Source organism: Danio rerio, chromosome 7 (genome assembly GCF_049306965.1).
Source record: "Danio rerio strain Tuebingen ecotype United States chromosome 7, GRCz12tu, whole genome shotgun sequence".
In the NCBI taxonomy this organism is placed as follows: Eukaryota; Metazoa; Chordata; class Actinopteri; order Cypriniformes; family Danionidae; genus Danio; species Danio rerio.
The window spans coordinates 67,962,158-68,097,682 of NC_133182.1; the positions used below are offsets into that span (position 1 = coordinate 67,962,158).

Sequence of the window (135,525 nt, forward strand, 5' to 3'; positions counted from 1 at the left end):
ACCCAGGGGTCCACCTCTCTCCCTGGACTTGCAGTATAGGCCCCATGGTGCCGCCCGGCCCTACACCTAGGGGCCTCTGACCCCAGACACCTACTCAGGGGTCCACCTCTCTCCCTGGACCTGCAGTATAGGCTCCAGGGTTTCCCCTTGCCATCCACCTAGGGGTCTTTGACCCCAGCAAGCTACCCAGGGTTCCACCTCTCTCCTTGGACTTGCAGTATAGGTCCCAGGGTGCCCCCTGGCCCTCCACCTATAGGCCTTTGTCCCCAGCAAGCTACCCAGGGGTCCACCTCTCTCCCTGGACTTGCAGTATAGGCCCCAAGGGGCCCCTCAGCCCTCCATCTAGGGGCCTCAGACAACAGAAAGCTACCCATGGGTCCACCTCTATCCCTGGACTTGGAGTGTGGGCCCCAGGGTAACCCCTGTCTCTCCACTTAAGGGCCTCTGACCCCAGCAAGCTACCAACAGTGCCCAGGGTGCCCCCTTGCCCTCCACTTAGGGGCCTTAGACCCCAGCAAGCTATCCAGGGGTCCACCTCTCTCCCTGGGCTTGCAGTATAGGCCCCAGGGTGCCCCCTGGCCCTCCACCTATGGGCCTCTGACACGAGTAAGCTACCCTGGGGTCCTCCTCTCTCCCTGGACTTTCAGTATTGGCCCCAGGGTGCCCCTTTACCCTCCCCCTAGGGGTCTCTGACCCCCTCAAGCTACCCAGGGATCCACCTTTCTCACTAGACTGGCAGTATAGGCCCAAGGGTGCCCGCTTGCCCTCCACCTAATGGTCTCTGACCCCAGCAAGCTACCCAGGGGTCCACCTCTCTCCCTGGACTGGCAGTATAGGCCTCAGGGTGCCCCCTTGCCCTCCACCTAGGGGTCTCTGCCCCAGCAAGCTACCAATGGGTCCCCAGGGTGCCCCCTTGCCCTCCACCTAGAGAACTCTAACCCCAGTAAGCTACCCAGGGGTCCACCTCCCTCCCTGGACTTGCAGTATAGGCCCCAGGTTGCCCCTTTACACTCCACCTAGGGGTCTACTACCTCAACAAGCTACCCAGGGGTCCACCTCTCTCCCTAGACTGGCAGTATAGGCCCAAGGGTGCCCCCTTGCCCTCCACCTAGGGGCCTTTGACCCCAGCAAGCTACCCAGGGGTCCACCTCTCTCCTTGGACTTGCAGTATAGGCCCCAGGGTGCCGCCTGGCCCTACACCTAGGGGTCTCTGACCCCAGCAACCTTCCCAGGGGTTCACCTCTCTCCCTGGACCTGCAGTATAGGCCCCAAGGTGCCCCCTTGCCATCCACCTAGGGATCTCTGACCCCAGCAAGCTACCCAGGTTTCCACCTCTCTCCCTGGACTTGCAGTATAGGTCCCAGGGTGCCTCCAGGCCCTCTACCTAAGGGTCTCTGACCACCTCAAGCTACCCAGGGTTCCACCTTTCTCCCTGGACTGGCAGTATAGGCCCCTGGGTGCCCCCTTGCTTTCCACCTAGGGGTCTCTGACCCCAGCAAGCTACACAGAGTCCACCTCTCTCCCTGGGCTTGTAGTATATGCCCCAGGGTGCCCCCTTGCCCTCCACCTAGGGGTCTCTGACCCCAGCAAGCTACCCAGGGGCCCAGCTCTCTCCCTGGCCTTGCATTATAGGCCCCAGGGTGCCCCCTTGCCCTCCACCTAGGGGTCTCTGACCCCAGCAAGCTACCCAGGGGCCCAGCTCTCTCTCTGGACTTGCAGTATAGGGCCCAGGGTGCCCCTATACACTCCACCTAGGGGTCTACGACCTCAGCAAGCTACCCAGGGGTCCACCTTTCTCCATGGAACGGTAGTATAGGCCCCAGGGTGCCCGCTTGCCCTCCACCTAGGGGCCTCTGACCCCAGCAACCTACCCAGGGGTCCAACACTCTCCCTGGACTTGCAGTATAGGCCCCAGGGTGCCCCCTTGCCCTCCACCTATGGGTGTCTGACCCCAGCAAGCTACCCAGGGGTCCACCTCTCTCCCTGGACTTGCAGTATAGGCCCCAGGGTGCCGCCCGGCCCTACACCTAGGGGCCTCTGACCCCAGACACCTACCCAGGGGTCCACCTCTCTCCCTGGACATGCAGTATAGGCTCCAGGGTGCCCCCTTGCCATCCACCTAGGGGTCTTTGACCCCAGCAAGCTACCCAGGGTTCCACCTCTCTCCCTGGACTTGCAGTATAGGTCCCAGGGTGCCCCCAGGCCCTCCACCTAAAGGCCTTGGTCCCCAGCAAGCTACCCAGGGGTCCACCTCTCTCCCTGGACTTGCAGTATAGGCCCCAAGGTGACCCCTAGCCCTCCATCTAGGGGCCTCTGACAACAGAAAGCTACCCATGGGTCCACCTCTCTCCCTGGACTTGGAGTGTGGGCCCCAGGGTAACCCCTGGCTCTCCATTTAAGGGCCTCTGACCCCAGCAAGCTACCAACAGTGGCCAGGGTGCCCCCTTGCCCTCCACTTAGGGGCCTTAGACCCCAGCAAGCTATCCAGGGGTCCACCTCTCTCCCTGGGCTTGCAGTATAGGCCCCAGGGTGCCCCCTGGCTCTCCACCTATGGGCCTCTGACACGAGTAAGCTACCCAGGGGTCCACCTCTGGGCTTGCAGTATAGGCCCCAGGGTGCCGCCTGGCCCTCCACCTAGGGGCCTCGGACCTCAGCAACCTACCCTGGGGTCCTCCTCTCTCCCTGGACTTTCAGTATAGGCCCCAGGGTGCCCCCTTACCCTCCCCCTAGGGGTCTCTGACCCCCTCAAGCTACCCAGGGGTCCACCTCTCTCCCTGGACCTGCAGTATATGCCCCAGGGTGCCCCCTTGCCATCCACCTAGGGGTCTCTGACCCCAGCAAGCTACCCAGGGGCCCAGCTCTCTCCCTGGACTTGCAGTATAGGGCCCAGGGTGCCCCTATACACTCCACCTAGGGGTCTACGACCTCAGCAAGCTACCCAGGGGTCCACCTCTCTCCCTGGACTTGCAGTATAGGCCCCAGGGTGCCGCCCGGCCCTACACCTAGGGGCCTCTGACCCCAGACACCTACCCAGGGGTCCACCTCTCTTCCTGGACCTGCAGTATAGGCTCCAGGGTGCCCCCTTGCCATCAACCTAGGGGTATTTGACCCCAGCAAGCTACCCAGGGTTCCACCTCTCTCCCTGGACTTGCAGTATAGGTCCCAGGGTGCCCCCAGGCCCTCCACCTATAGGCCTTTGTCCCCAGCAAGCTACCCAGGGGTCCACCTCTCTCCCTGGACTTGCAGTATAGGCCCCAAGGTGACCCCTAGCCCTCCATCTTTGGGCCTCTGACAACAGAAAGCTACCCATGGGTCCACCTCTCTCCCTGGACTTGGAGTGTGGGCCCCAGGGTAACCCATGGCTCTCCACTTAAGGGCCTCTGACCCCAGCAAGCTACCAACAGTGGCCAGGGTGCCCCCTTGCCCTCCACTTAGGGGCCTTAGACCCCAGCAAGCTATCCAGGGGTCCACCTCTCTCCCTGGGCTTGCAGTATAGGCCCCAGGGTGCCCCCTGGCCCTCCAGCTATGGGCCTCTGACACGAGTAAGCTACCCAGGGGTCCACCTCTCTCCCTGGGCTTGCAGTATAGGCCCCAGGGTGCCGCCTGGCCCTCCACCTAGGGGCCTCGGACCTCAGCAACCTACCCTGGGGTCCTCCTCTCTCCCTTAACTTTCAGTATAGGCCCCAGGGTGCCCCCTTACCCTCCCCCTAGGGGTCTCTGACCCCCTCAAGCTACTCAGGGATCCACCTTTCTCACTAAACTGGCAGTATAGGCCCAAGGGTGCCCGCTTACCCTCCACCTAATGGTCTCTGACCCCAGCAAGCTATCCAGGGTTCCACCTCTCTCCCTGGACTTGCAGTATAGGTCCCAGGGTGCCCCCTGGCCCTCTACCTTAGGGTCTCTGACCACCGCGAGCTACCCAGGGTTCCACCTTTCTCCCTGGTCTGGCAGTATAGGCCCCAGGGTGCCCCCTTGCTTTCCACCTAGGGGTCTCTGACCCCAGCAAGCTACCCAGGGATCCAGCTCTCTCCCTGGATTTGCAGTATAGGCCCCAGGGAGCCCCCTTGCCCTCCACCTAGGGGCCTTTGACCCCAGCAAGCTACCCAGGGGTCCACCTCTATCCCTGGGCTTGTAGTATAGGCCACAGGGTGCCCCCTTGCCCTCCACCTAGGGGTCTCTGAAACCAGAAAGCTACCCAGGGGCCCAGCTCTCTCCCTGGCCTTGCATTATAGGCCCCAGGGTGTCCCCTTGCCCTCCACCTAGGGGTCTCTGACCCCAGCAAGCTACCCAGGGGCCCAGCTCTCTCCCTGGACTTGCAGTATAGGGCCCAGGGTGCCCCTTTACACTCCACCTAGGGGTCTACGACCTCAGCAAGCTACCTAGGGGTCCACCTCTCTCCCTGGACCGGTAGTATAGGCCCCAGGGTGCCCCCTTGCCCTCCACCTAGGGGCCTCTGAACCCAGCAACCTACCCAGGGGTCCAACACTCTCCCTGGACTTGCAGTATAGGCCCCAGGGTGCCCCCTTGCCCTCCACCTATGGGTGTCTGACATCAGCAAGCTACCCAGGGGTCCACCTCTCTCCCTGGACTTGCAGTATAGGCCCCATGGTGCCGCCCGGCCCTACACCTAGGGGCCTCTGACCCCAGACACCTACCCAGGGGTCCACCTCTCTCCCTGGACCTGCAGTATAGGTTCCAGGGTGCCCCCTTGCCATCCACCTAGGGGTCTCTGACCCCAGCAAGCTACCCAGGGGCCCAGCTCTCTCCCTGGACTTGCAGTATAGGGCCCAGGGTGCCCCTATACACTCCACCTAGGGGTCTACGACCTCAGCAAGCTACCCAGGGGTCCACCTCTCTCCCTGGACTTGCAGTATAGGCCCCAGGGTGCCGCCCGGCCCTACACCTAGGGGCCTCTGACCCCAGACACCTACCCAGGGGTCCACCTCTCTCCCTGGACCTGCAGTATAGGCTCCAGGGTGCCCCCTTGCCATCAACCTAGGGGTCTTTGACCCCAGCAAGCTACCCAGGGTTCCACCTCTCTCCCTGGACTTGCAGTATAGGTCCCAGGGTGCCCGCAGGCCCTCCACCTATAGGCCTTTGTCCCCAGCAAGCTACCCAGGGGTCCACCTCTCTCCCTGGACTTGCAGTATAGGCCCCAAGGTGAACCCTAGCCCTCCATCTTTGGGCCTCTGACAACAGAAAGCTACCCATGGGTCCACCTCTCTCCCTGGACTTGGAGTGTGGGCCCCAGGGTAACCCATGGCTCTCCACTTAAGGGCCTCTGACCCCAGCAAGCTACCAACAGTGGCCAGGGTGCCCCCTTGCCCTCCACTTAGGGGCCTTAGACCCCAGCAAGCTATCCAGGGGTCCACCTCTCTCCCTGGGCTTGCAGTATAGGCCCCAGGGTGCCCCCTGGCCCTCCAGCTATGGGCCTCTGACACGAGTAAGCTACCCAGGGGTCCACCTCTCTCCCTGGGCTTGCAGTATAGGCCCCAGGGTGCCGCCTGGCCCTCCACCTAGGGGCCTCGGACCTCAGCAACCTACCCTGGGGTCCTCCTCTCTCCCTGGACTTTCAGTATAGGCCCCAGGGTGCCCCCTTACCCTCCCCCTAGGGGTCTCTGACCCCCTCAAGCTACCCAGGGATACACCTTTCTCCCTGGACTTGCAGTATAGGCCCCAGGGTGCCCCTTGCCCTCCAACTAGGGGTCTCTGACCCCAGCAAGCTACCCAGGGGTCCACCTCTCTCCCTGGACTTGCAGTATAGGCCCCAGGGTGCCGCCTGGCCCTACAACTAGGGGCCTCTGACCCCAGCAACCTACAAAGGGGTCCACCTCTCTCCCTGGACCTGCAGTATAGGCCCCACGATGCCCCCTTGCCATCCACCTAGGGGTCTCTGACCCCAGCAAGCTATCCAGGGTTCCACCTCTCTCCCTGGACTTGCAGTATAGGTCCCAGGGTGCCCCCTGGCCCTCTACCTTAGGGTCTCTGACCACCGCGAGCTACCCAGGGTTTCACCTTTCTCCCTGGTCTGGCAGTATAGGCCCCAGGGTGCCCCCTTGCTTTCCACCTAGGGGTCTCTGACCCCAGCAAGCTACCCAGGGATCCAGCTCTCTCCCTGGATTTGCAGTATAGGCCCCAGGGAGCCCCCTTGCCCTCCACCTAGGGGCCTTTGACCCCAGCAAGCTACCCAGGGGTCCACCTCTCTCCCTGGGCTTGTAGTATAGGCCACAGGGTGCCCCCTTGCCCTCCACTTAGGGGTCTCTGAAACCAGAAAGCTACCCAGGGGCCCAGCTCTCTCCCTGGCCTTGCATTATAGGCCCCAGGGTGCCCCCTTGCCCTCCACCTAGGGGTCTCTGACCCCAGCAAGCTACCCAGGGGCCCAGCTCTCTCCCTGGACTTGCAGTATAGGGCCCAGGGTGACCCTTTACACTCCACCTAGGGGTCTACGACCTCAGCAAGCTACCCAGGGGTCCACCTCTCTCCCTGGACCGGTAGTATAGGCCCCAGGGTGCCCCCTTGCCCTCCACCTAGGGGCCTCTGAACCCAGCAACCTACCCAGGGGTCCAACACTCTCCCTGGACTTGCAGTATAGGCCCCAGGGTGCCCCCTTGCCCTCCACCTATGGGTGTCTGACCCCAGCAAGCTACCCAGGGGTCCACCTCTCTCCCTGGACTTGCAGTATAGGCCCCATGGTGCCGCCCGGCCCTACACCTAGGGGCCTCTGACCCCAGACACCTACCCAGGGGTCCACCTCTTTCCCTGGACCTGCAGTATAGGTTCCAGGGTGCCCCCTTGCCATCCACCTAGGGGTCTTTGACCCCAGCAAGCTACCCAGGGTTCCACCTCTTTCCCTGGACTTGCAGTATAGGTCCCAGGGTGCCCCCTGGCCCTCCACCTATAGGCCTTTGTCCCCAGCAAGCTACCCAGGGATCCCCAGGGTGCCCCCTTGCCCTCCACCTAGGGGCCTCTGACCCCAGCAAGCTACCCAGGGGTCCACCTCTCTCCCTGGACTTGCAGTTTAGGCCCCAGGGTGCCCCCTTGCCCTCCACATAGAGGCCTCTGACCCCAGTAAGCTACCCAGGGGTCCACCTCTCTCCCTGGACTTGCAGTATATGCCCCAAGGTGACCCCTAGCCCTCCATCTAGGGGCCTTTGACAACAGAAAGCTACCCATGGGTCCACCTCTCTCCTTGGACTTGGAGTGTGGGCCCAAGGGTAACCCCTGGCTCTCCACTTAAGGGCCTCTGACCCCAGCAAGCTACCAACAGTCCCATGGGTGCCCCCTTGCCCTCCACTTAGGGGCCTTAGATCCCAGCAAGCTATCCAGGGGTCCACCTCTCTCCCTGGGCTTGCAGTATAGGCCCCAGGGTGCCCCCTGGCCCTCCACCTATGGGCCTCTGACACGAGTAAGCTACCCAGGGGTCCACCTTTCTCCCTGGGCTTGCAGTATAGGCCCCAGGGTGCCGCCTGGCCCTCCACCTAGGGGCCTCGAACCTCAGCAACCTACCCTGGGGTCCTCATCTCTCCCTGCACTTTCAGTATAGGCCCCAGGGTGCCCCCTTACCCTCCCCCTAGGGGTCTCTGACCCCCTCAAGCTACCCAGGGATCCACCTTTATCCCTAGACTGGCAGTATAGGCCCAAGGGTGCACCCTTGCCCTCCACCTAATGGTCGCTGACCCCAGCAAGCTACCCAGGGGTCCACCTCTCTCCCTGGACTTGCAGTATAGGCCTCAGGGTACCCCTTGCCCTCCACCTAGGGGTCTCTGACCCCAGCAAGCTACCCAGGGGTCCACCTCTCTCCCTGGACTTGCAGTATAGGCCCCAGGGTGCCGCCTGGCCCTACAACTAGGGGCCTCTGAACCCAGCAACCTACGCAGGGGTCCACCTCTCTCCCTGGACCTGCAGTATAGGCCCCACGGTGCCCCCTTGCCCTCCACCTAGGGGTCTCTGACCCCAGCAAGCTACCCAGGGTTCCACCTCTCTCCTTGGACTTGCAGTATAGGTCCCAGGGTGCCCCCTGGCCCTCTACCTTAGGGTCTTTGACCACCGCAAGCTACCCAGGGTTCCACCTTTCTTATTGGTCTGGCAGTATAGGCCCCAGGGTGCCCCCTTGCAATCCACCTCGGGGTCTCTGACCCCAGCAAGCTACCCAGGGATCCAGCTCTCTCCCTGGATTTGCAGTATAGGCCCCAGGGTGCCCCCTTGCCCTCCACCTAGGGGCCTCTGACCCCAGCAAGCTACCCAGGGGTCCACCTCTCTCCCTTGGCTTGTAGTATAGGCCCCAGGGTGCCCCCTGGCCCTCCATCTAGGGGCCTCTGACCCCAGCAACCTATCCAGGGGTCCTCCTCTCTCCCTGGACTTTCAGTATAGTCCCCAAGGTGCCCCTTGCCCTTCACCTAGGGGCCTCTGACACTAGAAAGCTACCCAGGGGTCCAGCTCTCTCCCTGGACTTGCATTATAGGCCCCAGGGTGCCCCCTTGCCCTCCACCTAGGGGTCTCTGACCCTTAGCAATCTACCCAGGGGCCCAGCTCTCTCCCTGGACTTGCAGTATAGGCCCCAGGGTGCCCTTTTACACTCCACCTAGGGGTCTACGACCTCAGCAAGCTACCCAGGGGTCCACCTCTCTCCCTGGACCGGTAGTATAGGCCCCAAGGTGCCCCCTTGCCCTCCACCTAGGGGCCTCTGACCCCAGCAACCTACCCAGGGGTCCAACACTCTCCCTGGACTTGCAGTATAGACCCGAGGGTGCCCCCTTGCCCTCCACCTATGTGTCTCTGACCCCAGCAAGCTACCCAGGGGTCCACCTCTCTCCCTGGACTTGCAGTATAGGCCCCGGGGTGCGGCCCGGCCCTACACCTAGGGGCCTCTGACCCCAGATACCAACCCAGGGGTCCACCTCTCTCCGTGGACCTGCAGTAAAGGCCCCAGGGTGCCCCCTTGCCATCCACCTAGGGGTCTCTGACCCCAGCTAGCTACCCAGGGGTCCAACACTCTCCCTGGACTTGCAGTATAGGCCCCAGGGTGCCCCCTGGCCCTCTACCTTAGGGTCTTTGACCACCGCAAGCTACCCAGGGTTCCACCTTTCTTACTGGTCTGGCAGTATAGGCCCCAGGGTGCCCCCTTGCAATCCACCTCGGGGTCTCTGACCCCAGTAAGCTACCCAGGGATCCAGCTCTCTCCCTGGATTTGCAGTATAGGCCCCAGGGTGCCCCCTTGCCCTCCACCTAGGGGCCTCTGACCCCAGCAAGCTACCGAGGGGTCCACCTCGCTCCCTTGGCTTGTAGTATTGGCCCCAGGGTGCCCCCTGGCCCTCCATCTAGGGGCCTCTGACCCCAGCAACCTATCCAGGGGTCCGCCTCTCTCCCTGGACTTTCAGTATAGTCCCCAAGGTGCCCCTTGCCCTTCACCTAGGGGCCTCTGACACTAGAAAGCTACCCAGGGGTCCAGCTCTCTCCCTGGACTTGCATTAAAGGCCCCAGGGTGCCCCCTTGCCCTCCACCTAGGGGTCTCTGACCCTTAGCAAGCTACCCAGGGGCCCAGCTCTCTCCCTGGACTTGCAGTATAGGCCCCAGGGTGCCCTTCTACACTCCACCTAGGGATCTACGACCTCAGCAAGCTACCCAGGGGTCCACCTCTCTCCCTGGACCGGTAGTATAGGCCCCAAGGTGCCCCCTTGCCCTCCACCTAGGGGCCTCTGACCCCAGCAACCTACCCAGGGGTCCAACACTCTCCCTGGACTTGCAGTAGAGACCCGAGGGTGCCCCCTTGCCCTCCACCTATGTGTCTCTGACCCCAGCAAGCTACCCAGGGGTCCACCTCTCTCCCTGGACTTTTAAAATAGGCCCTAGGGTGCCCCCTGACCCTCCACCTAGGGGCCTCTGACCCTAGCAAGCTACCCAGGGGTCCACATCTCTTCCTGGACTTGCAGTATAGGCCCCAGTGTGCCGCCTTACCCTCCCCATAGGGGTCTCCGACCCCTTCAAGCTACCCAGGGATCCACCTCTCTCCCTGGACTGGCAGTATAGGCCCAAGGGTGCCCCCTTGCCCTCCACCTAGGGGTCTCTGACCCAGCAAGCTACCCAGGGGTCCACTTCTCTCTCTGGACTTTTAGTATAGGCCCTACACCTAGGGGCCTCTGACCCCTGACACCTACCCAGGGGTCCACCTCTCTCCCTGGACCTGCAGTATAGGCCCCAGGGTGCCCCCTTGCCATCCACCTAGGGGTCTCTGACCCCAGCTAGCTACCCAGGGGTCCAATACTCTCCCTGGACTTGCAGTATAGGCCCCAGGGTGCCCCTTGCCCTCCACCTAGGGGTTTCTGACCCCAGCAAGCTACCTAGGGTTCCCCAGGGTGCCCCCTTGCCCTCCACCTAGGGGCCTCTGACCCCAGCAAGCTACCCAGGGGTCCACTTCTCTCCCTGGACTTTTAGTATAGGCCCCTGGGTGCCCCCTGACCCACCACCTAGGGGCCTCTGACCCCAGCAAGCTACCCAGGGATCCACCTCTCTCCCTGGACTGGCAGTATAGGCCCAAGGGTGCCCCCTTGCCCTCCACCTAGGGGTCTCTGACCCCAGCAAGCTACCCAGGGGTCCACCTCTCTCCCTTGACTTGCAGTATAGGTCCCAGGGTAACTCCTGGCTCTCCACCTAAGGGCCTCTGACCCCAGCAAGCTACCAATGGGTCCCTAGAGTGCCCCCTTGCCCTCCAACTAGAGGCCTCTGACCCCAGTAAGCTACCCAGGGGTCCACCTCTCTCCCTGGACTTGCAGTATAGGCCCCAGGGTGCCCCTTTACACTCCATCTAGGGGTCTACGACCTCAGCAAGCTACCAGGGGTCCACCTCTCTCCCTGGACCGATAGTATAGGCCCCATGGTGCCCCCTTGCCATCCACCTAGGGGTCTCTGACCCCAGCTAGCTACCCAGGGGTCCAACACTCTCCTGGACTTGCAGTATAGGCTCCAGGGTGCCCCTTGCCCTCCACTTAGGGGTCTCTGACCCCAGCAAGCTACCAAGGGTTCCCCAGGGTGCCCCCTTGCCCTCCACTTAGGGGCCTCTGACCCTAGCAAGCTACCCAGGGGTCCACTTCTCTCCCTGGACTTTTAGTATAGGCCCTACACCTAGGGGCCTCTGACCCCGGACACCTACCCAGGGGTCCACCTCTCTCCCTGGACCTGCAGTATAGGCCCCAGGGTGCCCCCTTGCCATCCACCTAGGGGTCTCTGACCCCAGCTAGCTACCCAGGGGTCCAATACTCTCCCTGGACTTGCAGTATAGGCCCCAGGGTGCCCCTTGCCCTCCACCTAGGGGTTTCTGACCCCAGCAAGCTACCTAGGGTTCCCCAGGGTGCCCCCTTGCCCTCCACCTAGGGGCCTCTGACCCCAGCAAGCTACCCAGGGTTCCACCTCTTTCCCTGTACTGGCAGTTTAGGCCCCAGGGTGCCTCCTTGCCCTCCACCTAGGAGCCTCTGACCCTAGCAAGCTACCCAGGGGTCCACATCTCTTCCTGGGCTTGCAGTATAGGCCCCAGTGTGCCCCCTTACCCTCCCCATAGGGGTCTCTGACCCCCTCAAGCTACCCAGGGATCCACCTCTCTCCCTGGACTGGCAGTATAGGCCCAAGGGTGCCCCCTTGCCCTCCACCTAGGGGTCTCTGACCCCAGCAAGCTACCCAGGGGTCCACCTCTCTCCCTGGACCGGTAGTATAGGCCCCATGGTGCCCCCTGGCCCTCCTCCTAGGGGACTCTGACCCCAGCAAGCTACCCAGGGGTCCACTTCTCTCCCTGGACTTTTAATATTGGCCCTACGGTGCCTCCTGACCCTCCACCTAGGGGCCTCTGACCCCAGCAAGCTACCCAGGGTTCTACCTCTCTCCCTGGACTGGCAGTTTAGGCCCCAGGGTGCCTTCTTGCCCTCCACCTAGGGGTCTCTGACCCCCTCAAGCTACCCAGGGATCCACCTCTCTCCCAGGACTTGCAGTATAGGCCCAAGGGTGCCCCCTTATCCTCCACCTAGAGGCCTTTGACCCCAGTAAGCTACCCAGGAGTCCACCTCTCTCCCTGGACTTGCAGTTTAGGCCCCAGGGTGCCCCCTTGCTCTCCACCTAGGGGCCTCAGACCCTAGAAAGCTACCCAGGGGTCCACCTCTCTCCCTGGACTGGCAGTATAGGCCCAAGGGTGCCCCCTTGCCCTCCACCTAGGGGTCTCTGACCCCAGCAAGCTACCCAGGGGTCCACCTCTCTCCCTTGACTTGCAGTATAGGTCCCAGGGTAACTCCTGGCTCTCCACCTAAGGGCCTCTGACCCCAGCAAGCTACCAATGGGTCCCTAGAGTGCCCCCTTGCCCTCCAACTAGAGGCCTCTGACCCCAGTAAGCTACCCAGGGGTCCACCTCTCTCCCTGGACTTGCAGTATAGGCCCCAGGGTGCCCCTTTACACTCCATCTAGGGGTCTACGACCCCAGCAACCTACCCAGGGGTCCAACACTCTCCCTGGACTTGCAGTAGAGACCCGAGGGTGCCCCCTTGCCCTCCACCTATGTGTCTCTGACCCCAGCAAGCTACCCAGGGGTCCACCTCTCTCCCTGGACTTTTAGTATAGGCCCCAGGGTGCCCCCTGACCCTCCACCTAGGGGCCTCTGACCCTAGCAAGCTACCCAGGGGTCCACATCTCTTCCTGGACTTGCAGTATAGGCCCCAGTGTGCCGCCTTACCCTCCCCATAGGGGTCTCCGACCCCTTCAAGCTACCCAGGGATCCACATCTCTCCCTGGACTGGCAGTATAGGCCCAAGGGTGCCCTCTTGCCCTCCACCTAGGGGTCTCTGACCCCAGCAAGCTACCCAGGGGTCCACTTCTCTCTCTGGACTTTTAGTATAGGCCCCACACCTAGGGGCCTCTGACCCCTGACACCTACCCAGGGGTCCACCTCTCTCCCTGGACCTGCAGTATAGGCCCCAGGGTGCCCCCTTGCCATCCACCTAGGGGTCTCTGACCCCAGCTAGCTACCCAGGGGTCCAATACTCTCCCTGGACTTGCAGTATAGGCCCCAGGGTGCCCCTTGCCCTCCACCTAGGGGTTTCTGACCCCAGCAAGCTACCTAGGGTTACCCAGGGTGCCCCCTTGCCCTCCACCTAGGGGCCTCTGACCCCAGCAAGCTACCCAGGGGTCCACTTCTCTCCCTGGACTTTTAGTATAGGCCCCTGGGTGCCCCCTGACCCAACACCTAGGGGCCTCTGACCCCAGCAAGCTACCCAGGGATCCACCTCTCTCCCTGGACTGGCAGTATAGGCCCAAGGGTGCCCCCTTGCCCTCCACCTAGGGGTCTCTGACCCCAGCAAGCTACCCAGGGGTCCACCTCTCTCCCTTGACTTGCAGTATAGGTCCCAGGGTAACTCCTGGCTCTCCACCTAAGGGCCTCTGACCCCAGCAAGCTACCAATGGGTCCCTAGAGTGCCCCCTTGCCCTCCAACTAGAGGCCTCTGACCCCAGTAAGCTACCCAGGGGTCCACCTCTCTCCCTGGACTTGCAGTATAGGCCCCAGGGTGCCCCTTTACACTCCATCTAGGGGTCTACGACCTCAGCAAGCTACCCAGGGGTCCACCTCTCTCCCTGGACCGGTAGTATAGGCCCCATGGTGCCCCCTTGCCATCCACCTAGGGGTCTCTGACCCCAGCTAGCTACCCAGGGGTCCAACACTCTCCCTGGACTTGCAGTATAGGCTCCAGGGTGCCCCTTGCCCTCCACTTAGGGGTCTCTGACCCCAGCAAGCTACCCAGGGTTCCCCAGGGTGCCCCCTTGCCCTCCACTTAGGGGCCTCTGACCCTAGCAAGCTACCCAGGGGTCCACTTCTCTCCCTGGACTTTTAGTATAGGCCCTACACCTAGGGGCCTCTGACCCCGGACACCTACCCAGGGGTCCACCTCTCTCCCTGGACCTGCAGTATAGGCCCCAGGGTGCCCCCTTGCCATCCACCTAGGGGTCTCTGACCCCAGCTAGCTACCCAGGGGTCCAATACTCTCCCTGGACTTGCAGTATAGGCCCCAGGGTGCCCCTTGCCCTCCACCTAGGGGTTTCTGACCCCAGCAAGCTACCTAGGGTTCCCCAGGGTGCCCCCTTGCCCTCCACCTAGGGGCCTCTGACCCCAGCAAGCTACCCAGGGTTCCACCTCTTTCCCTGTACTGGCAGTTTAGGCCCCAGGGTGCCTCCTTGCCCTCCACCTAGGAGCCTCTGACCCTAGCAAGCTACCCAGGGGTCCACATCTCTTCCTGGGCTTGCAGTATAGGCCCCAGTGTGCCCCCTTACCCTCCCCATAGGGGTCTCTGACCCCCTCAAGCTACCCAGGGATCCACCTCTCTCCCTGGACTGGCAGTATAGGCCCAAGGGTGCCCCCTTGCCCTCCACCTAGGGGTCTCTGACCCCAGCAAGCTACCCAGGGGTCCACCTCTCTCCCTGGACCGGTAGTATAGGCCCCATGGTGCCCCCTGGCCCTCCTCCTAGGGGACTCTGACCCCAGCAAGCTACCCAGGGGTCCACTTCTCTCCCTGGACTTTTAATATTGGCCCTACGGTGCCTCCTGACCCTCCACCTAGGGGCCTCTGACCCCAGCAAGCTACCCAGGGTTCTACCTCTCTCCCTGGACTGGCAGTTTAGGCCCCAGGGTGCCTTCTTGCCCTCCACCTAGGGGTCTCTGACCCCCTCAAGCTACCCAGGGATCCACCTCTCTCCCAGGACTGGCAGTATAGGCCCAAGGGTGCCCCCTTATCCTCCACCTAGAGGCCTTTGACCCCAGTAAGCTACCCAGGAGTCCACCTCTCTCCCTGGACTTGCAGTTTAGGCCCCAGGGTGCCCCCTTGCTCTCCACCTAGGGGCCTCAGACCCTAGAAAGCTACCCAGGGGTCCACCTCTCTCCCTGGACTGGCAGTATAGGCCCAAGGGTGCCCCCTTGCCCTCCACCTAGGGGTCTCTGACCCCAGCAAGCTACCCAGGGGTCCACCTCTCTCCCTTGACTTGCAGTATAGGTCCCAGGGTAACTCCTGGCTCTCCACCTAAGGGCCTCTGACCCCAGCAAGCTACCAATGGGTCCCTAGAGTGCCCCCTTGCCCTCCAACTAGAGGCCTCTGACCTCAGTAAGCTACCCAGGGGTCCACCTCTCTCCCTGGACTTGCAGTATAGGCCCCAGGGTGCCCCTTTACACTCCATCTAGGGGTCTACGACCTCAGCAAGCTACCCAGGGGTCCACCTCTCTCCCTGGACCGGTAGTATAGGCCCCATGGTGCCCCCTTGCCATCTACCTAGGTGTCTCTGACCCCAGCTAGCTACCCAGGGGTCCAACACTCTCCCTGGACTTGCAGTATAGGCTCCAGGGTGCCCCTTGCCCTCCACTTAGGGGTCTCTGACCCCAGCAAGCTACCCAGGGTTCCCCAGGGTGCCCCCTTGCCCTCCACTTAGGGGCCTCTGACCCTAGCAAGCTACCCAGGAGTCCACTTCTCTCCCTGAACTTTTAGTATAGGCCCTACACCTAGGGGCCTCTGACCCCAGACACCTACCCAGGGTTCCACCTCTTTCCCTGTACTGGCAGTTTAGGCCCCAGGGTGCCTCCTTGCCCTCCACCTAGGAGCCTCTGACCCTAGCAAGCTACCCAGGGGTCCACATCTCTTCCTGGGCTTGCAGTATAGGCCCCAGTGTGCCCCCTTACCCTCCCCATAGGGGTCTCTGACCCCCTCAAGCTACCCAGGGATCCACCTTTCTCCCTGGACTGGCAGTATAGGCCCAAGGGTGCCCCCTTGCCCTCCACCTAGGGGTCTCTGACCCCAGCAAGCTACCCAGGGGTCCACCTCTCTCCCTTGACTTGCAGTTTAGGTCCCAGGGTAATCCCTGGCTCTCCACCTAAGGGCCTCTGACCCCAGCAAGCTACCAATGGGTCCCCAGAATGCCCCCTTGCCCTCCAACTAGAGGCCTCTGACCCCAGTAAGCTACCCAGGGGTCCACCTCTCTCCCTGGACTTGCAGTATAGGCCCCAGGGTGCCCCTTTACACTCCATCTAGGGGTCTACGACCTCAGCAAGCAACCCAGGGGTCCACCTCTCTCCCTGGACCGGTAGTATAGGCCCCATGGTGCCCCCTGGCCCTCCTCCTAGGGGACTCTGACCCTAGCAAGCTACCCAGGGGTCCACTTCTCTCCCTGGACTTTTAATATTGGCCCTACGGTGCCTCCTGACCCTCCACCTAGGGGCCTCTGACCCCAGCAAGCTACCCAGGGTTCTACCTCTCTCCCTGGACTGGCAGTTTAGGCCCCAGGGTGCCTTCTTGCCCTCCACCTAGGGGTCTCTGACCCCCTCAAGCTACCCAGGGATCCACCTCTCTCCCAGGACTGGCAGTATAGGCCCAAGGGTGCCCCCTTATCCTCCACCTAGAGGCCTTTGACCCCAGTAAGCTACCCAGGAGTCCACCTCTCTCCCTGGACTTGCAGTTTAGGCCCCAGGGTGCCCCCTTGCTCTCCACCTAGGGGCCTCAGACCCTAGAAAGCTACCCAGGGGTCCACCTCTCTCCCTGGACTTGCATTATAGGCCCCAGGGTGCCCCCTTGCCCTCCACCTAGGGGTCTCTTACCCCAGCAATCTACCCAGGGGCCGAGCTCTCTCTCTAGACTTGCAGTATAGGCCCCAGGGTGCCCCCTTGTCCTCAACCTAGGGGTATCTGACCCCAGCAAGCTACCCAAGGTTTCACCTTTCTCCCTGGCCTTGCAGTATAGGCCCCAAGGTGACCCCTAGCCCTCCATCTAGGGGCCTCTGACAACAGAAAGCTACCCATGGGGCCACCTCTCTCCCTGGACTTGGAGTATGGACCCCAGGGTAACCCCTGGCTCTCCACTTAAGGGCCTCTGACCCCAGTAAGCTACCAACGGTCCCCAGGGTGCCCCCTTGCCCTCCACTTAGGGGCCTTAGACCCCAGCAAGCTATCCAGGGGTCCGCTTCTCTCCCTGGGCTTGCAGTATAGGCCCCAGGGTGCCCCCTGGCCTTCCACGTAGGGGCCTCTGACACGAATAAGCTACCCAGGGGTCCACCTCTCTCCCTGGGCTTGCGGTATAAGCCCCAGGGTGCCCCCTTACCCTCCCCCTAGGGGTCTCTGACCCCTCAAGCTACCCAGGGATCCACCTTTCTCCCTAGACTGGCAGTATAGGCCCAAGGGTACCCACTTGCCCTCCACCTAATGGTCTCTGACCCCAGCAAGCTACCCAGGGGTCCACCTCTCTCCCTGGACTGGCAGTATAGGCCCCAGGGTGCCTCCTTGCCCTCCACCTAGGGGTCTCTGACCCCAGCAAGCTACCCAGGAGTCCACCTCTCTCCCTGGACTTGCAGTATAGGCCCCAGGGTGCCCCCTTACCCTCCAGTCAGGGGTCTCTGACCCCCGCAAGCTACCCAGGGTTCCACCTCTCTCCCTGGACTGGCAGATGGGCCCCAAAATGACCCCTAGCCCTCCATCTAGGGCCCTCTGACAACAGAAAGCTCCCCATGGGTCCACCTCTCTTCCTGGACTTGCAGTATGGGCCCCAGGGTAACCCCTGGCTCTCCACTTAAGGGCCTCTGACCCCAGCAAGCTACCAACCGGTCCCCAGGGTGCCTACTTGCCCTCCACCTAGGGGCCCTTGACCTCAGCAAGCTACCCAGGGGTCCACCTCTCTCCCTTTACTTGCATTTTAGGCCCCAGAGTGCCCCCTTGCCCTCAACCTAGGGCCCTCTGACCCCAGCAACCTATCCAGGGTTTCACCTTTCTCCATGGACTGGCATTATAGACCCCAGGGTGCCCCCTTGCCCTCCACCTAGGGGTCTCTGACCCCAGTAAGCTCCCCAGGGGTCCACTTCTCTCCCTGGACTTGCAGTATAGGCCCCAGGGTGCCGCTTTACACTCCACCTAGGGGTCTACGACCTCAGCAAGCTACACAGGGGTCCACCATTCTCCCTGGACTTGCAGTATAGGCCCCAGGGTGCCCCTTTGCCCTTCACCTAAGGGCCTCTGACCCCAGCTAGCTACCCAGGGGTCCAACACTCTCCCTGGACTTGCAGTATAGGCTCCAGGGTGCCCCTTGCCCTCCACTTAGGGGTCTCTGACCCCAGCAAGCTACCCAGGGTTCCCCAGGGTGCCCCCTTGCCCTCCACTTAGGGGCCTCTGACCCTAGCAAGCTACCCAGGGGTCCACTTCTCTCCCTGGACTTTTAGTATAGGCCCTACACCTAGGGGCCTCTGACCCCAGACACCTACCCAGGGGTCCACCTCTCTCCCTGGACCTGCAGTATAGGCCCCAGGGTGCCCCCTTGCCATCCACCTAGGGGTCTCTGACCCCAGCTAGCTACCCAGGGGTCCAATACTCTCCCTGGACTTGCAGTATAGGCCCCAGGGTGCCCCTTGCCCTCCACCTAGGGGTTTCTGACCCCAGCAAGCTACCTAGGGTTCCCCAGGGTGCCCCCTTGCCCTCCACCTAGGGGCCTCTGACCCCAGCAAGCTACCCAGGGTTCCACCTCTTTCCCTGGACTGGCAGTTTAGGCCCCAGGGTGCCTCCTTGCCCTCCACCTAGGAGCCTCTGACCCTAGCAAGCTACCCAGGGATCCACCTCTCTCCCTGGACTGGCAGTATAGGCCCAAGGGTGCCCCCTTGCCCTCCACCTAGGGGTCTCTGACCCCAGCAAGCTACCCAGGGGTCCACCTCTCTCCCTTGACTTGCAGTTTAGGTCCCAGGGTAATCCCTGGCTCTCCACCTAAAGGTCTCTGACCCCAGCAAGCTACCAATGGGTCCCCAGAGTGCCCCCTTGCCCTCCAACTAGAGGCCTCTGACCCCAGTAAGCTACCCAGGGGTCCACCTCTCTCCCTGGACTTGCAGTATAGGCCCCAGGGTGCCCCTTTACACTCCATCTAGGGGTCTACGACCTCAGCAAGCTACCCAGGGGTCCACCTCTCTCCCTGGACCGGTAGTATAGGCCCCATGGTGCCCCCTGGCCCTCCTCCTAGGGGACTCTGACCCTAGCAAGCTACCCAGGGGTCCACTTCTCTCCCTGGACTTTTAATATTGGCCCTACGGTGCCTCCTGACCCTCCACCTAGGGGCCTCTGACCCCAGCAAGCTACCCAGGGTTCTACCTCTCTCCCTGGACTGGCAGTTTAGGCCCCAGGGTGCCTTCTTGCCCTCCACCTAGGGGTCTCTGACCCCAGCAAGCTACCCAGGGATCCACCTCTCTCCCAGGACTGGCAGTATAGGCCCAAGGGTGCCCCCTTATCCTCCACCTAGAGGCCTTTGACCCCAGTAAGCTACCCAGGAGTCCACCTCTCTCCCTGGACTTGCAGTTTAGGCCCCAGGGTGCCCCCTTGCTCTCCACCTAGGGGCCTCAGACCCTAGAAAGCTACCCAGGGGTCCACCTCTCTCCCTGGACTTGCATTATAGGCCCCAGGGTGCCCCCTTGCCCTCCACCTAGGGGTCTCTTACCCCAGCAATCTACCCAGGGGCCGAGCTCTCTCTCTAGACTTGCAGTATAGGCCCCAGGGTGCCCCCTTGTCCTCCACCTAGGGGTATCTGACCCCAGCAAGCTACCCAAGGTTTCACCTTTCTCCCTGGCCTTGCAGTATAGGCCCCAAGGTGACCCCTAGTCCTCCATCTAGGGGCCTCTGACAACAGAAAGCTACCCATGGGGCCACCTCTCTCCCTGGACTTGGAGTATGGACCCCAGGGTAACCCCTGGCTCTCCACTTAAGGGCCTCTGACCCCAGCAAGCTACCAACGGTCCCCAGGGTGCCCCCTTGCCCTCCACTTAGGGGCCTTAGACCCCAGCAAGCTATCCAGGGGTCCGCTTCTCTCCCTGGGCTTGCAGTATAGGCCCCAGGGTGCCAACTGGCCTTCCACGTAGGGGCCTCTGACACGAATAAGCTACCCAGGGGTCCACCTCTCTCCCTGGGCTTGCGGTATAAGCCCCAGGGTGCCCCCTTACCCTCCCCCTAGGGGTCTCTGACCCCTCAAGCTACCCAGGGATCCACCTTTCTCCCTAGACTGGCAGTATAGGCCCAAGGGTACCCACTTGCCCTCCACCTAATGGTCTCTGACCCCAGCAAGCTACCCAGGGGTCCACCTCTCTCCCTGGACTGGCAGTATAGGCCCCAGGGTGCCTCCTTGCCCTCCACCTAGGGGTCTCTGACCCCAGCAAGCTACCCAGGAGTCCACCTCTCTCCCTGGACTTGCAGTATAGGCCCCAGGGTGCCCCCTTACCCTCCAGTCAGGGGTCTCTGACCCCCGCAAGCTACCCAGGGTTCCACCTCTCTCCCTGGACTGGCAGATGGGCCCCAAAATGACCCCTAGCCCTCCATCTAGGGCCCTCTGACAACAGAAAGCTCCCCATGGGTCCACCTCTCTTCCTGGACTTGCAGTATGGGCCCCAGGGTAACCCCTGGCTCTCCACTTAAGGGCCTCTGACCCCAGCAAGCTACCAACAGGTCCCCAGGGTGCCCCCTTGCCCTCCACCTAGGGGCCCTTGACCTCAGCAAGCTACCCAGGGGTCCACCTCTCTCCCTTTACTTGCATTTTAGGCCCCAGAGTGCCCCCTTGCCCTCAACCTAGGGCCCTCTGACCCCAGCAACCTATCCAGGGTTTCACCTTTCTCCCTGGACTGGCATTATAGACCCCAGGGTGCCCCCTTGCCCTCCACCTAGGGGTCTCTGACCCCAGTAAGCTCCCCAGGGGTCCACTTCTCTCCCTGGACTTGCAGTATAGGCCCCAGGGTGCCGCTTTACACTCCACCTAGGGGTCTACGACCTCAGCAAGCTACACAGGGGTCCACCATTCTCCCTGGACTTGCAGTATAGGCCCCAGGGTGCCCCTTTGCCCTTCACCTAAGGGCCTCTGACCCCAGCAAGCTACAAATGGGTCCCCAGGGTGCCCCCTGGCCCTCCACCTAGGGGCCTCTGACCCCAGCAACCTACCAAGGGGTCCAACACTCTCCCTGGACTTGCAGTATAGGCCCCAGGGTGCCCCCTTGCCCTCCACCTATGGGTGTCTGACCCCAGCAAGCTACCCAGGGGTCCACTTCTCTCCCTGGACTGGTAGTATAGGCCCCAGGGTTCCCCCTGACCCTCCACCTTGGGGCCTCTGACCCCAGCAAGCTACCCAGGGGTCCACCTCTCTCCCTGGACTTGCAGTATATGCCCCAAGGTGACCCCTAGCCCTCCATCTAGGGCCCTCTGACAACAGAAAGCTACCCATGGGTCCACCTTTCTCCCTGGACTTGGAGTGTGGGCCCAAGGGTAACCCCTGGCTCTGAACTTAAGGGCCTCTGACCCCAGCAAGCTACCAACAGTCCCATGGGTGCCCCCTTGCCCTCCACTTAGGGGCCCTAGATCCCAGCAAGCTATCCAGGGGTCCACCTCTCTCCCTGGGCTTGCAGTATAGGCCCCAGGGTGCCCCCTGGTCCTCCACCTATGGGCCTCTGACACGAGTAAGTTACCCAGGGGTCCAACTGTCTCCCTGGGCTTGCAGTATAGGCCCCAGGGTGCCGCCTGGCCCTCCACCTAGGGGCCTCGGACCTCAGCAACCTACCCTGGGGTCCTCCTCTCTCCCTGGACTTTCAGTATAGGCCCCAGGGTGCCCCCTTACCCTCCCCCTAGGGGTCTCTGACCCCCTCAAGCTACCCAGGGATCCACCTTTCTCCCTAGACTGGCAGTATAGGTCCAAGGGTGCCCCCTTGCCCTCCACCTAATGGTCGCTGACCCCAGCAAGCTACCCAGGGGTCCACCTCTCTCACTGGACTTGCAGTATAGGCCCCAGGGTACCCCTTGCCCTCCACCTAGGGGTCTCTGACCCCAGCAAGCTACCCAGGGGTCCACCTCCCTCCCTGGACTTGCAGTATAGGCCCCAGGGTGCCGCCTGGCCCTACAACTAGGGGCCTCTGACCCCAGCAACCTACGCAGGGATCCACCTCTCTCCCTGGACCTGCAGTATAGGCCCCACGGTGCCCCCTTGCCCTCCACCTCGGGGTCTCTGACCCCAGCAAGCTACCCAGGGATCCAGCTCTCTCCCTGGATTTGCAGTATAGGCCCCAGGGTGCCCCCTTGCCCTCCACCTAGGGGCCTCTGACCCCAGCAAGCTACCCAGGGGTCCACCTCTCTCCCTGGGCTTGTAGTATAGGCCCCAGGGTGCCCCCTGGCCCTCCCTCTAGGGGCCTCTGACCCCAGCAACCTATCCAGGGGTCCTCCTCTCTCCCTGGACATTCAGTATAGTCCCCAAGGTGCCCCTTGCCCTTCACCTAGGGGCCTCTGACACTAGAAAGCTACCCAGGGGTCCAGCTCTCTCCCTGGACTTGCATTATAGGCCCCAGGGTGCCCCCTTGCCCTCCACCTAGGGGTCTCTGACCCTTAGCAAGCTACCCAGGGGCCCAGCTCTCTCCCTGGACTTGCAGTATAGGCCCCAGGGTGCCCCTTTACACTCCACCTAGGGGTCTACGACCTCAGCAAGCTACCCAGGGGTCCACCTCTCTCCCTGGACTTGCAGTATAGACCCCAGGGTGCCCCCTTGCCCTCCACCTAGGGGCCTCTGACCCCAGCAACCTACCCAGGGGTCCAACACTCTCCCTGGACTTGCAGTATAGACCCCAGGGTGCCCCCTTAACCTCCACCTAGGGGCCTCTGACCCCGGCAACCTACCCAGGGGTCCAACACTCTCCCTGGACTTGCAGTATAGACCCCAGGGTGCCCCCTTGCCCTCCACCTATGTGTCTCTGACCCTAGCAAGCTACCCAGGGGTCCACCTCTCTCCCTGGACTTGCAGTATAGGCCCCTGGGTGCCGCCAGGCCCTACACCTAGGGGCCTCTGACCCCAGACACCAACCCAGGGGTCCACCTCTCTCCGTGGACCTGCAGTAAAGGCCCCAGGGTGCCCCCTTGCCATCCACCTAGGGGTCTCTGACCCCAGCTAGCTACCCAGGGGTCCAACACTCTCCCTGGACTTGCAGTATAGGCCCCAGGGTGCCCTTTGCCCTCCACCTAGGGGTCTCTGACCCCAGCAAGCTTTCCAGGGTTCGCCAGGGTGCCCCCTTGCCCTCCACTTAGGGGCCTTTGACCCTAGCAAGCTACCCAGGGGTCCACATCTGTCCCTGGACTTTTAGTATAGGCCCCAGGGTGACCCCTGACCCTCCACCTAGGGGCCTCTGACCCTAGCAAGCTACCCAGGGGTCCACATCTCTTCCTGGACTTGCAGTATAGGCCCCAGTGTGCCCCCTTACCCTCCCCATAGGGGTCTCCGACCCCTTCAAGCTACCCAGGGATCCACCTCTCTCCCTGGACTGGCAGTATAGGCCCAAGGGTGCCCCCTTGCCCTCCACCTAGGGGTCTCTGACCCCAGCAAGCTACCTAGGGTTCCCCAGGGTGCCCCCTTGCCCTCCACCTAGGGGCCTCTGACCCCAGCAAGCTACCCAGGGGTCCACTTCTCTCCCTGGACTTTTAGTATAGGCCCCTGGGTGCCCCCTGACCCTCCACCTAGGGGCCTCTGACCCCAGCAAGCTACCCAGGGATCCACCTCTCTCCCTGGACTGGCAATATAGGCCCAAGGGTGCCCCCTTGCCCTCCACCTAGGGGTCTCTGACCCCAGCAAGCTACCCAGGGGTCCACCTCTCTCCCTTGACTTGCAGAATAGGTCCTAGGGTAACTCCTGGCTCTCCACCTAAGGGCCTCTGACCCCAGCAAGCTACCAATGGGTCCCTAGAGTGCCCCCTTGCCATCCACCTAGGGGTCTCTGACCCCAGCTAGCTACCCAGGGGTCCAACACTCTCCCTGGACTTGGAGTATAGGCCCCAGGGTGCCCCTTGCCCTCCAGCTAGGGGTCTCTGACCCCAGCAAGCTACCCAGGGTTCCCCAGGGAGCCCCCTTGCCCTCCACTTAGGGGCCTCTGACCCTAGCAAGCTACCCAGGGGTCCACTTCTCTCCCTGGACTTTTAGTATAGGCCCTACACCTAGGGGCCTCTGACCCCAGACACCTACCCAGGGGTCCACCTCTCTCCCTGGACCTGCAGTATAGGCCCCAGGGTGCCCCCTTGCCATCCACCTAGGGGTCTCTGACCCCAGCTAGCTACCCAGGGGTCCAATACTCTCCCTGGACTTGCAGTATAGGCCCCAGGGTGCCCCTTGCCCTCCACCTAGGGATTTCTGACCCCAGCAAGCTACCTAGGGTTCCCCAGGGTGCCCCCTTGCCCTCCACCTAGGGGCCTCTGACCCCAGCAAGCTACCCAGGGTTCCACCTCTTTCCCTGGACTGGCAGTTTAGGCCCCAGGGTGCCTCCTTGCCCTCCACCTAGGAGCCTCTGACCCTAGCAAGCTACCCAGGGGTCCACATCTCTTCCTGGACTTGCAGTATAGGCCCCAGTGTGCCACCTTACCCTCCCCATAGGGGTCTCTGACCCCCTCAAGCTACCCAGGGATCCACCTATCTCCCTGGACTGGCAGTATAGGCCCAAGGGTGCCCCCTTGCCCTCCACCTAGGGGTCTCTGACCTCAGCAAGCTACCCAGGGGTTCACCTCTCTCCCTTGACTTGCAGTATAGGTCCCAGGGTAACCCCTGGCTCTCCACCTAAGGGCCTCTGACCCCAGCAAGCTACCAAAGGGTCCCCAGAGTGCCCCCTTGCCCTCCAACTAGAGGCCTCTGACCCCAGTAAGCTACCCAGGGGTCCACCTCTCTCCCTGGACTTGCAGTATAGGCCCCAGGGTGCCCCTTTACACTCCATCTAGGGGTCTACGACCTCAGCAAGCTACCCAGGGGTCCACCTTTCTCCCTGGACCGGTAGTATAGGCCCCATGGTGCCCCCTGGCCCTCCACCTAGGAGACTCTGACCCCAGCAAGCTACCCAGGGGTCCACTTCTCTCCCTGGACTTTTATTATTGGCCCTAGGGTGCCTCCTGACCCTCCACCTAGGGGCCTCTGACCCCAGCAAGCTACCCAGGGTTCTACCTCTCTCCCTGGACTGGCAGTTTAGGCCCCAGGGTGCCTCCTTGCCCTCCACCTAGGGGTCTCTGACCCCCTCAAGCTACCCAGGGATCCACCTCTCTCCCAGGACTGGCAGTATAGGCCCAAGGCTGCCCCCTTATCCTCCACCTAGAGGCCTTTGACCCCAGTAAGCTACCCAGGAGTCCACCTCTCTCCCTGGACTTGCAGTTTAGGCCCCAGGGTGCCCCCTTGCTCTCCACCTAGGGGCCTCAGACCCTAGAAAGCTACCCAGGGGTCCACCTCTCTCCCTGGACTTGCATTATAGGCCCCAGGGTGCCCCCTTGCCCTCCACCTAGGGGTCTCTTACCCCAGCAAGCTACCCAGGGGCCGAGCTCTCTCTCTAGACTTGCAGTATAGGCCCCAGGGTGCCCCCTTGTCCTCCACCTAGGGGTATCTGACCCCAGCAAGCTACCCAAGGTTTCACCTTTCTCCCTGGACTTGCAGTATAGGCCCCAAGGTGACCCCTAGCCCTCCATCTAGGGGCCTCTGACAACAGAAAGCTACCCATGGGTCCACCTCTCTCCCTGGACTTGGAGTATGGACCCCAGGGTAACCCCTGGCTCTCCACTTAAGGGCCTCTGACCCCAGCAAGCTACCAACGGTCCCAAGGGTGCCCCCTTGCCCTCCACTTAGGGGCCCTTGACCCTTAGCAAGCTACCCAGGGGTCCACCTCTCTCCCTTGACTTGCATTTTAGGCCCCAGAGTGCCCCCTTGCCCTCAACCTAGGGCCCTCTGACCCCTGCAACCTATCCGGGGTTTCACCTTTCTCCCTGGACTGGCATTATAGGCCCCAGGGTGCCCCCTTGCCCTCCACCTACGGGTCTCTGACCCCAGTAAGCTACCCAGGGGTCCACTTCTCTCCCTGGACTTGCAGTATAGGCCCCAGGGTGCCGCTTTACACTCCACCTAGGGGTCTACGACCTCAGCAAGCTACCCAGGGGTCCACCTCTCTCCCTGGACTTGCAGTATAGGCCCCAGGGTGCCCCTTTGCCCTCCACCTAAGGGCCTCTGACCCCAGCAAGCTACAAATGGGTCCCCAGGGTGCCCCCTGGCCCTCCACCTAGGGGCCTCTGACCCCAGCACCCTACCCAGGGGTCCAACACTCTCCCTGGACTTGCAGTATAGGCCCCAGGGTGCCCCCTTGCCATCCACCTATGGGTGTCTGACCCAGCAAGCTACCCAGGGGTCCACCTCTCTCCCTGGACTTGCAGTATAGGCCCCAGGGTGCCGCCCGGCCCTACACCTAGGGGCCTCTGACCCCAGACACCTACCCAGGGGTCCACCTCTCTACCTGGACCTGCAGTATAGGCCCTAGGGTGCCCCCTTGCCATCAACCTAGGGGTCTCTGACCCCAGCAAGCTACCCAGGGTTCCACCACTCTTTCTGGACGTGCAGTATAGGTCCCAGGGTACCCCCTGGCCCTCCACCTATAGGCCTTTGTCCCCAGCAAGCTACTCAGGGTTCCCCAGGGTGCCCCCTTGCCCTCCACCTAGGGGCCTCTGACCCCAGCAAGCTACCCAGGGGTCCACTTCTCTCCCTGGACTGGTAGTATAGGCCCCAGGATGCCCCCTGACCCTCCACCTAGGGGCCTCTGACCCCAGCAAGCTACCCAGGGTTCCACCTCTCTCCCTGGACTGGCAGTTTAGGCCCCAGGGTGCCTCCTTGCCCTCCACCTAGGGGCCTCTGACACGAGTAAGCTATCCAGGGGTCCACCTCTCTTACTGGACTTGCAATATATATATACCTTGCCATCCACCTTGGGGACTCTAAACGCCAGCAAGCTACCAAGGGTCCAACCTCTCTCCCTGGACTTGCAGTCTGGGCCCCAGATGGCCCTTTGCCCTCTACCCTAAAGAGTCTTTGCCCCCAGCAAGCTACCCATGGGCCACTCTTTATCCTTGGACTTGCAGTCTCTGCCAAAGCGGATCCCTTTCCCTCCACCTAAATGTTCCCTGCACCAAGCAAGCTACCCATGGGCCAGCCTTTTCCCAGGACTTGCAGTCTGGTCCCTAGCTGGTCCCTTGCCTTCCACCTAAAGGGTCCCTCTCCCCAGCAAGCTACCCATAGGCTAACCTTTATCCTAGGACTTGCAGTATGGGCCCTAGAAGGTCCCTTGCCCTCCACGTAAAGGGTAACTGCCCCCAGCAAGCTACCCATGGGCCACCCTTTATCCCAGGACTTGCAGTCTGGGCCCCATAGGTCCCCTAGCCCTCCACCTAAAGGGTCCCTGCCCCCAGCAAGCTAGCCTAGGGCCACCCTTTATCCCAGGACTTTCCCTTGCCCAGCAAGCTACCCAGGGGTCCACCTCTTCCCTGGACTTGCAGAATAGGCCACATAGCGTGACCCCTGGCCCTCCACCTTGGGGCATCTGACCCCAGAAAGCTACCCAGGGGTCCACCTCGCTCCCTGGACTTGCAGTATAGGCCCTAAGGTGCTCCCTGGCCCTCCACCTAGGGGGCTCTGACCCCAGCAAGCTACCCAAGGGTCCACCTCTCTCCCTGGACTTGCAGTATAGGCCCCAGGGTGCCCCCTTGCCCTCCACCTTGTGGCCTCTGACCCCAGAAAGCTACCAAGGGTCCAACTCTTTCCCTGGACTTGCAGTCTGGTCCCCAGAGGGCCCCCTCGTCCTCCACATAGGGGTCCCTGCCCCCAGCAAGATACGCAGGGGCCAATCTCTCTCCCAGGGCTTGCAGTCTCTGCCAAAGCCGATCCCTTACCCTCCACCTAAATGGTCCCTGCCCCAAGCAAGCTGCCCAGGGGCCACCTCTTTCCCTGGACTTGCAGTCTTGCCCCCAGAGTGCTCCCTTGCCCTCCACCTAAGGGTTCACTGACCCCAGCAAGCTACCTAGGGCCCAACCTTTTCCCTGGACTTTGTGTCTGGGCCCCAGAGGGCCACCTTGCCCTCCATCTAGGATTCTCTGACCCCAGTAAGCTACCCAGGGCCCCACCACTCTCCTTGGACTTGCAGTCTGGGCCCCAGAGGACCTCCTTGCCCTCCACCTAAGGGTCTTTGACCCCAGCAAGCTACCCAGGGGCCCACCTCTCTCCCTGGTCTTGCAGTCTGGGCCCCAGAAGTCCCCCTTGCCATCCACCTTGGGGACTTTAAACCCCAGCAAGCTACCAAGGGTCCAACCTCTCTCCCTGGACTTGCAGTGTGGGCCCCAGAGGGCCCCTTACCCTCCACCTAAGAGGTCCCTGCCCTCAGCAAGCTACCCAGGGGCCAACCTCTCTCCCAGGACTTGCAGTCTGGGCCCCAGAGGGCCCTTTGCCCTCCACCTAAAGAGTGTCTGCCCCCAGCAAGCTACCCATGGGCCACTCTTTATCCTTGGACTTGCAGTCTCTGCCAAAGCGGATCCCTTACCCTCCACCTAAATGTTCCCTGCCCCAAGCAAGCTACCCATGGGCCATCCTTTTTCCCAGGACTTGCAGTCTGGTCCCTAGCTGGTCCCTTGCCCTCCACCTAAAGGGTTCCTACCCCCAGCAAGCTACCCATAGGCTAACCTTTATCCTAGGAATTGCAGTATTGGCCCTAGAAGGTCCCTTGCCCTCCACCTAAAGGGTTCCTGCCCCCAGCAAGCTACCCATAGGCTAACCTTTATCTCCAGACTTGCAGTCTGGGCCACAGAAGGCCACTTGCCCTCCACCTAAAGGCTCCCTGGCCCCAGCAAGCTACCCATGGGTCACCCTTTATTCCTGGACTTGTAGTCTGGGCCCCAGAGGATCCCTTGAAACCCCAACTAAGGAATTCCATCCCCCGTCAAGCTATCCAGGGGCCACCCTTTATCCCAGGACTTGCAGTCAGGGGCACACCCTTAGGGCCCCTTGCCGTCCACTTAAAGGGTCCTTGCCCCCAGCAAGCTACCCATGGGCCACCCTTTAACCAAGGACTTGCAGTCTCTGCCAAAGAGGATCCCTTGCCCTCCACCAAAATGGTCCCTGCCCCCAGAAAACTACCCAGGGGCCAACCTTTATCCCAGGACTTGCAGACTGGGCCCCAGAAGGTCCCTTGCCCTCCACCTAAAGAATTCCTGCCCCCAGCAAGCTACCCAGGGGCCAACCTCTCGCCCAGGACTTGCAGTCTGGGCCCCATTAGGCCCCTTTTCCTCCACGTAAAGGGTAACTGCCTCCAGCAAGCTACCCATGGGCCACCCTTTATCCCAGGACTTGTAGCCTGGGCTCTAGAGGGTCCCTTGCCCTCCACCTTAGGGGTCCTTGCCCTCAGCAAGCTACCCAGGGGCCAACCTCTCTCCCAGGACTTGAAGTCTGGGCCCCTTAGGGCCCCTTGCCCTCCATCTAAAGGGTCCCTGCCCCCAGGAAGCTTCCCAGGGGCCACCCTTTATCCCAGGACTTGCAGTCGGGGCCCCAGAGGGCCCCTTGCCCTACACCTAAAGGCTCCCTGGCCCCAGCAAGCTACCCATGGGCCACCCTTTATCCCTGGACTTGCAGTCTGGGCCCCATAGGGTCCCTTGAAACCCAAACTAAGGGATCTCTGACCCCATCAAGCTACCCAGGGGCCACCCTTTATCCCAGAACTTGCATTCTAGGCCCATAGGGCCCCTTGCTCTCCACCTAAGGGGTCCCTGCCCCCAGCAAAATACCCCGGGGCCAACATCTCTTCCAGGACTTGCAGTCTGGGTTCCAAAGGGTCCCTTTCCCTCTAACTAAGGGGTTTGTGCACACAGCAAGCTACCCATGGGCCACTCTTTATCCCAGGACGTGCAGTCTGAGCCCTATAGGGCCCCTTGCCCTCCACTTATAGGGTAACTGCCCCCAGCAAGCTACCCATGGGACACCCTTTTCCCCAGGACTTTCAGTCTGGGCCCTAGAGGGTCCCTTGCCCTTCACCTAAAGGGACCCTGCCCCCAGCAAGCTACCCATGGGCCATCCTTTGTCCTAGGACTTGCAATCTGGGCCCCAGAGGGCCCCTTGCCTTCCACCTAAGGGGTCCCTGCCCCCAGGAAGCTACCCAGGGGGCAGCCTTTATCCCAGAACTTGCTGTTGTAAGAGTCCATCTATTAGCCCAATGACGAAACTAACAGCATAGTCAAAGGTTTAATGCATGTAAGCCTTTTCTAGTGCTTCTGAAAAGAATTTTATTATTTATTAGAATTTATTTATATTCATTTTTTTAGCTCAGAATTCAATCTGACTCCACTTTAAATTATCCTAAAATTTATATTGTATTTATAATTGTAAGAACGGATCACATTCATCATTTATGATTTAATTTAGAGTTTTGATATTTTCTAGGGTCCGATATTCTAAATTGTACATTCATTGGGGACCAACGTCACTCAGAGTTCCACGCCCCGGGTTTGCGCTTCTCACTGACAATATGTCGGCACTCTGAAAATAGTCAGAGGATGCAGGATTAACTAATATTTAGATAGGTTGGTTGCATAACGCTCACCTAATCCCTAAATAAACAGATTTTTAGCCAAGCCCATACAACTTGCTGCTTCCAGTGGTCAAATGACTAAAAGGTCTACATGTTATCGGCACGTTATGGCTACGAATAATCAAATGTGCCTATTAATCATTTCAATTTATGCCATACTATAAAGGTAATGAAGACTCCTCGTAATCTACTGGATATAATGAATTCGCAAAACTCTAGGATTAATCAAAACTTAACATTTTATTTGTCAGGTAAAATTCTATTCAGCCAATTACATAATAAATCATCAGGAAGCCAATTCAGAGATGAGACTAACAATATAACATCCATTAATCAAAGATAAATCCAAGAGTTAGAGATGCATACCTGACCAGAGAAGTACATTGCAGCATAAGTCTCAGAGATACTGCAATGGGGTGTCTTTTTACAAGATCTCCCCCAGTCCTATACCACATGTTACCTTATATACTCAAGTCAAAACAAAACAGCCATAAATTCAAGACAATAGAGGTGTCACAGAAACCCTGGCCTGGTGAATTTGAGGACTTAACCATCTCTTAGAAGGGAGAGCATCTTATCAAGATCTTAATAGTTAAAAACCAAATCAACATATACCAGTGAAATATTACTGTAAAATTAAGACCACTTTACCAATCACACAGACATTTAAAATGATACCAAACATGAATATAATGCTGCAAAATACACCATATTAAAACCTTGAACATTTTATGTGAAATGTGCTCTAATCAGAAGGTAATGTAAGGGTCAAGAAGGGGGGCTTGAGGTGGAAGGAGAAGGGTGACTTTCTCGCATTACCCCCTTCTGAAGTGTAGCTCTGTTTCTCCAGCCTGTGTTTGCATTGTAAACAATGATTTGAATAGAAAAGTTGAACAGCTGGTTTCTTCATCACTTCTCAGATTAGAAAGTGCATTGGAGCATTGCATCTTGTCTCATGAAATTCCATAACAGTTCTCAGGGTCTGATATTTTGGATTCTTACACAGTCTGGGCCCCATAGGGCCCCTTGCCCTCAACCTAAGGGGTCCCGGCCCCCATCAAGCTACCCCGGGGCCAACATCTCTTCCAGGACTTGCAGTCTGGGCTACAGAGGATCCCTTGCCCTCCAACTAAGGGATCCTTGCACCCAGCAAGCCACCCATGGGCCAACCTCTTTCCCAACATAAGGGTCCCATAGAGTCACTTGCACTTCACCTAAAGGGTCCCTGCCACCAGCAATCTACCCTTGGGCCACCCTTTATCCCTGGACTTGAAGTCTGGATCCCAGAGAGTCCCTTGCACTCCACCTAAGGGGTCCTTGTCCACAAAAAGCTTCCCATGAGCCACCCTTTATCCCAGGTCTTAAAGTCTGGGCCCCCGAAGGTCCCTTGCCCTCCACCTTGGGGGTCCCTGCCCCAAGCAAGCTACCCAGGGGCCAACCTCTCTCCCAGGACTTGCAGTCTGGGCCCTATAGGGTCCCTTGCCCTCCACCTAAAGGGTCCTTGCCCCCAGCAAGCTACCGGGGGGCCAACCTCTCTCCCAAGACTCTCAGTCTGGGCCCCATAGGGCCCCTTGCCCTGCAACTAAAGGGTCCCTGCCCCCAGCAAGCTACCCATGGGCCACCCTTTATCCCAAGACGTGCACTCTGGGCCACAGAGGGTCCCTTGCCCTCCACCCAAGGGGTCCCTGTCCCCAGCATGCCACCCATGGGCCACCCTTTATCCCAGAACTTGCAGTCTCGGCCCCATAGGGCCCCTTGCCCTCCACCTAAAGGGTCCCAGGCCTCAGCAAGCTACTGAAGAAGATTTTATTCTCTCTGTATGAAGTATTTTCTAAGTGTAAAGCAGTTAATTTTCTCTTCACAAAATGTATGTAGTGTTTGCAGCAAACATGTTAGCGTGTGTTAAAAATACTGTGTAAGATGAGTATGCCTGCACAGGAGCAACACTAGGAGAAGGCTGAGTGACTGATTGTGTAGAATAACTGAATATGTAAAGTACTGATCATATATGTTAAATACTTCTATGAAGCTATATGTGTCAGAAGTTAGAAGGAGTAACATATTATCAAGTTATTATCCTATCATAACAATGTATGTAAACACTTAGTTCCTTTGCATAAGTTGCATCTATACTTTGCTGACATAGACCTGTAACATCTCTGTTGACATGAGCTAGTGGGCTGAGAGACAAGAATAGCAGGATCCCTTAGACTAGAAAGCCTATTCAAAAATGGTCAAGAGTTAAAAAGAGACAAAAAGGGGTGTGTCATAATTACCTTTATAAAGATTATGGAGAACACAGATACTTCAGAAGGTGTCCAGAAGAGACTTCAGAATGCTCTGGGGTCTGCTCTGCTCTTTCTCGGCTTTATTATGGAGAATAAAGTCTATTTTCTGATATTTAAAACCTCCGGTCTGAAAATTTCTAAATGATAAGAAGTCTAAATTTACGACAAATGGCACCCAAAATCGTGGGGCTGGAAAGAGATGGACAGGTGACACTGGACATGCCGGGGCTTGGAGGAAAAACACAAATATGTGGCCACGATAAAAACGGTAAGCAATTTTAAGCTTATACGTTTGTGTTATTTCTGCCAAGGACCTGCTTGTAACGGTAAAAAGTCACTTAAACTGTTTCTCCAGCTATAACGAACTACAAGTAAAACTAAAAAAGTAAAAGTAAACATAAAAAAGGAAACAACGGGGTTTTGAATACCAGAAGAAAATAACAATTTGCATGCAAATGATCTGTGTTTTCCTAAGAGGGCCTTAACGGATAGGATAAACGTTAACTAGTAACTGTTACTCATGTTTGGGAAATTTTTAATGATGAAGAATATGCATAGAGCATTTTAAGTTTTAAGAGGACGTTCTTAAAGTGTGGTGACAATTAATACGTTAAAACAGATTAAGGTATAGAGAGAAGCGCGTTCTGTTTTAATAATAATAAATATTATTATTCAGGAGGCTGGGGGAAAAAAGGCAAAAATCCTGTGAAATGCTATTTTTACTGAAGAACAGTAAAGACGGGAGCAGAAGTAACAGGTCACTCAAGAGGAGTGTAGTGGAGAATTCTGTGGTTACCGCTCTAAGGTTAGAGGCTGCTCGGACAGGTCACTCAAGAGGAGTGTAGTGTATTTATGTAATTGTAAGTATTTGTGTATTTGTCTGTGTAGGACAGAAAAAAATGTGTATGCTGGGGTGCTTAGAAGCCTTCACCTTTGATCTAGAGAGACTAGAATAGAGGTGAGGTTCAGGTTACACAGTGTAAGAGATTAGTTAGAATGAGTGAGAAGTGTGATTGTGTTTAGAAGTATGTTTGCAATAAAAGTGAGTTAAAAGAATTATCATTGTTATATTATAATATAAAAGAAAGACTGCATATGTTGTGTGATTAAAGAACAATAAGAATAGAGAGTGATGCAGTTTAGGGAAGAAATTGTGATACAGTGGAGGTTTAAGCCTCATAAAATTAATAGTTATCATATTGCATTTGAAAGACACAGACTGAAAAGAAGAATATACTAGTTAAACATTTTTCTGAATAATCTCTGTGTGTTTAAAGTGTTTTAAGTATGAACTAGGCAGAGAGGGGACTGAAATTTCTGACATGTCGACAGTCTGGAAGAAGGTCTGCTTCAGGAGTGGTAAGAATCTGTCTATTTTAAGAACAAAAGTTTCACAGGACAGATAGAATCTAAAGAATAAAGATATATTATAAGGTATTAAATAAATAGAAATATGATAAAGTAATGTAATAAGATAAATGAAATAAGAAAATGTTAATGATAAAATAAGATTTAATAAATAAAAAGTGTTAATAAAAATGCAACTCGAAGCTATACTAATAAATATTAAAAAATAAAAAAATTGAAGCATAGAAATATCTACATATGGATATAAATTATTATATTAATAAGGAAATAAATTTTATTAAATTAGTATGAATAAAAATAGATAAGTTAATAATTTGAGTAAATAAAGAATTAGAAGAGAAAATTTTAATAAATATTGATTAATTGAAGAGTTAATGATCAAATGTGTAAGTAAAATCAGTCCAAAGGAAAATGAATTAGGAAAAGCTAAGAGAAAAAATGCTAATTTTTGAAAGGGAAAAGAAGCATAGGAAAATGGAGAAAAAAAAGTCCAAACATTCTTTAATAGAATAAAAAGAGAAGATGGTTAAAAATATATATTAAACAGATAAGATAAAAATAAGAAAAAAACGAAACATTTAAAAGAAACTAAGATTTGGCTTTAAAAGATAAAATTATGTTTAAGTGCAATGAAAAAATTGTTGTGGTGTAAGTTGACTGTTGTTATCTGTTTTAAAGTCAGCTATAGGCTGTCATCTGAGCCAACAGCTATTTGTAGTAAAAGAAATGATTCAGATGTAAAGCATGAGGAGACATGAAAGAACATCATAGTGAGTTCAAAAATTATATAGTTAATATTTTATGTACTTAAAAGGTAATTGAGAATTAAAAACTGCATTTCAGATAGGAAAAATGCTTAAAGTAAACAAACATGTGGAGTTAAAATAGTAATATGAACTCTAGTTATTGCAGTAAGGATTTTGAACAGTTATATTAGACATTAGGCCACCATATAGTACTGTTGAATTAAAACAGGTATGGAAATGTTAGAGAAATTAAAATAATGTAAGATGTAATGTAACTAGTGAGGAAGCTCTAGAATAAATTAGGAAAAATAAGTGAAGCACAATCTGAAGTCAAAGAAATTAATTATAAGAACATTTAACAAATAGAAAATTAAGCAAATTTACATATGATAAAAATTATTGAGAATTAGAAAAAAATAAGTTGTTAAACAGCAAAAAGAAAAAATAGATAAAAGGAGTCTTCATTTGATGAAGGAAAAATGTGAAAGAGTAAAAAGATTTATTAAGTCATGAGCTAAATTCTATATATATTAATTAAGAGGACATATGGATGAACTTTGGGGGACTGTGGTCTCTACCTACCAGACATCTCTGAGTATACTGGCAAATGGAAAGGTGTATGAAAAAACACAAAAAGCAAAATGGCTGTGGACACCTGTGACATGAACTTTTTGCCCAGGATTTACTGATGACTGAAAAAGCTACATGTGTTCAGAGACATTCAAAAGAGACACTAACAAGAGACTGATGAACTGATCAAAGAAAAAACACTCCACCAGAACTTTACATCAGCTGAGTCAAAGAAAGAAGCCAGCCCAAAGAGAGAGGGGGAAACACTGTGCCCTGATATGAAGGAATTTCAGGACAACATAGAAAAGACTGTAGCACCAATTTGGAGCTAGTTGTCTCAGGTTGCGAGGGGGGATAGTCTGACAGTCCACCTCAAAGTAACTCCTAAAGTCCAAATTAAGTTCAAGCATTACAGAAGGAAAATTAAGAACAAAAGTGTAGCTACCCATTCTTGTATCAAATCAGACTCCTGTCAATTGTAGAGAAATTATTATCATGCAAATTTTTAAGTAAGAAAAAGTGTTATAAGGTAATTTTAAGGTGAAACTTTAAACATGTAATGTTGAAATGGTATATTATGATGAATGTTAAATAATTTAGGTTTAAGTTTTAAGAGGTTTGATCATAAAAGTCCTTAAACATAGAAGGATAAATTAAAATGCAGGGTGGTAACTAAAGAAAAAGAAAAAGCTTTTGATAAGGCAATAAATAATTTGGAGAATAAATAAGAATATAACTAAGTATTTAAGTTCAAATTAAGTAAAGGAAAATCTTAACATAATTTTATTGCGAATGGTGTAAATCAAGATTGGATATTGAAAACTGGAAAGAGATTCAAATCTAGAAAAATTATTTATAGTTAAAGAAAAGACTGTAACACAACAATTGTATTGAATTCATTGGACATGATAAGGTCAAAAAGTAACAGTTCTAAATTACTATAAGAAAAGTGAAAAAGTGAGAAAAGTGTTTAAGAAAACAGATATATTGTTTCACATAAAACCATAAGAGAAGAAATTAATTCGAAGAAAATATTAAGGAATAATAGTTAAAACAGAGCAAAAAGGAACCTACAAAACATACCGTAAGTTTAAGTCAGCTAATAAAAAAGTGCATCAAAATTGTATGAGCAACTAGGTTGAGGGGAATGCCTTGGGAAATAATTCTGAGCCAAAAGAAAATAACTCAAAGACAAAAAAGGAATTAATATATAGATCAGAAAATAAATTAGTAAAGGAAAGAAGTGTCAAATTCCAACTAAATGATTGTCATTACAGGACTGAGATGCAGATAAAATCAGCCAGCACAGTGAGGTTAAAATGGATTAGATGCAGAATCTGCCCAGAAAGAAAACCACTAAATGCTGAAATAGGTATAAAACTCTATTGAAAAGTGTAAAAGTATAAGAGCACTAATAGAAACATCTAGATAATGTAATATGCAATCTGTCCTAGACATTTCTATTTAAATTTAAAGTAGTGATAAATTATAAGTAACTAATAATATTTAATTGTAGTTAATTTGATAATTAAAATAAATGGTTAATCAAGACAGATAAAAGAGGCTTAATGTTGATAATATGATTTAAGAGCAATCAATAGGAGAAGATTTTCCAGCTGAAGTTCATATTGTATGTGAAGATATGTTCTTTTGGATGGTAAATATTTTAAGTGGTTTGATTTCTATTGAGTTAATTTTAGGTAACTACCAGAGGAGGGTAGAAACTTGTTTGTACTTATGTAGGCTGATGACTATCATATATTGTATACACCAGAATGAATAAAGGGTTATAATAAGGGAGAAGATCTTAGGATGGACACTGTCACAATATGTGGATGATTGAATTGTCTACAGTTTCACAAAGATCTAGTTCAATTAAAAGACTTGACTGGAGACCATTGCTTCAAACAGTGAGATATGATGACTGTTTTTAGTGCTGAATGGATAGAGAATTATTCTGTAAACAAGCACAGTTGAGAAAACTATGATGAGAAGATGATTGGCGATGGTATCAGAAGCAGATTATGAAGCAAAGACAGTTATTACATCTGTGACAAGAGAAGTACTTCCTAAATTTTGAAATGCCTTCAGAAATAAGTTCATAATAGGTTTGCATTCATAAAGTATTTATGAAGTTAATGAATGATCAATAAATAAAAAACATCTAAAGGAGTATGAAAAATTGTGAATAAAGCAAAAGAGAGAATAATTGTATTATGCTCAATTACCAGAAATGGCTGAAAGAGATGAAGATGATCCATCAAGGCCAAAGCTTGATGAAATATGTGAAAATAATAAACTTAATGGGATTAATGGGTTAACAAGTGCATTGGTGAGTGATGGCATGGAAACTGACAGAAACAAGCATCTAACACCGCATCGCATGAACTGCTATTGGGTCGACCCTTGAAAGAAACCTTGCAAGAAACCGCATGACCCTTGCAAAAAACTACATGAAACTTTGCATAAAACTTTGCATATAATCTCACCAATAACCTTGCACATAACCTCTTGGAATGGTTTGCAAATATGTCGAATGCAGTAGGGACTTTAATGAAGAAACAATTAATTGCCATGTGCAAAGCGATATCTGTGCAGGAAACCAGAAAGGAGCCATGTGAGAGAGCAGTGATACAAGGTCCAATTGGTCTAGGTGATTGAGTCTATCTGAGGATGCTCTGGAGAGCTCAGGAGGAAAGAACCATATCTGGATGAGGGCAAATCCAACAGCTGCCAAAGTGGATGCCATTGATGAGGTACCAATGCCTCAAAGGAGCGAAAGGAAACAACTCCAGCAAGGAAAAGCTGACCAGAAACAGAGGAGCCTGAATATTCCAAAGCTCTAAACTACGAAGTTCAACTTGTGGAAGGAGAAGTTTATCAGAACAAAGTAAAGAGTGATTCTGATAATATGCCTGAATACCACATACAGAAGTGCCACAAATCAAGGGATGATGAATCCACAACTACAGATTTCAGAATTCAGACCCTCAACCACACATCTCCATCAACATCTTTTCAAAGTTTAATGAAGATGCTGATAGCTCAGAAGAAGAGAAACAAGGATGAGCAAAGATCAAGATCAACATTTGATGCTTTTTACGTTTGCATATTGATTTTGTTTGCATATTGCTTTCATGGTACCTATATATAATATCACTTCAGTATATTCTACATGAGTGTGAAAACTACCAGCTAGCACTAAACCAACTGAATACTTATGCTTAAAACTTTATTGTCTTTGATGTGTTAAGAGAAAAACAGAGTACAGTCTTTTACTTCCTTCAAATCAAGAGGGGAGATGTTTGGCTGGACTTCTGTCAAAGTACGGTGGCATAATCTGGTCAATTGATAACTGCTATGTGGCTAATATCAGTCACAAGATAGAGGTAATTAAGAGAACTGGATTATGAAATTGCACTTTGGGGTTAACAGACAATAATATTAAGACTAAAGTCTTAAGAGGAGGGATTGAAGAAGATTTTATTCTCTCTGTATGAAGTATTTTCTAAGTGTAAAGCAGTTAATTTTCTCTTCACAAAATGTATGTAGTGTTTGCAGCAAACATGTCAGCGTGTGTTAAAAATACTGTGTAAGATGAGTATGCCTGCACAGGAGCAACACTAGGAGAAGGCTGAGTGACTGATTGTGTAGAATAACTGAATATGTAAAGCACTGATCATATATGTTAAATACTTCTATGAAGCTATATGTGTCAGAAGTTAGAAGGAGTAACATATTATCAAGTTATTATCCTATCATAACAATGTATGTAAACACTTAGTTCCTTTGCATAAGTTGCATCTATACTTTGCTGACATAGACCTGTAACATCTCTGTTGACATGAGCTAGTGGGCTGAGAGCCAAGAATAGCAGGACCCCTTAGACTAGAAGACCTATTCAAAAATGGTCAAGAGTTAAAAAGAGACAAAAAGGGGTGTGTCATAATTACCTTTATAAAGATTATGGAGAACACAGATACTTCAGAAGGTGTCCAGGAGAGACTTCAGAATGCTCTGGGGTCTGCTCTGCTCTTTCTCGGCTTTATTATGGAGAATAAAGTCTATTTTCTGATATTCAAAACCTCCGGTCTGATAATTTCTAAATGATAAGAAGTCTAAATTTACGACACTACCCAGGGGCCAACCTCTTTCCCAGGACTTGCAGTCTGAGCCCCATAGGGCCCTTTGCCCTCCACTTAAAGGGTCCTTGCCCCAAGCAAGCTACCCAGGGGCCAACCTTTCTCCCAGGACTTGCAGTCTGGCCCCCATAGTGCCCCTTGCCCTCCACCTTAAAGGTCCCTTATCCCAGCAAGCTACCCATGGGCCACCCTTTATCCCTGGACTTGCAGACTTGGCGTCAGAGGGTCCCTTGCCCTCCGCCTAAAGGGTCTCTGCCCCCAGCAAGCTACCCAGGTGCCAACCTCTCTCCCAGGACTTGCCCTCCACCTAAAGAGTCCCTGCCTCTAGCAAGCTACCCATGGGCCACCCTTTATCCCAGGACTTGCAGTCTGGGCGCCAGATGTTCCCTTGCCCTCCACCTAAGGGGTCCCTGCCCCCAGCAAGCTACCCATGGGCCACCCTTTATTCCAGGACTTGCAGACATGGCCCCAGAGGATCCCTTACCCTCATCCTAAAGGGTCCCTGCCCCCAGCAAGCTACCTCGGGGCCAACATCTCTTCCAGGACTTGCAGTCTGGGCTCCAGAGGGTCCCTTGCCCTCCACCTAAGGGGTCCCAGCCCCAAGCAAGCTAGACACGGGCCAACCTCTCTCCCAGGACTTGCAGTCTGCCCTCCACCTAAGGGGTCCCTGCCCCCCATAAGGGCACCCCCTGAGGACTCAGTCCCACGGGGCGCTTAAAAGAGGCTTGGTGGACGGTTGTTCCCGGACGCTGCATGCCACCCCCTAGATGATTTTTAACGGCCCCAACGACCATGCAGGCCCCTTGGGGAGGGCCCCCCGACCCACTCAGAGGCAACGCCGTCCCCCTAGCTCCCCCAGAGGCCGTGGGGAATGCCGTCAATATAGTCGCTTTTTTTTACCAATTCTGTTGCAATCTGGGTTGACAGAGACCCCCCTAGCACCGAATAGATGAGGGCTGGGAGTCCAGGAACAGCCTAAAACTCCCCCTTACAGCCTATTGTCTGAAGACCACCCGCCCCCCATGCCGGGACCTTGCCCATCTCCCAAGAACATCCTATTTGTCCCCCTGAACACTTAAGTGGCCGGAAACAATCTATCTGTCCCCCTGAACACCTATATGGGCACGGACAGCCTATCTGTCCCCCTGAATACCTATAAGGCCACTTACAGCCTATCTGTTCCCCAGAACACCAAAATGACCGGGATCGACCTATCTGTCCCCCTGAACACCTATGTGGCCGAGAAAAGTCCTATATGTCCCCCTGAACACCTATATGGGCACAAACAGCCTATCTGTCCCCCTGAACACCTAAGTGGCCGGTAACGACCTATTTGTCCCCTTGAACACCTTTGTGGCCGGGAACGTGCTAAATGTCCCTCTGAACACCTATGTGGCCACAAACAGCCTATATGTCCCCCTGAACACCTATGTGGCCATGAACACCCTATCTATCCCCCTGAACTCTCAAATAGCCGAGAATGACCTATCTGTCCCCCTAAAAACCTATATGGGCACGGACAGCCTATCTGTCCCCTTGAACACCTATAAGGCCACGAACAGCATATCTGTCCCCCTGAACACCTAAGTGGCCGGGAACGACCTATCTGTCCCCCTGAACACCTATGTGGCCAGAAAGTACCCATTGTTGTTTGTTTTTTGTTTTTTGGTCAAATTTTCAAGGTTTTCCAATCTTCTACAAATTCACGCCCTGTCCAGACTAGCTCAGAAATGCAGGTTTGGCCTCTCTACTGTGTCGAGAAGCTGAGATCTGGACATCCCACGTACAATCTATCCCATTGTATGAAATAGGCTGTTTGGGGACAGTAGAATTTCAATGAGGAAGGTGAGGGGGTGTCAATAGGTACTCAGGGGGACATTTAGGCACTTTGTGGACAAAAAGGTTGTCAGAGTGAGCAGGCACTTGGGGTGACCGGGGTGGGGGGGGGGGGGGGTGTGAGTGGGGGGGTTCGAGAGTGACCCACGAAGAGCTTTGGCACCCCCGAAGGCGTTCGTTCGGAGAATAAGGGCCGATTTGGCCGCCTTACCTGCGTTTTAGTAAAAGTGACAAGTAGTCATTGAATTAAGTGGTTTGTGTCGTCCAAATATTGTGTCATCTGGCAACTTATTTCCATTCAAAAATTTCCATGAACAGCCTAGGTTCCCTTGCCAAGATGGGTGCACCACATGGTGAACTATGCTCACCACCCAATCAAAACCCTGAGAAATGGCAGCTGTAACCGGCAGCCAACAACCCTGCCTAACTCGAACACTGCTGCCACAAATAATCTCACCAGCCCGACAAATGTCGATAAATGACATTGCAAACATGCAGGTGTATGACTACTCAAATCAGACCAGTTTTATTTTTACTTTTATTTTTGTCTCTTGTTTGTTTTACCACCACCGCTCCTACCACCCGATCCTTCTGTCTGACCTCAGCTTCACTGCAGATGTGACTCAATACCTCCTATGGCTTACAGACAAGTGCGTGTGCATCGTAACACTTATGGTCTGTCCCTGAAGACCCCACGACACCACAGTTCGTGATCCCTCAGAGCCAGAGAGGGGGTAATTCTAATGTATGCCCACGACGCACCATACTCAGGTCACCATGGCACAAAAGCCATGTACAATGAAGTGAAAAAAGTGGCATACCGACCCAGCCCACATCAAAACACGCCCAGTGCGCGGCCAGTTTCAACCATCGAACCTGATTCACCGAGCACCACAGCCACACAGAGGAACCATCTTCCCATGGTCAGACACCCAGATGTATCAGGCAGAACACTTCCATTGGCTCACAATGAGCAACATTTTTTCCCCTCTCTTTCTTTTCCTCTCAAATTCATATGCCAGTCCACCAAGGGGGTATAGTGTCTCAGCACCTATGACACAGCCCAGCCCATGGCATATCTTTTGATGAGGCAAACAACTCAGACTGAGACACCCACTGCACAACCAACACCACGCAGGAAGTACAAAAACTCCTGGTTATATACGCTCAACTGCGTAGCAGCCAACCTTCAAATCTACTTATCACAACCAGATTAAAAAGACATTTGGTAACAAGCCAGAAAAGGGGGGAAGAGACTCCACAACCGGTGTCACAGTGAAAGGTCCAGCCAAGCACAGCCATTGCAGACACCTCCTACTTTCTCCCCTGTTCCCTCTCTCTCTCTCTTCCTCTGCTACACAGGACACAACCACGCCCCTGTATCTCAGCCTCACCAGTGGACCACTGCAACCTCACAACTATACTCATCTATCACTCGCCTCTGGACAACTGCTGGACAACTTCTATTTCTGACCTCCCCCTCAGCCTGAAACCAGGGATGGGGGGGGGCAGCATGAAGAAACCATGTCAACACTGCTTGAGTCTAAACCACGACTCGTCGACCCAGGAACGGAGGTCAAGGAAAACTCACCTCCAGCCCGACCATTACGTCAAGTTAGATCTCAACCAACGAAGTTTTCTCCAAACCTCCTTGTTTGCGAAGTGGGGAGTTGTAACGTACAGTCCATAGATAAAACTATGTAATGATTTTATAAAGGGGTCCAAGTCTCCTCTGCATGAGTTTATGACTACTGGCACCACGAAGTCTGTGTCTCTGGTGACACCTCACTTATCTAGAGGTAAGCCAGGTGGCTAGAGCTTCAAAGATATTCCTGTCTCCCTCCTTCCACAAACACAACCACACCCACACACACACACACACACACGAGGCTCTCAACGCTGAAAAGGAACTCAGAAATCTTGGATCAGCCCAAAAATAAATGTTATGTTTTGTAAACTTTGTATTTCATCTCTGACTTTTCTTACATGTATAATCCCTCATATAACCCGTACGCCTGGTACATTTAGGCCTTTTTAAAGCATAAATAATGTAAGGATGTGTGAATTATGTTGATGTACTTTTAACCCCCCCCCCCCCCCCCCCATGTTTGGTACCGAGTTTATGCTGACTTTTTATAACACATGATGCATAGCGCATAATATTAACTCTTACAGCATGCATTCTTTAATGCCTTGAATTAAAAACCATCCTTAGGCTGCGGGAGGATCCTCAATTTGCATATGCACAGCCTAGAGACAAAGGAAAGTTTCGTGCTCAAACTTTGCCCTGAAATTATTGGTCGAGCGTGCCGAAAGGGGTTGTAACATGGCCCACAGTTAAAACCCGTCTGCTCCCCAAGCTCGTGGCAGAACGTCCGAACAAAGAACTCTCCAAGAGGTCGCCCCTTTTAGGGGCAGAGACGAGCGCATATTCGCTGACCGCATGGCTCTTCGAGCCCACGTTTTCTTATTTTTCCGGCAAAGTAAACTCAGTTTAAAGTTGCGATTAGCCTCACTGAAAAAGTCATTGAAATGATAGATTCCCTTGCCTGGCTGTTATTAAGTTGATCAAAACTTATGAATTATTAATCTACTTCACAATGAGTAGTAATTCCCTTTCTAAATGAATAGATCATCATCGGATGAGCGGCGTGTTCTGGTTATATTTATTTGGTTAAATTAACAATAAGTTAATCCAGAATATTAATGAATAATAATAATTTATTATTGTTGATAATTAATATTCATAATCTGAGAGTCCGCTCGGTCGAACGGGCGGAATCATATATATTTATATATTTATTTAACCAAATTAACAGAAGGTTAAGCCGGAATATTAATAATTAATAATAACCCATTGTTATTGATTATTAATATTAATTGATAAACTGAGCTAACTTCGTTACACTACCACAAAATAGTCAATTAGGGTATAAACATTAGGAATTTATGAGTGGAAGGAGTAGTCTCTTCCCGTTGGGTTTGCTAACCTCCATACATCATTGATTTTATAATTTTTAATTTATGTTTTCAGAAGTTCTCTAGATTTGGTTGGGGGAGAACGCTGAGTAGATGACCTGTCTAAAAATGGATCTAAAACAAAGTTGAAATTTCCCTTTATACTTAAATTTGTGGATAAGATATCAGTAATGCGAGAAAACACATTTTGAAAGATTTGATTAAGATGTTAACCAACATTATTGGTGTTGAAAATATTTCTCCTGTAACAATGATAAATCTTCCCTCTGAAAGCACTTTGCTACATTTAATGGGAAGATTTAAGCCTTTAACATTCCAGGAGGCAAAATTCAGAGCTACCGTTCCCTTATCTGCCATTATACTCAGGCCCCGTTTACACTAATGTGTTTTAGTTTTAAAATGGCGTCTAAGAATGAAAAAGACCCACGTCCACGCTAGCGTTTTACCCAGTGTTTCTGAACAGCTCTCCATCTACACTAAAACACTGAAAACGCACATCACGTGGCCACACACATACACACACTCTCTGGCAAGCGCTGCAGCCTATGTAGCCAGATGAGAGCTGTGCTAGTCGGAGTGTTCAGCAAGGATCTCCCGCTGGATCTAATCTCACTATATTTGTTAAACGTGATATTTATTTCATCTTGTTGTCTATATCTAACCACATATTCCCAGACTTTGGTCTTCTGAATCTATTAGGCTGCTTGTTCTAGGTAAACTGTTTTGCCTGATCGCAGAGATAAATTAATAATTTGTCTTACCATGTACATTCTGTTTATTGATTAATTGCTTGCCTTTATTTCCTATAATGTATAAACATATTGTACGTTATACTTTTATAATGGCCATTATTGATTATTAAAACTGATATTCAGCAAAAGAGAGGGCATGTTTTGTATTTTCAATGAAAATGAAAAGAGGCAGTAATGTTGTAGGCTCTGTTTTGTTATAAATATACATACAGTGAAGATGATGCTCATTTATGCAGCACGACGCCTCAGCATTTCTGCTGTCTGTTAAGTTGTTAATATCAAAATGAAAATAACAGTTCCTTCATGTTTCTATTTTATTGTTAAGAAAGTGAAACAATGTAGCCAGGATGATGTGAATAAGGTTATACAGTACACTGTTCCCTTTGAAGATTTACCCAATATGTTCTCGAGAGTCTGTTTTTCATGTCAAACTTGCGAAGTCTGAACTTACTTACTTGTAGCTTACTTGATATTGAAGAAAAGCCCCAATCATAGAAGCTAATGTCGGCACCCCCGCCTCCATTTTCAGATGTCTCCATTTTCCCCCATCCACACTGAGACGGAGCAGCAGTGTTTTAGAATGAAAACGGCCTCTTCAGCGTTTCCAAAACGCTCTGTTTTCGGCATTCGAAAACTCCGGCCTTGTGTAGACGGGTGGCATAACCGTATCAAAACTTATGCGTTTTAAAACTAAAATGCATTAGTGTAAACAAGGTTTCAGAGCAGCTGCCATCCCATCCAGTGTCTATTTTTCTATCCACTTCCCCAAGTATGCACCCCCAGACGGAACCCAATTTGCCATCCCCTCCCAAAGTTTCTTATCATAACAAAAATAACTATGAAAACATAAAAAAATAGAAAAAGACAAAACAAAAACATACCTGAAAGTCCAGGTTTGAGTATACATCGAAACAGAATTTCATAAAACAAACTTGATATAAGACATGCCCAACTGGCCTTAGCTGACTAACAGGAGCTTAGTGAACAGTTCCTTTGGTTATAATGAATGTTCGTCTGCACGTGTAAACAGCTCGATTTTTAAAAGTCCAATTCGCAAAGTTTTTAAACATTATGAAAAAAGGTAGCATAAAAAAAGTATGTTTAAGGTAGAAAAGCACAGCATTACCGATCAGCATTGCATTGTTTGCACCGTCTCCAAGTGTATTATGGCATGTTACCCTCACCGAAATGCTGTTCTGAATATTTAATCGCTTTGGCAAGGTCAGCAAAGTATTTTTCTTCTTCATTATGTGTGACCCATAATTTCGATGGGTACAAAAATCCGAAACGGACGCCTGGTTGATTTCGCAGCATAGTTTTCACTTTTCTGAAACGGGCACGCTATTTCAGTATGGCTAGTGGGAGGTCTGGAAATATTAAAAGCTTTTCTCCCCTGAAAGTGATGGTTTTTAGATGTACTGCTTTTCGGATGATGTCCTGCCACTTGTGACAATAATGCATCTTGACAACAAATGCCCGGGGATATGGAGTGCTATTGGAGTGATTCCTCAAGGATCTGTGAGCACAGTTAACCAAAAGTAAAGTTTCCAGAGAGAGCATGTTCTTGAGCAGGTGCGCGATAAAGTCCTTTGTTTTGTGCCCATCCTCCTTGCCTTCTTTGACATTAAAGATTCACAAATTTTGCCTTCTACTGTGACATTCCAGATCTGTAAATTTTTCCGTAAGCTGTGTCAAGCTGCTTGCTACCTTCTTAACCTCTTTTTGTAATTGAGAAACCGCATCAAAAGAAAAAGTTGCACCGCTTTCAAGTTCAGCGATTGTTTTAGCTTGCTCGCTCATAGTACATTTCATGGTGAAAATTGTGATGACCACTTTTTTTCTTTGTAGCCGTTAATTCTGCTCTGATGGAGATCGAGAACTAATAAAAATTATTATAGCTTTTTTTTTTTTTATAGATTTTTATAATTCTATAGCTTTGACTATTTTTGACTTGAATAGTACAAAGTTTGATTGTAGTGAAGCAATCCCTTCTAGAACTGCGTTGTTAGCCTCTGTGCTAATCTCATCGCTGCAATGAACTTGTATGCCCCTCGGGGTTTCAGTTGTCTGCACTGTTTTTTTTTTTTATGCTTGTTTGGCATCTTAGTTGAATATATTAAACACAGTTATGTGGCAACAAAGTATTGGTTAGTTTAGCTCGCCAATATCTTGAAAGTTGTGGAGCTGTTTTCACATGCATTTTGCACTCAGATGGCATCACCCGGAAGTCCATTTAATGCGATTTTATTATATCCGATATTTATTATTTAAATTATTTCAATATAGCTTAGGCTATTTTATCGTGATATGACACTATTGTTTTGAGTCTACAAAAATGGACACGTAATTTGTAAAGTTTTATGTCTCTCTGTTGTATTCATAGTGTGTTTTATCTCCAAAATAAAAATCGAAAAGAAAAAAGCCGCTCGCGGCATCAACAGAGCTGTGAAGGGTGAAATCTTTTGCTAGGTCTCACATTCACACTCACAAACACACCTTTTAAACTTGACATAAACTCTTGAAAAACCCCTACTGTCTGCAGTGTCTTTAATGTGGTGTAAAGATTATTATGCTTTATTGAAACATCTAGGAGGATGCAGTAAAGAATGTCAATTATAAATTAGAACTTAATTATTTTATGCAACAGCCTTACATTTGAAAGGGAAACATAAGGGCGATTATAAGCAAAAAGAAGCCAGCCTATAAGGCTAGATGTTTTCTTTCCCTAATTTATTTATTTGTTTATTTGTTTATTGCATGTAATCATGTGCAAAAACTAGTGTCCGCCTCTCCTTTCACTCCGCCCCGAAGCCCCAGCTGGCCCTCTTTGGCCCAAGGTATTCAGTGGGCCAAAAAACGCTGACCGTTGGCCCCGGAAGGCTCGCTTAGGCCCAATTAGGCCCCGGAAGTGACAGTGGAAATTTTACTAGCCTTGGCTCGCCCTGGCTCGCTCGCTTAAGGCATGATAATGGAAACGTAACTATTGACAGTTACACTTTCACTGTTCTGGAATACATCAACACCACCATAGACAGTGTTACAGCCAATACAGAAGCAAATCACCACATACCCAAATCAAAAGCCATGGATGAACATGGAGGTGCGCCTCTTGCTGAAGGCACGCAACACTACCTTCAGATCAGGGGATGCACAGCCCTACAGCATTTCCAGGGCTAATCTAAAGAGGGGCATCAAAAAGGCCAAGCACTGTTACAAGCTAAAGCTAGACACCAACTACAAATCCAGCCAGTCCACACCCACAGCCACAAATGTCTCCTTCCTGAACAAGTTAAATTACTTTTATGTCCACTTTGAAAGAGACAATACAGAACCCTACACTAGGATCACCTCCTGAACTGACCACTTACCTATCACACTCAACTTCTCAGAAGTCTACACCGCACTAGGTCGAATCAATGTACGTAAGGCTGCTAGACCAGACAGTATTCCTGGGCGCGCCCTCAAAGCATGTGCAGAACAGCTCGCTGGGGTATTCACAGGCATTTTCAACCTGTCGCTTAACGTAGCAGCTGTGCCAACATGCTTTAAAACCACCTCTATTGTGCCAGTGCCAAAACACTCCAGCCCAACATGCTTTAATGACTATTGCCCTGTAGCACTCACACCCATCATCATGAAGTTCTTCGAGCAGTTGGTCCTGTCACATTTGAAAGACTCTCTGCCATCCACACTGGAACCATATAAGTTTGCCTACCATGGCAACAGGAGCACAGACAATGCAGTCTCCATAGCACTATACTCTGTTCTCACACACCCAGACAATAAAAACACTTATGCACGAATGCTGTTTGTTGACTTCAGCCTAATATTCAACACTGTCATACCCTCTACGTTAATGATCAAACTTAGAGACCTAGATATTGACACGTCTCTCTGCAACTGGATTATGGACTTTCTGACTAACAGACCTCAGAATGTTAGATCAGGCCACATCTGCTCCACCACTGTCATACTCAACACTGGTGTATTACAGGGCTGTGAGCTGAGCTCTTTCCTCTACTCCATTTTTACCATCGACTGTAGGCCTATGAACAGATCCAACACCATCATCAAATTTGCAGATGACACCACAGTAATTGGTGTATTCAGCAATAATGATGAGACCACAGGGAGGAGATACAGCATCTGGCCACTTGCTGCACCGACAATGGGATGGCCATTGAGCCTGTCTGATCCTTCAAGTTTTTGGGGACCCACATCTCAAAGGACCTTTCCTGGACCACCAATATCTCCAGCCTGGTCAAGAGGGCTCTCCAGTGTCTCTTTTTCCTAAGGCAACTTAAAACATACCAGCTTTCATCAGCTTTCATCTTGGTGAACTTCTACTGCTGCACAATAGAGAGCATCCTGACCAACTGCGTCACAGTCTGGTATGGAAGCTGCTCTGTTGCAGAGCGTAAGGCACTGCAGCCGGTGGTGAAAACTGCCCAACGCATCACAGGGACCACACTGCCAGCCATTGAGGTATTCCAGAAAAAGCATTGTCTGCGCCAAGCACGCAGTATTCTTAAGGATTCCTCACACCCTGCTCACAGACTTTCCTGCCTTTCGGCAGGTGCTTCAGGCTCCCCCAGACAAAAACCTGCAGACATAGGAACAGCTTTTTCCACAAAGCTGTCTCCCTTTTGAACTCTGCCCCTCACTGACTCTTTTGACCCCCAATACACCCCCACTCTCCTCTAACTTATACTTCTCACAGTCACTGCACTGTTTAACATTTGCAAATTTTAAACAAAAAATACACAAAAAATGTACATACTCATTGCACTGATTCATTTATTTGAACTGTACATACCCACCGCACATGGACATTTGTAATTATGTACAAATCAATGTACATATACATTTTAATTATGTTTATCTATCTGCACACTTCTGATTTTAATAGCAACCTATACATACAGAATATTCATCTATTGTAAATCTCTGTTTATAGCTAATACAGGCTGTATATAATGGTCATAATACATCCATCTGTAAATATCACCATAGTTTTTCTATAACTGCACTTTATAACTTATACCTGTATCCCGCACTTCCTGCTTTTGCACTGCAGACCTAAACTGCATCTTGTTGCCTTTTACTTTACTTGTACATGTGTAATGACAATAAAGTTGACTCTAATCTAATCTAAAATCTCATAAAGCTGCTTTGGAACAATAATTGTGGAAAGTGCTAGACAAATAAGCTTGAACTGTATATAGTCAAAATTGAACTGTATATAGTCACTGTATATAGTCAAAAAAAAACATTTGATAAACTGTTTTGTGCTCAGTTTTTCCTTTAAATGTTCATATAACCCAAGCTGAAGTGTGGTGTAAAAAATAAAAAAGCTTCTTGTTTAATAAAATATGCAATGTAAAACTTACCTAAAGCATGACCATAAAAAAAGAAACATACACATTTATCATTAACATTGTTGCAGCTGAGGGAAAAATGGACAGAAATAGAAACCTGCAAATATACAAAAAGTAAAAAAAAAAAAAAATCATCAATGTTATGAGCCTTAGATTTTTCTTTAATGCCAGAGTACTGAAATTTAAAATAGCTAAAAGTTTTGCAAAATCATTACATGAAATACATTCTGGACAAACTTCTTAAAGATGTAACACACCATCTTCCGACTGAGCCATCGCAACAAATATCAAATGTCTCTTTGCTTGGGAGTTTCATTTACGGTGAAAAAAGTTCCTGTCCAGACTGCTCCCATAAAAAGAAAAAACTTCAAGTCAAATGATCTTTTCTTTATGTTGTATGAACAGTGCTGTCATTTTAGTTCAAACTTTAAGACTTTCCACACCATAAAGTGAACTATAAAAGAGTGTCATATTTTGCACTTAAATCATTAAGCCTTTTGAACCAAAAAAAACTTCCTCTTGATCCTCTCCTCCTCCATACATGTCTGCTAGCTTCTTGAAGCGTGGGCCCCACTCATTGAGGAAGTCATAGTCTTGGTCGTTTCCTGAGCTGGAAGTGTTAAGGGAGCTGAGTGAACCTGCATCTGATCCTCCTCCTTCATAGTCAAACACCAGCAGAGAGTCGTAGGGAGGAGCTGTGGGGTCGTTATCTGCAGCCTTCAGGTTCTACAGTTCAAACAACAAATACATTACATAATGAATTATTAAATGAAACAGAATTACAACTTAATCATCGAGTTTTATTAAAATAACATTTCCCTTACATCATCAATGAATGTGCCGATCTCCTCAGGGTTGGCCGGTCGAGGTCTGTACTGAGGTGCAGGCATGAAAGTGGGCGCCACATCATTCCTAAACACTTCTGGTCTGTTGTCCAGGCCTCGGTGCAGCACACTCAAATCAAAGTCCTGTGCAGAAAGTGTGTTATACATTTCAAACTGCAAAGAAGAAACCAACTATATACAACTGACTAATTAAATCAATTTTGCATTATAAAAGCACTAAGATTTTAAAAGTGCTCTGCATCATCAAGTAAAATTGAAGGTAAAACAATTAGCCAGAATTTCCTATAATATTTTACTTTAATTATATATTTTTATCGTGGTTTGACTGGAAAAAAAAGCAGTTTAAAAATATATATATATATTTGAAAGGCCAATATAATTACAGTATCACCAAACCACTGTTGTCTAATGCCTTGACAAAGTTCCTTATTTAACTAATAACATCTTACAAAATAACTGGAAAATACTGTTTACAGTCATCATGCTAAAGAAAAAAAAATGAGTTCATAGAAATTTATAATTGATTCCAACTACACAAAAAGTGCGCATGACTCCAGTAAAATATAAACTGAAGACCCATAATTGACAACCAGGGTAGCAAAAACAATTACCATGAAGGACAATGGTTATTGCTTTCCAGCTTTGTTGAAAATGTATTGTTTCATAAAAAAATAAAAATAAAAAAAACAGGTTTGGGAAAGGTAAATGGTGATTTCTATTTTTGGGTGAACTATCCCTTTAATATATTTTAATTATCCCTAATGGGCTATATGTATGGGGACTTAATTATGAATAAGCCTGCTTAGGCACTTCTGGTGAATTTTCAGTTTGTATAAACTCACCACATTTAGGAATCAATGATCTTTACTGCATGATTGAGATGGAAGATAAAGTGAGCTCACACCAGATGCACTGCATTAATGCAGATGCATTGCATTAAACTCAATTGTCTTTGAAATTATAGAAATTTATTTTACCACACAATTTTCTATAGAGTTTTTGCACTGCTCATGGTGCCACTTGCATTTAAACACATTCAAATTTTACACTTAAATTAGAAGAATGTTTAAGTCTATTTAGCAGACTATGTTTTAATTAAATTACAATATCTATGCTGTAAAAAGGAACTGTATAAGATTAAAAATCACATTAACTCTACACTGGAAGTGTATCAGTGGCTAAAAAACACTTCTGCATATAGCTCATTCAGTTTTAGTCTAGTAAGAGACTAAAAAATAATAAATAAATAAGTAAATAAATAAATAAATAAATAAATAAATAAATAAATAAATAAATAAATAAATAAAAATACAGCTGGTATTAACTTTTACAATCGCCTTTGCATAAAATGATACAAATCTAATTTAACTGTTAGTGAAGTAAGCTTAAAGTCCATCCTTCGAAATGTTGATGACCCAGTTAGCTACTACAAATATAGACCTTTCAGGTACAAACGTGTATGTTGATAGGTAAAGAGTACCTCCATTTCCAAGAGTGTGTAGACATGGCCTATATATTCGTGAACAAATACATTTTTTGCTAGAAACATGTATAAACAAATATGCAGGCTGCATTGCCATAACTAAAGATTGATAGATTCTAGGGATGTAACAATTAACCTGATCTCACAATTCAGTCACGATTTCTCAAACAAAATTATTTGAAACAAATTTAAGGTGAAGAGCCCTTTCATTTTTTTCTTAAATGCTGCACTTTTTTTTCAAAATAATACATTTTCTGCAATTACTAAATTGCTATAAAAAAAGAATAATTATTAAATAAAATAAAAACTAAAGAAGATATAGTATAAACAAAATATCAATAAGAATATCAATATAAACAAACAAAAACTGTGACTGTGCTTGGATTTTACATTTTGAAAAAGAAATAAACAGCATATCTATGTGTTCTGGCACAAACAGAGGTGTTTTCACATTTACAAAATCCCCTGCTTTTTACCCTTTTACTGGGACTGAGATGTGGCTGGTGTGGAGAGGTAAGCCATTCCTAAACCAGAGAGCAGTGTGAACAGAGGTTGTCAGTAGGCCCTCTGATCCAATGAACTGGCCACTGGCATAAAATACTGCTTATAAAATTACCAATAATATAGTAGGACAAAGACATGAGTTGAACTTGATTATTAAGGTGAATAATTAATATTACTTGTATAATTATTAAATATCAGTGTGATAGACTTAAGAAGAGATAATCTTGAACATTTTAAATATTCGTTAATAATTAATAAATTATTAAAACATGCAAAAAAACTAATTTGAAAAGAAGATGTTAAAATAATTTAATGCCTGCTTCTGTAACAGAATAACCTTTTCTTTCAGTCTGAAAAAGATCTTTACCCTTTTGATATGAAAACACTGATACACAGTTTGATCTCTCTAGCACTCATCAGAGCAAGCGGAGCTGCAAATCATCCCATCCGCATGGTTTAGCTTATTAATAGTTTTTCACTGTGCTGATGGTTTATGTGCATCATATTTAATGTTCTGTTTGGTGAAAGTAAAACTACATTTTGCAGTGTTCACAGTTTGCATTTTGTCAGGTGCACTTCACCGCTGTCATTTTACCCCCCACCTCTTGCTCGCCGCTGATGTATAGGTAAAGTGAGCTTGTGCCGGTAAGCTTGTCCTCTCTGTTCAAAACATGTACTGCAATTCATTCAATATTTCTATCGGTTTTAATCATCATATATTTCAATAAATTTTCAACTGACTCAGCAAATTGTTATATCCCAAATAGATTTGTCCTTCAAAATAAAAAAGCACATGCAATCACCTCAGGTAAATACATCCAGATGTTTTAATGATTTGCTAACTTGTTTGAAGAACCAAATGAGCCAGAAGTTAATTTTGCAATTAAAAGAAATGGGATTTGTCAAATAATTCTCAGATGTTTTAGGTGCTGTCTACACTAATGCATTTCTGTTTTAATCTGGCATCCACACTACTCTAGCATCTTTGACAGTATTGGAGCATATTGAAAACGCAGTGAGTGTGAATGGTTATGCATGTTAGGCTACATACTGTGTGCGGAGATCATCGTTCTGAGATGCAATAAAAAGATAGTCTAGACAAGGAAACTTATGTTTCTAAAATGGCATTTTAAAAACAAATACCTTTTTATATAAACGGCCATCTGTGAATGTCAACTGTTGGGAAACCGTTACATTAAGCAGATTACAGGGTTTTCGCCCCAAGCCAAATGTCAAACTCCCTGATTTTTGCCATGACTAAAAATATTAATTTTATTAGTTTTAAAATGTAATTGCCCTATTTACATCAATGTGCTTAATACAACAATGATATTTTGACACAAAATACTAGATACTATATATAAAAATAATAATTTTTAGTAATAGATACTGTTGCAGATAAAAAATAATAGATACTGTTGCAGAGTCAAAAAAAAGGTCAAACCTAAACAGTAATTGGCTCGCAACCTAATTAGATACATTTTCAATTTGGTGAGCAACGATTTATGCTATCTAATATTGGCTACACTATCAAAAAAAAAAAAAGCATTTACTAGAAAAATAACATTTTGGTAAATGGAAAGTAAAATTATAAATGAATAACAAACTCCTGGCATTCTATTACCTGTACAAAAATAAATAATGTGTGGAATAAACCTTAAATTCCATGAGGTTTCAGAAATTCCATGACCCGTGGGAACCCTGATATTAGATCATATTAGATCCATGTATAAATGCAATCATTTTCATAAGCAAGTATTTTGGAGCTTCAGTGTTTTCTCTGCATCATCCATTTATTTGATATGGCTTAACACATTTGTAGTGTAATAAAAAATAATAGTTGTGGAGCTGATATGCTGCAGACAAGATTTGCCTCCAATATTAAGTTTTAGACGATGACTGTAAATTTTCAGTTTTAAAATTAAAACAAACCAGATCATCTTCTCCACCGCCTTCCTCATCATAATAGTAGATGTTGTCCCGTACATCATCTTCTGGAAGGAGGGGTTCCTTTTTGGAGTTGCTTTTCCTCCGCAGGAACATAAGCAGAAGAAGAGCAAGCACTGGGGAAGGAGAGACTATTTTAAAATGAGCAGTACACAGAGCACACATGAACTACACAAACATTAACCTTAAAATAAGTTAGCCACATATAAAATCAGCAACAAATAACATTTCAAATTTTAGAGATCTAACTGCACAAGAATAAAACATGAAACAGAAAAATTTATTCAAAAAACATTACATACATGGCAGAAGCAAGATTCCTTCCATGACTTGTGACTGTGAGCTCTGTTATGGGTGAAGGCTTGATAAAAGAATCTGTGATGTGAAAAGGTGAAAGGTATGTAAAATATTAAGGAAGGAAGTTTAACCTTAAAGGGGAAGTTTACCTAAAATGGAAAACTGTCATCATGTACTTAACCTGTTTGACTTTTTTCCGCTGTTGACCAAATTATCTTTTGAAGAAAGATGAAACTCTATTACCATAGATTTGATTCCATATTCGTATTTGTTTTTTCTTTTATTCCAGCCAAAGTAAAAGAAATAAGACTTTCTCCAGAAGAAAATGTTATAATACATTTTATAGGAGATACTTTAAACATTTCCTTTGTCAGTTAAACATCCCTTGGAAAATATTTGAAAACTATTTAAAAAAAAAAAAAAATTGACAAGAGGGCGATTAATTTGAACTGATAACTTATCCTGCTTATATTTTACACAATGGATACTTTTCCAGCTGCAACCCAGTACTAGTAAACACCCATGCAAACACATACACTGCAGCTAATTTAGTTTCTTCAATTCCCCAATAGCGCATGTCTTTGGACTGTGGGGGAAACCGGAGCAACCGGAGGAAACCCACACTAACATGGGGAGAACATGCAAACTCCACACAGAAATGCCAACTAACCCAGCTTGGACTCGAACCAGTGACCTTCTTGCTGTGGGGTGACAGTGTTAACCACCGAGCCACCATGCCAGCCTGAACTTTTTAATGTATTTATTTTGTGGGTGACACAGTGGCTCAGATTTTGAGATGGAAAAAGTGTTGTCACAGTCAGACCAGGTTCTCCCCCCATTCAGACACCCAGATCACCATCACCCAAATGTCTAGGTGTCAGGGGTGAGGTGTCAAAAAAGTACAAAATAAGCTTTGTAACTGTACTATGCACCGGGTTTTAGGCAACCACTGCGATCGGATACTCTACCAAAGTCTGGGATCAAAGGGTATTATAGACTGGACCAAAAAGCTAGGGACCGGGGCTGGGGTGAAATTACGGGAGCTTTCCAGGAAAATAACAAAATGAGAGAGTGGTGGGAGATGGGTCTGAAATACGAGAGACTCCCAGGAAAAAACTGGAGTGTTGACAGATATGTTTCAACGTCATCAGCCCCTTCACCATACAGTCCCTTCACACAGTTCAATTGGCATCCAGCCTCATTGCTAGAAAGAAAGGACAAACCCTTCAGTGTTGAAAGGCTTAGATATGTTAAAATCCTTCCTTGTCTCCTGTGATCTTCATTGTTTCCTCGTCTTTGTTCCTAGTGCTGTGTCTTCCTGGTTCCTCGTCTGATTATTGTTTTTGTTTTTTTCATCGTTGCTGTATCTATTATTATCCTGCAATAGATTATAACCTGGTTTCCATCATCTACATTCATACTCCCGGATTATCCTCATTACCTGCATGCTCTCCTGCTTATTACTGCCATCCTACACAATAAACTAAAATGTCACTTACTTACCTGAGTCCCGTCCCCTCTGTGACAAGTGCCCGTTCCCATTTTTTGGAAATGTTGCCAAATGATTCTGAACAGAATAAAAGTATGTGAACTAAATTCCTGAAAGCATTAAGTCATGAAATACCACATATTTATCATTTTATTTTTAGTTTCATAAGTTCATCCTTCCATCAATATGAATGGAGAGCATGTTTTGGCACAATGACTTAGAGGTTGAAATATATAGCCCAAACCTACACTCTAAAAAATAACTCAAGACGTCTGTTACCAGTACATAGTTTATTCCATTGTTGAAACTCTTTACAACAGGAAAATATTGATAATGACATCAACTAAAAAATGCGACTAATTTTAAAAAAGAGGAAGTTGTAATTCTGTGGTAAGGAATTTGTTAAGGATTTAAAGCAGATAAATAACTTTTACAAATTACCTAAGGTTTCAGTCAATACGCCAACTTCACACAATCCTTCATTTAAATCGTTCCTGATTGACAATACTTTTACAACAGGAAAAGGAAAAGGGCTATTTCGCATAGGAGATCTTAACATAGACAATAAATTTGCATCCTTTACACAGCTGAAGAATAAGTTTTCTCTCCCGCAGTCTCATTTCTTTCGCTATCTGCAGATTAGAAACTATGTAAAGGAAAATATCTCACAATTTATAAACAAACCAGAAAGTCATATTTTTTAACCCTTAACCCTAATACTAGACATCTGATATCAAGCTTTGTTTGTGTTTTTGAGGCTCCAATATGCACTAGGCATATTAAGACAGCTTGAGCCATGGATTATATGAAGAAGAAGTTCGAGTAGTTTTACATCGCCTTAATTTCTCTAAAACTAGATTTAGTAAAAGATTTCCCTATGTATCTCCTAAATGCGACATGGTGGGGCAGAGGGGACTTTAGCACATAAAACTTATAAAACCCATGTCCAACCTGACTTCAATTTGGCTTCTTTTGGATATTCAAATATAATGGACACCTTTTCATTAACCCAACAGCAAGCCCTTATGGTTGGCATAATTACAGTTAAAAAGATGATCTTACTTAATTGGAAATCTCCAAATGCTCCCTGTTTTAAGAGATGGTTAAATGTGATGTTTTGTGTCATTCAAATCGAACGACTAAGTCTTGAAACTTCACAGAAAAAGCTGAAACCACATAGGGACCCATTTTAAGACTCTTGGGAATCTAGCATTTTACCTTTGTAAATTTTCAGCTCTAACCCACATAATCATGACACTGACTTTGTAAAAAACTGACTTGCTTCTTTGACACTGACTTTCTTCTTTTTATTGGTATTGTACTGTTTTTGTTAAATATCTAATTAAAATGTTAAATAAAACTAAATATTACAAAAATGCAGCTAATTTAAAGATAAATGTGTCTGTCAATAGTTTGAAACAACATTTAACTTGTAGCAACCCAAAGAAATTTCCATATCAATTTTCTCCATGTTCCCAAAGATGGGTTGCGGCTGGAAGGGCATCCACTGCGTAAAAACTTGCTGGATAAGTTGGCGGTTCATTCCGCTGTGGCAACCCCGGATTAATAAAGGGACTAAGCCGACAAGAAAATGAATGAATGAATGAATGAATGAATGAATGAATGAATGAATGAATTTTCTCCATTCCACTAGAGTGTTGGCTACTCCTCCTCGTAAATACAGTTGGTGTTAGCAGTGTTTTTTGACTCAAAAGTTTTTTTTGTTTTTTGTTTTTTGCTTTACAAGAATACAAAAGAATTTAAGGAGGTTGAAACTTGAAAGGAAAGTGATGATATTTGCCATCATTGGTGATCAGTCTACTTTGGAATTGAACCACAAGGCAGAAACAATCATGGTTGAATGCATGAGAATCATAAATGGATATCTCAAGGTGCTGTGCTCTGCTGATGGGCATAATATATGCTCTGAATCTAAGTTACCTCAAGTAACTTAAATATACTTGTAAAGTTTCTTGAACTTGATGGACTGAAGCCCAGTGCAAATGTAATGCGTCTCAAGAACATTATTTTCTAAAGCCTCAGCTTATTTCAGAGTAAATTTTGCTCTTTATGTTGGACTTTATGTTCTTTTTTATTTGCACACACTGATGTTTTTTGTTATTTTTCATACTGTTTATATAGGACCATACACATTTTGTTTTGTAAAATACTGAAAAACTGTGGTTTAAAATAAATGTCAAAAATAGTAAAAAAATGTAGTGTAAATTAAAAAAATGTGAAAAAACTGGAAACAAATGTTGGTAAATATATTTCTTACAAGAAACTAAATGAACAGAAAAATTTAAAAACATAAAAAAGTGTAACAGCGTAGCTCTTAAAGTGCAAGGCAACATGTTTTGACACGATCTATCATGAACCTCATTCTTTTTTTCCCCCACTACATATCAGATTTTGCCTACTCTTCATCACAAGGAATACAAGTAGAAATAATTAATAAGTGTGTGTATTATGGAAGACTCATATTCATACTGGATTGGAGAGGTATTATATACAAATCATATGCATTATAAGTTTATAGAAGTTATAAATTAAAAATACCCATAAATATAAATTTTAGGACTGTTTCAGTGAACCAGTATATGTATGTATATTATATATATATATATATATATATATATATATATATATATATATATATATATATATATATATATATATATATATATATATATATATGAGCAATATCACATGAGTAGCAGTGAGATATGGTTGTATATATATGGGAGGCGTGCATTGGCACGAGGCCACAGGCCAAGGTGCCTTAATGTCCCACCAGTGCTGATGTTTATACAACAGTTTGACAGCACAATCGTATATATACATAAGAAAATTAAACACTTGAGAGTCTAAAAACCTCTTTTTATTAGGAACTACTTTCTTCCGCCATTCATTCACAACTGCAGCTGTCGTCAAAACAGTAGAAGCCGTTACTAGAAGCCGTTACTAGAAGCCGTTACAGCCATGTCACCCTGCAGCCCAAGACCGGTTACTCACTGAAGCTAAGCAGGGCTGAGCCTGGTCAGTACCTGGATGGGAGGCCACTAGGGAACACTAGGTTGCTGTTGGAAATGGTGTTAGTAAGGCCAGCAGGGGGCGCTCAACCTGTGGTCTGTGTGAGTCCTAATGCCCCAGTAAAAGTGAAGGGGACACTACACTGTCAGTGTGCGCCGTCTTTCGGATGAGACGTTAAACCGAGGTCCTGACTCTCTGTGGTCATTAAAAATCCCAAGGCACTTCTCGTGAAAGAGCAGGGGTGTAACCCCGGTGTCCTGGCCAAAGTCCCTCTATCGGCCCTTAAGATCATGGCCTCCCAATCATCCCCTCTCTACTGAATTGGCTCTATCACTGTCCCTCCACTCCACCAATAGCTGGTGTGTGGTGAGCGCACTGGCGCCGTTGTCCTGTGGCAGCCGTCGCATCATCCAAGTGGATGCTGCACACTGGTGGTGGTGTGGAGAGACCCCCCCTCATGATTGTGAAGCGCTTTGGGTGTATGGCCATACACAATAAATGCAATATATAAATACACATTACATTACATTACTAATTCACAACATCACTTTAGAGCTAGTGTTTAAATGACTCTGTATAGCGTAATGTCTAAAGTGAGGACAACACAGCTGATTTTGCTCTCACTTTCAGATTATTCAATTCAATTCAATTCAGCTTTATTTGTATAGCGCTTTTACAATGTAGATTGTGTCAAAGCAGCTTCACATAAATGGTCATAGTAACTGGAACAGTGTGGTTCAGTAACTGGAACAGTATGGTTCAGGTTTTAGTGTTTAAGTTCAGTTCAGTTCAGTTTAGCTCAGTTCAGTGTGATTTAATAATTACTGAGAGTTCAAACGCTGAAGAGCAAATTCATCGATGCGTAGCTCTACCAATCCTGAACCATGCGAGGCAGTGGCGACAACGGAGAGGGAAAAAAAACTTCACCTGATGGGAGTGAAGAAAAAAACCTTGAGAGAACCAGACTCAGTTGGGCACGACCATTTTAATTTCTCCGCTGGCCAAAAGTCTTGTGCAGAACTTCATTCGCCGTGGTTTATGCTGGAAGATGGCCTCAATGAAGACTCTAGGTGGCTATAATGTGAATTTTGTGAATTTTTACCTGCTAGTCAGATGGTGCGAAGTAATCTGGAGATGTTTTCCGATAGGAATTGAATTGAATTGAATTGAATTGAACTTTCAGATTATAAGGCTGAACGTGACATGAAATGCCATCCATCTACAGAGATATCTTCTAACAGTGTTACAGTCTACAGAATTTCTGTTGCAATCGAGACATCATAATAATTCACCCTGAAAAAAGCAACGCAATCACTACCAGACTGCTGTTGTGTTTGCGATAAGGAAAAACGCTAAACATGTGTGGACTTCGCTTCTTTCTTTCTGCCAACACAACACACATTCCTGACATGCGAGCAAACCGGTATTAATAGAGCAGTATGACATACAAAAAACAACTGCCAACATGTCTCTGAAAATCTGAGAGACCGAGGGGAGGGGGTGTTCAGGGGTGAGGTCTCTGAATAGTGAACGACACTGTTGAGAACCAGGATATGATGCAGCGGGTTTTGGGCAGCTGCCAGAGATGTAACGAATTAGAACTACTTCACTACTGTACTAAAAGTACTAAGTACTAAAAGGCTGCATCTGTACTCTATGGGAGTATTGTTTTTTTCTCCAACTTCCACTTTTACTTCAGTACATATTTTCGGTAAGTTTAATACTTTTACTGCGATAAGATTTTTTATGTGCTGCATCATAACTCGCTACTAGTGGTGTCAAAATTATTGACATCGGTTCAGTAATCGATTATAACCAGCCATTACATACTGATGCGCGATGCGTTACGTACTCCAATGTGCGATGTCGCAGTACTATGGCGAAGGAGGCTCTTACTACAATGAAGGCCGCACAGCACACGAGCCCCTACTTCACAACTATGGAGAAATGCTGTAAAACACCATCTTTACCTCTCTCACACACTTTGGACATTTGACCCGCTGCGCTGGCCTGTTTGTAAGGTAACTTTTCTGGTCCTCTTGGCTGTTTAAGCGATACTTGTGGATCCAGACACGAGCAGGCCTGAGATGCGAGTTTTTTCCACTGTGTCTATTACGGATTACTTGTGATAACCGCATATTATGCGCATACAGAATGTAGCTGCGGCTGTTCTTCCCGCCATCTGAAAAAAAATCGCTTTCATTTCTACGTATGAAGCAACAATAAACTGACAAGAGAGGGAATGAAAAAGAGAAAGATGTAGGAATGGCAAAAAGGGTAAAGCGAGAACAGATGACTGGTGATCAGCGCTCGAGCTAATTACGAGAGCTAACAACTGAGATTAGGATACAGAAGGGAAGGAGTTAACAATGATCAAACCAGGTATATGACAGTAAGGGCTTATTAACATTCTTGACTAAAAAAGCCTTAAAAGTACATGTTGTTGTCCAACAACAGTAGTATTTGTCAAACTGTAATGTCTCTCTGCTTGTTGCTGGCTGTATATGGGCAGAGTAATACACAAAGGGTAAAGAGGCTCAGATTTGAGAACCAGACAGAACTGTTGTATAAATGTTTATACATATTAGTATGCGTTGTTTGATTTGTAACGCACTTTGGTCATTATTTGTTGTTTTTATATGTGCTGTATAAAGAAAACAAGAAAAAACAACAACATGGAAGAGATAAAACAGGAAATGAGAGTTTTGTCATATTTGTCATGCCTAGAAAGAGTATACAAAAGATAAATGTGTGTGATAATCACTTCTTTTTAGATAAAATTCAATTTAACTAGAAGCAAACTCATAAGAATGACAAAATTGTGGTACTCCATATAAAGAACGTCTAATAATACCTAGGCACAGACGAAAAATTATATTTCAGTACATAGAACTGGCCATACTAACAATCGTTTCCTCATTCTCATGTAAATTCAGAGAGTGTAAATCCCCAGCGGGAAAAAAAAAAACTAATTCAAACACAATAAATAGTTTTGTGCTGTCACAGGATATGCTCATTACGTCATGTACAGTGCTGGCCACCAGCCTTGTTTTGTACTTGAGTACTGTTTCAACGCACCCAGTTTGCATCATTTGGCAGACTTATTGTGCTTACAGAGGTAATTGATTAATGACTTTAGTGCCACATTTCATTTCTGTTGCCCCATGTATAGTCGTCATTCAGAGAAATTGGATGCAATTCAGTATAAGTGTCAGAGTCAGACTGACTATGGCACTTGCCATGATGCATTCAGGCTCAAGAACATAGGAAAAATAGTCAAACAGTCAAACAATCTTCAATAATGCAGTTTATTTATCTGCCATCATACTTATGCCTCAACGATGATGGTGATAACATAACACTTATTTTATAACTCTTGCACTTTGGCTTTAGCTTTTCTGTGCAATGTCCAGTAAGAAGGTTTTTGGCAATCCATGAGATATTAAAGCAATTAATCACCCAAAAATGAAAATTTGTTGTTAATTTATATAATAGTGCACGTATGAAAGTCTTGACAGTAGTCCAGTGGCTTTTGATAACAAAAGCATAAGGGCTTTACCAAAAACCAATATCTTACATGACAAAAGTGCAATGACATGCTTAGACTAGAGGTCAGGAGACACATTTTTTTTATATATATTGGTGATAAATATAAATCAAGCACTCACATAGAGCAGTCATCAATAGCTATCAACAAACTGCGTCACATGACCTTCAGTCATCAGAAGCAACTGGAATACAGGAGGACTACATTCGCACATGCGCATATATATCTGCGTAATAAGGTGGCCGGGAAGTGCAAAACAACATTACAAAGTTTGAAACATTTTAATAAAGCTCGAGACAAATTTACATTTTGAAAAACATGTTTACCTATCATCAGACACAATTACATAGGAAAAACAATTTTACCAAGGACGAAACAAATTTACATTTTAGAAAACAAATTAACAAGACGCAAAACACTTTTACAAATCCCGAAACAAATTTACAATTACAGATTCCCTACGGAAAGGGAATGTACCACACCCCGGAAGTGACGTAGAATGTACCACACACTGGTAGTGACGCGGGGAAAGTTATTGCTGGTGAGTGCGGTAAATTCGCGCTGTGGAGTACATAGCGTAAACAAAGTTTATGGTGACCAAACATGGACTGCGGTCGAGGGTTGTTTTGCCCGTTTTGTGGCAAACACATAAGCAGCTTAACACGGTTTTACTTTGCGTGTGGTCGGTGCACTGTAAAAAAAATTCCGTTGTTTTTACAAAAAAAATTTGGCAGCTGTGGTTGCCAGAATAATTTTGTAAAAAATACAATAAAAATGTAAACCGGTTTACAATTTAAAACTGTATGTGTACGGAATAATTATGTAAAAAACAATTTAAAAATTTGTAAAATTTACAGAAATTTTGTGTAAGAATAAATAACATTTTTAGTATTTAAACAAAAAAATCTTGTTATTTTTACAAAAAATATTTGGCAGCTGTGGTTGCCAGAATAATTTTGTAAAAATTACAATAAACATGTAAACCTGTTTACAATTTAAAACTGTATATGTACAAAATAATTGTGTAAAAAACAAATTAATATTATGTAAAATTTACAAAAATTTTGTGTAAGAAATACTTAAATTTTTAGTATTTAAACAAAAAATCTTGTTGTTTTTACAAAAATATTTTGGCAGCTGTGGTTGCCAGAATAATTTTGTAAAAATTACAATAAAAATGTAAACCTGTTTACAATTTAAAACTGTTGAACATAAAGAACAATTACGTGAAAAAACAAAACAATATATTTACTAATTAATACTATTTATTAAAATTAATAATTACATTAATATCTAAAAAAAATCTGGCAGCTGTGGATGCCACAATAATTATGTAACGAAAATACATTTTAAAATGTAAACAACTTAACAGCATAAGATCATCACTTTAGTCAATTGTGTTTATTTATAATATTTTAAGAAGACCAATGTTGTTTCGTATAATGAACATAGTTTAATTTCAGTAGCAACTGTAAATCATTTGCTTTACCCTTGACCATGCATGAAAACGATAACTTGTATGTTACACAGTATCTAGGGATATAAATTCTAGATATGCATAGATCATAGAAACTGCACTCAAAGACAAAGTAATCCAACTATAATTTGTATTTATTAACCATAAACAAGTCAACACTGTCTGTCAGTTTGCAACACAAATTTCTATTACTTTCCTTACAAACGATACATTCACCTTTTAGAGAGCATGTGACAGTTTAATAATTGTCTTCTTGAAAACAAATAAGGAAAGTTATAGGCAAAGAGATGGGAGACATTGCCAGTAAAACTAAAATTGAAATGGCAATAAAATGAAAGACTTTTTAGTAACACTTTATAATAACTACACACTATGAACCATTTATTAAGCATTAGCAAATAGTGAATTCATTAACTGTTAAGCATTAACTCTACAATGATAAACGTTAGGAAGCAGTTTATATATATATACGGCTACAAATACTGTTTTCTTGACTTATAAGCACACTAATATGTGCTTAATAACTGTATTTTCATCATGTGTGGGTGATTGATTTTTCATGACTAAATTAAGTATTGCATTATTTACAAACCATTTGTATGAGTAATTGGTGATATTTAAGATCATTGAGAATGAGTTAGTAAATAATTAATAAACTATTGAAATCAATGTTTATATATTGTATTATTCAGGCATGTAGTAATGGTTACTGTGTATGTTAATAAATGCTTTACTGACTCAACTTCATGCAGTTTTGTAACCTAACCTAAAGTGAGGACTATTTATGCTTATAAATCCCTTATAAATGATAATTAAAGGCTCATTATCAAATGAACAACACATCCTTGCAATCTTATTTAAAAATTTTAATTACTGTAAAGTTTAAACATTGCCGAATAACAGGAGTGTCAAAATTTAACATAAAATTGGATTAAAAAACAATATAATTTAACAATATAATAGGATGCAACATTTCAATGTTATTTAGCAATGTTTAAACTCTACAGTAATTTTATTTTACACAAGATTGCAAAGATTTATTTTCATTTGATACAGTTTCATTTGTGTTTCTTCAAATTAATAAAAAAAAATCCTGTTTAGAATTTAACTGAGCCTTGTCATTTATAAGGGATTTATAAAGCATAAATAGTCCTCACTTTAGATTAGGTCACAAAACTGCATGAAGTTGAGTTAATAAAGCATTTATTAACATACAAATTAACTATTAGTATATGCCTGAATAATAATATTTATAAATGTTTATTTAAATAGTTAATTAATCATTAACTTACGCATTCTGAATGATCTTAAAAAACCACCAACTACTCTTAAATAACTGCTTTGTAAATAATGCGATACTCAATTTAGTCATGAAAAATGAATCATGAACAAAGTATGAAAATACAGTTATTAAGCACATTACACATGCTTTTAAGTCAAGAATACAACATTTTTAGCCATTGTTATAAACTGTCTACTAATGTTTATTAATGTAGAGTTAATGCTCAACAGTAAATTAATCCATTATATTTATTAATGCTTAATAAATGGTTCATAGTGTGTAGTTATTATAAAGTGCTACCAACTTTTCTCTTAAATCGGGTTAAGAACATTTAACAATTGTTTTATAAACAAATATTCAATACAAACCAACAATTCAGGAATAACTTAATTCAGAAAACACTAGAGCAATAAAAACTCTAACAGTTGTGTAATAACACATACATTAAGCATGGCAGATCAAACAAACCTGAGAAACTGGCATTCACTGTATGTCCAAACCTGACTGACTTCAGTCCGTATTTAGACGTCACGCCATTCATGATCGGAAAGTTCCTGAATCAAGGTAAGAACTCTTGGGTTCACATGAAGACGGGCTGTGTTTGTCTTCTCCACTTTAGTGCCTTTTTCTGGGTTGATAGAGAAGAAACACCTGAGCAAAAAAGAGAAAAAAATGAATTGTATTAATGATAAAAAAATCTTCTTTTTTTGGGAAAATCTTCTTTTTTTGGGAAAAATACCTTTTTAATTGAAATTATAATTTTAATTATAATTAATATAATAGAAATTTGTCAACCTGTACATATAAACCAGGGAAAAGAAAACCTTGCATTAGCAATTTAGGTCACTTCAATGTTGTATAAAGCCTGTACAAAAACACATACCTCTGCAAAAGCTCCAAGGTTGATGCCAGCTCTGATGGGTAATGGATGTTGAAGCAATAATAGCTCCCAAACATCATGCACAGGGCGGAAATGAAGGAGGGGATGTTGTCATGTACAACAGTTCGATCCACACACAGCATGAAACGCTTCGATGAAAAGCAGGATTGGCCTTAGAAAAAGTTAAATAAAAGTTAAATTTGGTATTTAATTATAATACCATAAAAGTAAAAAATACAAACAAATTAAAAAACCTTTACAAGATTTATTTGTTACAAATATTTCAAATGAATGTACAATTAACAATACTTGAACAATGCTGAACGGTCTATTTAACGTTATCATGACATTCTTTGATCTTGAAATACATAATAATGTGAGTAACAACAAATAATAAATGCCATATAAGTACTGTTGTACGTTCATGATGTTACTAATGGTAACAAATTTATTGTTATTGTAAAGTATGAAGCTAATAATATACGAAAACAATCTGAATTTGAATTGTGTTCATTTAAATTATTTGCTATTGTAATTTAATAAATCTAAATTTTTATATGCCGTAAAAAAAAATTTAATTTGAATTTCTTAACTTGAATATTGAACATCTGAAATTTAAGACAACTGAATTTTTTTATAGACGTATTTTCAAAGACTGCAGGTATCCAGTTTGTGAAAGTAGTTTCAAGTCAGGATAAAGAAATTCCAAATATCATATTCAATATTATAAAATTTTAAACCAGAAATTCAGATTGTGAAATTCAGATTCAGCAGAAAGTAGGTGAGGGGTCATCAACGGAAGAGTAGACGATCACTGAAAAGTCAAACTAGGAATCATTCACCACGAGGGTGGGGGTTTGGGGGGTCTGGAAATAGGTCAAAATAAATGTTATTTGTCGACATATAGCCTAATGTAAAATTAAACTCATGTATTTTAGCTTTAAGTATGGGGAAGGATGCTTTCAGTTTCGGGTTACATAAAAAAACGTTGAAAACTCATCAAGTGGCTTTCACTGTACACTTTTCACAACAATATAGACTTATTAACACCTCATGTTACCATTTGAACAAAAAGTTTTAAGCACTTAACAAATGAGGCTAACAAAAATCTCTGAGCAAGTAATTCACAATGAGTCACTTAATTCATTTATAAATGAGCCGAATCGAACACCTCTGAATGAACAATTCAGTGACAAAGATAGAGGTTTGGTGCCACCTGTTGGACATTTTGGTTTCAATGTATTTTAGCCAAAAATAATGCGATATTTTTAAATATATGGAAAAATCTGATCATTTAAATAAATATAAATGTAAGGATAAATATGACATCTTTGATGTGAATAGATGATTTTTAAAAGAGGCAGCATTTCAGTGTTGATGATAGACTTTGGCCAAACATTAAAATCTTCCTTAAAATACTATACTATATACTATATAGTAAAAAGCATGTGCATGCAAATATGTCATTTACCACAGCTGTAAAACGCAGGGAGTTTGAAAATGCAGGCAAAAATGAAAAAATAAAATTTATTAAACAACGAGATGTAATTGAATTAAGTATATGAATTTGGTTCACTGAAGCATGTATATATTTATTACACAAACTAGTAAAAATAGCTGACCCTGATAGTCAGTTTGCAGAAGAATTGTGTCCTCCTGAGCCTCACATACACCAGGCTGTAAACTCACGCAGCTCTGTAAATGAGCTTTAACTTTTTGGTGATCGTCTACTCTTTCCTGTCGATGACCCCTGACCTTATTTCTGCTGAATCTGAATTTCACAATCTAAAATTCTGGTTTTGAGTTTTATATTACTGAGTTTGATGTTCTGAATTTATTTATCCTGAAAACTTGATACTGTACTTTTAAAAACTGGATATCTGCAGTCTATGAAAATACGTCTATAAAAAATTTCTGCCTTGAAAATTACAGTTGTCTTAAATTTTAGATGTTCAATATTCAAGTTAAGAAATTCAAATTCAAAAAATTAATTCAAATTCAAAATTTAACGGCATATAAAAATTCTGATTTATTAAATTACAATTGTCAATAATTCAAACAAAAAATGCAGATTTTTTGTCATATTTTAGCTCCATAGTCAAGCATTAAAAAAAAAATTTATAGCAAAGAAACAAACAAATAAACTTACCACACACAACAAGTGTTGGGGTCAAATTAACTTTGTCCATCTCTACCTCTTCTGCGAGGCATGTGTCCTCCACATGACAGAACATAGCATCTTCCTTCTCATTGAAGTAGGAAAGCAAAAGCATCAACATCTCTTTCACATCTTCAGAGCAACCACTTAGCTCTCCCCTCATCACTTTAAACTTTGTTAAGTCCTGCAGGAACTTTTTGTTTTTGTTCACACCAACTGTACTGAAGTAGTTTAGGAGTCGTTTCCCCTTCAAGTCCAGATTCCGGGTGAAAGTTTCATTAAGACCAATTCCGGTAAGCTCCTTGTAGTGAACTGCCATGCCAAGCTCATTAAACCACCATGGCCAATCCTCCAGGAGGCATTTTATATTCTTGCCCTGATTTACTTGGTTACGTTGTGTGTAGAAAGTCAATTTCATTAGATGTCTGACTTCTTCTGCATCTGCATCAGTTTGACGAGACATTATCTTAATTTTCTCTTTCTTTTCCTCCTGGCTTTCAGAGGTCTCTCCCAGTGGCAGGAATTTTACATGCCAGTTAATGCATCCATATGTATCCTGAATTGCTGCCCTCTTTTCTGGAGGAATTTCATCCGTGTCAGAGTCATCAGTCTGATGTCTTCGTTTTCTTATTTTGGGTGTTGTAAATCGCTTCACATTTTCAATCCTATACTGCAATTGCTTCACTAAAGAATGGTACCCTGGCCCAACCACATCCCCCTCTATTACATCCAGGAGAGACTCTGGATACTTTGCTACCATCTTTTTGGCAACTTCAGTAGAATTCCTTTTATTTGGGCATGAACATTTTCGCATCATCTCGTTTACCACAATCCGGACCATCTCTCTTCTCATTCGTGGACTTGGTCGTTTTCCTCTCTCCAAAAATTGCATTAATTCCTGAGGAAATTTATCCCATGGTATCAGAAACGTATCCACCCAGTCTACATCTGGGCTTTGGGAGATGCTGGTGGAGGATGATTGAGAACTTGCAGGTGAACTATGCAAGGCTGTGGAAGGTTGTGGTGAGCTGCTTGTTTCTGGTGTCTGGCCTGCAAAAGGTCATACACAAACAATAGTCAGTAACACAAAGTTTTTTTTATTTTATTTACATTTTCTTTTTAAGACCTTTTTACACATGTAACTTTGTGAACTTGTCTTGGAGTGTTCTGTTCTGCAACACATGACTTACATCTTAACTTCCAAGCAGCAAGGACTTTTCGAGCTTGGATTGGCCTTAATGCTGTCAGCAAATCAGATTCCTCAATAAACTTAAAATCATCATATGTCTCCACTCCAATGGATTGCAATGTCTCCTCTAAAATGTCTTTTGTTGCCTCTGGAAGGTTAGGCAAGACCTCAGTGATGGCAGTACGTAGAAATGTTGTCTCCAAGTCAGTCATTACTGAAATCAATCAAGTAGTGATTAAACATGTAGTTATTAAATTTATTAAGAGTTTATTTCTGTTCATCTAATTGCAAATAAAACAAAAATCTTACTATTTTCAAAGGGATAGATTACAACATTTTTTAAATTTAAAATCTATAATTTATTTATCCTTGACATATTTTATACCAGTTTGAGTTTTTTTGAGACAACATTTAAAAGAATGTTGGAAACTTGTAACCATAGACTTCCATAGTAGAAAAAATACTATAGAAGTCAACAGTTAAATTATCATCTTGAGAAAAAAAATAAACAAATCTCAAACAGGATTGAAAAAAAAAGTCAAGGGTAAGTAAATGATATCAACATTTTTTATTTTTGGAAAAACTATCTCTTTAAACTACATGTTATTTTATCTAAGCATACATGATGATTTTTAGTATATTTTTTTCACTTCTGTGGACAAGATCTCTTTACTTCGACAGCACGCTGTGTTTCAGCGTAATGACTTGGTACCCATTAACAATTTATAATGTTAAATAAAAATCAACCAAGTCATTTATGCTAAGACACTGTAGCCTGGTACTCTGTTTATTCACAGAATACAGATGGTATTCAAAATGATATTCAGCTTTTTGTATTCCCATTACAAAAAACACAGCTTCGTCATTTTGGATTAAAATGATGAGAAGTTGAACTCATCACTTTTAGACACAAGAAAATGTCCCTTTTTGTATGACATTCCTTTATAGATTATTTCTGTGGACACAGTAGTATTAAAGTCTGAAAAGTTAAATTCTCTCACTGTATGTTTAATTGATTCACTGTAAAGACTTGGGTAAAAAGTGTAACTGTCTTTGACATGCAACAGAAAACAGAGTTTACCTTTATTTCTTTGATGTCTTGACTGTCTTAAGATCGTAAATCATGAACAGCAGAATCATAAGTTTCACGGGTGCACTGTGGACCACAAACATTTGGGTTATCACTCTGAAATTCATTTCTTGTTATTTCACAATACCTGCAAAAATACTGAGCACAATACTGAAATTTTCAGTAAACCCACCAATGGCATGTGAACGCAAATTATCACCACCAGCAATACAATACAGTGCACCTTTAACTACGTTACCACCTACAGCTATTCCATTTTCCTCCAAATCTTTTAAATCCACAAACAGCTCTATTCAGTATAATTCAGTAGTTTCAGGTGTTGTTACATCATTTGAAACAACACATTCATGACAGTGGACGACTGAGAAACAGTTTTCCTGTAAATGTCACTTACAGTATTATTTGAGGCAGCTCTATGCTTCCTGGACATGTGAGATGTGAAAGACGATTTAATTGTAAAAGTATTTTTGCAACCCGTTACTGGAAAAGCCACAGGTCGGCCTTCTGCTATATGCTCTTTTAAGTGGCATTAAATCTTCAGCCGTGTTAAACGTGAGGTCACACAACGAAATTTAGAAATTTAAAATCTGCAACTGCTAGCACTAACGGTTGATGCAGACTCATTGTGAAATGTGCTTTAAATGCAGCGTAAGAGCAAAATGTTCGCTTACAGCCAGCACTAACATATTTGAAAAATCAATAGGGGTTCGTTTCTATGAACTTTACAATGCAACACATAGCCTCTCAGTGTCTCGAAGGTTTTGTTGCAAAAATTACACGTGGTTAATCATCTTTAGACTTCGAACAAAAAATGTTTTTTTTTTCAGCTTTACGTTAGTCAGACGATAAGACAAGGAGCCGAGTTACCTTTGCATTGTGCCACTCATTATTATTTCGACGACCGTGCAACACCCCAAATAATATCCTCTCCCTTTTTGCAGGTGCTTGTATGATAAAGCGTTTAAAGTACAAAGTAAACGAACTTTTCACTAAACTTACCACAGTGCCTCAGTAGTTAGAAATGTTGGCAGACGTCATCCACAGCTTCATTCGCGGGCCGGACAGATGGAGCGCGCGCACTCACTATAAACGTCTGTAAAATGGCTGCTCCCGCAAGAATCAGATAGCCGATTAGTCATTGGACAAGGCAGAACAGAGTTTGAAATTCAAACGCAGACGTTAATTTACACAAAAGCATACATTTTAACTATAAACACATCGCTGTCACATTTTAAATAACAACAAGACATTTATATTTTATTAATTAAATTATTGTTTAAAAAAAATAATATATATATATATATATATATATATATATATATATATATATATATATATATATATATATATATATATATATATATATATATATATATATATATTGTTAAATACAGTGGATTAACAATTACATTTTACAGTGTTCAAAAATAAAGGACCCTTAGGGACAAATAACCATTATCTTTCCATAGGCCAACATTAAATATGATAATTTTCAATAAAGCCTAATATTAAAATAGCTTATATACTATTAGGACAATTCTGAACAGACACATTGCCTTTAAAACCCATCATTTAAAACTTGTAAATATGTAATGATATATGTAAGGAAAACATGATTTGGTTATTTTGTGATTGTTGTACTTGTGTACACATGCTTTTTTTAAATCTGTAATAGGATGATTTTAGTTTGTTTAGTATCAATTTGTAATTTTTACAGCAGCTTTCAGTATTACATGTTTGCACTATTCAAATAACAGTGATCAGTAAATTTTACAAATAAACATTGTTATTGATACACATTCTTACAGTACAATTAACAGTTTAATTTGGTTCAACGTTTTACAACTGTATTTTTATTTTTTACAAAACCATACTGTAAATTTAACACTGTTTCATTGTTTTTCTATTTACAAAATTTAGATGTCACAATTTTACAGAATTTCACAGTTATTTTCACAAACATTTTTTACAGTGTGTTTAGAGTTTATAAAGGATGCGGACCAGAGGAAACACCAGACCTTGCGCCAGACATGCTGCATCAATGTGTTCAATATTTTAACGAGATCCACTCGTACGCTGTAATCATGAACATGATGTCAAGTCTACACGGTGTAAACCTCTGCTTAAGGACTCTTAACAGTAAACTGAATGAAGCCTGTGTTATGGTTTAACTGGTGTCCGTGTTAACTGAGGCCCCTTTTCAAATGTGCAAACTATCCACGTTTGCAGATTGGTCACTTTTTCACAGCAACAAAACATGCCCATACCGAATAAAGATTCTTATTCACTTGGTGTCAGTGTATCATTGTTGATTTAATATTTGTGTGGCCGAACAGCATAAACCAAAATTAATCTAACGAAATAATTATAATTGACATGTCATCAACGGGATTAGAACCCAAGTCAAAAGGTTCTGCACAAGTATCAACCAACTTATCCAACTGAGCTACTCCGATGTATGGATTGTGAGTGGTTTTGGTATCTTTAACAGTCAACATGTACCGTGCTTTAATTGTTTCCATGTACTTGCATTTATATGTTTCTATGCACTCTCACGCTGATATTTTCTCAGAATAGCTCTAATTTATTATATCGCAGTTAGTCAAACCATGATTTTTATAGCTGTAGACTTGTGGAAACCTGTCTACAAAGTTACACACGAGCTGGATATTAATAGCTGCGTCCCAAATGGCACACTATACACTATGCACTCATGCACTATGTACTTATGCACTTACACACTCAACAGGAAAGTATATGTATGTAGTGTTGTCCCAAATGGCACACTAATGTTTTTTTTACTAAGCGGAAATTCAAACCGTTTCCCTGATGACGTTTGACGGTTGCCAAATCATTGAAATAAATGACCAAACTATCAAATAAAACCTGCCGTGAGTATTGCCGCATTCACCATCGGGAGGCGGGTCAATGATGTGACGCTCATTTTTTTGTGTCCATGTCTTTTAAATAATTTCAAGTAGGTTACAGTTTCAAAATAAATAAGCAAATTACTTGCATACATTCTCTATTTTGAGGACCAAGTGTAATTTTTTGGTTTTAATCAATTTTAAGATAATTTTTAGGGGATTATTACAAGAATGTCAATGTGGTGTAACCAAAAAAAAATTGGTACCAAATAGTTTACCTTGTTTAAAAAATGTGAAAGCCTCAAGGAAACATTGTACCGGCTAGTCTGGCATAATTTTACATTAGACATATTTAATAGTAAATAAAGGTAAATATAGCACAATTGTTTTAAGTATTATAATTCATTTGGGGAATTTTGTCTGTCACCTCAAATTTCTGAAATGTCAAGATGGTGTAACCACCATTTATTGAGCCATTTTGTTAATATTGTGCACAAGACAGTTAGACAGGAAATTGGATCACAGAGAAGAACTCTTGATAAGACTAATTGCTGCATGCAAAGGTTAGTAACTCTTTTTAAAATGTGAGATACTTTGACCTTTTTAAGGTATGGTCAGCTATTCTAAGATATGCATGTCAAATGGTAAGACCCCAGAAATGCACTGATAATTGTTCAATATTATAAAAATAAGTATTATATTTAAAAGTTAAATTTGAAATATTCCCACCAAGCCCATGTGCTTGCATAGATGTTAATAATAATGCCTGTCAAATTTCATTTTAAGTTGAAATGTCAAGGGGTGTAACTGGTTACACCATTTGACTCATATTGCAGGAGTCTTTCTGTTGGGGGCCAATTTAGTCAAATATCATTAGTTCATGATGCTGATCAAAAATGCGACATAAATTAAACTACTATTTGGAACTATTTGTGTTCATAGTGTAGATTATTTATTTTTGTTTGAGAAATAGGTGCTTAATCCACAACCTTACTATTAAAGCTCTGTAAACCTAAGATAAAGTTATTTTACTGCACAACATAAATGTTTTTTATTTTATTTTATGTTAATCCTTGTTTATATTCACACAGTATAATGTACACACTCTCTCATTCACACACACATTCATACACTACAGTCAATTTAGTTTTTCTAATTCACCTATACCGCAAGTCTTTGGACTGTGGGGTAAACTGGAGCTCCCAGAGGAAACCCATGTCAACTCCACACAGTAAGCCATCCTGGTCCATCTGGGACTCAAACCAGCAAACTTCTTGCTGTGAGACAACTGTGCTAACTATATTAGCCACTGAATCACCGTCCTTTGAAATGTTGTATGTATTTTTTTTTCTTCTTGAGAAAGTCTTGTTTCTTTTAGTTTGGATAGAATAAAAGCAGTTTTTAAAATGTTTAAACAGATTTTAAGGTCAATATTGTTAGCCTTCTTAAATACAGAACAAACCACAGTTACTCAGTGACTTGGCCAATAAATCTTACTTGCCTAATTAACCTATTTACATTTTTAAATGTTACTTTAGGCTGAATACTAATGTCTCACAAATTATCTAGTCAAATATTATGTGCTGTCATCATGGCAAAGACTACGGAAGAAATCAGTTATTAGAATTTAGTCATTCAAACTATTTTGTTTAGAAATGTGTTGACAATAATATTCTCTCTGTTAAAGAGCACTTGGGAATTTCTTTTTTAAATAAAAGAAAAAATTACGTTGGGAAATATAACAAGGTTGACGAGCCTCTATAGACTGAGTGCACACAGCCTTAAGTTTTGGAGGTTTTCATACTTGATGCGCTCACTGTTGTACTATTATTATTAACAACTGGAGGTGACTCGGAGGAACTTTAATGATGAAAAGTTGAGAAGAACAAGTCAGAAGTTGCTAAACAAATGAATTTATTTACAGCTGAAATCAGTTTTTTTTACAGCATGTCTAATAATATTTTTTCTTCAGGAGAAAGTCTTATTTGTTTTATTTCGGCTAGAATAAAAGCAATTTTTAAAGCCATTTTAAGGTAAAAATTATTAGCCCTTTTAAGCTTCCCCCCCCCCCCCGATAGTCTACAGAACAAACCATGATTATACAATAACTTATCTTTTTACCCTACCCTTGCCTAGTTATCCTAATTAACCTAGTTAAGCCTTTAAATGTCACTTTAAGCTGTATAGAAGTGTCTTAAAAAATATCTAGTCTAATATTATGTGCTGTCATCATGGCAAAGAGAAAATAAATCAGTTATTAGAAATGAGTTATTAAAACTATTATGTGTCGAAAAAATGTGTTGAAAATGTGTTGAAAAAATCTTCTCTCTGTTAAACCAAAATTAGGGAAAAAAAATAACAGGGGAGCTTATAGCTCAGGGGGACTAATAATAATTCTGCATAATTCTGACTTCAACTGTATAAAATAAATAGGTTGTGGATAAGTTGTGGATACACTCATGAAATGATTTGTTGTCAGTCAGTCGTGTATGCTTGCAAAAATTGGCCTTTAATCCAAGCACCAAGGCAATAACGAGTAAGCAGCAGTTCTTGCGTACTAGTGTTTTACGTACAATGTTTGGCAAATTGTTTCTAAATAGCTTAGAAGTAAAATAGTGGATTTTTTTTTCTAATATCATCTACTTATTTTTATTTTACTTAAGCCAACTGAAAAGAAACAGTGATGGAAAAGGTGTTAAATGTTAAACATGTTTCTTTAGTTTGTTAATATTATATTGATGAGGGCCACACATTTAATGTAAAGGATGTTATTACTTGGTGTATTAAAGTTCAGCAACTTGGCTTCATTGTTCTAAACACATTTGTCAATGACAATCCCACCCCCCTCAGATATTGTTCCTCAACTGTCTTTACAATATGAGACATGGATACACCGTTCATGCGCCATGATGATTTCTTGTTGCCAGACATTTTGGTTAACATTTAAAAGAAATTAAAATCACTTCAGCTGAAATTGTTGACTATCATTCTTAATTTGAATTGATTTTAATTGTCAATTTCAAAATCTTTGGCTGTAGAAGCAATACTGTCAGGTGGTGTAACTGGTTTGTGTCAATTGGTGTAACCAGTATTTTACATAAAAATATAATTATGTACATGGAAATAATGTGAAATTAAAATTAAAACACCCAGTTTAGTGTAATAAAATAGTTTTTAATATTTTTTACATAATTTGTCAAAGATTATTTAGAAATCAGATGTTTTTAGCATGTGTCCGGCCGAATATTGCAAAAACTCACTAAAATGTACATTTAGAGATAATGCGAATAAAGTAAATGTTATTGTGGTATTTTAAAATGAAGTATTTATTTCAGTGTGTACACTTGCAAATCATCTAGGAGGAGTAAATTATTTAATATTTCACAGTTTTTGGCAGTTACACCATTTGACATTTTCAGGTGCATTCAGTCTTAATGTTTGTAAAAAATGGTATAAATTTTATTTTTAATTACTTAAAATCAACATGAATACAATCTGTACATTTTAAAATATCTGACGGATGCTTTTAAATCAACTTTATAAAATATTTTTAAATTTCCCATCTTGCCAAACCTGTTTTGTCACTGACCCAGGCGCTATAATCACTCTTGTAGGAGAATTTTGCTTTCACCATCCAAAATAAATAAAGTTATTCAACATGGGCGTCCGATAGCTCCGCCCCTTCCGCTACTTAAGCAAACCTGCGGTCGTTGAGTGCGTGAAGTGTCCATCATTCCACAATTCATTTTAGCGGCTGAATGAGTGCATCATCCGGGTAATTGAAGTGCGCTGATTATTTTTAGTATTTTCAGTGTGAACGCACTACTTACACTATTTATACTACAAAAAGGCGTAGAATAGTGCATAAGTATGCCATTTGGGACGCAGCTATTGATATTTTCCAGTGTGTGTGTTACATTCCGGGTCACTACCGGTGTGTGGTACATTCTACGTCACTTCCGGGGTGTGGTACATTCCCTTTCCGTAGGGAATCTGTAATTGTAAATTTGTTTTGGTATTTGTAAGTGTTTTGCGTCTTGTTAATTTGTTTTCTAAAATGTAAATTTGTTTCGTCCTTTGTAAAATTGTTTTTCCTATGTAATTGTGTCTGATGATAAGTAAAAATGTTTTTCAAAAAGTAAATTTGTCTCGAGCTTTGTAAAAGTGTTTTAAACTTTGTAATGTTGTTTTGCACTTCCCGGCCACTGTAGCTTAAGGAGGCTGTTGATAAAACAACACTGGCTCATTGTGAAAACATATACATTTCTGGAGAGTGTGAATTATGAAGCCAGACCCACGTATGGCTATATTTCATCTTAAAAACGAACACCACTGGGCGAATGATGCTGCCCACAGCTACTGTTCCTTTTCATGCTTACCAGCTGACTGCTTATTTCCGTATGGACAGCTTTTTCGCTGTTACCAGTTTGCCCAGTAGCTCGCCATGTACGTCAGCAGACTTAAGAAGCAGAGAGGAGCTCTGAAAATAGAAAAAATAGAAAATACTATCAGTTGGATTTAGGGAAGGGGGTGGTTGGGAGGATCAGTTGGTTCGCCAGTCAATCAGATGACAATGACCTCTGGTGGGTTTATGTGGGAACAGCAGGCACGAATGGCACTCGTGAGAGAAATTTGAGATCTCAAAAAGAGTACACAGTGGCCTCTGGTGGATTCGCGAAAACAAAAACTGCAAAAAAAAGTGTCTCCTGCAAGGGAGCATATTTAGAATGAGCCTGGATTGGGATTAAAGCTAATAAAATGGTAAATAATGTTCAATTGCTTGCACTGACAAATTGTTTCGCTTTAAGACCTCAATGTGTCATGGCTCATTTGTATGTTAGGGCTCGACAATAAGGACTGCCCAATGGCCTGTGGCCAGGGTGCGAGACACTTGGAACACTAGACAGGACAGTTACTGTTTTATGGTTGTGTAATAGCCAAATACATGGTTATATAAAGAGAGAATTATGAGCAGGGCGGGATGTCATTCCTACTGGCAAATGTGAATTTCATGTTGATTCCAAAAGTATGCTGAAATTTATACTAGTGCTGTTTTTCCATTTGAAAAATCGGCAGAAATTATCATCTGAAAATGTATTTTTATAATATTTTGTATTAAGCCTATTATTTTGGTTATTTCTGCACTGACACCTCGAAAGAAAGATTTACATTGATCTGCTTAATGATCAGACTGCAGTCTCAGTGTTGTGTAGAGAAATGCACCCCTGTGGTAAAGTACACACACACACCCTTCTAGACTTTCATTGGCATTCTCAGTCTACATTTAAAAAACCAAAAGCCATATTTGATTAAACTGTAGGCTAATATGATTATTATTTTGATGGATCAACCAAGAACAAGAAGTAAAATTCATTTTAAAGCTAGGTTTACAAATAAATGAAAAAAATAAAAATATTGACTGTAGTATAAACTGATGTAATGAGCCTGTTAAATTAGGCAGTTTAAACAAATGAAAATCATAAAATTGTTGTAGTTTTCAATTAAACCACACATTAAACAATTCACTTTAATAATCTAATCAGTGTTGTATTCAAATTAAATCTATTTATTTATTTAAATATATATCTTCTGTAAGGTTAGGTTTGAATTCATGGAATTCACCTCAGTCACTGTCATTAGTTGTCATAACTCTATTATAATTTTTTTAAATCAATTTAAGTTAATATATGCACATTTCCGAGGGGGTGCTTTTTACGGCACGGGTGGTTTCTTGGCACAACACCAGTTTATGTTGTCCCTGTCCCTGGACCCTAAAATGCTGCCTATTGACTTCTGGAGCAAAGTTATGCCCCGTATGCTGTTCCCAGACAGCACTCCAGCTCAGTTCTTCCCCGAGGACGATAGCTTCAAAGTCATGAGCAGCACCCCACCCAACCCGTCCTCTTCTCTCTGCTAATCAACCACAAATATTGTACCTGCTCCAGCGCTGCTTCAGTCAGTCCCCCAGCTCACCCTCCAGCTTCATGTGTGGAGGTGTCCCTGAGGGCCTGCCTACCTGTTTTACCGGCCAGAGATTGTCAGCCAACGTCATCTCCTCTGCCCTACGAGCTAAAGACTCTGCCTCGGCCCTCTGACCCAACGGCTCCACGTTGGCTTTCACCTCCCTCATCTCCTCCGTGGACCGTCAGCCCATCAGCTCCACCAGGCACCCTTGTCCCCCCGGTTCTGCCTTGATCAGTTGTTTACCTGCCTCCACCTCCGGACTCCAATCCTCCAGCTGCGCCTCATCCCTCCATCCTACCAGCTCTGTTGAGCTCCTCCTTCACTCCAGCTATGCCTCGGTCTTCTGTCCACCTCCAGCTGCGCTGTCTCCCATGGTCGGCCTTCTGCAGTCAGCGACCACTCCTCCTTCATGGCTCCTTCCTCCATCAACTCCACCCTGGGCATTCCTCCTGGCTGCGTCCTGGGACCATCTCCTCATGCTTCACCTCCTTTCCTGGCTCCTGCCTCCTGCAACTCCTCACTGGTCACCTTCTTCTTTCTACGGCCTCCAAGTCATCTCCTGGCTCCTTCCTCCTGTGATTCCTCCCTGGCTACCTTCTCCGTTTCAAGCCCTTTAAATCATCTCCTAGTTCCTCCCTCACAAACTCTTCCCTGACCACCTCCTACTCTTTATTATGTTTAGGTGCGAGGGCCGCCTTTAGAGTGGTTTTTTTTTACAATATGTCTTCCTTGTGTTTGTTTTCATCATGTGACGTTTCCCCATGTGCTCCTTTGTTTCAGTTCCCGCCATGTGTTAATGTTCATCACCTTCACCTGTGTTCATCTGCTACTCGTGTGATATTGCTCATATATATATATATATATATATATATATATATATATATATATATATATATATATATATATATATATATATATATATATATATATATATATATATATATATATAATTGAGAGATGCTCAATGCTCAATTGAATTAAGGTCAGGGCTCTGGCTGGACCATTCCAGAAACCATTCCCCTCCTTTGTTATTTTAGCTGTGAGTTTAGGGTCATTTTCTTGTTGGAAAGTAAACCTTCGGCCCTGTCTGAGGTACTGAGCAGGATATCCCTGTCCTTGGCTGCATTCATTTTTTCCTCGATTACAACCAGTCGTCCTGTCCCTGAAGCTGAAAAACACCCCCACAACATAATGCTGCCACCACCATGCTTCATTGTTGGGACTGTATTGGACAGGTGGTGGAGCAGTGCCTGGTTTTCTCCACACATACAATTAAGGCCAAAATGTTTTAACTTTTGCTGCAGTGATTGTTGACTTGCAACAGCTTTCTTCCATCTAACGACTACATCTCTAGAGCTCAGCCAAAGTGATCATTGAATTCTTCTATACCGCTCTTTCACCAAAAGCTCTTCTAGGGAAGGATGTGGTCATCACAAACACCTTCCATTTAAGGATTATGGAGACCACTGTGCTCTTAGGAACCTTAAGAATACGTATTACCATGTGATATTTCAGTTTTCTTTTTAAATAAATCTGCAGAAATGTCCACAATTCTGTGTTTTTGGGTCAACGTGGGCTGCTGCATGTACATTAATGAATTTTATATATAATGAATTATTATATAAATATATATATATATATATATATATATATATATATATATATATATATATATATATATATATATATATATATATAATCTGGAAAAATTATAGCTTTGGACACTAAATGAAGGCTACCTGCGATTGTTAAATAACCTACATAACAGTGACACCTGGTGATCAAAAGGTGTAAATGAAACAGAAACTTGAAAGTATAATATGCAGTATTAACCTATATGCAGAATATATGCACATATATAATAATATATATGCTGCGTATATGTGTCATAGATAGGCAAAATTGAGGTGCATCGATGTGCCTATACATATATGTCTCCTGTATTGCTTCTTTTAAATCCACAAATAAGCCCTATATGTACATACAAGATATGTAGCTCATATCTCACTTTGACAACTGTCATGCCAAGCTCATATTTTCTATTTTCAAGGAAATAAGAACTACTTAAAAACTGCAAAAAATGTATGTATGTGCGAACACTTGAAATTGGTATAACATGTAATTGGCATGTTATGGAATATAACTATGGCAAATACGTGAGAGGAGATGGAAAGTTATGATGTCTACACATTTTCCTAAAACATTTACAAGGTCAATTCCTTCTTGTATAAAGATAGTGGTAAATAAGGATTTTTTTTGTACTTGTACTTTATGTTTTGTACTATTTGATTCTTCTTAAGTAAATAAAACGTCAATTCCTACATTTTGCTTTTATGTATGTTGCCTAGCAGCTATGGATTTGAATAATTATACTAATACATAGATGAATGTGGTGACGCAGGGGCGCAGTAGGTAGTGCTGTCGCCTCACAGCAAGAAGGTCGCTGGTTTGAGCCTCGGCTGGGTCAGTTGGCATTTCTGTGTGGAGTTTGCATGTTCTCCCTGCGTTTACTGGTTTTCTCCGGGTGCTTCGGTTTCCTCCACAGTCCAAAGACATGCGGTATAGGGAAATTGGGGAAGCTAAATTGTCTGTAGTGTATGACTGTGAAATAATGTTTATGGATGCTTCACAGAGATGGGTTGTGGCTGAAAGGGCATCCACTGCGTAAAAACTTGTTGGATAAGTTAACAATTCATGCGCTGTTGCGATCCCGGATTAATAAACTAAGACATAAAAGAAAATAAATCAACGAATATAGGTAAACGTATAGGCACACACACACACACACACACACACACATATATATATATATATATATATATATATATATATATATATATATATATATATATATATATATATATATATATATATATACAGTGAGGTCAATAAGTATTTGATCACCCTGTGATTTTTCAATATCTCCTACTTAGAAATCATGGAGGAGTCTAGAATTTTCACCATAGGTCCTTCTCAATGTGAGAGACAGAATCTAAAAATAAAAATTCAGAAATTGCATTGTATGATTTTTAAACAATTTATTTGTAAATTAGTGTGTCAAATAAGTATTTGATCTCCTGAGTCAAAAATGCTTAATATTTGGTACAGAAGCCTTTGTTAACAATTACGGAGGTCAAACGGTTACTGTATTTCTTCCCCTGGTTTGCACACATTGCAGGAGGGATTTTGGCCCACTCTCTGTCAGGTTTTGGGGCTGTTGCTGGGCAACACAGAGTTTCAGCTCCCTCCAAACATTTTCTTTTGGATTTAGGTCTGGAGACTGGCTAGGCCATTCCAGAACCTTGATATGCTTCATACAGAGATACTCCTTGGTTTTCATAGCTGTGTGCTTTGGGTCATTGTCATGTTGGAAGACCCAGCCACGACCCATCTTTAATGCTCTGACTGAGGGAAGAAGGTTTTTGCCCAACATTTCACAATACATGGCCCCGTTCATCCTCTCCTTTATACAGTGCAGTCGTCCTGTCCCCTGTGCAGAAAAACACCCCCAGAGCATGATGCTTCCAGCCCCATGCTTCACTGTAGGTATGGTATTATTGGGATGATGCTCATCATTCTTCTTCCTCCAAACACAACGAATGGGGTTAAGACCAAAAAGTTCTACTTTGTTTTCATCTGACCACAGGACTTTCTCCCATGACTCCTCTGGATCATCCAGATGGTCCCTGGCAAACTTCAAACATGGGTTGAACTAAGCAGAGGAACCTTCCTTGTGATGCAAGATTTTAAACTATGACGTCTTAATGTATTACTGATGGTAGCCTTGGAAATGGTGGTTCCATCTCTCTTCACGGAATTGACCAGCTCCTCCTGTGTAGTTCTGGGCTGATTCTTGACCATTCTTAGCATCATTGATACCCCACAAGGAAAGATCTTTCATGGGGCCTCAGTCCAAAGGACATTGACGGTCATCATTAGCCTCTTCCACTTTCTGACAATTGCTCCAACAATTGTTCTTTTTTCACCAAGCTGTTTGTCAATTGTCCCGTAACCCTTTCCAGCTTTGTGAAGGTCTACAATTTTGTCTCTTGTGTCTTTTGACAGATCTTTGGTTTTGCCCATGTTGCTACTTAGACGTTTGACTGATTGTGGAGTGCACAGGTGTCTTTATGACTGCCAACAACTTCAAACGGGTGCTACTAAATTAAAATCTTGAGCAGAGTGTAGCTGAACTATTTAAAAGCAAAATAACAGGTCTTTGAGGGTAAGAAATCTGGCTGAAAAGTAAGTAATCAAATACTTATTTGACACACTAATTTACAAATAAATTGTTAAAAAATCATCCAAAGTGATTTCTGGATTTTTATTTTTAGATTCTCTCTCTGGAAGTGGAAATGCACCTATGGTGAAAATTCTAGACCTCTCCATGATTTCTAAGTAGGAGATATTGAAAAATCACAGGGTGATCAAATACTTATTGACCTCACTGTATATATATATATATATATATATATATATATATACACACACACACACACACACACACACACACATATATATATATATATATATATATATATATATATATATATATATATATTGGGGATGCTCAAAATAATCAATTAACCGTTAACCGAAAGGGTGCGTTTGTAACCGATCAATGCTATCAATGCTATTTAGTTTGGCTGCTTAAGGGCCGATTGAGCAGCAGTTTGTGTTGTCAAGACAACTACAGAGAACTTTTAAAGAGCTTGGTTTCCGCTACATTCATTCTTCCATGGCGGGGACCAAAATGCATCCATCCACGGCTACATTACCCTTTCAAAACATTCAGTCATTATTGTTGTTTTTCATAGCGGATTATAATCGCACCAAAACGTATTAAAAGGTAAGTGAATCATAAAAGCGCAAGCTTTTCTGTAACCCTATAGTGCTGTTTAACCCTTTGGCGTTACATGCCGACTGACTAACAGGTGCGCGATGCGTGAGGCCAGCAAACTCGACGAAGCTTTCAGTTAAGATGAACACAGTTTCTATAGTTATACTTTATTTATAGATAAAGGTCTGTGACTCTGTATATAATCACTCTATCTTGCTGGAGTTTATAGCCGTTACGCTTTATTTCAGGATGCATTAACACCGCTCTGAAGGTCTAATCGCTGTTTTAAGTTATCCAGAGCTGTATGAATGTACAAATCTTGAATATCACGATATTATTAAATATTACAATTGTAACAACACAGACAGCAACACTTTTGCACAATCGATACCTAGCTGATTCAGTGTTTTCATAAGAGGACTGCTCTTCTTTTTTCCTTGTCAACATAAAGGCAGTGAGATGCGCCTTGTTTTCGGCCCCTTGTTCAACTGCAAGACATTTAACTTGCGGGACGATAACGTATAAATCGTGCCTAAAGACACATTTGCCAAAGAAGCAAAATGGAAGAAGAATATTGCTGTTTAACAGACGTGTTGATGCCAAACCAGCGCTTATGTTGACCTGGATCTGCGTCATAAACGCAACAAATAGGCTTTACCTTTTATTTTACAGCTTATAAAGCATGTATGCACATTAATGCAATATCATATTTAAGCAACAAAACGGTTTACAAAAAGTCAACATATGCGCGCGTTGAACCGCGAGGGAGAGAAAGGAAACCATATAGCAAGACATAATCTTTAAAATAATGATTTCTATAAAAAAATTAAAAAGGTTTTGTGATTTATAATAATAACAGCGGGGCATTAAATAAATGCATATTTTCCGTGGAGCAAGCAATTTGAGAAAGTCTGCGATTTTTATTTGACGGAAGAAAAATAAATAAAACATCTGATTGTAAAAAAAAAAAAAACAGCCTATGCCAGTTATTAAAAATAATTAGTCAGTGTTTTCGTTTTGTAATATAAATTATTTAAGTGAAAATAATTTAGGCCAGTCCTATTTATTTTATTTATTTTATTTAGATTATTCTACTTTTCTGTGCTAAACACTGCATGTGCGTGAAAATGCTGTTGTATTATTCTATAATTTTGCTAGCATATAAAAATAAATCAGTATTTTAAAATGCAATATTTAATGTGTCGGACACAAAATAGACACGTCAATTTGTTTAATATAGAATTAATAGTAATCTGACCAGATAACTGTTAGGAATCGATTGAGCGGCAGTTGTCGCTCCGAAATGAGCATCCCTGATATATATATATATATATATATATATATATATATATATATATATATATATATATATATATATATATATATATATATATATACATACATACATATATACATACATACAAGTGTGTGTGTGTGTGTGTTCATAAAGCTTCTTTGGAGGAATAATAATTGTGGAAAGTGCTAGACATATAAGCTTGAACTGTAGTTAAAATTGGTTAACACAACGTTGATACTTTTTCATGCTCAGTTTTTCCTGTAAATTTTCCTATAACCCAAGGTGATGTGTGGTGTAAAAAAATAGTCTGCAATGAACACTTGGAAGCAATTATAAAAGTATTCTGTTTAATAAAATATGCAATGTAAAACCTACCTAAAGCATAACCATATAAAAGAAACATACATATTCATCATTAACATTGTTGCAGCTGAGGGAATAATGGACAGAAATAGAAATCTGCAAATATCATACAAAAAAAAAAAAGTGTTTGAAACTATAAAAAAAAAAAAAAAAAATTAATATTCAATATTACGTGCCTTAGATTTCTTTAATGCCAGAGTTCTGAAAACATAAAGCCAAAACTTTTGCAAAATCATTACATAAAACAGATTCTGGGCAAAACTCTTAGATGCATTACAACATCTTTCCACTGAGCCATCGCAACATATCAAATGTCTCTTTGCTTGGGAGTTTAATTTACAGTGAAAAAAAGCCAAGTTCCAAGACCGCTCCCATAAAAAAAAGAGGAAACTTCAAGTCAAATAATCTTTATGTTGATGTACGAACAGTGCTATCATTTCAGTTCCAACTTTAAACATTCAATCACCAGACCATAAAGTGAACTATAAAAGAGTCTCATATTTTGCATTTAAATCATTGAGCCTTTTGCACCAAAAAAAAAAAAAAAAAAAAAAAAATTCTTAATCCTCTCCTCCTCCATACATGTCCGCTAGCTTCTTGAAGCGTGGGCCCCACTCATTGAGGAAGTCATAGTCTTGGTCGTTTCCTGAGCTGGAAGAGTTGAGGGAGCTGAGTGAACCTGCGTCTGATCCTCCTCCTTCATAGTCAAACACCAGCAGAGAGTCGTAGGGAGGAGCTGTGGGGTCATTATCTGCAGCCTTCAGGTTCTACAGTTCAAACAACAAATACATTACATAATGAATTATTTAATAAAACAGAATTACAACTTAATCATTGAGCTTCACTAAAATAACATATTCCTTACATCATCAATGAATGTGCCGATCTCCTCAGGGTTGGCCGGTCGAGGTCTGTACTGAGGTGCAGGCATGAAAGTGGGCACCACATCATTCCTGAACACTTCTGGTCTGTTGTCCAGGCCTCTGTGCAGGACACTCAAATCAAAGTCCTATGCAGAAAGTGTGTTTTAAATTAAAAACAACAGCAAAAAGCAAACCAACAACATATAACTGACTGATTAAATAAATTCTGCCTTAAAGCACTAAGATTAAGTGCATTTTATCAAGCTACACACATGTTTTCTGTTTAAATGCACGACTCACACAAAATTTATAGTTGAAGATAAAATGATTAGCCCCCTGAGTGTTCAAAGGAGCAATTATCCCAGTATTTCCTATACTTTTATACTTAATTTATTATATTACAATTTCACTTAGTCTGGCTGGAATAGAAAAGATCAATATTATTAGCCCCAAACCGTTGTTCTCCAAGGCCTTGCTTAATAAACCCAAGTTGCCTACTTAAGCCTTTAAATTGCATTAAGTGGAATACTATTATCTTACAAAATAACTAGTATTACTAACTACTAATAGTATTAATATTAATATTAGTAATACTGCATATGGTCAACATACTAAAGAAGTTACTATAAATTAAAAAGTTAATAAATTTATTAGTTACAGGAGGACTAATAATTTTGACTTCAACTGTTAATAAAGTGCGCATGACTCTTAAAAAATATAATCACTAATTCACAACTGAATCTTAATAGTTATGTTTCCATCCAAACATGCTAATTAACTGTATGCCCAAAACTGGAATAGCACATAAAAAAATGTGAATAAAGCAGCATTTCCATCCAACGAGTTAGAGAACAAAATAATCACTTCCTGATTAACTGGTGCCAAATATTAACAGTAAAAATGGAATTTGCAGCGGTTGAAGCTGCTGCATGAATCTTTTCTTCATATAATAAATGACTTGTGCCTCAGAAGACAAATTCCAACACGCATTTTTTAAAAATTACATTAAAAAGTTAATAATAATTAAAGAAAGCAATCAAGACGGCAGCATTTTTCCCAAGAGGCTCAAAATGGTACTCTTCTATACTTCTAAGGGATTAACTTATACATAACATATGCACATTAAAAGGGTACTAATATAGATATGCATGTTGACAAGATAAAGTGTACCTATTTCTGAGACCATAGACATGGCCAATATACTCATTAAGAGTAGTGTGAAATCAGACCCGATCACGCAATCAGACTCAATCAGAAGTTACCCATGCGGTGGTACAGAGTTAGACCTTTTTTGACTTCACACACAAACAGTAACATGTGTGGCATGACATCACCTTGTTGCTATTGGTTAAATGCCAGCAAAGTAGAACACGGAAGCAGCTTGAAGTGAAAAGCACAAGTATGTCTGTGGTATGAAGGTATTATAAACTTGATAATGACAACATTGCAATGGCAAATTGTAAGATATGTAAACTAGGGATTGCCTGCCGGATATTTCAAATTGGAGGTGATGTTTGTTTCATTTTAGATTTTATTTATATTTACTGTTAAGTCCAGAAGTGAAAAATTATTGTTATTTATTACTTGATTGTTCAAGCTACCTCACAGAAGTGCTCTGTTTGTTAACAGAGTTGTTGTAAAATTAGTAATGTGTGGAAGAAACCTTACATTCCTTGAGATCGCAGAAATGCCATGACCCATGAGAACCCTGATATTAGATCATATTAGATCCATGTATAAATGCATTCATTCAAAACAGCATCTTTTGGACACAGACATACTTTGACATTAAATTAGAAAATATTTTCCATCTTCAGTTTTCTTTGCATCATCCATTTATTTAACAATGCTTTAACACACTTGTATTAAAAAAAATAAAAAATAAAAAAGAACTGTGCAGCTGATACACTGCATACAAGATGTGTCTTCAATATTAAGAGCCAAGTAGTAAACAATGACTGTCAATTTTTCAAACAAACCTGATCATCTTCTCCACCGCCTTCCTCATCATAATAGTAGATGTTGTCCCGTACATCATCTTCTGGAAGGAGCGGTTCTTTTTTGGAGTTGCTTTTCCTCCGCAGGAACATGAGCAGAAGAAGAGCAAGCACTGGGGAAGGAAAGACAACTTTAAAATGAGCAGTATACAGAGGTAGGGCTGGGCAATAATTCGATACCGATAATGATCACGATAATTTTTCTTCGATAAAATAATGACAGTTCAATAATTGCTAAATAATATTTAGGCACTATGCGTACCGCTGAGCAGGCATTTTGCAGCCTGCCCTTCCGAGTGCCGCACACAGAATAAAAGTTTACAGTAATAGTGTATGTTTCACTTGGGGTAAGAAAAAAATAAGGTAAAAAAGGTCAGTCACAGACATTGCTGACTAGAAACGTCACTAGACTTCAGTAGATTTTACGTTTATCATGATAAATATCGATATAGACCGATATGAAAGATTATCGTTATAATTTTTTTGCCATATCGCCCAGCACTACAGAGGTCACATCTCACACACAAAAAAGCCACAAGTTACAATTAACTTTTTTGACTGAAATGCACAGAAGTAAAGATACAAGAGCAAACAAAGAAAAATTAAAAGAAAAAAAAAAAAAAAAAAGTTACATACATAGCAGAAGTAAGATTCCTCCCAGGACACCAAGAACTCCAAACAGTGGAATCCCTGCTACTTGTTTATCAGTACATTGGAATGCCTCTCCTTTGCAGTCACACACACTTGCTTGAATAATATTCTCCTGAGATTCACCCTCCCGATCAGCAACTCTCAGGACCACCTTGTATTCACCCTGTTCCAACTGAGATTGAGGCTTGATATTCAGAAAATGACCAGTTTCTATAATTGGCAAATGTAATAGTTAGAGATGTCCACTCAAAGTCAGATGAACTATATATATATATATAAAATAAAACAAACATTTACTCACCATTGAAAAAAACAGACCAATTTTTACTGGTATCACCTTGGGGCTCAACTTTGAAGGGACCAGCAAAAGGAGGTAAATCTTTGTCCGTTATAGAGAGAAGCACTGGGGCTGATTCACGATTGCACAATTTTATGGTCCTTTCATTAATAACAGGAGCATTGTCATTTACATCCTGCAGTTCAATTACCAGTGTTCCTGTGCCAGTTGCTGGAGACTCAACTGCAAACAACATTTGTTCAAAGATTAGACAAAAAACAAATAACTAAAAATCTAGACAGGAACTTTAAGAAAAATAAAATACTCTACCATCATTATCCAAAGCCAAAATGAGAGCTTTGTATTTGCCATCTTTGACATTGGAAGATTCTCGATCCAAAGCATTCTTGACTTGAATCTGCCCAGAGCCTGTTATATTGAGCCAGTCAGAAGGATCATTTCCAATTCTATAACTGTAAGGAGCCAAAACATACAGGTTAAATGCTAAGCAAGAACTATGCAGTGTTATTTTACATTTAATTATCTGTACCTAAATACTGTTAAACTCCCCAAGAAACCATAAAGCACTGTTTATTTACTTCCTTTGGTCAATTGTATTGATCTAGGCTTGCAATTTGTTTAATTTTATGCACAATTTCCCAACAAAGTCATCCCAAATAATCTAAATCAATGAATTCCTTCCAAACAAAGCTCCAAGCCATCTGGTAAAATTACAATCATATCGCAACATATATTGCAAAAAAATAAAAGATAAACAATTTCACAATGTCAGATTTGTAATCTACTGGAAAAGGCTAGATGGTTATCAGGCTGCTACGCAACTACTATTGCTTGTAAGGTTGTCTAACATTTAGTGTCACAGGGAAATGAAAACAAAACTGAAGGCACAAATTCCATTAAGATTAAAATCTCCACAGAAAGTTTCAATATACAAGAAATCACTTACGTTATGTTCTGCTTTTTTTCAGTGTCTGGATCAATGGCTGTAAAAGGGATCAAATTACTACCAACAGGTAAATTTTCAGGTCTGGAAATAAACTTCTCCTTTGGAATAAACTCAGGTGGTTCGTTCACATCTTTTACATTCACAGTGACTGTGGCAGTTGAAGTAGGCAAAGGACCAACAAATTTATCATCATTCACAACAATCACAGACAGAATGTACTGCTTGGTCTTCTCATAGTCCAGAGGCTAAAAGGGAAAGAAAAAAAATAATAATAATATTAGTAATTCACCTTTTATATGTATGCAATCTCAAACAACTGCCTGGGCAGACACTATTAACACACAGTACCTTCACAGTGGTGATGATGCCCTCTAGACGACTGGGTCCAGTGCTGATATTGAAAAACCCACCCTTGTCACCAGCAATGATCTGATACTTAGTTGACCAGGCTGTTGATTCAGGTTCATCTCCATCAGTAACTGGAAGTTTGGCCACTTCAACCCCTACTTGATTCTCTGGGACAGATACAGTGTACTAAAGCAAAGAAATATACAGTATGAGAGTTTTAATCAAATAAAATTAGATTATTTTAGTTATAGAATCCTAAAAAATAAAAAATAAAATTAGTATGAAAAAAGTAAATGAATAAATACACATTACCGAGGATTGCTCAAACAGAGGTGCGTTATCATTGCTGTCAGTTACAGTAATAACTGCTGTGCCAGTGGTTGACAAACCCTCTCCGTTCATGTCAGTGGCCGTAATAACCAAAGTATATCTGAACCATTGCTGAAAGAGGAAGATGAATGAACTTGCTAGAATAAATTCAGCAACTGCTCTGAGATTAATCAAAAAAACATTTCTCACCTCTCTGTCCAGGCCTTTTTCCAGCACAGAAATCCCTCCACTTACAGGATTGATAGCAAACATGTTAGGTTTTGGAGATGGTGGATCTTGGCTTATAATGACATAACTGATATCAGCATTGTCAGTGTTTTCTTTATCATCTGCATCAGTGGCTGTGACTGTCATAAATACTTCACCTTTGGTGAGAGAGTAAAGAATATTTAGCAGGCATTTGACCAGCCAAGTGAAAAGGAGAAAAAAAAAGGAGAAAAAAAAAAATTTCACTTCAGCACACAAAACAAATACAGACTTAATAAATTACTCAATTGTACTTTAAATTTGACTTGTCCACTGTACTGGTAACTACTGACTTCCATAGTATTTTCCCCCAACAATTATGGATGTCAATAGCAACTTTTTCCAACATTTTAAATATTTTTTAACGGAGTTCAACTGAAGAAATTTATGTTTAGAGCCACCTAAAGAAGAGTAAATTTAAGTGAATTATCCCTTTATTATTTACTAACCGGCATGCAAGAAAATTGAACAATTTTTGGATAAAGGAATGGTTTATTCAAAATTGTGTCAATTCTCATCCTCCACCGGTTCTGAACCGGTTTTACTTTCTTCTTCTGAACACTGAGGGCAATTTAAATGTTTAAAGAAAGCTGGAAACCCTATTGCCTATAGACTATTGACTTTCATATTTGTTTTTCTTACCATGAAAGAAAATTGTTACAGATTTTCAGCTCTCTTCAAAATATTTCTTTAGTGTTGAACCAAATAAAAAAAAAAACTTAAAGGTTTGGAACCACTTGAGAGTGCGTATTTTCATTTTTGCGTTACCTCCTTATCCTATATGCAGAAATATTGAAAACCAAAATTCAGGCATTGATACGTCACTCTGATGTGCACATTTTAAACAATATAAACATTCCACAACCAAAAATCAGATATGCAATTTTCAAGGGCCATCTTACTGTGGTCATATAATACAGAAAAGAAAAACAAAACAACTCCCCTTTATGAGAACCCTTCAAGTAATTTCAGCAAAAAAAAGGACAATCCACCTACCCTTTTCCAAAGCTTCAGGAACATTTCCATTAAAAGGGTTTTGAGTAAACACAGGCTTATTATCATTTTGGTCTGTCACAGTTACAATAATGTCCATTGGCTTTTCTGTGACATCCGCGTCCACTCCGTTTGCATGAGCCCTAAGCTAAAAACATAATAGGGGGATGACAGGACATACCCGAGATGTTTATTGCTATTTTTATACTCGTATATAACTATAATTACAACAATAATCTTATCAGCTTACTTTGTATGATGCTTTTTTTTCTCTGTCAAGTAGCTGAGTCACACTGACCCATCCTGATAGTCTGTCTATCGTGAAAATACCCTTAGGGTCTAGATCTGCCCCTTCACCAGTGATCTTGTATGCCAACCGAGTTTCAATAGCATAATCCGACTTTATCTAAATGCAGAGACCAATCAGAAAAACATTCAAAACAGACAAATCTTAATTTTCTGAATTTCATTTTAAATAGTTCATTCTTAACTGTTACTGACCTGGACCAGCCTCATTGGGAATGGACCTTTGCTATTTTCAGATACACTGATTGGAGGAATAATCCAACCTCTCTTTACTCTTTTATTTTTAGTCAGATCCACATCAGAGGAAGATTCCACCTAAGAACATAGTAAAAGGTCAAAGTGACGTAACACACCCAGACACACAGTAAAATTAACAATGACATATAGTGCATCGATTAAACAGGTTTAATTGTTGTTAGCTAAATAGTAGGTATGTAGCCTGGGTTTAAAAAAAAAGGAATAAAAAAAAAACTTGAACGGTTTTATACATGTTCGTATAAATGGAGAAATTACTCCTAGAATCAGAAACTCGGGTTTGAACATACGTAATGACAATCAATAATAAGGAGGACAGACACATACTTATACGTTCCAGACACAACATCTGGGAATGGAAAGCTTTTCTAAAAAGGAAACTTTGCTAGTCATGACAAAAACTCATTTTGATATGGAACTGTTTAGGACACAATGTATTCTAGCATTTGAGGAAAAAAGACGAGTGATGTAGAACATGAACTTTGAACCTTGTGACATTGATGCCAAAGCTGGGGGGAGGAAATAGGGATGGTCACCCTGAGAGCACAAAGCACTCACTGCACAGTACAGTGGACCAGCTCTACACCCTCACCAGGGTGCTTGAGAGTTCATGGGAGTATACCAAACCAGTCCACATGTGTTTTGTGGACTTGAAGGCATTCAACAGTGTCCCCCTGTGGCATTCTGTGGTGGGTGCTCGGGGAGTATGGAGTCAGAGGCGCTCCGTTCATACAGGGATGAGACTGCCCTTAACAGAGTAGGTGTCTGGTTTGCATTGCCGGCAATAAGTCAGACTTGTTTTCAGTGCATGTTGGACTCCGGCAGGGCTACCCCTTTTCACCAATTTTGTTCATATTTATGGACAGAATATTAAGGTGCAGCCTTGGGCTGGAGGGGGTCCGGTTCAGGGACAACAGGATTTCATCCGTTATTCGCAGATGATGTTGTTCTGTTGGTACAATTTAAACATGGACCTTCAGCGTGCACTGGGGCGATTTGCTGCCGAGTGTGACACGACTGGGATGAGAAGCTAAGTCCGAGGCCATGGTGCTCCACTGGAAAAAGGTGGCTTGCCATCTACAGCATGGGTGGCCAACCCTGTTCCTGGAGAGCCACCTTCCTGCAGATTTTAGTTGCTACCCATATAAAAAAAACACACCTGAACCAATTAATTAGGACCTGAAATCACGTGATTACAGGCAGGTGTGTTTAATATGGGTTGCAACTGAAATCTGCAGGAAGGTGGCTCTCCAGGAACAGGGTTGGCCACCTCTGATCTACAGGTTAAAGGAAAGTCCTTACCTTAGGTGGAGAAGTTGAAGTATTATTGGGTTTTGTTCACAAGGGAGGGAAGGATGGAACATGAGATTGACAGACGGATTGGTGCAGCGGCAGCAAAAATGCAGTCGATGTACCAGTCTGTTGGGGTAAAGAAGGAGCTGAGCTAAAAAGTGTTCGATTTACCGGTCAATCTATGTTCCAACTCTCACCTATGGTCATGAGCTTTGGGTCATGATCGAAAGGACAAGACCTTGGATACAAGCGACTAAAATGAGTTTCCTTCTGACACTCTGGAGGAGCTCAAAGTAGAGCCGCTGCTCCTATACATCGAGAGATGTCAGCTTAAGTGGCTCGGACATGTTTTGGATGCCTACCTAGGGAGGTGTTCCAGGCATGTCCCACCGGTAGGAGGCCTCGGGGCAGACCCATGACACGCTGGAGGGGCTGGGTGATTCTCACGAAAACATAGTTCAAAAATTTTCAAACATGAATTTTTAAAAAAATGTTTAAATTAAATTGTTTTGCAGATAATTGAAAAAGTCTAGAGCATTTGTCAACGTTAATTTAAAAATATATACACATCATTTAGTACCTTTTTGAGCATAATTTCCAAAACAAGTAATAAAAAAAATCTCATTACAACAGTCTGCTAAATTGATTTACAAAAAAAGCTAATTCATTTTGACATTTTATAAAAAGGGATTATTAACAGTGATGTGAAATTATTTTAGATTCTAAAATAAAATTTTTTTTTAAATTAACAGGGTTTTTTATTTTTATTGTTTTTTCTCATTACCGAAACACCGTACACAACTGACAACACTTTTTTTAATGTATTTTGATAAAACCTGGTGTGTTTTCAAAATAATGTGGCTAACCTGAAAGGATATAATTTGTAGATTATGCACATGCATTGAAAAGCAAACGATTAAAAAAATATTAATAAAATATCACTTAAAGAACATTGGTTGCGGTAATGATAAATAGGTTGCAGAATTTAGGTTAATTATTTCAACATTGATTTTAAGTATATTATTAGATTTTGTTAAACATTTAATGTAGAAAAAAACAACACTGAATTTCAAAATTGCTTTATTAGTGCTTTAAAACATAACTTTAATTTTAAAAGAAAAATATTTTTTTTGCTTGGATAAGCTGAAATAAATCATCATCCTCACTAGATAGTGTGGTCTCTAGTACAGCTTTAACCCTCGGGTATCCCTTATTTGGAAATAAATTTTGTGGGCTTAGCCAGTCAAAAAGGGATGAACAACTAAAAGCACCCACAGTTTTTCGCTTATGATATTTAGCTAAAATGATTTAGCAATCATATTTATATAATACATGGTTTTTCATCCCGCAACGACTACATTACAGCTTCTCATTCGAAACCATTTTTTTTTTTTTTTTTTTTTAACAGCGGGTGATACTCGCACCAAAACTTACTAAAAGGTAAGTGAATTATAACAGCCAAAAAAAAATTTTTTTTAACCGTAGTAGTGCTGTGCATCATTTGTTTACCCTTAAGGTTATGTGCTGACTGTCTGACTGACAGGTGCGTGATGCGTGAGGCCAGCAGACACGACGTATAGCCATTTCACTTTACTTCAGGACACATTAATATCGCTCTGTAGGTCTATTAGAGACATTCGTAAATATTCCTAGCAAATTTAATAAATGCTGGAGACATAAACACACTAAATCGCACTTCAGCAGCGTTTATTTGAGAGCACACAAGAAGATCTGCATGCTCTTGAAGCGGCTAATATTTGAGGGGGCATGCAAGAAGTTTTGTGCACGAGCAGAGGAAATCGGTGTGCAAACAAAGAGATCCCCATGCTGTAGGCTATTATATAAATGTGATCTCGACTTGTAATACTGCGCTTTCGACATTTGTCATTGAAATAACGCCACAGGTTGTTGGTTGTTTTTACACAGAGCTGTGTAAAAGGCCTGCCGCAACAGCTGGAAAAAAATCCTAGAGGAAACACTGTAATATTTTTATTATTTTTAATTTTGTTTGGGGGGATTGTGGTATAAATGTATATTTATGCAGTAAATTAACATACATTTTCCTTATTGAAAACAATGGAATTTTTGTAATTTTTTATTTTTAATTAAGTTTAAATTAGTGCTGTATTTCCGAGTAGGGTCTGTCTGTGGACTGCAAGACAGGGGCATAACATGAAGGGGGCATAACTTGTAGTAGAGGCAAAATTTAAAGTCATGGAGACCCACATGTCACTATGTTGTCGGCATGATGGCGATGTATCCATCAGTTATTAACATCTACACCTACTCCACACCTAAACCCAACCATCACAGTGATTAACGCCTATACCAACCACAACCCTACACCCAACCGTATACTTCATACTTGATGTGCTCAAAGTCGCAAACAAATTGCTAAATGAATAAATATAATATGTTAAATTATTTGGGTGTGGATAAATTTGGAGAAAACTTTAGTGAAAATGATCTCTTGCAAGTATTTCCACCATCTTGCCAACAACATCTCGTTGTGACATCTCACATGGTTCAATGGGATCTCCATTACTGCAAATTGCGCCTCTCTAACTTACTAAAAGTTACGCACATTCATGTTATGCCTGTCTTGCAGTCCACAGACAGATACACTTGGTATTTCCAGGTAAAGTAAATACTGCCATTTAAAAACAAATTCAAAAAGATTAGCACCCTCTGGTCATGCAATGACATGGTGCAAACACTAGGTTCTAGTATTACTATCTCTACAATTCTGCTTGGGAATTCCTTTCTAGAGAAGCTAAAATACTTCTTTCTGACAAGGTTTTGATATTTGTTGTTTGACAAAGTGATTTGAAGTGTAAAGTTTTGTATTTTGATTACCGTTAAAACTACATATGGCTATAAAGAGACTACACAAAAGCTTAACATTTTGTATGATGCAGTGTGTTTGTTTTTCCCACTTAGCATCTTTTTTCAGAATTATGGTGAATTAGTATTTTTGCAAACAAAATATTTTATAATTGTTCATATTTGACATATTTGGTTATTTTCTCTCTTACTTGGGGCTCTATTTTGACGATCCATGCGCAAAATGCAAAGCGCAGGGGGCAAACGATTGTGTTAGAATCCACTTTTGCTAATATAAGGATGGAAAGATCTGTTTTGAGTCGTAATGCATGATCTAATAGGGAAACCTTTTATGCACTGTAAATGATTAATTTCGTTCAAGCGCAAAGATTTGTTTTAAAACTATTTCTAATTTCAGTTCTAATTTCTAGCAAACCAATAAATGAACATTAATAATGAAGTGTGGTCAAAAACCTGAGTTATATCCTAATACACATGCCCATATGGTCTAAAACCTGACAGGTGGGCAAATCTAAGCTTGTTTTTAATAAAACAAAAATGAATATGAAGATAATTAATACTGCTAATAATTATAACATTATACAAAAGCAAATTGTCATGAATGAACTGAAAAAGCCTCCCGAGATGAAGGCATGAAATTATGGTTTTTATATTTATTTAGGCTAGAAAATTATTTAAATCGAAAATCTAAAATGTTTTGTAATATTTTACAATTTACTTTGTTCTGGTAATATATATATATTAACTTAAATGATTAGATTTCCTAACACTGTTGAGCGTTTCTTTTAGTAATTACACCTGCTATGCCATCTCCAAATCTAACCTCTCTCTTTCTTTCCTTCCTCAAGTAGTTCAGGGTTGCTGTACAATTTTTTTCCAACCTAGCTTTTGCTAAAGATTTTTTTGTATTGCTGACTGTTTAAAATTAAACAAAAAGCAAAATAAAAACAGTTAGTACATTTTACAATTAGCATTAAATTCAAGAGTTATTTGAATCTAGTATACAATTTTACTTAAATTCTCATTCTCTAAACACGTTCTCTCTACTGCAACTGTCCCTAAATGGTTGCGGTATATGAGAAAAGAGTTGTGGAGAATGAGGGGCCTCAATATGTTTTGCAAATAATAGGGAAGCTATGATGATTTTGAGGGGCCTCAATATGTTTTGCAAATAATAGGGAAGCTATGATGATTTAAAAAAAAAATTCTCAGTGGATAAAATTAAGTCTTTAAAAAAAGTTTGTTTTCACAAAAATTTGCAAATATAACAATTATGTAAACGTAAAAAACTACTGTGTTTCGGTAATGATAATCAAAAAGTAGTGTAAAGTATAAAAGATTTTCTTTCCTGGCAGTCATCTTAAAACAACTGGCCCATGTGCTTGTTTATACAAAATTAAACTGTATTTAAACTCTTTATGTGTGTTTAAACAGCACTTTAAAATGGTTGTGGAGGATGAGAACATCTGTCACGACAACTAATTTTTTATTTTTTTCTAATTGCCATTATACATGAATATTTTGTAAACTATTTGTTTTGTCATGCAAGATAATCTATTAAAACAATTCATTTGTTTTTATTCTAAAATTTTTTATGCTAATTTGTTTAAATTACAACATAACACACATTCAAACATGCATGTACACGTTTCAATAATGAGAATTTCAGTAGAAAATGCAGTAAAGTGATTAAAAATAAATTATGTTGAAATTACACATTGTGCTTCGTAGAGAACAGCGTTGTCTTTATTATAATGTTTTTTGTTAACAAATTACTAAGTTTTATACTTTAAATCTTAAGTGCCATGTTGTTTTACTGGTTTCGTGAGAATAACCCCGCTATGTCTCTTGACTGGCCTGGGAACGCCTCGGGTACCCCCGCGGAGGTGGTGGAGGAAATGTCTGGGGAGAGGAAAGTCTGGGGTTCTCTCCTAAGACTGTTTCCCTTGCAACCCAGCCCCGGAAAAGCGGCAAAAAAATGAATGAATGAAAATATTATCTATAAATAAACACTTGCTGTCATTTGAAAGAGTAGAACCATTTTTAAAAATTTAAATAAATATAAAAATAAAAACTTATTTTGTCAGTACTCCAGCTGAGCTGTTTTAACAAAAAAGTGTTACAGCTTGGTTAAAAATAAATAAATAAATAAATAAATAAATAAATAAATAAATAAACTAAACTAAACTATAGACAAAACGCACATGACATCTTTTGGTCTGCTTCTCAAAGAACCTGAAGACATTCCTTGGTCCTCACTGTTCATGACACAGTGATCCTGTCATATTCATATATAATTATATATTTATACATTCATATATGGATGAATTCTATAGCTGCATCTAAAAACTGCATACTTCTATTCTATATAGAAAGGTAAAAACAGTATGCAAGCATAGTATGTTCATATTTATAGAATAAAAAAAAATAAAAATAGTATGCGAGACGTACCCGGATGACCTACTACTTCCGGTGAGATTCTGAAGTGTGCATCAGATGGACTCCACACAATCCATTGATGCACTGCAAGCGAATTTATGAATAGAAGTGAAATGACGCAACTGGCACGGGTAGGTCATGGGATAGGTGGATGTAGTACATCCAAGTTTCATTTATACTGTTTAGAATATACTTTTCCAAACGTCAATTAATACATTTAAATTGAAATGCAGTACCTACTAAGTACTATGGCGATTTCAGACATACTACTCTGCTTGCATACTGTTTTTCTACATAATATCGAAGTATGCGGTTTCAGATGCAGCCACACAGTTTGCCGTAGTAGCATGCGGCCACTAAACTGAGCCCTATTGAGGAGCACTCGCAACTACAACTGTCACTCAAAAGTATCAGTACCAAAAAAATAAAATAATAATAATAAAAGACATTAAAAAAAAAAAAAATTGCTGAATCGTATCAGTTTGAGAGCCAAGCCAAGACGATACTTTTAGTATTGGTTTATCGTGCAACACTACTGGGACATACATTAGGGATTCCATTTGCAACACAAGTCTATTTTGTTTCAGTTGGTCTGATTTTTCACTCAAAAGATTTGTTAGAATGAGAACGAGAAAACAATACTGTTTTAGGCTTATGCTTTGCCATTTCCATGTACTTCACTCTAGGGCTGCAGCAACGAATCAATTAGATTATAATCGATGACAAAAACAAATTCATACAACGAATTTCATAATCGATTCATTGCGACACAGAGACGTTTGATAATTAAAAATAACATTAGTTGAGCGTGACGCAGAGTTAACACAGTTTGCCTCTGTTGTGCACTGATACCAGGAGAGTTTGGCGCCTCAGACAGGACATAGAAAAAAAAAATAAATAAAAATAAATAAATGAGCAAAGGTTAGGGTTGTGACAAGGAAATTTCCCCACCGGTTAATCGACATGAGACAACACTGGTAATACCGGAATGACCGTGGGGTAGGGCTGTTCGATTACGGGAAAAATCATTATCACCATTATTTTGGTCATAATTGTAATCACGATAATTCAAAACGATTATCAGTTGAAGTCAAAATTATATGCCCTTCTGTGAATTTATTTTTATATATAAATATTTTCCAAATGATGTTAACAGAGGATTTTTTTTACAGTATTTCCAATAAAAAAAATTTTTCTGTAGAAAGGCTTATTTGTTTTATTTCAGCTATGATAAAAGCAGGTTTAAATATTTTAAAATCTATTTTAATAGCTCGATATTATTAGGCCTCTCAAGCAATATATATTTTGGATTGTCTGCAAAAGAAACTATTGTTATACAATGAACTGCCTATTTACCCTAATTAAGCCTTTGAATGTGACTTTAAGCTGAACATTAGTATCTTGAAAAATATCTAGTAAAATATAATGTGCTGTCATCATAGCAAAGATAAAATAAATAAGTTATTAGAAATGAGTAATTAAATATGTTATGTTTAAACTGTGCTTTAACCATCTTCACTATATTTTTCATTTTATTATTGATTAATAATAAAACAGTCAGCAACAGCAGGTATATTGGACGCTGTCAGCCTGTCACTTTAAGAATAGTGCGGCTCTGATATGGTTTCTCTTTCACGTGTCTTGATTCTCAACTTGTTTGTTTATTACACAAATGAGGGTTAATATGAATAAACACTAAACACCGCGCTCTGACAAAATTTGCATGAATTTGACCATTAAAGTGCTCACATTAAGATGGCATTAGATGCGTGTGTGTTCTGCTGTCCGAGGCTAAGCCCAGCGCGCACACACACACACACACACACACACACACACACACACACAACCTGTCCGAGGCCTGTTCTATCACGCTTTTAAAAATATGAATGATGCGCATCCTGTGCTGCAAAAGTAACATTACAGCACATGCTTTGTCATTTTCGCAAGGTACTGAGCTTCGCAGAGCAACACATGTACAAATCGAAAGGGGGCGGTATGTGATGGAATAATCGTTTATCTTGATTAATGGTTTTTCATAATTGATAAAAACCGAAATTGGATTTTCGATTAAATGCACAGCCCTACCGTGGGGGTTTCCTCTTTTCCTCTGCTTTTAAAATAGCTAATAAATGGGTGCGTATAATACTTTCACTTTCAGTTTTGCGGGAATTGCCAGCACGCGCTGCATAAGAGTAATGCTGGGTATCGAGTTCGATACTCTATAGTATTAAGATGATTCAGTCGGTGCTTAGAGTATGGAAAAAGTAATTATTGTTTGGTAACAAATTTTGATACCCAAGGGTATAATCTTGTCAACGTCAGTGAGCTAGATAACCTGCGGCATCTGTAACGTGCCTGGATCAAATGCTGGTGATTAGCTGTGGCGAGGCTGTCTTGAAAATCAATATTTCACTGCGGTTACGCCCACTCACTTAAAGCTTGTCAAATGTGAGGCTGTAATGCGTACACTACACGTTAAAGCATTTTTGCATTGTTTGACTGCAAGAAGATCATGCCAGTGCAGTTATCATCACCATCAAACTCAGTATTTTCCTGACTCAGGGCCTCCAACAACTTGCCCACCACAAGCGTTGTCCTTCGTGACTGATGAGGATAACTGCGTGATGGCTGGGGCTTCGAAAGGTAAACAGACATAAGCGCAAGCTGCGATGACGGCCCTTTCTCACTTCCTCCACCTCAAAATCATTTTAAAGTTAGGCGAACTTCGTGTTGTAACTTTTGGTTTTTGTCGCTATTAATACACTTAATGCAGGATACACATAGAACAACTTTATTCTCTCCAACAACACCAGTGCACACAGGCAAAGGTTACATCTTCAACACACACACACACACACACACACACACACACACACACACACACACACACACACACACACACACACACACACACACACACACACACACACACACACACACACACACACACACACACACACACACACACACGTTTAGCTTTGCACTCTTTTTGCAAGCAAATACGTCTTGTGTTTTTATAAAGCGTGTTAATTCTGTATGGCCATACACCCAAAGCGCTTCACAATTATGAGGGGGGTCTCTTCACACCACCACCAGTGGCAACATCACCTTGGATGATGCGACGGCAGCCACAGCACAACGGCGCCAGTGCGCTCACCACACACCAGCTATTGGGGGAGTGGAGAGACAGTGATAAAACCAATTTGGTGGATGGGGATCATTGGAAGGCCATGATCGTAAGGGATGATTGAGGAACGTTGGCCAGGACACCGGGGTTACACCGCTGCTCATTATAAGAAGTGCCATGGGATTTTTAATGACCACAGTCAGGACCTCGGTTTAACGCCTCATGCGAAAGACGGAGCCAACTGACAGTGTAGTGTCCCCTTTACTTTTACCGGGGTCATTAGGACTCACACAGACCACAGGTTAAGCGCCCCTTGCTGGCCTCTCTAACACCACTTCCAACAGTAACCTAGTTTTCCCATGTGGTCTCCGATCCAGGTACAGACCAGGCTCAGCCCTGTCTAGCTTCAGTGAGTGACAAGCCTTGGGCTGCAGGGTGACATGGCTGTGAAATGTGGCAGGATACAGGTTAATATCCACTGCTGTATGGATATCTGCTATGTTAATGTACAAATAAAACCTTATTTAAAGTCGATAAACTAGAATTGAAGCGTCTTCCTTTATAACTGTTCAGACATGCAGCTGTGCTGATAAAGTAAAGCTGAAGCAAATCACTGTAATTCATTACACGCATGCACTGTTTTAAAACATATTAAACTTGTCAAACTCACTCTTGATCACATTTGATCATCCTAGCAAACTAACCAGACTTTTTATTCCCAGTTGCTTTGCGCACGTCCTGTCTTGTTGATATGATTATACACGTGACTACCGGGACATGTTAATATGCAGCTATAAATCAATTCGGTGGGCGGGTGGATCGCACTCCTACGTCAAGTTGCGGTCGGTCTGAAAAACAAATCCCATTGGTCCACTGGTTTTGTGTTGTTAAATTGGGGGGAAAAAAAAGGGACTGGTTGTGTTTATATCACCTTCATTTGACGGTCTATACACTATACCTACACACGTCTGTCCAAACAGCTTGAAAGGTAGATTTTTCACCATAGGTGCCCTTTAAAATTTAGCTAACTACCATTTAAAAACAAATATCACATTTATATACCTTTTAGAAATATTAAATAAGGGTAAAAACAGTGAAAAAATATAACATAAAAAATTTGTAAACTCAAACTGAAATGTCCAGCAGAGGTCAGGCTTGTACTTCACTGCATTGCACAAGATATTCTTAAAGAAACCTCAAGTACCTGTGCAGGGACACGCTCAACTCTGACAGATGCCGTGTGCTTCATGCCACTGGAGTCCCAGGCATGCACAGAAAACACCTTGTGGCCCTCATGAAGTGTCACCTGTCTCTTCAGTGTAACAGTTCCATCAGTGTTTATCTCAAACCGCTTGTCAATGGACTGAAAGAGCGTTCTTGTTCTTCCATCACAGTTATTGAAAGTCACTGTGGGGGACAAAAAAAAATGTATTAAAAAAAAATAGAAAAATGTACATTTCTCTACTTAAGAAGGCAATTTTACTGTATAAAATGATGACCAACACAACTTTAGTGTTCATTTATTGTTAGTTCAGCGATTGCAGTGGTAGAGACTTTACAATTATATTTAATTCTCATGTCACAAAACTTTTATTCTATCAAACTTTGATCAAACCTACATCACACTAATAGATGATTATTAAAACCTGTGAGTTAACTGTTCTAACAAAACTAAACTACAATGACATAATTCATTTAACAAGCACCAGAGGTTTGCTTTGGCTTTATTGCCGAAATCCATTAGAGAGTCTAAACGGATGTGGTGAAAACAGATAGCTCCTAGGAAAAGGCCACTAATAATGGGAAACTGAAAGGATGCTTCCTTAAAGACGTTCCAATACAAATCAATTGCATCATGAAACTAAAGTGATGAAATAAAAGGACAAAACATATATAAAAGCTTTTAAACAATAGCCAAAAAAAACTATTACTGTGTAGTAGAAAAAAAATGTTAATAAGAAAGGCTAAACCAGTATAATTACATTTTCCAGATCATAAGACATTTACAATCACTACACAAGCAACATTTATGAAACAAGTTATAGCAGGACTGCATACAATTGAAACTAAAATTGTATAAAAGCTTCGACTGGGATCAGTCTTTCATGGAAAGTACCCGAGTGAGGGCAAACAATTTGAAGAAAAAAAATAAAAAAAATAAAAAATAAGGATTGTTTACACTCAAAACACTGTGGCCATTATTTCACATGGCACTACAAATTTAAATATAACAATAATGAAAGCGATTATCTTGACTCTTATGCTGACCCTTGTCTCCTGGTCCCACACCCACAGAAACTCACAGGGTGAGATCATCTGAATTGGTCTCATTTCACAACACCTATAGAGGCTTACTGAAGCATGATTTATCAGATAGATTCCTTAAACACCTGATCTCACATACTGACATATAAAAACAAATGTAAAAAACATCAACTCCCACAAAACTTGAATAATGACTGAGTAACAATAAAATGTGATGCTAACAGCAAGTCATATTAAGATTTCTGGAAAAAAATAAAATAAACAAAAAGCCCTACTGCACTAAAGACTGGCTTAATGATTTAACTTAATTATATTTTAAACCTTTTAAAATTAAAATGAAGAGAAGTTATCCTAAATTGTCATATTATTTTAAAACATTGTATAGTTCATTGCATTATCAAATAATTCCCACAAGGCTTACTGAATCATGATTTGTCATATATTCCTTTAACACCTGATATTACATACTGACATGAAAACAAATGTTATTTATAATAAAAATGGTGGGATTCACCGCATAATACAAAAAAAAAAAACTCATAAAAAAGCATACTATGAGCACTTTTACACACCAGGTAAAACACAACTTTACCTGAATAGATACTTAACATATTTGTAAATCAGTGGGCTAGCCTGACATTTTCAAGACTAAAACAAAACTAAAATATACGTTTAATAAACTGTAATGGAAGATGTCTTTTTTTTGATTGAGGTAAGGTTGTTTTTATATCCGCATATTCATTTAATGACAAGCTGTGACATGCTCTATATGGTTTAATATGATACTTTAAATATTCAGTGTGAAATCAAACATAAATATGACTTAAAGGCAATATTAGCAAAATTCAAATGACTCAACAACGTTTACTTTAAAATTCATTAGATGCTAATATTATTTTCCTATTTAGTATTGACAATTCTTTTCCGAAACTGTATTAGGGAACACGTCCTAAGCTGTAAATATAAAACCAACTCAATTTTGACAACATGGGCTAACGTTACACCCGAGATTGCATACTTACACAGTAACATTAAACAGCAACGTATGTGGCAAAAAGTAATAAATCTAAATTAAAACCGTAGGCAGACAACATTAGGATGCCAACACAACCAATAAATTATAGTTCATACAGACACAGTTTAGAAGGTACTTTTTAGTGGCAGCAGCAAATTAAAGTACAAGTACGTACTTGGTATGCAGTTTAAAACAGTCATGGCATTTGGCGGAAACTGGAGTGAAAACTAACTAACGCAAATATTAGCATTCTCGAAAATCGATATCAAACACCTCCTGTCCTCTAGAAAGATTTAACTGTTAAGGTAATTTAACACATTTGCTTCAGCATTTTACAGAGATTACCGAAAACAACCTAACTTACCTTTGCCTAGTCTTTTGCCACTGTGAAGGTGATTTCGGTGTACTTTAAAAACAAATTCCTCCAACTCAAACCCAGGTGTACATATCGACATATGCGTATATCCACTCGAAAAGACCTACAACAAATAAAAACGGTTTAAAACAAACCAAAACCTTCATTGTCCTCGACGAGTTTCGGTCAAGAGCTCGACGCCATTGAGAAGAAAAAAAGTCTTACCTGAAAAAGAAAAAAGATAACTCCTAATCCCACAGTTGTTACACAAGCCATTTGACTCGCTACAAGTCAAATCCTTTAGCGTTTTAATCCCTCGAGTGTGTTAAATAAATCGCAGCTCTTCCTTCCAACGTCCTCTCAGCCGCGAAATTGAGGAAATGGTCTTCAGCAGGTAGAGAGAGTCTTAGGAACTGACGAAACCAGGTGACCTCGCCCATCCGGTAATCACAGTTTCCAAATATGGGTATGCTCGTTCGTTTAGACACTCCTATAAAACACAGGTACCCTAATCAGTGAACTACGTGTAAAAATTGGAAACATTAAATGTCACTTCTGTTCAAGATTTGATTTGCTCATCTATCTAAAATAAAAGACTGTCAAACGTTTATAGCTACCTTAAAGAGTGATAAATCCCCTCCCGCTCTCTGTCTGCAAATTAAATTGAAATGAGAGATTACACATCGGCTGGTAAGTTTAGTTTTCCAAAATCATTTACTTCTTATTGGTCAAAATACAATGTAACAACACATTAAAATGTAGAGTATAGAGGGAAAAACACATGATAAAAGTAAAAAAAATCCAGATAAATAAATTAGCATTCAAGACATAAACAATGAAATAGCCTACCTTGTGTTTTTGTCATCTACTGTACATCCCACTAATGCATTTGGTTTGCAGTGAATCCAGTTGATTTGCTCTTGTGATCTCTCACCATTTCAGCTTAGTTTTCAGTAAGTCATGTTGCACAAGTTCTGTAGTAGTTTACTCATTTGACTGGTATTTCTTCCGACCCTGCATGACTGACTTCATGATTAGTGATAGAGTCCTCATCATCAGCCCCTTTCCTCCTCAATGCCACAACAATAACCTCCCTAACTTGAAATATAATACTTGCTTTGTGTTATATTTTACATTTAATAACTGAACAGATTACCCAGCTCTCCATAACTAATTGTGGGTGAGAGGATAGACAACGGCATGCTCAGTTTGGGATCCCTCAAGCTACCAAAGAGTTCACAACATTAGTTTGATCATGAGTTTCTAGTGTGATCGCAATACCATTTGTGCAAGTATTATGTCAGTAAAAACGAGTCTGGGCTACAAAGAGAAAGGTTCCCTGAGTCATTCTGTTTTTGAGGATTTTGTCTATTTTTGTAAACAATACTGTGTTTTGACTTGCTGGTTATCATTTTAATTGTTTGTCATATAAAAATAGTTCTTGGTATCTTTAGTTTTTGTCAAGTTAAGGTCATTAAAAGGATTGTTCATACCTAAAATGAAAATCGCTTATTTACTTAAGTAAAAAATTACTTAATTACTCTCCTTTTTTTAAAAAAAACTTTGAGTTTCTTTTTTCTGTTGAACAAAAAACTTGGGGGGAAAAAAACTAATATTGTGTCAGAAAAGGGCAGTACGGTGGCGCAGTAGATAGATAGCACAATAGCCTCACAGTAACTCAAAACTGGGTTAAAATAACCTGGCATTTTTTACAGTGTTGTATTTCTATTTTGGTAATGTGAAAAAGCTGTAATTATATGCATGTTTAATGAAACATCCATAGGTAAAGTACTTGACCCAAAAAAGTGAAGTATTATCTGTCATCATTTACTCACCCTTTACTTGTTCAAAATCTAGTTGAGTTTCTTTCTTGAATACTTTCTTGTTGATCAGAAGAATGCTGGGACCCGCTGACTATCACAGCAGAACAAAAATTACTATGGAAATCAACCATTTGGTCCACCATTTTTATGCTCAACAAGAAAGTGTTCAACAAGAAGGAAACTCAAATAGATTTTGATCAAGTAAAGGGTGAATAAATGATGATAGATAATACTTTTTTTTTTTACTTTTAACTATGGATGTTTAGTTAAAAAGACAAAGTTTAGGCATCTGAAAATTTCTTCTAAAATTAGCAAATTACCCTGCTGAGAGAATCCAGCATATTCTGGTTAGGTATGTTTTGATGCTGGTATGCTGCTCTTGCTGGTCTCAAAGCTGGTTTTGCTGGTCTCAGTGCTGGTCTTGCTGGTTTCAGTGCTGGTCTCAATGCTGGTTTTGCTGGTCTCAGTGCTGCTCTTGACCAGCATTAAGAACAGCAAAACCAGCATTGAGACCAGCAGGACCAGCATTGAGACAACAAAACGAGCACTGAAACCAACAAAACCAGCATTGAGACCAGCAAAACCCGCATTGAAACAAGCAAGACCAGCATACCAGCATCAAAACATACCTTACCAGCATATGCTGTTTTTTTTTTTGTTTGTTTGTTTGTTTTTTAGCAGGGCCTCCAATATTTTTGTTCAGCTGTAAAGGCAATCCAAAAATCCTGTTTGGGGTTTAGAGGTTTGTGCATCTGAACATTTCATATAATTACAGCTTTTCCACATTACCAAAGTACACATACTTTGTAAAAATGCTTGGTTATTTCAAGGTCTGGGTTTAAATTATTCAGCATTTCTTAGAATGATCTTTTTTTTTTCGGGATGAAAATAAATAACCTGTTTTTTTTCTGACACATATTAGTTTGGTTGTAAAACTGTCTAACTGTGAGTTTGGTTTTTCTCACGATACTCAAAAACATGAATGATATTCAGTCGACTTTTAGTATACATGAACCCTTACAAAGGAACATTGTGTTCTTCATCCTTTGAGAAATGGACAGCAGTTGAACTAATTGCTATCAGTTCTTGTTTTTCCATCAAAGTTGGCTTTAATGTCTTTTCGTCATAGAGACTCGTTCACTTTGAAGCATGACGTCAGCCTTAATCTAACTCTGTACAGTGTAGTGTTTGTTTGTGTGCAAGTCATAAAGGATTCAGATTTGAGAAACACAGAGTGGCTATTTTTCTAACAGCAGCTCCGGTTCAGAATTACACAACACACTGGCATGAGTTGTATATTTGGGTCATTAATACTGGTTAAAATGTACCATTTATTGTTTAAACTGTTGAAATTGTCAATTGGTTTAAATGTAGATGATGCTATTTGCACAAAAACATCTAAATAAATGCTGGGTTGGTGTCATCCAACATAGGGTCAAATAAAGACAAACTACCATTTACAGCAGCAGTGTCCAATCTCAGTCCTGGAGGGCTGGTGTCCTGAATAGTTTAGCTCCAACTTCCTTCAACATATCCATCTAAGTTTCTAGTATGCCTAGAAAGAGCTTTATTAGCTGGTTCAGGTGTGTTTAATTGGGGTTGGAACTAAATATAGCAGAACACTGGCCCTCCAGTACCGAGTTTGGACACCCCTGATTTAGAGCATAGGTCTCAAACTCAATTCCTGAAGGGCTGCACCTCTGCACAGTTTTGTTCCAACCCTAATCAAACACAGCTGATCCAACTTATTAAAGTGTTCAAGACTACTAGAGACTATTAAGCAGGTGTGAGCTGGAGGTTAGGGTGACGTGGTGGCTCAGTGGGTAGCATGTTCGCCTCACAGCAAGCCTCGGCTGGGTCAGTTGGCGTCTCTGTGTTTAGTTTGCATGTTCTCCCTGTGTTCGCGGTGACTTTTCCTCCGGTTTCCCCCACAAATCCAAAGACGTACAGGTGAATTGGGTGTGCTAAAATTGATCGTTGTTTGTGTGTGTGTGTGTGTGTGTGTGTGAGAGAGAGAGATAATGAGTGTGTATGGATTGATGTTTCTTATTGATGTGTTGCGGTTGGAAGGGCATCCGCTGCGTAAAACATGTGCTGGATAACTTGGCGGTTCATTACGCTGTTGCAACCCTAGATTATTTAAGGTACTAGGTGGAAAAGAAGATGAATGAATAAATGAGTTGGAGGTGGCTGGAGCTAAACTGTGCAGAGATGCAGCCCTCCAGGAATTGAGTTTGAGACCATTGATTTAGTGTAAACAGTTAATTGATGTGGATTGGACATTTTAACAGTATTTAAGGCAAACTAGAAATGTGAAATCACTTTTGAAGTACAAATAAATCAAACCAACTGCTGATTAAACATAACTCATGGTTGGGTTTGAACCCCAAACTAGGTGATTTTTAACCCAGTAGTTTTTGGCCCCGTTTACACTAATGCGTTTTAGTTTGAAAACGCATAAGTTTTGCTACGGTTACGCCATCCGTCCACACTACGCCGGAGTTCTTGAGCGCCGAAAACGGAGCGTTTCGAAAACGCTGGAGAGGCCGTTTTCATTCTGAAACGCAGCTGCTCCGTCTCAGTGTGGATGATGGAAAACGGAGACATTTGAAAACGGAGGCGGGGCTGCAGACATTCGCCTCTCTGATTGGGGCTTTTCCTGAATATTAAGTAGCCTAACACGCACAGTTCAGTCCTGCATCTTCTCCGTGTAAGTTAAAACTTCGCAAGTTTGATCATGGCTGCAGTCTCTTCTTCTCAGTTTGATATGGAAAACAGACTATACCGAGGACACGGGTAAATCTTCAAAGGGAACAGTGTACTTTATAACTTCATTCACATCACCCTGGCTACGTTGTTTTACTTTCTCAACAATAAAATGTAAACATATAAGGAACTGCCTATTTTCATTTTAATATTAACAACTAAACAGACAGCAAAAATGTTGAGGCGCCGTGCTGCAAATATGAGCGTCATATTCACTGTGTGCATATTTATAACAAAACGGAGCCTACAACAACTGTCTCCTTTCAATTTCAGTGAAAATACGAAACACACCCTCTCTTTGCTGAATATCAGTTTTAATCGATAATGGCCATTATAAAAGTATAACATACAATAAGTTTATACATTATAGGAAATAAAGGCAAGCGATCAGTCAATATACAGAATGTACGTGCTTACATTAATCATTAACTTATCTTTGCGCTTAGCCAAAACACGTTACCTGAGAACAAGTAATAGATTCCAATGTCCAATGAATATGTCGTTAAATAAAGACAAGAAGATGAAAGAAATATTCCGTTTAATAAATATAGTGAGGTTAGATCCAGCGGGAGATGCTTGATGAGAAGTCCGACTAGCACAGCTCTCATCTGGGTAGATTGGCTACAGCGCTTGCCTGAGTGTGTGTGTGGTCACGTGATGTGCGTTTTCAGCGTTTTGGTGTGGACGGAGAGCAGTTCAGAAACGCTGGGTGAAACGCGAGTGTGGACGCGGATCGTTTTCATTCTAAAACGCCGTTTTAAAACTAAAACGCACTAGTGTAAACGGGGCCTTTAGCAGTGGTGAAAAGAGTACTGAAAAATAGGGGTGTAACGATACACTCAGCTCACGATACGATGTGTATCACGATATAATGTTCACGATTCGATATGTATCACGATATTTGGAATAAAAATTGAAAATTTAACTGAAATGCAAATTTTACCAAGTAAACTATTTTTTATGTATTTCTTTTGTTTCAACTTGTTAAACTGAACCTTCTTTTAGAAAATATATTAAACAGGCCTGTCTCTGGAAAATAAAACAATTTAAAAACTTCTTAAAAAATATTATTGGAATGACAGAGACAAAATTAAGGAACAATTTAAGTAAAGGTGCAAAAAAATAAGCTTTTTTTCTCATCAATTGAATTTAACAGTAAGAGCTTAAGACTTTGCTTGGTCACTTGCGTTTTTTGTGTGTGCAAAAAAATCCACATTTTCTGGTAATCAGCAGTTCTATAAGATAATCCTGAACTTATGTGTATCTGTCTGAGAGGTTTTTATGGATGGCTGTCTTCATGTTGGGCATGATGAGTGACAGGGTGGCCGTCTTTTCATTACACAGGACAGTCTCAGCAGTTTAGGCAGGTTTACTATTTCTTCGGCGTCGCTGATGTCGGCGCTATCAAGTGTATCATGTTGACGTGCATTTTTGTGTACCTCTGTACTCAAAAGGGTTAATGCTCTTCGTAATCATAACTCTAAAATGCGATATGATTGTTTAAATAATGTACGTTTTCGGTTTCATTTCCACTGCTAAGTGCTGTTCACACACGCGGCTCCTGAACGATCACTCTGTTCCACAAACTGAATGTTGTTTACTACTTTATTAGTCACAACCTGCAGGTTCTGTTCACTGAAGCAGACGCGCGCGTATGGCAAGCCGTTTTAACATTTAAACCTTTGTTCTGACTATCCATAAATATATTTAATTCATATTTAATTAAATTCATTTAGAGATATCTCTAATTATATTTTGACTAGTCGAATTATAATTATGACTAGTCAAAATATAATTAGAGATATCTCTAAATATATTTATGAATAGTCAGATCAAAGGTTTAAATGCTAAAATGGCTTGCCATACGCGCGCGTCTATCAAAGTCCGCCCTCTGTAGTAACAGCTCACGTCATGTGTGATTTATTCATCATTATATGAAGACAGAATGATATTTTAGGGTAAATTGTACCTTATAAATACAGTATGTGACTCTTTCAACACCATTAGGAGGTATCCATGTCGCTGTGCAAAGTATGTAAATCACTGTGAAGACTTTAAAACTTAGGATGTTTGACCCAGTATGCGTGTCAAAAAGCGGACGAGTCTAAAGCAATGCGTGTACAACCGAAATGTTGCCAGACTTCTGATTTTGAGAGGATGGGCCATCATCTATTTCAGCTCCACTCATCTTGGTCTGCTAACATTACTGCTGCTGCAATCTGAACTCACGTGCGACAGCAGGTGGAACGTAGCTCACGTGCAAACAGCTCAACTAAGAGAAAACGGAAGTCATATCGTAATCAAATCGTCATAACGCCACGATACATATCGAGACATTTTTGCATCGCAATAAATCGTACAACGATAAATCGTTACATCCCTACTGAAAAATCATACTCAAGTAAAAGTTCCATTACTTTCCTAAAAATATAGTGCAAGTAGAGTGAAAGTATCTGTTGTAAATATTACTCAAAGTACGAGTAAAAGTAGACATTTCAAATGTACTCAAGGGTAATGAGTATTACACTGTAAAAGCTAATGCCTTTACATATAATTTGTGCATGTGTGTAAACGTAACACTCTGTAGTGCATGTAGTTATTGCCCAGCAGGCACACAATGTCATAAGACATTAATATTAGATTAGATTCAGGTTGTGATGTCAGGTGACCAAATTTCAATGTCTAGCCAGCATCTAAGGACAACGTTATTTTGATGTCCTATAATGATGTCATATTATGTTGATATTTGGTTGATTTTAGGTTGTTAAAAAGTTACCAAAATCTAACATCGAGCGAACATCATAAACCAGCATCATACTGATGTCAAATACTGACATTTAATCATCAGGTATGACAACCAACATCCAACATCAGACAGACGTCATAGTGGTAACGTCTACACAACGCCAAGCTGTAACATCATTAGACATTGATATTTGGTTGGTTTTAGGTTGGACATCGACGTTGGCCTGACGTTGAGTTCTGCCGTCAACCAGATTTTCATTTCCAAACAAAATGCAATGTCCCCATGGCATTGGGCTACAACATTAATCTGACGTCATGTCGGCATCTTGTGCCTGCAGGGTGTTAAAGGCCATTTCAGTCTTCATACAGTAAACATTCGTCCTCTCCTCATCAATGCGGGTCAATGTGTTTAAAGATTATGGACATCTTTCTGGACACTTTTAATGCTTCCAGAATTTATAAATCGCCCATGTCCTAAGTTCATTATGATGCGAATTTCCTTCTATGTGCGATTTGATTGGACAGGAAACACAGGACTGATTTTTCTAATCCGCATTGACAAGGAAAAATCAAGTAGTGACTGCAGGTTGAAGGAAAGCAGTGGAGTAAAAGTACCAATATTGCACATTAAATGTACTCAAGGGAGAGTAAAAGTACACATTTTTAAAACTACTTAGTAAATTATAATACTGGGAAACTACTCAATTACAGTAATTTGAGTATTTTGTAAAAAATTTTACTTTACACCAGTGGTTTTTAGTGTGTATGTGTCACACTAAATGATGGAACATTTAGCCTGTTTTTGACATTACAGTTGCAAAATGTTACTAAAATTACTCACTTAATTGTGAGACTTGTGTGCATGATGCACTTTGCATTACATCTCAGTACTACATCTCTAAATGTTAGGCCGAATGTGGTAAAACCCAATCTTGGGTTATTTTATTATATTACATTTTAATGAAATGTAATTATTTTTTTTTAATCAACTGTTGGGTTTGTCCATATTATTCAGCATTGTTAGTCTATGTGTACAGTATGTATGCATGTGTTTATGTAATGTACAAATATCCTTTAAAGCAGCCTAAACTTGATTTTTGATATTTATGGTTGGAAATTTATAAAATGTCTACCATAAAACATGATATTTACTTAATACTAATTATATTTGACATTAAAGAAAAAATACCACTTCCTAAGGCTCCTGGATGCGTTACATAATTCACCCATAGTTAATCTATACATTCTATTATTGGTTATTCACACAAACATACTTATGCAACATAAGACATGGTTTTGTAATCCAGGGTCACCTTCACTAAGACATTTTATTGTAATTTTTATTTTATTGTATTATATTTATTGTACTCTAACTGTCTTTTTACAGTAACTTGCCTATAAAGGTGTTTTACAGTAGCAGGGCCCTACCGCAATTTAGTTTTATGGTAAAATAGCCATATGATAGTCACCATGCCATTGCTTTTGCTTTTACTTTATTTATTTACATTTTACACTAGCAGTACAAAACCTTTATTTTTAGTATTTACTATTGAATTTGGGGGTGGCATGGTGGTGCAGTGGGTAGCGCTGTCGTCTCACAGCAAGAAGGTCGCTGGTTCGAGCCTCTGGTGGGTCAGTTGACATTTCTGTGTGGAGTTTACATGTTCTCAACGTGTTCGCATGGGTTTCCTCTGAATGTTTCGGATTTCCCCCACAAGTGCAAAGACATGCGCTATAGGGGATTTGCATAAGCTAAATTGCCTTTAGTGTATGTGTGTGAATGATTGTGCATGGGTGTTTCCCAGTGATGGGTTGCAGATGAAAGGGCATGGTTGTGTAAAACATATGTTGGATAAGTTGGCATTTCATTCCCCTGTAGTGATTAATAAAGGGACTAAACTGAAAAAAATGAACGAATGAATTAATGAATATTTATGGTAGGACATCTACAAAATGTACATGGAACATGATTTTTACTCAATATTCTAATTATATTTAATATTAAAGAAAAATTTAGACTGCCTAAGGCTGCTGCACTATTGACCCATACATTGTATTATTGGTTATTCCCAAAAATTTAAGACATAAGACAAAAACAAAGACATGATTTTGTGATCCAGGGTCACATACACTAAGTCTTCGTATTGTGTTTTATTATTTTATTTATTTATTTAATGTAATGTAACTGTCCCTGTACAGTAACTTACCTGTAAATGTGTTTTCCAGTATAGCCGGGCCCTACTGTATTTAATATTACAGTAAAAAGCCTTACTACTACTACTACTTTTATGGTAATATACCTATTACCACATTTAAATCTTAGTGACAATTTTACAGTACTTTTACTGTAATTTATTTACATTTCACACTAGCTGTACGAAACCTTTTATTTTTAAGTATTGAATTAGAGGCGGCTTGGTGGCACAGTGGGTAACACTGTCGCCTCACAGCCTTGGCTGGGTCAGTTGACACATCTATGTGGAGTTTGCATGTTCTACCCATGATCGTGTGGGTTTCTTTCGGGTGCTCTGGTGCTCGCAAATCTAAAGGCATGCACTTTAGGTGAATTAGGCAAGCTAAATTGTCTGTATGTGTGAATGAGTTTGTATGGATGTTTCCCAGTGATGGGTTGCAACTGGAAGGGCATCCACTGCATAACACACATGCTGGATAAGGTGGTGGTTCATTCCGCTGTGGCAACCCCTGATTGATAATGGGACAAGAAGAAAATGAACAATTGAATTTGACAATCCAAACAAGTGACAATTTTTTTTTTCATTAACAGTTTCGTCATCAACTACAGTAGCAGTACTTGATTACTTTTACAGTAGAATACTGCAAATTCCTAATATACAGAAAGTTATTGTAAAAATTTCACAGTAGTGGTCTGTAAAAATGTATGCGGTTGGTATTTACGAGGCATTAAAAATCGTTTTAGTACAAGGCAACGTTTCAATTTAGATATGAGGATGTATGATTTTATATTAAAATTTTGGATACAAATTTAGGTTTTAGGAAGCGAGGAGGAGGTTTGACATTTATCTAAGCACCTAGGAAGAAATGACAATGGATTTTTTGATAATCATTTGTTTGGAGTCTGCTTATCTGTGTCTGATAAGCACAGAGGACAAATATTGTAGGAGAAAACACTCGTAGCAGAATGTGACCAAGGCCTGCATACCATTCCCACACCAAGATCTGAGTAGTAAAGCATGAGAAGTGTTCTCTATTTGGTAATTATTTATTTTGAGCATGTTTTATATAAAGAGGAACCTTGAATTTTAATTTGTGTTCCTCATTATCACTTCTGTGTGTGCATGATTTAAATTTTAGGCCATGGCATTAAATCAAAATACTGACCTTATTCTTCACATATAAGCAGGAGCAGCCATTGGAATCTTTTTTTTTTTTTTTGGCTAATGACTTCCGGTCATTTACTTCAATCGATATTTAGACATTAAAAACAGCTCGTTCTGCTGCTTGATGTTGCAAACTGATCTTTTGTTATGGTGTTATTCTACTTTTTATGTAAAGTCATGAACCCATTTGCTTGTAGAGCAAGTAGTTTGACCATTTTCTGCTGTTTATTATTCCTAGTAATTTCAAAGGTATAAGTTCTAAAACAATCACAAAACAAGCACACTTCAGCATTGAAGAATAAGGTCAATACACTATAAAAAGCAATATTGACTTGAAAGAAGTGAGTAAACCTGTTGTTTTAAAATTAAGTAAATGTATTTTGTGCACAATTATTAAAACGATGTCAACAGTTCCAAGACACAATAGGTTTATTTACTTAAGTAACAAAATGCTTTTTACAATGATGTGTTTTGATTCTGTTTTGATTGTTTTCAGACATAAATTTTTAATGATATGCATACTAATTGCTGTTAAAAGCGCGAGTGACATTAGTGTTCTTTAGCTCTACCAATACTGTATAGGGATCTTAGCTTTTAAAACACGTTTGAACATGGAAATGCAGTAAATGTTTTCTGTTAGCCAATAGCCTTTTGGTACCCTTTTGTTGTACTAGGTTGCAAAGGGTACCCAAAAAGTGCTACGGCACAGTACGGTTTGCTTTTTAGGTGCCTTTTGACACGTGGAAGCGGCCATAAAAACATATCACTCAGTGTCAATGGTCTGGAAGAACCAGCATTCTTTTAAAATATCCTCTTTTGAGTTCCACAAAGGAAAGAAACTAAATGGTTTAGGAGCAAGTGGAAAGTCTTTTTATTTTTTGGTTGAATAAACCTTTTAAGAAAGTCTGAAATGTTAAATTTGACTTTTTACATTTACATTTAAAACTTTTTGATTTATAAATCTTAAATATATCATTATTAAAAAGTTTGTATTGCAATTTAAAAAATGTGAAGTATATTTTAAACTCTTTTTAGGCTAAGCAATTGCATTTGAAGAAAATTTTCTCTTTTTTTTGACTCTGTCCCACTGATTTTATGTCCATTTATGAATAGTTTCAGTGTAGAATCATTAACAATGGTTAATGCTGTACACAGCTATGTGCACAAGGTCAGCAACTGAGTTCTGGGTTAATGATTACGCAGTACTTTTTATGTTCAAAAACAAAAAACCTTCTGCCAGCCGTCAGTTAAACTGCAGTTTGATTTTGTGCCATTTACTGCTGTGTGCTCATTTCAGGATCAATAATCATTGAACTAGTTTGAATATTCTACAAGATAATTAATAGTTCTAACACATAAAAAGTGGCATTTGCAAGAATGATCCCTTTCAACTGTTGTAAACATGATAGCATTTAGTGTAATAGGAGATTTTCCGGGAAACCAGTCTGAAGGAGGAACCCTTAAATGCCCTCTGAGCTTGTTATAGGTGGTTTTAACAAACATGTTTGGAGATGTTTGGTGAGCGTTTAAAGCCGGGTGAGGCGCTGTAAAAATGCATGGGGGATGGTAGCTTATCTCGCTATAGAGAAACCAGTTCCGCATTACCCTATCAAAGCCACTCATCCGCTCAAAGTGCTCTTCGATACTATGACTCGTCCACTCAAATCAATATTTCCTGTGCAAATAATTACGAATGCAATTCTATGCTATTATGAGAGCTTTTACCCAGTGCAATGCACAGCATGCTGCTTATTTGTTAATGGGTATACTATAATAAACTTTGTCAACATAGACTTTAGCTCCAGTGCTGTCTTCCCTCCCTTTCACAGTGATTGACCTCTCACGTCCATCAGCCTTAAAAGCCCATCATTATCCAAGAAGGGCTTTTAGGCTCCATGAAATGTTTATGCTTGTACAACTTTCGGTATCACATTTTGCTTGTGGTGTCGTGTTCATAATGCAGCATGACGCGCATTCCCAGATTCGGAAGAGACAAGAGCTGCAATGCTGAACCTTCTGATGATAACACCTCGGTTTCACAGCCATAGGACAAGACTGGTCTTGTGTTGCGCTAGGCCCTTTGTTGCTTAGAAATGCATAAGAGGACCTCCCATCTCCTACTGAGCCTCATAGCTAGGGGCATGTAGTTGTCTTGTGACTTAATGCCTCGGTAGATTAAACACCCTCCCCCACAAGTCAATACTCCTCTCCTCAATATTCATAGACGTCTGACAGTGTTATCAACAAATAAGGAAGTAAAGCTGATGTTCAGACTTTAGTTCAGACAGGCTCGACTAAATCTTACTGGAAAGGGTTGTGATGTCACCAGGGAGAAACTGGAAATGTAAAGCTGCTTTTCAGTTCTCAGGAAGGGATATTGTGACCTCAAGATATTTAGATAAACCACTCATTTCAGTTTCAAAATGTCTCTGATTGATAATTTATTTGACATGTAGCTTTAAGCTACAAGTGTATCAAGCCATAAAAAGAAACATGATATAGATGTATAAATAAATAATTAAGGTATTTTTATTTATAGCAAGTGTTAATGTTGTAGAATGTACCTGTAGTGAAAATAAAATGTTAATTAAAAAGCAGGTTAAATGATGTTCTGTCATGCATATGTTTTTCTGTTCTGTACATTTTATTACATTTATAAATTATTAAGATTTGCTTGCTGAAAAACAAGTAAAACTTGGTGTGCAGGATGGTATTAGAAAGATAAAGTTTAAAAATAAACTATTTACTAGGGATGTGCCAATCAAGTTTTTTTTTGTCCTCGGGTCCGAGTCATTTGATGTTGAGTATCTACAGAAACTCAATCCGATACTTCTATAATACATAAACAATAAAGAGTAAAGAAACAGATCCAGAATATTCCTTATTATTTTGTTTAATTCACCTTATTTTAATATTTCAACAACTCTGTTAACAAACAGAGCATTTCTGTGAGCTAGCTTGAACAATCAAGTAATAAATAACAGAAATTCTTCAGTTTTGGCCTTTAGTGCAACAGTAAATATAAAGAAAATCTAATATAAAAACAAATAGCACCTCAGCTTAAAACACCCGGCAGGCAATCCCAAGTTTACATCTCAGAGTTTGCTATGGCAATGTTGTAATTGTCTACTTTATAATACGTCCAGAGCACAGATATACTCGCGCTTTCCGCTTCAACCTGCTTTTGGTTTATACTTTGCTGGCATTTAACCAATAGCGTCTCTGCAACAAAGTGATGTCATGCCGCATATATATGTACATCTACCGTTGAAGTCAAAATTAGAAAAGATTAAAATCTTTAAAAGATTTTAAAGTATAAAACTAATATCACATGAAGTTAAATGTATTTTAATGTTTAGAATGACTGAATGAAATGTAAGTTAAAAAATAAGCAAAAAAGCTGTTTTACATTTATTTAATAAGTCCTAAAACTGTGGTTAAAAAAGCTTTTATTTCCTTACTCAATAAGGTCACACTTTATTTTGATTGTTTATTGAGTTTAAGTTACACTAAATCTTCATTCCAGCTAATTCTCATTAGATTATGAGGTTGGGGTTATAGGGTTTGTGTAAGTTGACATGAAGTTGCATGTTGTTCTTGTAGTCATTTAAATGTCTGTTTAGCAGCAGTATCAGCAGATATTAAGCAGACATTCTACTAATACTCAAATGGACCATCAAAATAAAGTGTTACCCCCCCAAAAAACATTTTCTTGTCGGCTTAGTCCCTTTATTAATCCGGGCTCGCCACAGCGGAATGAACCACCAACTTATACAGCACGTTTTTATGCAGCAGATGCCCTTCCAGCCGCAACCCATCTCTATGAAACATTCTCACACGCACACGCACACACACACACACTCGTACACTGTGGACAATTTAGCCTACCCAATTCACCTGTACCGCATGTCTTTGGTTGTGGGGTGAAACCGGAGCACTCGGAGGAAACCCACGCAAACGCAGGGAGAACATGCAGACTCCACACAGAAACGCCAGCTGAGCTGAGGTTCGACCCAGCGACCTTCTTGCTGTGAGGCGACAGCACTACCTACTGCGCTACTGCGTCCCCCCCCCCCAAAAAAACACAATAATACTAAATAAAATTTAAGTTAAAAAGGCAAGCTGTGTTATACTACTTTATATAAAACTGTGTGGTTCTAAACCATTTACATTGAACAAGTCTTTAAAAAAATTAAGGAAGTAGAATTATTGTTAATGTCACAGTGTATTTATCTTGAGCATTTCTTGATAGAAAATAGTTCCTCTTAACACTCCTGTGCCCCTAGGATATCGAATTGGTAAACATTACTGTTCAGAGAGACTGCAGGAGTCACAGTTGGAAAACCTTGTTTTTTTAAGGTAGAGCCTCTACAATCTCACCACACCCCAAACCTTTCCATTTAGCCGTTACATTTTATTGCTTACACCATGTGGGCTGTTGTGTCAGCCTAAATCAATGTCTTGATCAACTTGTACAATGCAAATGGATGATCTAGCTGGACCATTCCTGTTCTGCCCTAAAACCTTTACATTAAAACATGCGTATCTGTTTCATCAAATAGGGAGTGATGTGCTATTTTTTTTTTCTCTTGAAAAATTGTGTAATATCCTCAACGAGGGAGTCATTACAAAACTTTTCTTACTTTAAATGGAAGTTCAAAAGGCTAACAGGGTGGAAAGTTATCATGAAGACACATAAATAGCATATTTTAAAGATGTTTAAAAATCATTTTGATCAGAGAAAGAACACATGAACATGATTTAAATTTTATACTTATATTACATTCACTATTTAGAAAGATAGGAGTATACACTGTAAAAAATGTTTGGGTTCCACACAATTTCTTTTTATGTGTTTTTTTTTCCCAACAAAAATCCATTAAGTTGTTTATAAATTATTGAACATAAAACTATTAAGTTATATTAACTCATTTTAAATAAGTAGTTTAATCAAGCAGTAAGAGTTATTTTTTTCAGTGTACTGCAAAGAAGAAATCAGCAGCTGACTTATGTTATGACTTCATACAAGTACTGTTTGTCTAGTCGGTAGAGCAGCATGTGGTAAACACAGGCCTGTTTTTGTTAGGGCTGATAGTGGAGATTGCATGCATGAAGTATTTGAGCACTTTCAAACTGCTGTAAACATGGCACCAGGGAAGTGTGCTCACTCTTCACCTTTAAACAGGTTTTTCAAGCTCAGGCAGGTTGACCGAAACAATGAAGCTCCATTGTGTAGACAAGAGGCTCAAAACCTGTTGAAGAGGTGATACAGGCTCTCATTATTACCTTTTTGCAGATTGATGAAAAGAATCGGTGAACTAGAAAGTAGTTTGTGTGCTTTATAAAGACTTATCTTTATAATAAATAAATAATGAATGAACACACTATTTATAAATTATGTTTGAATCCCATACCAACAATGTGTATAGCACAACATATCAGATGGTATCACTGTACACAGTTTAAAAAACAGACAATAATTTGAAACTAAAAAAAGGAGTTCAAATTAAAGAAATTTATTTGGAAGGGCCTTTTTCATATTTATTTCACAGTGCCTTGTTAATATCTTAACTAATTCATTCCCCCTAAAAGGTCAATTCATGCATGAGGCTAATGCTATGCTAATACACTAACTGAATTAGCTCTGCCAATTTTTCAAAACTTTAACTGGGTCATTATCACAATAAAATGCCTTTTGAAACATTAGAATTTTCCAAAAAAAAAAAAAAGTTTTTTTTTTATTTTTTATTTAACCACATAGTTTTATTAATTAGACCTTATGCTGTAAGAAATTAATGTTGGTCTAGCTCCTGCTCTTTTTGTAAATCTGCAAAAAAAAAAAAAAAAAAAAACTGTAAACAAACCTCAAATTAAGTGTAATTTTATTGCAGAGTTTTTTTTTTTTTTTAATAAAATGTATATTTTTAAAAAGGTAGTGTGTCTTTTAACCAACCCAACTTTTTTAGATTATGGAAAAAGTGTATTTATATTAATGATATGATGGACAAATCATTTATTTGCCAATAAAATATGCAACTGTTGCACATTCTTTTCAAAATAAAACCCAAAATCTAAAACATTTTGTCAAACTTTCAAACAATATTAACTGGCCCGTATTGGTTAATTAAGAAACCACTCACTATTTTTTGCTGAGGTTATAAATTTGTTTATTTTCATAAAAGTTGAACATGACTGTGGAAAACCAGCTAACAGGGTGGACATTTGCATGTATTTTTTATTTAAAAACAGTCAATGAGCTCCATTAAATGGACTTTAAAAGGATATCCTTTATACAGACTGAGACAGATATTGGCAAAAGGTTTATATTGTCCACTCATGTGTTGCATGCTGTAGTATTTGTGTATAAGTGTTAACCAATTAACAGTAAATAAATAAATAAATAAATGAAAATAGTCAATGCATAGGGGGGCGTGGGGCACAAAGTAACTTGGGTAAAATGTAACGCTGAGTTTTAAAGTATTTACTTCAGGTTAACCATGGCATGCTTCAGAGGATTTCACTACAGTGTCGGCAGACGTCTTCCTGCCAATTATTGAAAAAGTTCGGCGGAATTTGAATGAGAAACACGGGAGAAACCTTGCCTTGTTTGCAGCATAAAAGTAAAAAAAAAAAAAAAAAATCTGTGAAAGTATCTACGGAAAATCTTATATTGTTGTGATCACCGTCTTCTAGACTAAAGATGAAACCATTTTGAATATTGTAAAAAAAAAAAAAAAGGCACAGAGACAGAAATCATAGGTCCGGCAATCATACAACCAGTGCTCATTTGTAGGAGAGGCTTGTGTGTTGTTGGTCAAAAAAAAAAAAAAAAATATATATATATATATATATATATATATATATATATATAACTTGTTCCTGGAGGGCCGGTGTCCTGCAGATTTTAGCTCCAACCCTAATCAAACACACCTGAACAAGCTAATCAAGGTCTTACTGGGTATACTTGAAACATCCAGGCAGGTGTGTTCAGGCAAGATGGAGCTAAACCCTGCAGGGACACCGGCCCTCCAGGACCAGGATTGGTGACCCCTGGTCTAAACCAATTACTTTGTTCATTATTTGGCTAAACCAAAAAAATGTTACTTTGTGCCCCGCTCTCTCCTATGTCCATCTTGTCTCGGAAGGATTTGTGACAGGGTTTGACAATGACAAAGAGGGCATTTTTTGCTAAAGATGGCACTTGTTCAACACATGTTGTACCTGCAGCTAGTAAAGTGTTTCCCTGTTTTTACTGTTTGTACAGTTTAAAAGCTATATATATATATATATATATATATATATATATATATATATATATATATATATATATATATATATATATATATATATATATATATATATACATATATATATATATATATATATATTTTTTTTTTTTATTTCTGAGGTTTTTTTATATTAATTAAACTTGACTGAGTGCTTCATTTCCCCTTTAAGCATGTGTTACAATCCTCTATCTGTTACAACTTGCCCCACTGGTGTAACACTTATACTCCTGGCACTTCTGGCAATACTGCACAGAAACCATAGGTCTGTCGATTATACAACCAGTGCTCAGTTGCAAGTGAGGCTTGTGTGTTGTTGGTAAAAAATATGTTTTGTCTAACCCCATTACTTTGTTTATTATTTGGCCAAACGAAAAATTGTTACTTTGTGCCCTGCTCTCACCTATGTCTAGGGAGAACCCTTTTGGCAAAAGATAGCATTTGTTCAACATTTAAACTGTTTGTACATAGTTTAAAAGCACTAATTTTGATTTCTGATTTAGTTAAATATTAATTAATATTTCACTATGACAGGGTGGATGTTTTAAGTTTGACAACATTCAGTTTCAAACAAAATATAAGGAAAAATAGGAAACATAAGTGTAGAGTTACTGTGTGCACATCATGTTTTAACCTCACCTGAAGAAATGCAAAATGAGCATGGGTATGCCAATGAGTACATCAGAGGATTTCTTAAAGGTGCATTTACCACATCATGAGAAGTGGACAGCAATCTCAAGGACATTTGCAAAAATGATTAATAATACTATAAAAACAAAATAAGTTATCATAATGACTTTTTTATCAAATAACTTGTTTAAGACTATAAGAATATTTCAAATCTTTTTAATTTAATCTAATTTAACTACTTTTTAGACTCACTGAAGTTGGCTGTGTAGTGTGCGGGACATGGAAAACACATTCATTCAATGAAAGAATAAAAATGGACAAAAACATATTCCAAAACGCTTATTCTACCTGCACATGTGTAAAGGTTTAACCAACTACATTAAAACATCAGAATTTCATTATTTCGCATTATGTTCATATCGGACTGGATTAATATCTATATCATCCTACATGGAACAACATTTTTGTTTGAAAATATCCATACCCAATTCCTATTCAACCCTCACTATAAATGATTCTAAATGATGACCCCAGAGGGGAATAATAATTTGAAAACAACATTCATGTAGACCAGGGGTTCCCAAAATGTTCACCCTTAACACCCTTGGAAGTGATTATGAATACACAAACATTGTGCACACAACAATAGGCCTATATTATCAAGTTAATGACAGTTCAAAAAAGTGCAACAGTCTAACAACCATATTTTTGTAGTCATTTATAAAATTGTTAATTTAATATTAACCTCACATATTAAGACTGGTGAGCACAATGCGTTCAGTCTTTTCTTGGTTTAATTTTGAAGACCGCCACACAGAGATCATCCTCAATGTTCAGTAGTGGCCTGTATATTTTTAATGTATTTGTTCGCCATAAAGGGTGAAGCAGTGGCGCAGTAGGTAGTGCTGTCGCCTCACAGCAAGAAGGTGGCTGGCTAGCTGGTTTGACCCTCGGCTCAGTTGGCGTTTATGTGTGGAATTTGCATGTTCTCCCTGCGTTCGTGTGGGTTTCTTCTGGGAGCTCTGGTTTCCCCCACAATCCAAAGACATGCGGTACAGGTAAATTGGGTAGGCTAAATTGTTTGGTGTGTGTGTGTGTGTGTGTGTGTGTGTGTGTGTGTGTGTGTGTGTGTGTGTGTGTGTGTGTGTTTCCCAGAGATGGGTTGCGGCTTGAAGGGCATCCGCTGCGTAAACTTGCTGGATAAGTAAGTAAATGAAAGAATGAATGATTGCCATAAACATGTCAAAATTTAACCTAGTGCTGTAAAATCAATCTGCTGTATCTGATCCAATTGCTGTGTTGTTAATTTAAATTAAACGCCAATCCTATAAAAAAATTAGAAAGACTGATGGCTTTTTATAAGCATGTTACGTTTTAACGTAACTATTTTTTTTTATCTTCTGTGGATTATGGATAAAATATGCATATTTTAATAGTTTACTAAAATTTATTTAACTGTCCAAAACCTCGGCCCCCGCTTTGGGAATCATTGATATAGAACCACATAACCCTTACAGGAAGCTTAGATTTAACTGTAAACCATAGTTTTCTAATAGGGTGGTCGTTCCAGTCTTAACAAAGATGTTGATCTAGAAAGACGTCCTACTTGGTGAAATCACACTAATCAGTGTCCAACTTTATATATAATTCAGTTTCATTAGAAAGCAAAGAATGACTACAAAATACAGCCTAGTGTTTTTCTCGTCTTCTTTGTTGCTGTCTTATGACCTTGACTCATAATAACACTTATGATGCAGTCATTTCATTAATATCATTTCTTTAACACTGGTCATGAACCCACAAATATAAGCTTTATCTGAGGAGAGCACCTCCACACCCCTAGTTCTAATGGTATACTGTCATTCATTTAAATATATGTATTTTTGATTTAGTTTTATTTTGTTCATTATGTGTTTATTTAATTATGTGTCCTACACTTTTATATGGACCCAACTAATGAGGGGATCCTGGTGGTGCTTTTTGAAAACATCTGAACGAACAAACAATAAATAAATAAATGAATAAGAATTGATAATGGTGGCATGTCAAATTACACCACCAGAGGGCAGAAGAACTCAATTGTTTTATTTGGGCTTGGCTCATTAGCCAATCTGTCCTCACTGTTTTTAGAACATTATAATTTAATTTGATATGGGGAGATATTTTAAAAGCATGCTGCTTATTTATTTTAATCTTATGGTCATCAAAGTGGTGTATTTAAAGGAACAAAAGAAATTGATTGGTTTATCTGATCAATCATAAAACATGTTAGTTTATTTATTTATTTATTTATTTATTTTTTTTTTAATAATTTATTTTTATAAATGCCAGAACTTGTGTGACTGTTTATAGCTCAAGAGATTAGAAATACTTTTTCTTTTCATTGTAAACCACCATTGGTGGAACAAAAATATGGAGTCAGATTAGACTGTTCACGCAAAAGACACAATGTACACATGCGTAGCCAAATTCACAAAAACGATATAATATGTATATGCACAAAATAATGCTCTTTTTATAAATCTGCAAAAAAAAAAACTTTAAAAACTGTAAACAAACCTCAAATTAAGTGTATTTTTATTGCAGAATGTTTTTTTAATATATTTTTAGAAAGGTTGTGTGTTTCTTAACCAACCCAACTTTTTTAGATTATGGAAAAAGTCTATTAATATTAATGATGGACAAAACATTTGTTTGCCAATAAAATATGCAATCGTTGCACATTCTTTTCAGAATAAAACCCAAAATCTAAAACATTTTGTCAAACTTTCAAACAATATTAACTGACCCATATTGGTTAATTAAGAAACCACTCACTATTTTTTGCTGAGGTTATAAATTTGTTTATTTTCATAAAAGTTGAACATGACTGTGGAAAACAAGATAACAGGGTGGACATTTGCATGTATTTTTTTTATTTCAAACAGTCAATGAGCTCCATTAAATGGACTTTAAAAGGATATCCTTTATACAGACTGAGACAGATATTGGCAAAAGGTTTATATTGTCCACTCATGTGTTGCATGCTGTAGTATGTGTGTATAAGTGTTAACCAATTAACAATAAATAAATAAATAACTAAATGAAAAAGAGTCAATGCATAGGGGGGCGTGGGGCACAAAGTAATGTGGGGTAAAATGTAACGCTGAGTTTTAAGGTATTTAGTTTGGGTTAACCATGGCATGCTTCAGAGGTTTTCACTACAGTGTCGGCAGACGTCTTCCTGCCAATTATTGAAAAAGTTCAGCGGAGTTTGAATGAGAAACACAGGAGAAACCTTGCTTTGTTTGCAGCATACAAGTAAAAAAAAATTTAATCTGTGAAAGTATCTACGGAAAATCTTATATTGTTGTGATCACCGTCTTCTAGACTAAAGATGAAACCATTTTGAATATTGTAAAAAAAAAAAAAAGACACAGAGACAGAAATCATAGGTCCGGCAATCATACAACCAGTGCTCATTTGTAAGAGAGGCTTGTGTGGTGTTGGTCAAAAAAAAAAAATGTATATATATATATATACACACACACATATATATATATATATATATATATATATATATATATATATACACACACACACACACACACACATATATATATATATATATATATATATATATATATATATATATATATATATATATATATATATATATATATATAGTTTGTCTAAACCAATTACTTTGTTCATTATTTGGCTAAACCAAAAAAATGTTACTTTGTGCCCCGCTCTCTCCTATGTCCATCTTGTTTAGGAAGGATTTGTGACAGGGTTTGACAATGACAAAGAGGGCATTTTTGGCTAAAGATGGCACTTGTTCAACACATGTTGTTAGCTAGTAAAGTGTTTCCCTGCTTTTACTGTTTGTACACAGTTTAAAAGATATATATATATATATATATATATATATATATATATATATATATATATATATATATATATATATATATATATCTGCACTCACTTCTGCAGATCTATGTGCCCTCCAGAAACTTGCGTTCTGTGAATGAACGTCGCCTCATGGTTCCATCCCAAAGAGGGAAAAAATCACTTTCGCGAACGCTCACGCTCAATCTGCCCAGTTGGTGGAATGAACTCCCTAACTGCATCAGAACAGCAGAGTCACTCGCTATTTTCAAGAAACGACTAAAAACTCAACTATTTAGTCTCCACTTCACTTCCTAATCTGCAATTGCCTATTTGAATATCACACTAACTGTACAAAAAAAAAAAAAAAAAAACTACTAACACTTCTCTTCTTAGACTTTACAGACCTGAAACTTGCCTTTAGTACTTATTCATTGTTGCTCTTAGTTGTGTAAATTGCTTCCTTGTCCTCATTTGTAAGTCGCTTTGGATAAAAGCGTCTGCTAAATGACTAAATGTAATGTAAATGTAAATATATATATATATATATATATATATATATATATATATATATATATATATATATATATATATATATATATATATATATATATATATATGTATGTATATGTGATTTAAAATATAAAATATATATAATTTTATTTATTTTTTTATTTCTGAGGTTTTTTATAGTAATTAAACTTGACTGAGTGTTTCATTTCCCCTTTAAGCATGTGTTACAATCCTCTATCTGTAATAACTTGCCCTAAATATTAACATTTATACTCCTGGCACTTAAACCATAGGTCTAGCGATAATACAACCAGTGCTCATTTGCAAGTGAGGCTTGTGTGTTGTTGGTAAAAAATGTGTTTTGTCTAACCCCATTACTTTGTTCATTATTTGGCCAAACCAAAAAGTGTTACAGTTAATTTAAAGAGGATATTTTTCCAATACGAGTTTCCAAGCATAGCGGTAAATTGCAATACGGACATTATTAAACTGAACATTAAAGCTACCATCCCATGCTGTTTGCTCTATAAACACAAGTTTTCTTAGATTGGACAGCCTCAGAACTCATTTGAACCCAGAATGATAAGTTACCCGAGCCATGGCAGGCCAAAACACTCCTTAAGGACACTCCTTTCCTCCTTTCCCACGGGGAGCTCTCGAGAACCACCTGATCTCGTACTCCCCTCACATGCTCTATGGACCAGTCGGGAGCCCTGGGCTACACTATCTCTTAGCTCAGGGTTCTCTCCTGGGACAGCATGCCAAACATGCCAAACGGTTGTCAAACAATATCTAAGTGTGAACTCTTGAAATCAGTTTTCCCGGTGATGGGTTTCAGCTGAACGGGTATGCGCTGCGTAAAAAACATATGCTGGATAAGTTGGCAGTTCATTCCGGTGTGGCGACCCAAGATTAATAAAAGGATTAAGCTGAAAAGAAAATGAATGAATGAATGAATTTTAAATCAGTACCATCATTATATGTTCATTCAATTTTATGACAATAACATTTCTAATATGTTCAACAGATGGTTCTTACCATTCAAGCTCATGCAAGGTGAGTTGGATGACACATTTATACATATATACAGTGCATCTGGAAAGTATACACAGCTCTTTAATTTTTCCACATTTTTTATGTTACAGCCCTATTTTCAAAATGGATTAAATTCTTTTATTTCCTCAAAATTCTACACACAATACCCCGTAATGACAATGTGAAAAAAGATTTGTTGAAATTGCTGCAAATTTTGTCAAAAAAAAAAAAAAAAAAAAAATCACATGTATATCAGTATTCACAGGCTTTGGCGTGAAGCTCTAAATTGAGCTCAGATACATTAATTTTTCCACTGATCATTTTTGAGATGTTTCAGCAGCATTGGACATGATTTGAAAAGGCATACACCTGTCTATATAAGGTCCCATGTCAAAGCACAAATCAAGCATGAAGACAAAGAAATTGTCTGTAGACCTCTGAGACAGGATTGTCTCGAGGCACAAGGATGAAGAAGGTTACAGAAAAGTTTCTGCTGCTCTGAAAGTTACAATGAGCACAGTGGCCTCCATTATCCATAAGTGGAAGATGTTTGGAACCACCAGGACTTTTCCTAGAGCTGGCCAGCCATCTGAGTGATCGGAGGAGAAGGGCCTTAGTCAGGGAGGTGATCAATAACTTGATGGTCATGCTGCCTGAGCTCTAACCTTACAGAAGGACAACCATCTGTGCAGCAATCCACCAATCAGGCTTGTATGGTAGAGTGGCCAGACGCAAGCCACACATGCACTCTCAACCCTGGGGTCTTATATAGACAGGTGTACACCTTTTACAATAATGTCCAATCAACTGAGTTTCTAACATAAAGTTAGGAACATGTGAAGCGATATGAATGCTTTTCGCATGCACTGTATGCTATCAATGTCTGATGTGGAAAAGCTAGACTATTGAAGGGGGTTACTAGGCGGTTGCCCTCTTGGCCTAATTAACAAACCTTAGCTGGTTCAAAATGCAGCTGCTAGAGTGCAAAGAAATATGATCATGTCACTCCAGTTCTTTCATCATTGCATTGGTTCCCTATTAAATATCGAATACGTTTTTCAATTTTATTGACTACCTACAAAGCCTTGAACGTCTTAGCTTCCCAGTATTTGAGGAAGCTCCTGGTGTATTAGAGCCCCTTACATCCACTATGCTCAATTAATTCTGGACAATGGATTATTCCCAGAATATCAAAATCAACTGTTGGCGGAAGATCTTTCTCATATATGGCACCTAAACTCTGGAATAGCCTTCCTACTGTAGCACAGTTTGAGAAGCAGACACACTCTGTCAGTTTAATACTCTATTAAGGACACATCTCTTTGCATTAGCATAAACATAAAACACCAATGCTTTTGAAATCCAAATCCTCTCAAGGATTGGTAGTCCGCAATATTTAGGGCAACCGGAGCCGGGAACACTTACCAAAAGACATTATAATTTGAACGGCATCTTCGCTTAGTCTTTTTTTATTATTCCCAAGGTTTACATATTCCTGGACCAGGCCGTGTCCTGAGCAGCTGCTGTTGATGCTGTTGATGTCGCATTGATACTGGATGGACAGCCTGTACACCACCCGTGACCTCTCCCACTGATATGATTATATAATTATATATAGTATATATATATTTAGTATATGTTTTTGCCATGAAAATAGCCAATGCAGCTGATATGGCAATAAAACCTAAATAAATAAACCACAGGAGAAAGCAAATTCTTCAGCATGATAGTGCTCCTTCACATACTTTAGTCTCCACATCAAAGTTGCTGAAAACAAAGAAGGTCAAGGTGCTCCAGGATTGGCCAGCCCAGTCACCAGACATGAACATTATTGAGCATGTCTGGAGTGAGATGATAGAGGAGGCATTCCAGAGAATTTTCATGAACTTTGGGAGTCCTGCAAGAACGCTTTTTTTGCCATTCCAGAGGACTTTATTAATAAGTTATTGGAGTCATTGCAGAGATGTACTGTATAGATCTCACCAAAGGTGAAGTGTTAATGACAATCACAGCCACTGATGCAGATGAATACAGAGAATACTGACAATGCTGATATCAGTCATGCCATTATTAGCCAAGATCCACCATCTCCAAAACCAAACATGTTTGCTATCAATCCTGTAAGTGGAGGAATTTCTGTACTGTGAACAGGCCTAGACAGGGAGGTGACAAATGCTTTTTGATGAATCTTAAAGTAGTTTTGTACAAGAAAGCTCCTCAGTCATCTTCCTCTTTCAGCAATGGTCCAGATATACTTTGGTTATTAAGGCTGCTTACATGAACGGAGAGGGTTTGTCAACCACTGGCACAGTATTACTGTAAAAGAGAGTAATAATAATGCACTTCTGTTTGTGAAAGGTTGAATTGTTCCTCCAATCAGTGTAACTGAAAATAGCAAAGGTCATTTCCCAATGAGGCTGGCCCAGGTCAGTGAAGGTTAGGTGCATGATGAGAACTTTTTTCCTTTCTATGTTTAGATAAAGTCAGATTCTGCTTTTGAAACTCAAATGGCATGCAAAGAGACTGGTGAAGGGGCGGATCAGGGTCCTTAGGAGATTTTCCAAATAGACAGACTATCAAGGGGGATCCGAGTGACTCAGCAACTTGTCAGAGAAAAAAGCTTCATACAAAGTATGACATTTCTGAGAGGCGTGAATTTTAAAACCCTCTTTAAAAAAATAGTAAAAACTACATAAACCTCTCAGATATTACATGCCCATATTTATTATGAGCTCGTTGCTCATGCTTATACAGTGGACAGGTGTGCAGCAGAAATGACAGCCGATGGGAGTTGTTGTGAATGTGATAGACCAAAATGATAATAAGCCTTACTTTACTCAAAATCCTTTTAATGGAAGTGTTCCTGAAGCTGCTGAAAAGGGTAGTTGGATGATGCAGTTTTACTTTAATCATTCATATGCAGGGATGGGCTTTTTGCAGAAATTTAAAAATATATGCTTTGCCAGCTGCAACCCATCACTGGGAAATATCCATACACACTCATTCACAGACATAGACTAAAGACAGTTTAGCCTACCCAATTGACCTACAGCAGTGGTTCCCAAACTTTTTGTTGTGTGCACCCCTTTCTAATATTTGACACCTGTCAAGCACCCCTTTCTCCGATTAAACTGTATTTTTAACTAAATACACATATTTTCTGTATAGGTGATTAAAATAAAAATAATAAAATTTGTGAATATAATAGACAAGCTTTTATGAAATTGACCATTTTCACAGCGTCATTAAGTACAGACAAAAGTTCATCTGGCATGTTTTTCATCACTAGAGCTTCTTGGTGGATGCTGTAGTGTACGCAGGAAATCGATTTTCCTTGGGAAAAAAAAAACCTACAGGCATGTTTTTTAAGTGCTCCCACCAAAAAAAAGTTAATAGCTAATTTTTAGCCACATACAGTATTTTAAATAATGTGTCAAAAGCCAAACGTAGTTGCAATACCTACCCTTTTTATTTAGCATAACTTTTTTTAATACAACTGACACTTTAAAAAATAAAATTGTGATGTAACTAAATTTGATTTTGTGTGTGTATTTATTCCACCGGTCAAAAGTTTGGGGACATTTTTATTCATTTTTTTCATATTTTTTAAGGAAAAGTATTCAGTTCATCAAGGCAACATTTATTAAATTAAAAATGTTAAATTGTTAAATATTTATTGAAATGTTAACTGCTTTTTTGGGCGTCACTGTGGCACAGTAGGTAGTGCTGTCGCCTCACAGCAAGAAGGTTGCTGGGTCGCTGGTTCGAACCTCGGCTCAGTTGGTTTTTCTGTGTGGAGTTTGCATGTTCTCCCTGCGTTCACATGGGTTTCCTCCAGTTTTCCCCACAGTGCAAATACATGCGCTACAGGGGAATTGGGTAGGCTAAATTGTCCGTAGTGTATGAGTGTGTGTGTGAATGAGT

The 135,525-nt window shown here is 41.8% G+C and overlaps 2 protein-coding genes across 5 annotated transcripts; both read right to left on the reverse strand.

Annotated features, from left to right (window-relative positions):
• Nucleotides 1–49,851: 49,851 nt before the first annotated feature.
• cdh1 (cadherin 1, type 1, E-cadherin (epithelial)) lies at nucleotides 49,852–107,956 on the reverse strand. Of its 2 annotated transcripts, none has more exons than XM_068222149.2 (16): nucleotides 107,800–107,948; nucleotides 107,584–107,698; nucleotides 105,144–105,346; nucleotides 94,177–94,296; nucleotides 93,926–94,081; nucleotides 93,679–93,823; nucleotides 92,626–92,801; nucleotides 92,419–92,547; nucleotides 92,107–92,292; nucleotides 91,759–92,003; nucleotides 91,122–91,264; nucleotides 90,816–91,034; nucleotides 90,500–90,724; nucleotides 55,216–55,346; nucleotides 51,276–51,419; nucleotides 49,852–51,177 (listed from the first exon to the last, which is right to left on the reverse strand). In XM_068222149.2, exons 1-16 carry the CDS (start codon nucleotides 107,848–107,850, stop codon nucleotides 50,932–50,934), a joined length of 2,634 nt encoding a protein of 877 aa, XP_068078250.1. In that variant the 5' UTR covers nucleotides 107,851–107,948; the 3' UTR covers nucleotides 49,852–50,931.
• On the reverse strand, nucleotides 65,190–72,805 carry LOC110439946 (uncharacterized). Of its 3 annotated transcripts, none has more exons than XM_073907451.1 (6): nucleotides 72,672–72,805; nucleotides 71,664–71,738; nucleotides 70,584–70,796; nucleotides 69,385–70,443; nucleotides 67,239–67,407; nucleotides 65,190–67,006 (listed from the first exon to the last, which is right to left on the reverse strand). In XM_073907451.1, the coding sequence occupies exons 3-6, from the start codon at nucleotides 70,792–70,794 to the stop codon at nucleotides 66,877–66,879; spliced, it is 1,569 nt and encodes a 522-aa protein (XP_073763552.1). In that variant the 5' UTR covers nucleotides 70,795–70,796; nucleotides 71,664–71,738; nucleotides 72,672–72,805; the 3' UTR covers nucleotides 65,190–66,876. The 3 variants fall into 3 exon arrangements, with proteins under 3 accessions (XP_073763552.1, XP_073763553.1, XP_073763554.1); XM_073907452.1 differs by having other exon boundaries at nucleotides 72,540–72,778; XM_073907453.1 differs by having other exon boundaries at nucleotides 70,584–71,738.
• Nucleotides 107,957–135,525: the final 27,569 nt, after the last annotated feature.

Bases quoted from the DNA above. Each gene is read 5' to 3' on its own strand.
- LOC110439946 (XM_073907451.1), bottom strand. From the start codon at position 70,794: ATGACTGACTTGGAGACAACATTTCTACGTACTGCCATCACTGAGGTC. The intron at 70,444-70,583 runs GTAAGTCATGTG...GACCTTTTGCAG, and splicing joins TGCTGCTTGGAAGTTAAGAT to GCCAGACACCAGAAACAAGC. The intron at 67,408-69,384 runs GTAAGTTTATTT...ACTTTTTCTAAG, and splicing joins CCCAACACTTGTTGTGTGTG to GCCAATCCTGCTTTTCATCG.
- cdh1 (XM_068222149.2), bottom strand. From the start codon at position 107,850: ATGGCTTGTGTAACAACTGTGGGATTAGGAGTTATCTTTTTTCTTTTT. The intron at 94,082-94,176 runs GTCAGTAACAGT...CTCTGCATTTAG, and splicing joins TCCCAATGAGGCTGGTCCAG to ATAAAGTCGGATTATGCTAT. The intron at 92,802-93,678 runs GTAGGTGGATTG...CTCTCACCAAAG, and splicing joins TCCTGAAGCTTTGGAAAAGG to GTGAAGTATTTATGACAGTC.